At 41.4% G+C, this 111677-nt stretch overlaps 38 non-coding genes across 38 annotated transcripts; all 38 read left to right on the top strand.

Annotated features, from left to right (window-relative positions):
• The first annotated feature begins 10177 nt into the window (after nt 1-10177).
• Nucleotides 10178-10263, top strand: TRNAY-AUA (transfer RNA tyrosine (anticodon AUA)). Its single transcript is given in 2 exon segments — nt 10178-10214; nt 10228-10263. It is a non-coding gene; the product is annotated as a tRNA-Tyr (tRNA).
• A 560-nt stretch (nt 10264-10823) lies between these two features.
• TRNAS-GGA (transfer RNA serine (anticodon GGA)) lies at nt 10824-10909 on the top strand. The gene is given in 2 exon segments: nt 10824-10860; nt 10874-10909. It is a non-coding gene; the product is annotated as a tRNA-Ser (tRNA).
• Nucleotides 10910-19118: 8209 nt separating this feature from the next.
• Nucleotides 19119-19204, top strand: TRNAY-GUA (transfer RNA tyrosine (anticodon GUA)). The gene is given in 2 exon segments: nt 19119-19155; nt 19169-19204. It is a non-coding gene; the product is annotated as a tRNA-Tyr (tRNA).
• Nucleotides 19205-23549: 4345 nt separating this feature from the next.
• TRNAY-GUA (transfer RNA tyrosine (anticodon GUA)) lies at nt 23550-23635 on the top strand. The gene is given in 2 exon segments: nt 23550-23586; nt 23600-23635. It is a non-coding gene; the product is annotated as a tRNA-Tyr (tRNA).
• Nucleotides 23636-24155: 520 nt separating this feature from the next.
• Nucleotides 24156-24241, top strand: TRNAY-GUA (transfer RNA tyrosine (anticodon GUA)). The gene is given in 2 exon segments: nt 24156-24192; nt 24206-24241. It is a non-coding gene; the product is annotated as a tRNA-Tyr (tRNA).
• A 4345-nt stretch (nt 24242-28586) lies between these two features.
• On the top strand, nt 28587-28672 carry TRNAY-GUA (transfer RNA tyrosine (anticodon GUA)). The gene is given in 2 exon segments: nt 28587-28623; nt 28637-28672. It is a non-coding gene; the product is annotated as a tRNA-Tyr (tRNA).
• Nucleotides 28673-29878: 1206 nt separating this feature from the next.
• TRNAS-GGA (transfer RNA serine (anticodon GGA)) lies at nt 29879-29964 on the top strand. Its single transcript is given in 2 exon segments — nt 29879-29915; nt 29929-29964. It is a non-coding gene; the product is annotated as a tRNA-Ser (tRNA).
• A 3783-nt stretch (nt 29965-33747) lies between these two features.
• TRNAY-GUA (transfer RNA tyrosine (anticodon GUA)) lies at nt 33748-33833 on the top strand. The gene is given in 2 exon segments: nt 33748-33784; nt 33798-33833. It is a non-coding gene; the product is annotated as a tRNA-Tyr (tRNA).
• A 4345-nt stretch (nt 33834-38178) lies between these two features.
• On the top strand, nt 38179-38264 carry TRNAY-GUA (transfer RNA tyrosine (anticodon GUA)). Its single transcript is given in 2 exon segments — nt 38179-38215; nt 38229-38264. It is a non-coding gene; the product is annotated as a tRNA-Tyr (tRNA).
• Nucleotides 38265-38784: 520 nt separating this feature from the next.
• TRNAY-GUA (transfer RNA tyrosine (anticodon GUA)) lies at nt 38785-38870 on the top strand. The gene is given in 2 exon segments: nt 38785-38821; nt 38835-38870. It is a non-coding gene; the product is annotated as a tRNA-Tyr (tRNA).
• A 4345-nt stretch (nt 38871-43215) lies between these two features.
• On the top strand, nt 43216-43301 carry TRNAY-GUA (transfer RNA tyrosine (anticodon GUA)). Its single transcript is given in 2 exon segments — nt 43216-43252; nt 43266-43301. It is a non-coding gene; the product is annotated as a tRNA-Tyr (tRNA).
• A 1206-nt stretch (nt 43302-44507) lies between these two features.
• On the top strand, nt 44508-44593 carry TRNAS-GGA (transfer RNA serine (anticodon GGA)). Its single transcript is given in 2 exon segments — nt 44508-44544; nt 44558-44593. It is a non-coding gene; the product is annotated as a tRNA-Ser (tRNA).
• Nucleotides 44594-47730: 3137 nt separating this feature from the next.
• TRNAS-GGA (transfer RNA serine (anticodon GGA)) lies at nt 47731-47816 on the top strand. The gene is given in 2 exon segments: nt 47731-47767; nt 47781-47816. It is a non-coding gene; the product is annotated as a tRNA-Ser (tRNA).
• Nucleotides 47817-54737: 6921 nt separating this feature from the next.
• Nucleotides 54738-54823, top strand: TRNAY-GUA (transfer RNA tyrosine (anticodon GUA)). The gene is given in 2 exon segments: nt 54738-54774; nt 54788-54823. It is a non-coding gene; the product is annotated as a tRNA-Tyr (tRNA).
• A 4991-nt stretch (nt 54824-59814) lies between these two features.
• On the top strand, nt 59815-59900 carry TRNAY-GUA (transfer RNA tyrosine (anticodon GUA)). The gene is given in 2 exon segments: nt 59815-59851; nt 59865-59900. It is a non-coding gene; the product is annotated as a tRNA-Tyr (tRNA).
• Nucleotides 59901-60460: 560 nt separating this feature from the next.
• On the top strand, nt 60461-60546 carry TRNAS-GGA (transfer RNA serine (anticodon GGA)). The gene is given in 2 exon segments: nt 60461-60497; nt 60511-60546. It is a non-coding gene; the product is annotated as a tRNA-Ser (tRNA).
• A 1206-nt stretch (nt 60547-61752) lies between these two features.
• TRNAS-GGA (transfer RNA serine (anticodon GGA)) lies at nt 61753-61838 on the top strand. The gene is given in 2 exon segments: nt 61753-61789; nt 61803-61838. It is a non-coding gene; the product is annotated as a tRNA-Ser (tRNA).
• Nucleotides 61839-68113: 6275 nt separating this feature from the next.
• On the top strand, nt 68114-68199 carry TRNAY-GUA (transfer RNA tyrosine (anticodon GUA)). The gene is given in 2 exon segments: nt 68114-68150; nt 68164-68199. It is a non-coding gene; the product is annotated as a tRNA-Tyr (tRNA).
• A 560-nt stretch (nt 68200-68759) lies between these two features.
• Nucleotides 68760-68845, top strand: TRNAY-GUA (transfer RNA tyrosine (anticodon GUA)). The gene is given in 2 exon segments: nt 68760-68796; nt 68810-68845. It is a non-coding gene; the product is annotated as a tRNA-Tyr (tRNA).
• A 4345-nt stretch (nt 68846-73190) lies between these two features.
• TRNAY-GUA (transfer RNA tyrosine (anticodon GUA)) lies at nt 73191-73276 on the top strand. The gene is given in 2 exon segments: nt 73191-73227; nt 73241-73276. It is a non-coding gene; the product is annotated as a tRNA-Tyr (tRNA).
• A 1206-nt stretch (nt 73277-74482) lies between these two features.
• TRNAS-GGA (transfer RNA serine (anticodon GGA)) lies at nt 74483-74568 on the top strand. The gene is given in 2 exon segments: nt 74483-74519; nt 74533-74568. It is a non-coding gene; the product is annotated as a tRNA-Ser (tRNA).
• Nucleotides 74569-75774: 1206 nt separating this feature from the next.
• TRNAS-GGA (transfer RNA serine (anticodon GGA)) lies at nt 75775-75860 on the top strand. Its single transcript is given in 2 exon segments — nt 75775-75811; nt 75825-75860. It is a non-coding gene; the product is annotated as a tRNA-Ser (tRNA).
• Nucleotides 75861-82781: 6921 nt separating this feature from the next.
• On the top strand, nt 82782-82867 carry TRNAY-GUA (transfer RNA tyrosine (anticodon GUA)). The gene is given in 2 exon segments: nt 82782-82818; nt 82832-82867. It is a non-coding gene; the product is annotated as a tRNA-Tyr (tRNA).
• Nucleotides 82868-83427: 560 nt separating this feature from the next.
• Nucleotides 83428-83513, top strand: TRNAY-GUA (transfer RNA tyrosine (anticodon GUA)). Its single transcript is given in 2 exon segments — nt 83428-83464; nt 83478-83513. It is a non-coding gene; the product is annotated as a tRNA-Tyr (tRNA).
• Nucleotides 83514-85979: 2466 nt separating this feature from the next.
• TRNAY-GUA (transfer RNA tyrosine (anticodon GUA)) lies at nt 85980-86065 on the top strand. Its single transcript is given in 2 exon segments — nt 85980-86016; nt 86030-86065. It is a non-coding gene; the product is annotated as a tRNA-Tyr (tRNA).
• A 3142-nt stretch (nt 86066-89207) lies between these two features.
• Nucleotides 89208-89293, top strand: TRNAY-GUA (transfer RNA tyrosine (anticodon GUA)). Its single transcript is given in 2 exon segments — nt 89208-89244; nt 89258-89293. It is a non-coding gene; the product is annotated as a tRNA-Tyr (tRNA).
• Nucleotides 89294-90498: 1205 nt separating this feature from the next.
• TRNAY-GUA (transfer RNA tyrosine (anticodon GUA)) lies at nt 90499-90584 on the top strand. The gene is given in 2 exon segments: nt 90499-90535; nt 90549-90584. It is a non-coding gene; the product is annotated as a tRNA-Tyr (tRNA).
• Nucleotides 90585-94327: 3743 nt separating this feature from the next.
• On the top strand, nt 94328-94413 carry TRNAY-GUA (transfer RNA tyrosine (anticodon GUA)). The gene is given in 2 exon segments: nt 94328-94364; nt 94378-94413. It is a non-coding gene; the product is annotated as a tRNA-Tyr (tRNA).
• Nucleotides 94414-94973: 560 nt separating this feature from the next.
• On the top strand, nt 94974-95059 carry TRNAY-GUA (transfer RNA tyrosine (anticodon GUA)). The gene is given in 2 exon segments: nt 94974-95010; nt 95024-95059. It is a non-coding gene; the product is annotated as a tRNA-Tyr (tRNA).
• Nucleotides 95060-97525: 2466 nt separating this feature from the next.
• Nucleotides 97526-97611, top strand: TRNAY-GUA (transfer RNA tyrosine (anticodon GUA)). Its single transcript is given in 2 exon segments — nt 97526-97562; nt 97576-97611. It is a non-coding gene; the product is annotated as a tRNA-Tyr (tRNA).
• A 1205-nt stretch (nt 97612-98816) lies between these two features.
• On the top strand, nt 98817-98902 carry TRNAY-GUA (transfer RNA tyrosine (anticodon GUA)). The gene is given in 2 exon segments: nt 98817-98853; nt 98867-98902. It is a non-coding gene; the product is annotated as a tRNA-Tyr (tRNA).
• Nucleotides 98903-100107: 1205 nt separating this feature from the next.
• Nucleotides 100108-100193, top strand: TRNAY-GUA (transfer RNA tyrosine (anticodon GUA)). The gene is given in 2 exon segments: nt 100108-100144; nt 100158-100193. It is a non-coding gene; the product is annotated as a tRNA-Tyr (tRNA).
• Nucleotides 100194-103980: 3787 nt separating this feature from the next.
• TRNAY-GUA (transfer RNA tyrosine (anticodon GUA)) lies at nt 103981-104066 on the top strand. Its single transcript is given in 2 exon segments — nt 103981-104017; nt 104031-104066. It is a non-coding gene; the product is annotated as a tRNA-Tyr (tRNA).
• A 559-nt stretch (nt 104067-104625) lies between these two features.
• On the top strand, nt 104626-104711 carry TRNAY-GUA (transfer RNA tyrosine (anticodon GUA)). The gene is given in 2 exon segments: nt 104626-104662; nt 104676-104711. It is a non-coding gene; the product is annotated as a tRNA-Tyr (tRNA).
• Nucleotides 104712-105271: 560 nt separating this feature from the next.
• Nucleotides 105272-105357, top strand: TRNAY-GUA (transfer RNA tyrosine (anticodon GUA)). Its single transcript is given in 2 exon segments — nt 105272-105308; nt 105322-105357. It is a non-coding gene; the product is annotated as a tRNA-Tyr (tRNA).
• A 1205-nt stretch (nt 105358-106562) lies between these two features.
• On the top strand, nt 106563-106648 carry TRNAY-GUA (transfer RNA tyrosine (anticodon GUA)). The gene is given in 2 exon segments: nt 106563-106599; nt 106613-106648. It is a non-coding gene; the product is annotated as a tRNA-Tyr (tRNA).
• A 3142-nt stretch (nt 106649-109790) lies between these two features.
• Nucleotides 109791-109876, top strand: TRNAY-GUA (transfer RNA tyrosine (anticodon GUA)). Its single transcript is given in 2 exon segments — nt 109791-109827; nt 109841-109876. It is a non-coding gene; the product is annotated as a tRNA-Tyr (tRNA).
• A 1205-nt stretch (nt 109877-111081) lies between these two features.
• Nucleotides 111082-111167, top strand: TRNAY-GUA (transfer RNA tyrosine (anticodon GUA)). The gene is given in 2 exon segments: nt 111082-111118; nt 111132-111167. It is a non-coding gene; the product is annotated as a tRNA-Tyr (tRNA).
• The last annotated feature ends 510 nt before the right edge of the window (nt 111168-111677 follow it).

The raw sequence follows: 111677 nt of genomic DNA, 5'->3' as shown, positions 1-111677 counted from the left end.
GACGGTTGAAGTGAAAGCTCGTATTGAGCTTGCTAGAGACTGATTTGCCAAGCCTTGGATAGCTCAGTTGGTAGAGACTGTAGTGGTAAAACAGGCATCCTTAGGTCGCTGGTTCAAATCCGGCTCGAAGGACTTTTGCCAAATGCACATTTTATTGAATACTTGGAAAGTAAAATACTTGGAAAGTAAAATAACAGCCAATTTATAATTATATTATATTTCATCACTGAAAATAAATGCCTTTTGCTTTGAGGCTGTGACCATGTTATTTTTCTGTCCAACACGAATCTTCATTGGTTTCCTGTGAGGTGTTTTGGATCCCCATCTCATGCTATGAACTGGCAAAACAGCAGAATCCCCTTGACAATCTTGATTTCTCAAGGGAAATGAGAGAACACTATTCACCATCCAAGATATTAAAATATTGTCAAGGCCCAACGCGGCTGAATACTCTGAGGAGATGGCCTGTGAGGTGCCGCCTTTCAACTTTTCCCCCTTAGTATGGTGGTCAGTAACATGCGGGAGAATGCGTAGGGGGTCATTTTTTTAATTGGGAACTGATGTGCTTTTACTCAATTCGGGAACCTCACAAGCCAAATTTGTAGTATTTTGCACGAATTGCAAGAGATGTTTACAAGTCGACGGTTGAAGTGGAAGCTCGTATTGAGCTTGCTAGAGACTGATTTGCCAAGCCTTCGATAGCTCAGTTGGTAGAGCAGAAGACTGTAGTGGTAAAACAGGCATCCTTAGGTCGCTGGTTCAAATCCAGATTGAAGGACTTTTGCCAAATGCAAATTTTATTGAATACTTGGAAAGTAAAATGCTTGGAAAATAAAATAACAGACAATTTATAATTATATTATATTTCATCACTGAAAATAGATTCCTTTTGCTTTGAGGCTGTCGCCACGTTATGATTCTGTCCGACACCAATCTTCGTTGGTTTCCTGTGAGGTGTTTTGGATCCCCATCTCTTGCTATGAACTGACAAAACAGCAGAATCCCCTTGACAATCTTGATTTCTCAAGGGAAATGGGAGAACACTATACACCATCCAAGATATTAAAATATTGTCAAGGCCCAACACGGCTGAATACTCTGAGGAGATGGCCTGTGAGGAGCGCCTTTCAACTTTTCCCCCTTAGTATGGTGGTCAGTAACATGCGGGAGACTGCGGAGGGGGTCATTTTTTTAATTGGGAACTGATGTGCTTTTACTCAATTCGGGAACCTCACAAGCCAAATTTGTAGTATTTTGCACGAATTGCAATAGATGTTTGCATGTCGACGGTTGAAGTGGAAGCTCGTATTGAGCTTGCTAAAGACTGATTTGCCAAGCCTTCGATAGCTCAGTTGGTAGAGCGGAGGACTGTCGTGGTAAAACTGGCATCCTTAGGTCGCTGGTTGAAATCCGGATTGAAGGACTTTTGCCAAATGCACATTTTATTGAATACTTGGAAAGTAAAATACTTGGAAAATAAAATAATAGACAATTTATAATTATATTATATTTCATCACTGAAAATAGATGCCTTTTGCTTTGAGGCTGTGGCCACGTTATGTTTCTGTCCGACACCAATCTTCGTTGGTTTCCTGTGAGGTGTTTTGGATCCCCATCTCTTGCTATGAACTGACAAAACAGCAGAATCCCCTTGACAATCTTGATTTCTCAAGGGAAATGGGAGAACACTATACACCATCCAAGATATTAAAATATTGTCAAGGCCCAACACGGCTGAATACTCTGAGGAGATGGCCTGTGAGGCGCCGCCTTTCAACTTTTCCCCCTTAGTATGGTGGTCAGTAACATGCGGGAGACTGCGGAGGGGGTCATTTTTTTAACTGGGAACTGATGTGCTTTTACTCAATTCGGGAACCTCACAAGCCAAATTTGTAGTATTTTGCACGAATTGCAAGAGATGTTTACAAGTCGACGGTTGAAGTGGAAGCTCGTATTGAGTTTGCTAGAGAATGATTTGCCAAGCCTTCGATAGCTCGTCGCTGGTTCAAATCCGGCTCAAAGGACTTTTGCCAAATGCACATTTTATTGAATACTTGGAAAGTAAAATACTTGGAAAGTAAAATAAAAGACAATTTATAATTATATTATATTTCATCACTGAAAATAGATGCCTTTTGCTTTGAGGCTGTGGCCACGTTATTTTTCTGTCCGACACCAATCTTCATTGGTTTCCTGTGAGGTGTTTTGGATCCCCATCTCTTGCTATGAACTGGCAAAACAGCAGAATCCCCTTGACAATCTTGATTTCTCAAGGGAAACGAGAGAACACTATACACCATCCAAGATATAAAAATATTGTCAGGCCCAACACTGCTGAATACTCTGAGGAGATGACCTCTCAGGCCCCGCCTTTCAACTTTTCCTCCTTAGTATATTGGTCAGTATCGCTGCATGAAATGCGGGAGACCGAGGAGGGGGTTATTTTTTTAGTTGGGAACTGATCTGCCTTTACCAATTAGGGAACCTCACAAGCCAAATTTGAAGTATTTTGCACAAATTGCAAGCAATGTTTACAGGTCGACGGTTGAAGTGGAAGCTCGTATTGAGCTTGCTAGAAAATAATTTGCCTAGCCCTGGATAGCTCCGTTGGTAGAGTGGAGGAGTATAGGGGTGAAACAAGCAACCTTAGGTCTCTGGTTCAAATCTGGCTCAAAGTACTTTTGCCAAATGCCATTTTATTGAATACTTGGAAAGTAAAAGAACAACAATTTTTAATTATATTAATCTTTGTCACTGAAAATAGATGCCTTTTGTCTTGAGGCTGTGACCACGTTATTTTTGTGTCCGACACCAATCTTCGTTGGTTTCCTGTGAGGTATTTTGGATCCCCATCTCTTGCTATGAACTGACAAAACAGCTGAATCCCCTTGACAATCTTGATTTCTCAAGGGAAATGAGAGAACAGTATACACCATCCAAGATATTAAAATATTGTCAAGGCCCAACACTGATGAATACTCTGAGGAGTTGGCCTGTGAGGCGCCGCCTTTCAACTTTTCCCCCTTAGTATGGTGGTCAGTAACATGCGGGAGACCTCGGAGGGGGTCATTTTTTTAATTGTGAACTGATGTGCTTTTACTCAATTCGGGAACCTCACAAGCCAAATTTGTAGTATTTTGCACGAATTGCAAGAGATGTTTGAATGTCGACGGTTGAAGTGAAAGCTCGTATTGAGCTTGCTAGAGACTGATTTGCAAAGCCTTCGATAGCTCAGTTGGTAGAGCAGAGGACTGTAGTGGTAAAACAGGCATCCTTAGGTCGCTGGTTCAAATCCAGATTGAAGGACTTTTGCCAAATGCAAATTTTATTGAATACTTGGAAAGTAAAATGCTTGGAAAATAAAATAACAGACAATTTATAATTATATTATATTTCATCACTGAAAATAGATGCCTTTTGCTTTGAGGCTGTCGCCACGTTATGTTTCTGTCCGACACCAATCTTCGTTGGTTTCCTGTGAGGTGTTTTGGATCCCCATCTCTTGCTATGAACTGACAAAACAGCAGAATCTCCTTGACAATCTTGATTTCTCAAGGGAAATGAGAGAACACTATACACCATCCAAGATATTAAAATATTGTCAAGGCCCAAGGCGGCTGAATACTCTGAGGAGATGGCCTGTGAGGAGCGCCTTTCAACTTTTCCCCCTTAGTATGGTGGTCAGTAACATGCGGGAGACTGCGGAGGGGGTCATTTTTTTAATTGGGAACTGATGTGCTTTTACTCAATTCGGGAACCTCACAAGCCAAATTTGTAGTATTTTGCACGAATTGCAATAGATGTTTGCATGTCGACGGTTGAAGTGGAAGCTCGTATTGAGCTTGCTAAAGACTGATTTGCCAAGCCTTCGATAGCTCAGTTGGTAGAGCGGAGGACTGTCGTGGTAAAACTGGCATCCTTAGGTCGCTGGTTGAAATCCGGATTGAAGGACTTTTGCCAAATGCACATTTTATTGAATACTTGGAAAGTAAAATACTTGGAAAATAAAATAATAGACAATTTATAATTATATTATATTTCATCACTGAAAATAGATGCCTTTTGCTTTGAGGCTGTGGCCACGTTATGTTTCTGTCCGACACCAATCTTCGTTGGTTTCCTGTGAGGTGTTTTGGATCCCCATCTCTTGCTATGAACTGACAAAACAGCAGAATCCCCTTGACAATCTTGATTTCTCAAGGGAAATGGGAGAACACTATACACCATCCAAGATATTAAAATATTGTCAAGGCCCAACACGGCTGAATACTCTGAGGAGATGGCCTGTGAGGCGCCGCCTTTCAACTTTTCCCCCTTAGTATGGTGGTCAGTAACATGCGGGAGACTGCGGAGGGGGTCATTTTTTTAACTGGGAACTGATGTGCTTTTACTCAATTCGGGAACCTCACAAGCCAAATTTGTAGTATTTTGCACGAATTGCAAGAGATGTTTACAAGTCGACGGTTGAAGTGGAAGCTCGTATTGAGTTTGCTAGAGAATGATTTGCCAAGCCTTCGATAGCTCGTCGCTGGTTCAAATCCGGCTCAAAGGACTTTTGCCAAATGCACATTTTATTGAATACTTGGAAAGTAAAATACTTGGAAAGTAAAATAAAAGACAATTTATAATTATATTATATTTCATCACTGAAAATAGATGCCTTTTGCTTTGAGGCTGTGGCCACGTTATTTTTCTGTCCGACACCAATCTTCATTGGTTTCCTGTGAGGTGTTTTGGATCCCCATCTCTTGCTATGAACTGGCAAAACAGCAGAATCCCCTTGACAATCTTGATTTCTCAAGGGAAACGAGAGAACACTATACACCATCCAAGATATAAAAATATTGTCAGGCCCAACACTGCTGAATACTCTGAGGAGATGACCTCTCAGGCCCCGCCTTTCAACTTTTCCTCCTTAGTATATTGGTCAGTATCGCTGCATGAAATGCGGGAGACCGAGGAGGGGGTTATTTTTTTAGTTGGGAACTGATCTGCCTTTACCAATTAGGGAACCTCACAAGCCAAATTTGAAGTATTTTGCACAAATTGCAAGCAATGTTTACAGGTCGACGGTTGAAGTGGAAGCTCGTATTGAGCTTGCTAGAAAATAATTTGCCTAGCCCTGGATAGCTCCGTTGGTAGAGTGGAGGAGTATAGGGGTGAAACAAGCAACCTTAGGTCTCTGGTTCAAATCTGGCTCAAAGTACTTTTGCCAAATGCCATTTTATTGAATACTTGGAAAGTAAAAGAACAACAATTTTTAATTATATTAATCTTTGTCACTGAAAATAGATGCCTTTTGTCTTGAGGCTGTGACCACGTTATTTTTGTGTCCGACACCAATCTTCGTTGGTTTCCTGTGAGGTATTTTGGATCCCCATCTCTTGCTATGAACTGACAAAACAGCTGAATCCCCTTGACAATCTTGATTTCTCAAGGGAAATGAGAGAACAGTATACACCATCCAAGATATTAAAATATTGTCAAGGCCCAACACTGATGAATACTCTGAGGAGTTGGCCTGTGAGGCGCCGCCTTTCAACTTTTCCCCCTTAGTATGGTGGTCAGTAACATGCGGGAGACCTCGGAGGGGGTCATTTTTTTAATTGTGAACTGATGTGCTTTTACTCAATTCGGGAACCTCACAAGCCAAATTTGTAGTATTTTGCACGAATTGCAAGAGATGTTTGAATGTCGACGGTTGAAGTGAAAGCTCGTATTGAGCTTGCTAGAGACTGATTTGCAAAGCCTTCGATAGCTCAGTTGGTAGAGCAGAGGACTGTAGTGGTAAAACAGGCATCCTTAGGTCGCTGGTTCAAATCCAGATTGAAGGACTTTTGCCAAATGCAAATTTTATTGAATACTTGGAAAGTAAAATGCTTGGAAAATAAAATAACAGACAATTTATAATTATATTATATTTCATCACTGAAAATAGATGCCTTTTGCTTTGAGGCTGTCGCCACGTTATGTTTCTGTCCGACACCAATCTTCGTTGGTTTCCTGTGAGGTGTTTTGGATCCCCATCTCTTGCTATGAACTGACAAAACAGCAGAATCCCCTTGACAATCTTGATTTCTCAAGGGAAATGGGAGAACACTATACACCATCCAAGATATTAAAATATTGTCAAGGCCCAACACGGCTGAATACTCTGAGGAGATGGCCTGTGAGGCGCGCCTTTCAACTTTTCCCCCTTAGTATGGTGGTCAGTAACATGCGGAAGACTGCGGAGGGGGTCATTTTTTTAATTGGGAACTGATGTGCTTTTACTCAATTCGGGAACCTCACAAGCCAAATTTGTAGTATTTTGCACGAATTGCAATAGATGTTTGCATGTCGACGGTTGAAGTGGAAGCTCGTATTGAGCTTGCTAGAGACTGATGTGCCAAGCCTTCGATAGCTCAGTTGGTAGAGCGTAGGACTGTCGTGGTAAAACTGGAATCCTTAGGTCGCTGGTTGAAATCCGGATTGAAGGACTTTTGCCAAATGCACATTTTATTGAATACTTGGAAAGTAAAATACTTGGAAAATAAAATAACAGACAATTTATAATTATATTATATTTCATCACTGAAAATAGATGCCTTTTGCTTTGAGGCTGTGGCCACGTTATGTTTCTGTCCGACACCAATCTTCGTTGGTTTCCTGTGAGGTGTTTTGGATCCCCATCTCTTGCTATGAACTGACAAAACAGCAGAATCCCCTTGACAATCTTGATTTCTCAAGGGAAATGGGAGAACACTATACACCATCCAAGATATTAAAATATTGTCAAGGCCCAACACGGCTGAATACTCTGAGGAGATGGCCTGTGAGGCGCCGCCTTTCAACTTTTCCCCTTTAGTATGGTGGTCAGTAAAATGCGGGAGACTGCGGAGGGGGTCATTTTTTTAACTGGGAACTGATGTGCTTTTACTCAATTCGGGAACCTCACAAGCCAAATTTGTAGTATTTTGCACGAATTGCAAGAGATGTTTACAAGTCGACGGTTGAAGTGGAAGCTCGTATTGAGTTTGCTAGAGAATGATTTGCCAAGCCTTCGATAGCTCGTCGCTGGTTCAAATCCGGCTCAAAGGACTTTTGCCAAATGCACATTTTATTGAATACTTGGAAAGTAAAATACTTGGAAAGTAAAATAAAAGACAATTTATAATTATATTATATTTCATCACTGAAAATAGATGCCTTTTGCTTTGAGGCTGTGGCCACGTTATTTTTCTGTCCGACACCAATCTTCGTTGGTTTCCTGTGAGGTATTTTGGATCCCCATCTCTTGCTATGAACTGACAAAACAGCAGAATCCCCTTGACAATCTTGATTTCTCAAGGGAAATGGGAGAACACTATACATCATCCAAAATATTAAAATATTGTCAAGGCCCAACACGGCTGAATACTCTGAGGAGATGGCCTGTGAGGCGCCGCCTTTCAAGTTTTCCCCCTTAGTATGGTGGTCAGTAACATGCAGGAGACTGCAGAGGGGGTAATTTTTTTAATTGGGAACTGATGTGCTTTTACTCAATTCGGGAACCTCACAAGCCAAATTTGTAGTATTTTGCACGAATTGCAAGAGATGTTTACAAGTCGACGGTTGAAGTGGAAGCTCGTATTGAGTTTGCTAGAGAATGCTTTGCCAAGCCTTCGATAGCTCAGTTGGTAGAGCGGAGGACTGTAGTGGTAAAACAGGCATCCTTAGGTCGCTGGTTCAAATCCGGCTCGAATGACTTTTGCCAAATGCAAATTTTATTGAATACTTGGAAAGTAAAATACTTGGAAAATAAAATAACAGACAATTTATAATTATATTATATTTCATCACTGAAAATAGATGCCTTTTGCTTTGAGGCTGTGGCCACGTTATGTTTCTGTCCAACGCCAATCTTCATTGTTTTCCTGTGAGGTGTTTTGGATCCCCATCTCTTGCTATGAACTGGCAAAACAGCAGAATCCCCTTGACAATCTTGATTTCTCAAGGGAAATGGGAGAACACTATACACCATCCAAGATATTTAAATATTGTCAAGGCCGAACACTGATGAATACTCTGAGGAGATGGCCTGTGAGGCGCCGCCTTTCAACTTTTCCTCCTTAGTATGGTGGTCAGTAACATGCGGGAGACTGCGGAGGGGGCATTTTTTTAATTGGGAACTGATGTGCTTTTACTCAATTCGGGAACCTCACAAGCCAAATTTGTAGTATTTTGCACGAATTGCAAGAGATGTTTACAAGTCGACGGTTGAAGTGGAAGCTCGTATTGAGTTTGCTAGAGAATGATTTGCCAAGCCTTCGATAGCTCGTCGCTGGTTCAAATCCGGCTCAAAGGACTTTTGCCAAATGCACATTTTATTGAATACTTGGAAAGTAAAATACTTGGAAAGTAAAATAAAAGACAATTTATAATTATATTATATTTCATCACTGAAAATAGATGCCTTTTGCTTTGAGGCTGTGGCCACGTTATTTTTCTGTCCGACACCAATCTTCGTTGGTTTCCTGTGAGGTATTTTGGATCCCCATCTCTTGCTATGAACTGACAAAACAGCAGAATCCCCTTGACAATCTTGATTTCTCAAGGGAAATGGGAGAACACTATACAACATCCAAAATATTAAAATATTGTCAAGGCCCAACACGGCTGAATACTCTGAGGAGATGGCCTGTGAGGCGCCGCCTTTCAAGTTTTCCCCCTTAGTATGGTGGTCAGTAACATGCAGGAGACTGCAGAGGGGGTCATTTTTTTAATTGGGAACTGATGTGCTTTTACTCAATTCGGGAACCTCACAAGCCAAATTTGTAGTATTTTGCACGAATTGCAAGAGATGTTTACAAGTCGACGGTTGAAGTGGAAGCTCGTATTGAGTTTGCTAGAGAATGCTTTGCCAAGCCTTCGATAGCTCAGTTGGTAGAGCGGAGGACTGTAGTGGTAAAACAGGCATCCTTAGGTCGCTGGTTCAAATCCGGCTCGAATGACTTTTGCCAAATGCAAATTTTATTGAATACTTGGAAAGTAAAATACTTGGAAAATAAAATAACAGACCATTTATGATTATATTATATTTCATCACTGAAAATAGATGCCTGTTGCTTTGAGGCTGTGGCCACGTTATGTTTCTGTCCAACACGAATCTTCATTGGTTTCATGTGAGGTGTTTTGGATCCCCATCTCTTGCTATGAACTGGCAAAACAGCAGAATCCCCTTGACAATCTTGATTTCTCAAGGGAAATGAGAGAACACTATACACCATCCAAGATATTAAAATATTGTCAAGGCCCAACGCGGCTGAATGCTCTGAGGAGATGGCCTGTGAGGTGCCGCCTTTCAACTTTTCCCCCTTAGTATGGTGGTCAGTAACATGCGGGAGACTGCGGAGGGGTCATTTTTTTAATTGGGAACTGATGTGCTTTTACTCAATTCGGGAACCTCACAAGCCAAATTTGTAGTATTTTGCACGAATTGCAAGAGATGTTTACAAGTCGACGGTTGAAGTGGAAGCTCGTATTGAGTTTGCTAGAGAATGATTTGCCAAGCCTTCGATAGCTCAGTTGGTAGAGCAGAGGACTGTAGTAGTACAACAGGCATCCTTAGGTCGCTGGTTCAAATCTGGCTCGGAAGACTTTTGCCAAATGCAAATTTTATTGAATACTTGGAAAGTAAAATACTTGGAAAGTAAAATAACAGACAATTTATGATTATATTATATTTCATCACTGAAAATAGATGCCTGTTGCTTTGAGGCTGTGGCCACGTTATGTTTCTGTCCAACACGAATCTTCATTGGTTTCATGTGAGGTGTTTTGGATCCCCATCTCTTGCTATGAACTGGCAAAACAGCAGAATCCCCTTGACAATCTTGATTTCTCAAGGGAAATGAGAGAACACTATACACCATCCAAGATATTAAAATATTGTCAAGGCCCAACACGGCTGAATACTCTGAGGAGATGGCCTGTGAGGCGCCGCCTTTCAACTTTTCCCCCTTAGTATGGTGGTCAGTAACATGCGGGAGACCTCGGAGGGGGTCATTTTTTTAATTGTGAACTGATGTGCTTTTACTCAATTCGTGAACCTCACAAGCCAAATTTGTAGTATTTTGCACGAATTGCAAGAGATGTTTGAATGTCGACGGTTGAAGTAAAAGCTCGTATTGAGCTTGCTAGAGACTGATTTGCCAAGCCTTCGATAGCTCAGTTGGTAGAGCAGAGGACTATAGTGGTAAAACAGGCATCCTTAGGTTGCTGGTTCAAATCCAGATTGAAGGACTTTTGCCAAATGCAAATTTTATTGAATACTTGGAAAGTAAAATGCTTGGAAAATAAAATAACAGACAATTTATAATTATATTATATTTCATCACTGAAAATAGATGCCTTTTGCTTTGAGGCTGTCGCCACGTTATGTTTCTGTCCGACACCAATCTTCGTTGGTTTCCTGTGAGGTGTTTTGGATCCCCATCTCTTGCTATGAACTGACAAAACAGCAGAATCCCCTTGACAATCTTGATTTCTCAAGGGAAATGGGAGAACACTATACACCATCCAAGATATTAAAATATTGTCAAGGCCGAACACTGATGAATACTCTGAGGAGATGGCCTGTGAGGCGCCGCCTTTCAACTTTTCCTCCTTTGTATGGTGGTCAGTAACATGCGGGAGACTGCGGAGGGGGTCATTTTTTTAATTGTGAACTGATGTGCTTTTACTCAATTCGGGAACCTCACAAGCCAAATTTGTAGTATTTTGCACGAATTGCAAGAGATGTTTGAATGTCGACGGTTGAAGTGAAAGCTCGTATTGAGCTTGCTAGAGAATGATTTGCCAAGCCTTCGATAGCTCAGTTGGTAGAGCGGAGGACTGGAGTGGTAAAACAGGCATCCTTAGGTCACTGGTTCAAATCCGGCTCGAAGGACTTTTGCCAAATGCACATTTTATTGAATACTTGGAAAGTAAAATACTTGGAAAGTAAAATAACAGACAATTTATAATTATATTATATTTCATCACTGAAAATAGATGCCTTTTGCTTTGAGGCTGTGACCACGTTATTTTTCTGTCCAACACGAATCTTCATTGGTTTCCTGTGAGGTGTTTTGGATCCCCATCTCTTGCTATGAACTGGCAAAACAGCAGAATCCCCTTGACAATCTTGATTTCTCAAGGGAAATGAGAGAACACTATACACCATCCAAGATATTAAAATATTGTCAAGGCCCAACGCGGCTGAATACTCTGAGGAGATGGCCTGTGAGGTGCCGCCTTTCAACTTTTCCCCCTTAGCATGGTGGTCAGTAACATGCGGGAGACTGCGGAGGGGGTCATTTTTTTAATTGGGAACTGATGTGCTTTTACTCAATTCCGGAACCTCACAAGCCAAATTTGTAGTATTTTGCACGAATTGCAAGAGATGTTTACAAGTCGACGGTTGAAGTGGAAGCTCGTATTGAGTTTGCTAGAGAATGATTTGCCAAGCCTTCGATAGCTCAGTTGGTAGAGCAGAGGACTGTAATAGTACAACAGGCATCCTTAGGTCGCTGGTTCAAATCCGGCTCGAAAGACTTTTGCCAAATGCAAATTTTATTGAATACTTGGAAAGTAAAATACTTGGAAAGTAAAATAACAGACAATTTATGATTATATTATATTTCATCACTGAAAATAGATGCCTGTTGCTTTGAGGCTGTGGCCACGTTATGTTTCTGTCCAACACGAATCTTCATTGGTTTCATGTGAGGTGTTTTGGATCCCCATCTCTTGCTATGAACTGGCAAAACAGCAGAATCCCCTTGACAATCTTGATTTCTCAAGGGAAATGAGAGAACACTATACACCATCCAAGATATTAAAATATTGTCAAGGCCCAACACAGCTGAATACTCTGAGGAGATGGCCTGTGAGGCGCCGCCTTTCAACTTTTCCCCCTTAGTATGGTGGTCAGTAACATGCGGGAGACCTCGGAGGGGGTCATTTTTTTAATTGTGAACTGATGTGCTTTTACTCAATTCGGGAACCTCACAAGCCAAATTTGTAGTATTTTGCACGAATTGCAAGAGATGTTTGAATGTCGACGGTTGAAGTGAAAGCTCGTATTGAGCTTGCTAGAGACTGATTTGCCAAGCCTTCGATAGCTCAGTTGGTAGAGCAGCGGACTGTAGTGGCAAAACAGGCATCCTTAGGTCGCTGGTTCAAATCCAGATTGAAGGACTTTTGCCAAATGCAAATTTTATTGAATACTTGGAAAGTAAAATGCTTGGAAAATAAAATAACAGACAATTTATAATTATATTATATTTCATCACTGAAAATAGATGCCTTTTGCTTTGAGGCTATCGCCACGTTATGTTTCTGTCCGACACCAATCTTCGTTGGTTTCCTGTGAGGTGTTTTGGATCCCCATCTCTTGCTATGAACTGACAAAACAGCAGAATCCCCTTGACAATCTTGATTTCTCAAGGGAAATGGGAGAACACTATACACCATCCAAGATATTAAAATATTGTCAAGGCCCAACACGGCTGAATACTCTGAGGAGATGGCCTGTGAGGCGCGCCTTTCAACTTTTCCCCCTTAGTATGGTGGTCAGTAACATGCGGGAGACTGCGGAGGGGGTCATTTTTTTAATTGGGAACTGATGTGCTTTTACTCAATTCGGGAACCTCACAAGCCAAATTTGTAGTATTTTGCACGAATTGCAATAGATGTTTGCATGTCGACGGTTGAAGTGGAAGCTCGTATTGAGCTTGCTAAAGACTGATTTGCCAAGCCTTCGATAGCTCAGTTGGTAGAGCGGAGGACTGTCGTGGTAAAACTGGCATCCTTAGTTCGCTGGTTGAAATCCGGATTGAAGGACTTTTGCCAAATGCACATTTTATTGAATACTTGGAAAGTAAAATACTTGGAAAATAAAATAATAGACAATTTATAATTATATTATATTTCATCACTGAAAATAGATGCCTTTTGCTTTGAGGCTGTGGCCACGTTATGTTTCTGTCCGACACCAATCTTCGTTGGTTTCCTGTGAGGTGTTTTGGATCCCCATCTCTTGCTATGAACTGACAAAACAGCAGAATCCCCTTGACAATCTTGATTTCTCAAGGGAAATGGGAGAACACTATACACCATCCAAGATATTAAAATATTGTCAAGGCCCATCACGGCTGAATACTCTGAGGAGATGGCCTGTGAGGCGCCGCCTTTCAACGTTTCCCCCTTAGTATGGTGGTCAGTAACATGCGGGAGACTGCGGAGGGGGTCATTTTTTTAACTGGGAACTGATGTGCTTTTACTCAATTCGGGAACCTCACAAGCCAAATTTGTAGTATTTTGCACGAATTGCAAGAGATGTTTACAAGTCGACGGTTGAAGTGGAAGCTCGTATTGAGTTTGCTAGAGAATGATTTGCCAAGCCTTCGATAGCTCGTCGCTGGTTCAAATCCGGCTCAAAGGACTTTTGCCAAATGCACATTTTATTGAATACTTGGAAAGTAAAATACTTGGAAAGTAAAATAAAAGACAATTTATAATTATATTATATTTCATCACTGAAAATAGATGCCTTTTGCTTTGAGGCTGTGGCCACGTTATTTTTCTGTCCGACACCAATCTTCGTTGGTTTCCTGTGAGGTATTTTGGATCCCCATCTCTTGCTATGAACTGACAAAACAGCAGAATCCCCTTGACAATCTTGATTTCTCAAGGGAAATGGGAGAACACTATACACCATCCAAGATATTAAAATATTGTCAAGGCCCAACACTGATGAATACTCTGAGGAGATGGCCTGTGAGGCGCCGCCTTTCAACTTTTCCTCCTTAGTATGGTGGTCAGTAACATGCGGGAGACTGCGGAGGGGGTCATTTTTTTAATTGTGAACTGATGTGCTTTTACTCAATTCGGGAACCTCACAAGCCAAATTTGTAGTATTTTGCACGAATTGCAAGAGATGTTTGAATGTCGACGGTTGAAGTGAAAGCTCGTATTGAGCTTGCTAGAGACTGATTTGCCAAGCCTTGGATAGCTCAGTTGGTAGAGCGGAGGACTGTAGTGGTAAAACAGGCATCCTTAGGTCGCTGGTTCAAATCCGGCTCGAAGAACTTTTGCCAAATGCACATTTTATTGAATACTTGGAAAGTAAAATACTTGGAAAATAAAATAACAGCCAATTTATAATTATATTATATTTCATCACTGAAAATAAATGCCTTTTGCTTTGAGGCTGTGACCATGTTATTTTTCTGTCCAACACGAATCTTCATTGGTTTCCTGTGAGGTGTTTTGGATCCCCATCTCATGCTATGAACTGGCAAAACAGCAGAATCCCCTTGACAATCTTGATTTCTCAAGGGAAATGAGAGAACACTATTCACCATCCAAGATATTAAAATATTGTCAAGGCCCAACGCGGCTGAATACTCTGAGGAGATGGCCTGTGAGGTGCCGCCTTTCAACTTTTCCCCCTTAGTATGGTGGTCAGTAACATGCGGGAGACTGCGTAGGGGGTCATTTTTTTAATTGGGAACTGATGTGCTTTTACTCAATTCGGGAACCTCACAAGCCAAATTTGTAGTATTTTGCACGAATTGCAAGAGATGTTTACAAGTCGACGGTTGAAGTGGAAGCTCGTATTGAGCTTGCTAAAGACTGATTTGCCAAGCCTTCGATAGCTCAGTTGGTAGAGCAGAGGACTGTAGTGGTAAAACAGGCATCCTTAGGTCCCTGGTTCAAATCCAGATTGAAGGACTTTTGCCAAATGCAAATTTTATTGAATACTTGGAAAGTAAAATGCTTGGAAAATAAAATAACAGACAATTTATAATTATATTATATTTCATCACTGAAAATAGATTCCTTTTGCTTTGAGGCTGTCGCCACGTTATGTTTCTGTCCGACACCAATCTTCGTTGGTTTCCTGTGAGGTGTTTTGGATCCCCATCTCTTGCTATGAACTGACAAAACAGCAGAATCCCCTTGACAATCTTGATTTCTCAAGGGAAATGGGAGAACACTATACACCATCCAAGATATTAAAATATTGTCAAGGCCCAACACGGCTGAATACTCTGAGGAGATGGCCTGTGAGGCGCGCCTTTCAACTTTTCCCCCTTAGTATGGTGGTCAGTAACATGCGGGAGACTGCGGAGGGGGTCATTTTTTTAATTGGGAACTGATGTGCTTTTACTCAATTCGGGAACCTCACAAGCCAAATTTGTAGTATTTTGCACGAATTGCAATAGATGTTTGCATGTCGACGGTTGAAGTGGAAGCTCGTATTGAGCTTGCTAAAGACTGATTTGCCAAGCCTTCGATAGCTCAGTTGGTAGAGCTGAGGACTGTCGTGGTAAAACTGGCATCCTTAGGTCGCTGGTTGGAATCCGGATTGAAGGACTTTTGCCAAATGCACATTTTATTGAATACTTGGAAAGTAAAATACTTGGAAAATAAAATAATAGACAATTTATAATTATATTATATTTCATCACTGAAAATAGATGCCTTTTGCTTTGAGGCTGTGGCCACGTTATGTTTCTGTCCGACACCAATCTTCGTTGGTTTCCTGTGAGGTGTTTTGGATCCCCATCTCTTGCTATGAACTGACAAAACAGCAGAATCCCCTTGACAATCTTGATTTCTCAAGGGAAATGGGAGAACACTATACACCATCCAAGATATTAAAATATTATCAAGGCCCAACACGGCTGAATACTCTGAGGAGATGGCCTGTGAGGCGCCGCCTTTCAACTTTTCCCCCTTAGTATTGTGGTCAGTAACATGCGGGAGACTGCGGAGGGGGTCATTTTTTTAACTGGGAACTGATGTGCTTTTACTCAATTCGGGAACCTCACAAGCCAAATTTGTAGTATTTTGCACGAATTGCAAGAGATGTTTACAAGTCGACGGTTGAAGTGGAAGCTCGTATTGAGTTTGCTAGAGAATGATTTGCCAAGCCTTCGATAGCTCGTCGCTGGTTCAAATCCGGCTCAAAGGACTTTTGCCAAATGCACATTTTATTGAATACTTGGAAAGTAAAATACTTGGAAAGTAAAATAAAAGACAATTTATAATTATATTATATTTCATCACTGAAAATAGATGCCTTTTGCTTTGAGGCTGTGGCCACGTTATTTTTCTGTCCGACACCAATCTTCATTGGTTTCCTGTGAGGTGTTTTGGATCCCCATCTCTTGCTATGAACTGGCAAAACAGCAGAATCCCCTTGACAATCTTGATTTCTCAAGGGAAACGAGAGAACACTATACACCATCCAAGATATAAAAATATTGTCAGGCCCAACACTGCTGAATACTCTGAGGAGATGACCTCTCAGGCCCCGCCTTTCAACTTTTCCTCCTTAGTATATTGGTCAGTATCGCTGCATGAAATGCGGGAGACCGAGGAGGGGGTTATTTTTTTAGTTGGGAACTGATCTGCCTTTACCAATTAGGGAACCTCACAAGCCAAATTTGAAGTATTTTGCACAAATTGCAAGCAATGTTTACAGGTCGACGGTTGAAGTGGAAGCTCGTATTGAGCTTGCTAGAAAATAATTTGCCTAGCCCTGGATAGCTCCGTTGGTAGAGTGGAGGAGTATAGGGGTGAAACAAGCAACCTTAGGTCTCTGGTTCAAATCTGGCTCAAAGTACTTTTGCCAAATGCCATTTTATTGAATACTTGGAAAGTAAAAGAACAACAATTTTTAATTATATTAATCTTTGTCACTGAAAATAGATGCCTTTTGTCTTGAGGCTGTGACCACGTTATTTTTGTGTCCGACACCAATCTTCGTTGGTTTCCTGTGAGGTATTTTGGATCCCCATCTCTTGCTATGAACTGACAAAACAGCTGAATCCCCTTGACAATCTTGATTTCTCAAGGGAAATGAGAGAACAGTATACACCATCCAAGATATTAAAATATTGTCAAGGCCCAACACTGATGAATACTCTGAGGAGTTGGCCTGTGAGGCGCCGCCTTTCAACTTTTCCTCCTTAGTATGGTGGTCAGTAACATGCGGGAGACTGCGGAGGGGGTCATTTTTTTAATTGTGAACTGATGTGCTTTTACTCAATTCGGGAACCTCACAAGCCAAATTTGTAGTATTTTGCACGAATTGCAAGAGATGTTTGAATGTCGACGGTTGAAGTGAAAGCTCGTATTGAGCTTGCTAGAGACTGATTTGCCAAGCCTTGGATAGCTCAGTTGGTAGAGCGGAGGACTGTAGTGGTAAAACAGGCATCCTTAGGTCGCTGGTTCAAATCCGGCTCGAAGGACTTTTGCCAAATGCACATTTTATTGAATACTTGGAAAGTAAAATACTTGGAAAGTAAAATAACAGCCAATTTATAATTATATTATATTTCATCACTGAAAATAAATGCCTTTTGCTTTGAGGCTGTGACCATGTTATTTTTCTGTCCAACACGAATCTTCATTGGTTTCCTGTGAGGTGTTTTGGATCCCCATCTCATGCTATGAACTGGCAAAACAGCAGAATCCCCTTGACAATCTTGATTTCTCAAGGGAAATGAGAGAACACTATTCACCATCCAAGATATTAAAATATTGTCAAGGCCCAACGCGGCTGAATACTCTGAGGAGATGGCCTGTGAGGTGCCGCCTTTCAACTTTTCCCCCTTAGTATGGTGGTCAGTAACATGCGGGAGACTGCGTAGGGGGTCATTTTTTTAATTGGGAACTGATGTGCTTTTACTCAATTCGGGAACCTCACAAGCCAAATTTGTAGTATTTTGCACGAATTGCAAGAGATGTTTACAAGTCGACGGTTGAAGTGGAAGCTCGTATTGAGTTTGCTAGAGTTGATTTGCCAAGCCTTCGATAGCTCAGTTGGTAGAGGGGAGGACTGTAGTGGTAAAACAGGCATCCTTAGGTCGCTGGTTCAAATCCGGCTCAAAGGACTTTTGCCAAATGCACATTTGATTGAATACTTGGAAAGTAAAATACTTGGAAAGTAAAATAACAGACAATTTATAATTATATTATATTTCATCACTGAAAATAGATGCCTTTTGCTTTGAGGCTGTGGCCACGTTATTTTTCTGTCCAACACGAATCTTCATTGGTTTCCTGTCAGGTGTTTTGGATCCCCATCTCTTGCTATGAACTGGCAAAACAGCAGAATCCCCTTGACAATCTTGATTTCTCAAGGGAAATGAGAGAACACTATACACCATCCAAGATATTAAAATATTGTCAAGGCCCAACACGGCTGAATACTCTGAGGAGATGGCCTGTGAGGCGCCGCCTTTCAACTTTTCCCCCTTAGTATGGTGGTCATTAACATGCGGGAGACTGCGGAGGGGGTCATTTTTTTAATTGGGAACTGATGTGCTTTTACTCAATTCGGGAACCTCACAAGCCAAATTTGTAGTATTTTGCACGAATTGCAAGAGATGTTTACAAGTCGACGGTTGAAGTGGAAGCTCGTATTGAGTTTGCTAGAGATTGATTTGCCAAGCCTTCGATAGCTCAGTTGGTAGAGCCGAGGACTGTAGTGGTTAAACAGGCATCCTTAGGTCGCTGGTTCAAATCCGGCTCGAAGGACTTTTGCCAAATGCAAATTTTATTGAATACTTGGAAAGTAAAATACTTGGAAAATAAAATAACAGACAATTTATAATTATATTATATTTCATCACTGAAAATAGATGCCTTTTGCTTTGAGGCTGTGGCCACGTTATGTTTCTGTCCAACACCAATCTTCATTGGTTTCCTGTGAGGTGATTCGGATCCCCATCTCTTGCTATGAACTGGCAAAACAGCAGAATCCCCTTGACAATCTTGATTTCTCAAGGGAAATGAGAGAACAGTATACACCATCCAAGATATTAAAATATTGTCAAGGCCCAACACGGCTGAATACTCTGAGGAGATGGCCTGTGAGGCGCCGCCTTTCAACTTTTCCCCCTTAGTATGGTGGTCAGTAACATGCGGGAGACTGCGGAGGGGGTCATTTTTTTAATTGGGAACTGATGTGCTTTTACTCAATTCGGGAACGTCACAAGCCAAATTTGTAGTATTTTGCACGAATTGCAAGAGATGTTTACAAGTCGACGGTTGAAGTGGAAGCTCGTATTGAGTTTGCTAGAGAACGATTTGCCAAGCCTTCGATAGCTCAGTTGGTAGAGCGGAGGACTGTAGTGGTAAAACAGGCATCCTTAGGTCGCTGGTTCAAATCCGGCTCGAAGGACTTTTGCCAAATGCACATTTTATTGAATACTTGGAAAGTAAAATACTTGGAAAGTAAAATAACAGACAATTTATAATTATATTATATTTCATCACTGAAAATAGATGCCTTTTGCTTTGAGGCTGTGGCCACGTTATTTTTCTGTCCGACACCAATCTTCGTTGGTTTCCTGTGAGGTATTTTGGATCCCCATCTCTTGCTATGAACTGACAAAACAGCAGAATCCCCTTGACAATCTTGATTTCTCAAGGGAAATGGGAGAACACTATACACCATCCAAGATATTAAAATATTGTCAAGGCCGAACACTGATGAATACTCTGAGGAGATGGCCTGTGAGGCGCCGCCTTTCAACTTTTCCTCCTTTGTATGGTGGTCAGTAACATGCGGGAGACTGCGGAGGGGGTCATTTTTTTAATTGTGAACTGATGTGCTTTTACTCAATTCGGGAACCTCACAAGCCAAATTTGTAGTATTTTGCACGAATTGCAAGAGATGTTTGAATGTCGATGGTTGAAGTAAAAGCTCGTATTGAGCTTGCTAGAGACTGCTTTGCCAAGCCTTCGATAGCTCAGTTGGTAGAGCAGAGGACTGTAGTGGTAAAACAGGCATCCTTAGGTCGCTGGTTCAAATCCCGATTGAAGGACTTTTGCCAAATGCAAATTTTATTGAATACTTGGAAAGTAAAATGCTTGGAAAATAAAATAACAGACAATTTATAATTATATTATATTTCATCACTGAAAATAGATGCCTTTTGCTTTGAGGCTGTCGCCACGTTATGTTTCTGTCCGACACCAATCTTCGTTGGTTTCCTGTGAGGTGTTTTGGATCCCCATCTCTTGCTATGAACTGACAAAACAGCAGAATCCCCTTGACAATCTTGATTTCTCAAGGGAAATGGGAGAACACTATACAGCATCCAAGATATTAAAATATTGTCAAGGCCCAACACGGCTGAATACTCTGAGGAGATGGCCTGTGAGGCGCGCCTTTCAACTTTTCCCCCTTAGTATGGTGGTCAGTAACATGCGGGAGACTGCGGAGGGGGTCATTTTTTTAATTGGGAACTGATGTGCTTTTACTCAATTCGGGAACCTCACAAGCCAAATTTGTAGTATTTTGCACGAATTGCAATAGATGTTTGCATGTCGACGGTTGAAGTGGAAGCTCGTATTGAGCTTGCTAGAGGCTGATTTGCCAAGCCTTCGATAGCTCAGTTGGTAGAGCCGAGGACTGTCGTGGTAAAACTGGCATCCTTAGGTCGCTGGTTGAAATCCGGATTGAAGGACTTTTGCCAAATGCACATTTTATTGAATACTTGGAAAGTAAAATACTTGGAAAATAAAATAACAGACAATTTATAATTATATTATATTTCATCACTGAAAATAGATGCCTTTTGCTTTGAGGCTGTGGCCACGTTATGTTTCTGTCCGACACCAATCTTCGTTGGTTTCCTGTGAGGTGTTTTGGATCCCCATCTCTTGCTATGAACTGACAAAACAGCAGAATCCCCTTGACAATCTTGATTTCTCAAGGGAAATGGGAGAACACTATACACCATCCAAGATATTAAAATATTGTCAAGGCCCAACACGGCTGAATACTCTGAGGAGATGGCCTGTGAGGCTCCGCCTTTCAACTTTTCCCCCTTAGTATGGTGGTCAGTAACATGCGGGAGACTGCGGAGGGGGTCATTTTTTTAACTGGGAACTGATGTGCTTTTACTCAATTCGGGAACCTCACAAGCCAAATTTGTAGTATTTTGCACGAATTGCAAGAGATGTTTACAAGTCGACGGTTGAAGTGGAAGCTCGTATTGAGTTTGCTAGAGAATGATTTGCCAAGCCTTCGATAGCTCGTCGCTGGTTCAAATCCGGCTCAAAGGACTTTTGCCAAATGCACATTTTATTGAATACTTGGAAAGTAAAATACTTGGAAAGTAAAATAAAAGACAATTTATAATTATATTATATTTCATCACTGAAAATAGATGCCTTTTGCTTTGAGGCTGTGGCCACGTTATTTTTCTGTCCGACACCAATCTTCGTTGGTTTCCTGTGAGGTATTTTGGATCCCCATCTCTTGCTATGAACTGACAAAACAGCAGAATCCCCTTGACAATCTTGATTTCTCAAGGGAAATGGGAGAACACTATACACCATCCAAGATATTAAAATATTGTCAAGGCCCAACACTGATGAATACTCTGAGGAGATGGCCTGTGAGGCGCCGCCTTTCAACTTTTCCTCCTTAGTATGGTGGTCAGTAACATGCGGGAGACTGCGGAGGGGGTCATTTTTTTAATTGTGAACTGATGTGCTTTTACTCAATTCGGGAACCTCACAAGCCAAATTTGTAGTATTTTGCACGAATTGCAATAGATGTTTGCATGTCGACGGTTGAAGTAGAAGCTCGTGTTGAGCTTGCTAGTGGCTGATTTGCCAAGCCTTCGATAGCTCAGTTGGTAGAGCCGAGGACTGTCGTGGTAAAACTGGCATCCTTAGGTCGCTGGTTGAAATCCGGATTGAAGGACTTTTGCCAAATGCACATTTTATTGAATACTTGGAAAGTAAAATACTTGGAAAATAAAATAACAGACAATTTATAATTATATTATATTTCATCACTGAAAATAGATGCCTTTTGCTTTGAGGCTGTGGCCACGTTATGTTTCTGTCCGACACCAATCTTCGTTGGTTTCCTGTGAGGTGTTTTGGATCCCCATCTCTTGCTATGAACTGACAAAACAGCAGAATCCCCTTGACAATCTTGATTTCTCAAGGGAAATGGGAGAACACTATACACCATCCAAGATATTAAAATATTGTCAAGGCCCAACACGGCTGAATACTCTGAGGAGATGGCCTGTGAGGCTCCGCCTTTCAACTTTTCCCCCTTAGTATGGTGGTCAGTAACATGCGGGAGACTGCGGAGGGGGTCATTTTTTTAACTGGGAACTGATGTGCTTTTACTCAATTCGGGAACCTCACAAGCCAAATTTGTAGTATTTTGCACGAATTGCAAGAGATGTTTACAAGTCGACGGTTGAAGTGGAAGCTCGTATTGAGTTTGCTAGAGAATGATTTGCCAAGCCTTCGATAGCTCGTCGCTGGTTCAAATCCGGCTCAAAGGACTTTTGCCAAATGCACATTTTATTGAATACTTGGAAAGTAAAATACTTGGAAAGTAAAATAAAAGACAATTTATAATTATATTATATTTCATCACTGAAAATAGATGCCTTTTGCTTTGAGGCTGTGGCCACGTTATTTTTCTGTCCGACACCAATCTTCGTTGGTTTCCTGTGAGGTATTTTGGATCCCCATCTCTTGCTATGAACTGACAAAACAGCAGAATCCCCTTGACAATCTTGATTTCTCAAGGGAAATGGGAGAACACTATACACCATCCAAGATATTAAAATATTGTCAAGGCCCAACACTGATGAATACTCTGAGGAGATGGCCTGTGAGGCGCCGCCTTTCAACTTTTCCTCCTTAGTATGGTGGTCAGTAACATGCGGGAGACTGCGGAGGGGGTCATTTTTTTAATTGTGAACTGATGTGCTTTTACTCAATTCGGGAACCTCACAAGCCAAATTTGTAGTATTTTGCACGAATTGCAAGAGATGTTTGAATGTCGACGGTTGAAGTGGAAGCTCGTATTGAGCTTGCTAGAGAATGATTTGCCAAGCCTTGGATAGCTCAGTTGGTAGAGCGGAGGACTGTAGTGGTAAAACAGGCATCCTTAGGTCGCTGGTTCAAATCCGGCTCGAAGGACTTTTGCCAAATGCACATTTTATTGAATACTTGGAAAGTAAAATACTTGGAAAGTAAAATAACAGCCAATTTATAATTATATTATATTTCATCACTGAAAATAAATGCCTTTTGCTTTGAGGCTGTGACCATGTTATTTTTCTGTCCAACACGAATCTTCATTGGTTTCCTGTGAGGTGTTTTGGATCCCCATCTCATGCTATGAACTGGCAAAACAGCAGAATCCCCTTGACAATCTTGATTTCTCAAGGGAAATGAGAGAAAACTATTCACCATCCAAGATATTAAAATATTGTCAAGGCCCAACGCGGCTGAATACTCTGAGGAGATGGCCTGTGAGGTGCCGCCTTTCAACTTTTCCCCCTTAGTATGGTGGTCAGTAACATGCGGGAGACGGCGGAGGGGGTCATTTTTTTAATTGGGAACTGATGTGCTTTTACTCAATTCGGGAACGTCACAAGCCAAATTTGTAGTATTTTGCACGAATTGCAAGAGATGTTTACAAGTCGACGGTTGAAGTGGAAGCTCGTATTGAGTTTGCTAGAGAATGATTTGCCAAGCCTTCGATAGCTCAGTTGGTAGAGCAGAGGACTGTAGTGGTAAAACAGGCATCCTTAGGTCGCTGGTTCAAATCCGGCTCGAAGGACTTTTGCCAAATGCACATTTTATTGAATACTTGGAAAGTAAAATACTTGGAAAGTAAAATAACAGACAATTTATAATTATATTATATTTCATCACTGAAAATAGATGCCTTTTGCTTTGAGGCTGTGGCCACGTTATTTTTCTGTCCGACACCAATCTTCGTTGGTTTCCTGTGAGGTGTTTTGGATCCCCATCTCATGCTATGAACTGGCAAAACAGCAGAATCCCCTTGACAATCTTGATTTCTCAAGGGAAATGAGAGAAAACTATTCACCATCCAAGATATTAAAATATTGTCAAGGCCCAACGCGGCTGAATACTCTGAGGAGATGGCCTGTGAGGTGCCGCCTTTCAACTTTTCCCCCTTAGTATGGTGGTCAGTAACATGCGGGAGACTGCGGAGGGGGTCATTTTTTTAATTGGGAACTGATGTGCTTTTACTCAGAATTGCAAGAGATGTTTACAAGTCGACGGTTGAAGTGGAAGCTCGTATTGAGTTTGCTAGAGAACGATTTGCCAAGCCTTCGATAGCTCAGTTGGTAGAGCGGAGGACTGTAGTGGTAAAACAGGCATCCTTAGGTCGCTGGTTCAAATCCGGCTCGAAGGACTTTTGCCAAATGCACATTTTATTGAATACTTGGAAAGTAAAATACTTGGAAAGTAAAATAACAGACAATTTATAATTATATTATATTTCATCACTGAAAATAGATGCCTTTTGCTTTGAGGCTGTGGCCACGTTTTTTTTCTGTCCGACACCAATCTTCGTTGGTTTCCTGTGAGGTATTTTGGATCCCCATCTCTTGCTATGAACTGACAAAACAGCAGAATCCCCTTGACAATCTTGATTTCTCAAGGGAAATGGGAGAACACTATACACCATCCAAGATATTAAAATATTGTCAAGGCCGAACACTGATGAATACTCTGAGGAGATGGCCTGTGAGGCGCCGCCTTTCAACTTTTCCTCCTTTGTATGGTGGTCAGTAACATGCGGGAGACTGCGGAGGGGGTCATTTTTTTAATTGTGAACTGATGTGCTTTTACTCAATTCGGGAACCTCACAAGCCAAATTTGTAGTATTTTGCACGAATTGCAAGAGATGTTTGAATGTCGATGGTTGAAGTAAAAGCTCGTATTGAGCTTGCTAGAGACTGCTTTGCCAAGCCTTCGATAGCTCAGTTGGTAGAGCAGAGGACTGTAGTGGTAAAACAGGCATCCTTAGGTCGCTGGTTCAAATCCAGATTGAAGGACTTTTGCCAAATGCAAATTTTATTGAATACTTGGAAAGTAAAATGCTTGGAAAATAAAATAACAGACAATTTATAATTATATTATATTTCATCACTGAAAATAGATGCCTTTTGCTTTGAGGCTGTCGCCACGTTATGTTTCTGTCCGACACCAATCTTCGTTGGTTTCCTGTGAGGTGTTTTGGATCCCCATCTCTTGCTATGAACTGACAAAACAGCAGAATCCCCTTGACAATCTTGATTTCTCAAGGGAAATGGGAGAACACTATACAGCATCCAAGATATTAAAATATTGTCAAGGCCCAACACGGCTGAATACTCTGAGGAGATGGCCTGTGAGGCGCGCCTTTCAACTTTTCCCCCTTAGTATGGTGGTCAGTAACATGCGGGAGACTGCGGAGGGGGTCATTTTTTTAATTGGGAACTGATGTGCTTTTACTCAATTCGGGAACCTCACAAGCCAAATTTGTAGTATTTTGCACGAATTGCAATAGATGTTTGCATGTCGACGGTTGAAGTGGAAGCTCGTATTGAGCTTGCTAGAGGCTGATTTGCCAAGCCTTCGATAGCTCAGTTGGTAGAGCCGAGGACTGTCGTGGTAAAACTGGCATCCTTAGGTCGCTGGTTGAAATCCGGATTGAAGGACTTTTGCCAAATGCACATTTTATTGAATACTTGGAAAGTAAAATACTTGGAAAATAAAATAACAGACAATTTATAATTATATTATATTTCATCACTGAAAATAGATGCCTTTTGCTTTGAGGCTGTGGCCACGTTATGTTTCTGTCCGACACCAATCTTCGTTGGTTTCCTGTGAGGTGTTTTGGATCCCCATCTCTTGCTATGAACTGACAAAACAGCAGAATCCCCTTGACAATCTTGATTTCTCAAGGGAAATGGGAGAACACTATACACCATCCAAGATATTAAAATATTGTCAAGGCCCAACACGGCTGAATACTCTGAGGAGATGGCCTGTGAGGCTCCGCCTTTCAACTTTTCCCCCTTAGTATGGTGGTCAGTAACATGCGGGAGACTGCGGAGGGGGTCATTTTTTTAACTGGGAACTGATGTGCTTTTACTCAATTCGGGAACCTCACAAGCCAAATTTGTAGTATTTTGCACGAATTGCAAGAGATGTTTACAAGTCGACGGTTGAAGTGGAAGCTCGTATTGAGTTTGCTAGAGAATGATTTGCCAAGCCTTCGATAGCTCGTCGCTGGTTCAAATCCGGCTCAAAGGACTTTTGCCAAATGCACATTTTATTGAATACTTGGAAAGTAAAATACTTGGAAAGTAAAATAAAAGACAATTTATAATTATATTATATTTCATCACTGAAAATAGATGCCTTTTGCTTTGAGGCTTTGGCCACGTTATTTTTCTGTCCGACACCAATCTTCGTTGGTTTCCTGTGAGGTATTTTGGATCCCCATCTCTTGCTATGAACTGACAAAACAGCAGAATCCCCTTGACAATCTTGATTTCTCAAGGGAAATGGGAGAACACTATACACCATCCAAGATATTAAAATATTGTCAAGGCCCAACACTGATGAATACTCTGAGGAGATGGCCTGTGAGGCGCCGCCTTTCAACTTTTCCTCCTTAGTATGGTGGTCAGTAACATGCGGGAGACTGCGGAGGGGGTCATTTTTTTAATTGTGAACTGATGTGCTTTTACTCAATTCGGGAACCTCACAAGCCAAATTTGTAGTATTTTGCACGAATTGCAATAGATGTTTGCATGTCGACGGTTGAAGTAGAAGCTCGTGTTGAGCTTGCTAGTGGCTGATTTGCCAAGCCTTCGATAGCTCAGTTGGTAGAGCCGAGGACTGTCGTGGTAAAACTGGCATCCTTAGGTCGCTGGTTGAAATCCGGATTGAAGGACTTTTGCCAAATGCACATTTTATTGAATACTTGGAAAGTAAAATACTTGGAAAATAAAATAACAGACAATTTATAATTATATTATATTTCATCACTGAAAATAGATGCCTTTTGCTTTGAGGCTGTGGCCACGTTATGTTTCTGTCCGACACCAATCTTCGTTGGTTTCCTGTGAGGTGTTTTGGATCCCCATCTCTTGCTATGAACTGACAAAACAGCAGAATCCCCTTGACAATCTTGATTTCTCAAGGGAAATGGGAGAACACTATACACCATCCAAGATATTAAAATATTGTCAAGGCCCAACACGGCTGAATACTCTGAGGAGATGGCCTGTGAGGCTCCGCCTTTCAACTTTTCCCCCTTAGTATGGTGGTCAGTAACATGCGGGAGACTGCGGAGGGGGTCATTTTTTTAACTGGGAACTGATGTGCTTTTACTCAATTCGGGAACCTCACAAGCCAAATTTGTAGTATTTTGCACGAATTGCAAGAGATGTTTACAAGTCGACGGTTGAAGTGGAAGCTCGTATTGAGTTTGCTAGAGAATGATTTGCCAAGCCTTCGATAGCTCGTCGCTGGTTCAAATCCGGCTCAAAGGACTTTTGCCAAATGCACATTTTATTGAATACTTGGAAAGTAAAATACTTGGAAAGTAAAATAAAAGACAATTTATAATTATATTATATTTCATCACTGAAAATAGATGCCTTTTGCTTTGAGGCTGTGGCCACGTTATTTTTCTGTCCGACACCAATCTTCGTTGGTTTCCTGTGAGGTATTTTGGATCCCCATCTCTTGCTATGAACTGACAAAACAGCAGAATCCCCTTGACAATCTTGATTTCTCAAGGGAAATGGGAGAACACTATACACCATCCAAGATATTAAAATATTGTCAAGGCCCAACACTGATGAATACTCTGAGGAGATGGCCTGTGAGGCGCCGCCTTTCAACTTTTCCTCCTTAGTATGGTGGTCAGTAACATGCGGGAGACTGCGGAGGGGGTCATTTTTTTAATTGTGAACTGATGTGCTTTTACTCAATTCGGGAACCTCACAAGCCAAATTTGTAGTATTTTGCACGAATTGCAAGAGATGTTTGAATGTCGACGGTTGAAGTGGAAGCTCGTATTGAGCTTGCTAGAGAATGATTTGCCAAGCCTTGGATAGCTCAGTTGGTAGAGCGGAGGACTGTAGTGGTAAAACAGGCATCCTTAGGTCGCTGGTTCAAATCCGGCTCGAAGGACTTTTGCCAAATGCACATTTTATTGAATACTTGGAAAGTAAAATACTTGGAAAGTAAAATAACAGCCAATTTATAATTATATTATATTTCATCACTGAAAATAAATGCCTTTTGCTTTGAGGCTGTGACCATGTTATTTTTCTGTCCAACACGAATCTTCATTGGTTTCCTGTGAGGTGTTTTGGATCCCCATCTCATGCTATGAACTGGCAAAACAGCAGAATCCCCTTGACAATCTTGATTTCTCAAGGGAAATGAGAGAAAACTATTCACCATCCAAGATATTAAAATATTGTCAAGGCCCAACGCGGCTGAATACTCTGAGGAGATGGCCTGTGAGGTGCCGCCTTTCAACTTTTCCCCCTTAGTATTGTGGTCAGTAACATGCGGGAGACGGCGGAGGGGGTCATTTTTTTAATTGGGAACTGATGTGCTTTTACTCAATTCGGGAACGTCACAAGCCAAATTTGTAGTATTTTGCACGAATTGCAAGAGATGTTTACAAGTCGACGGTTGAAGTGGAAGCTCGTATTGAGTTTGCTAGAGAATGATTTGCCAAGCCTTCGATAGCTCAGTTGGTAGAGCAGAGGACTGTAGTGGTAAAACAGGCATCCTTAGGTCGCTGGTTCAAATCCGGCTCGAAGGACTTTTGCCAAATGCACATTTTATTGAATACTTGGAAAGTAAAATACTTGGAAAGTAAAATAACAGACAATTTATAATTATATTATATTTCATCACTGAAAATAGATGCCTTTTGCTTTGAGGCTGTGGCCACGTTATTTTTCTGTCCGACACCAATCTTCGTTGGTTTCCTGTGAGGTGTTTTGGATCCCCATCTCATGCTATGAACTGGCAAAACAGCAGAATCCCCTTGACAATCTTGATTTCTCAAGGGAAATGAGAGAAAACTATTCACCATCCAAGATATTAAAATATTGTCAAGGCCCAACGCGGCTGAATACTCTGAGGAGATGGCCTGTGAGGTGCCGCCTTTCAACTTTTCCCCCTTAGTATGGTGGTCAGTAACATGCGGGAGACTGCGGAGGGGGTCATTTTTTTAATTGGGAACTGATGTGCTTTTACTCAATTCGGGAACGTCACAAGCCAAATTTGTAGTATTTTGCACGAATTGCAAGAGATGTTTACAAGTCGACGGTTGAAGTGGAAGCTCGTATTGAGTTTGCTAGAGAATCATTTGCCAAGCCTTCGATAGCTCAGTTGGTAGAGCTGAGGACTGTAGTGGTAAAACAGGCGTCCTTAGGTCGCTGGTTCAAATCCGGCTCGAAGGACTTTTGCCAAATGCACATTTTATTGAATACTTGGAAAGTAAAATACTTGGAAAGTAAAATAACAGACAATTTATAATTATATTATATTTCATCACTAAAAATAGATGCCTTTTGCTTTGAGGCTGTGGCCACGTTATTTTTCTGTCCGACACCAATCTTCGTTGGTTTCCTGTGAGGTATTTTGGATCCCCATCTCTTGCTATGAACTGACAAAGCAGCAGAATCCCCTTGACAATCTTGATTTCTCAAGGGAAATGGGAGAACACTATACACCATCCAAGATATTAAAATATTGTCAAGGCCGAACACTGATGAATACTCTGAGGAGATGGCCTGTGAGGCGCCGCCTTTCAACTTTTCCTCCTTTGTATGGTGGTCAGTAACATGCGGGAGACTGCGGAGGGGGTAATTTTTTTAATTGTGAACTGATGTGCTTTTACTCAATTCGGGAACCTCACAAGCCAAATTTGTAGTATTTTGCACGAATTGCAAGAGATGTTTGAATGTCGACGGTTGAAGTGGAAGCTCGTATTGAGCTTGCTAGAAAATGATTTGCCAAGCCTTCGATAGCTCAGTTGGTAGAGCGGAGGACTGGAGTGGTAAAACAGGCATCCTTAGGTCACTGGTTCAAATCCGGCTCGAAGGACTTTTACCAAATGCATATTTTATTGAATACTTGGAAAGTAAAATACTTGGAAAGTAAAATAACAGACAATTTATAATTATATTATATTTCATCACTGAAAATAGATGCCTTTTGCTTTGAGGCTGTGACCACGTTATTTTTCTGTCCAACACGAATCTTCATTGGTTTCCTGTGAGGTGTTTTGGATCCCCATCTCTTGCTATGAACTGGCAAAACAGCAGAATCCCCTTGACAATCTTGATTTCTCAAGGGAAATGAGAGAACACTATACACCATCCAAGATATTAAAATATTGTCAAGGCCCAACGCGGCTGAATACTCTGAGGAGATGGCCTGTGAGGTGCCGCCTTTCAACTTTTCCCCCTTAGTATGGTGGTCAGTAACATGCGGGAGACTGCGGAGGGGGTCATTTTTTTAAATGGGAACGGATGTGCTTTTACTCAATTCGGGAACCTCACAAGCCAAATTTGTAGTATTTTGCACGAATTGCAAGAGATGTTTACAAGTCGACGGTTGAAGTGGAAGCTCGTATTGAGTTTGCTAGAGAATGATTTGCCAAGCCTTCGATAGCTCAGTTGGTAGAGCAGAGGACTGTAGTAGTACAACAGGCATCCTTAGGTCGCTGGTTCGAATCCAGCTCAAAAGACTTTTGCCAAATGCAAATTTTATTGAATACTTGGAAAATAAAATACTTGGAAAGTAAAATAACAGACAATTTATGATTATATTATATTTCATCACTGAAAATAGATGCCTGTTGCTTTGAGGCTGTGGCCACGTTATGTTTCTGTCCAACACGAATCTTCATTGGTTTCATGTGAGGTGTTTTGGATCCCCATCTCTTGCTATGAACTGGCAAAACAGCAGAATCCCCTTGACAATCTTGATTTCTCAAGGGAAATGAGAGAACACTATACACCATCCAAGATATTAAAATATTGTCAAGGCCCAACACAGCTGAATACTCTGAGGAGATGGCCTGTGAGGCGCCGCCTTTCAACTTTTCCCCCTTAGTATGGTGGTCAGTAACATGCGGGAGACCTCGGAGGGGGTCATTTTTTTAATTGTGAACTGATGTGCTTTTACTCAATTCGGGAACCTCACAAGCCAAATTTGTAGTATTTTGCACGAATTGCAAGAGATGTTTGAACGGTTGAAGTGAAAGCTCGTATTGAGCTTGCTAGAGACTGATTTGCCAAGCCTTCGATAGCTCAGTTGGTAGAGCAGAGGACTGTAGTGGTAAAACAGGCATCCTTAGGTCGCTGGTTCAAATCCAGATTGAAGGACTTTTGCCAAATGCAAATTTTATTGAATACTTGGAAAGTAAAATGCTTGGAAAATAAAATAACAGACAATTTATAATTATATTATATTTCATCACTGAAAATAGATGCCTTTTGCTTTGAGGCTATCGCCACGTTATGTTTCTGTCCGACACCAATCTTCGTTGGTTTCCTGTGAGGTGTTTTGGATCCCCATCTCTTGCTATGAACTGACAAAACAGCAGAATCCCCTTGACAATCTTGATTTCTCAAGGGAAATGGGAGAACACTATACACCATCCAAGATATTAAAATATTGTCAAGGCCCAACACGGCTGAATACTCTGAGGAGATGGCCTGTGAGGCGCGCCTTTCAACTTTTCCCCCTTAGTATGGTGGTCAGTAACATGCGGGAGACTGCGGAGGGGGTCATTTTTTTAATTGGGAACTGATGTGCTTTTACTCAATTCGGGAACCTCACAAGCCAAATTTGTAGTATTTTGCACGAATTGCAATAGATGTTTGCATGTCGACGGTTGAAGTGGAAGCTCGTATTGAGCTTGCTAAAGACTGATTTGCCAAGCCTTCGATAGCTCAGTTGGTAGAGCGGAGGACTGTCGTGGTAAAACTGGCATCCTTAGTTCGCTGGTTGAAATCCGGATTGAAGGACTTTTGCCAAATGCACATTTTATTGAATACTTGGAAAGTAAAATACTTGGAAAATAAAATAATAGACAATTTATAATTATATTATATTTCATCACTGAAAATAGATGCCTTTTGCTTTGAGGCTGTGGCCACGTTATGTTTCTGTCCGACACCAATCTTCGTTGGTTTCCTGTGAGGTGTTTTGGATCCCCATCTCATGCTATGAACTGGCAAAACAGCAGAATCCCCTTGACAATCTTGATTTCTCAAGGGAAATGAGAGAAAACTATTCACCATCCAAGATATTAAAATATTGTCAAGGCCCAACGCGGCTGAATACTCTGAGGAGATGGCCTGTGAGGTGCCGCCTTTCAACTTTTCCCCCTTAGTATGGTGGTCAGTAACATGCGGGAGACTGCGGAGGGGGTCATTTTTTTAATTGGGAACTGATGTGCTTTTACTCAATTCGGGAACGTCACAAGCCAAATTTGTAGTATTTTGCACGAATTGCAAGAGATGTTTACAAGTCGACGGTTGAAGTGGAAGCTCGTATTGAGTTTGCTAGAGAATCATTTGCCAAGCCTTCGATAGCTCAGTTGGTAGAGCTGAGGACTGTAGTGGTAAAACAGGCGTCCTTAGGTCGCTGGTTCAAATCCGGCTCGAAGGACTTTTGCCAAATGCACATTTGATTGAATACTTGGAAAGTAAAATACTTGGAAAGTAAAATAACAGACAATTTATAATTATATTATATTTCATCACTGAAAATAGATGCCTTTTGCTTTGAGGCTGTGGCCACGTTATTTTTCTGTCCAACACGAATCTTCATTGGTTTCCTGTCAGGTGTTTTGGATCCCCATCTCTTGCTATGAACTGGCAAAACAGCAGAATCCCCTTGACAATCTTGATTTCTCAAGGGAAATGAGAGAACACTATACACCATCCAAGATATTAAAATATTGTCAAGGCCCAACACGGCTGAATACTCTGAGGAGATGGCCTGTGAGGCGCCGCCTTTCAACTTTTCCCCCTTAGTATGGTGGTCATTAACATGCGGGAGACTGCGGAGGGGGTCATTTTTTTAATTGGGAACTGATGTGCTTTTACTCAATTCGGGAACCTCACAAGCCAAATTTGTAGTATTTTGCACGAATTGCAAGAGATGTTTACAAGTCGACGGTTGAAGTGGAAGCTCGTATTGAGTTTGCTAGAGATTGATTTGCCAAGCCTTCGATAGCTCAGTTGGTAGAGCCGAGGACTGTAGTGGTTAAACAGGCATCCTTAGGTCGCTGGTTCAAATCCGGCTCGAAGGACTTTTGCCAAATGCAAATTTTATTGAATACTTGGAAAGTAAAATACTTGGAAAATAAAATAACAGACAATTTATAATTATATTATATTTCATCACTGAAAATAGATGCCTTTTGCTTTGAGGCTGTGGCCACGTTATGTTTCTGTCCAACACCAATCTTCATTGGTTTCCTGTGAGGTGATTCGGATCCCCATCTCTTGCTATGAACTGGCAAAACAGCAGAATCCCCTTGACAATCTTGATTTCTCAAGGGAAATGAGAGAACAGTATACACCATCCAAGATATTAAAATATTGTCAAGGCCCAACACGGCTGAATACTCTGAGGAGATGGCCTGTGAGGCGCCGCCTTTCAACTTTTCCCCCTTAGTATGGTGGTCAGTAACATGCGGGAGACTGCGGAGGGGGTCATTTTTTTAATTGGGAACTGATGTGCTTTTACTCAATTCGGGAACGTCACAAGCCAAATTTGTAGTATTTTGCACGAATTGCAAGAGATGTTTACAAGTCGACGGTTGAAGTGGAAGCTCGTATTGAGTTTGCTAGAGAACGATTTGCCAAGCCTTCGATAGCTCAGTTGGTAGAGCGGAGGACTGTAGTGGTAAAACAGGCATCCTTAGGTCGCTGGTTCAAATCCGGCTCGAAGGACTTTTGCCAAATGCACATTTTATTGAATACTTGGAAAGTAAAATACTTGGAAAGTAAAATAACAGACAATTTATAATTATATTATATTTCATCACTGAAAATAGATGCCTTTTGCTTTGAGGCTGTGGCCACGTTATTTTTCTGTCCGACACCAATCTTCGTTGGTTTCCTGTGAGGTATTTTGGATCCCCATCTCTTGCTATGAACTGACAAAACAGCAGAATCCCCTTGACAATCTTGATTTCTCAAGGGAAATGGGAGAACACTATACACCATCCAAGATATTAAAATATTGTCAAGGCCGAACACTGATGAATACTCTGAGGAGATGGCCTGTGAGGCGCCGCCTTTCAACTTTTCCTCCTTTGTATGGTGGTCAGTAACATGCGGGAGACTGCGGAGGGGGTCATTTTTTTAATTGTGAACTGATGTGCTTTTACTCAATTCGGGAACCTCACAAGCCAAATTTGTAGTATTTTGCACGAATTGCAAGAGATGTTTGAATGTCGATGGTTGAAGTAAAAGCTCGTATTGAGCTTGCTAGAGACTGCTTTGCCAAGCCTTCGATAGCTCAGTTGGTAGAGCAGAGGACTGTAGTGGTAAAACAGGCATCCTTAGGTCGCTGGTTCAAATCCCGATTGAAGGACTTTTGCCAAATGCAAATTTTATTGAATACTTGGAAAGTAAAATGCTTGGAAAATAAAATAACAGACAATTTATAATTATATTATATTTCATCACTGAAAATAGATGCCTTTTGCTTTGAGGCTGTCGCCACGTTATGTTTCTGTCCGACACCAATCTTCGTTGGTTTCCTGTGAGGTGTTTTGGATCCCCATCTCTTGCTATGAACTGACAAAACAGCAGAATCCCCTTGACAATCTTGATTTCTCAAGGGAAATGGGAGAACACTATACAGCATCCAAGATATTAAAATATTGTCAAGGCCCAACACGGCTGAATACTCTGAGGAGATGGCCTGTGAGGCGCGCCTTTCAACTTTTCCCCCTTAGTATGGTGGTCAGTAACATGCGGGAGACTGCGGAGGGGGTCATTTTTTTAATTGGGAACTGATGTGCTTTTACTCAATTCGGGAACCTCACAAGCCAAATTTGTAGTATTTTGCACGAATTGCAATAGATGTTTGCATGTCGACGGTTGAAGTGGAAGCTCGTATTGAGCTTGCTAGAGGCTGATTTGCCAAGCCTTCGATAGCTCAGTTGGTAGAGCCGAGGACTGTCGTGGTAAAACTGGCATCCTTAGGTCGCTGGTTGAAATCCGGATTGAAGGACTTTTGCCAAATGCACATTTTATTGAATACTTGGAAAGTAAAATACTTGGAAAATAAAATAACAGACAATTTATAATTATATTATATTTCATCACTGAAAATAGATGCCTTTTGCTTTGAGGCTGTGGCCACGTTATGTTTCTGTCCGACACCAATCTTCGTTGGTTTCCTGTGAGGTGTTTTGGATCCCCATCTCTTGCTATGAACTGACAAAACAGCAGAATCCCCTTGACAATCTTGATTTCTCAAGGGAAATGGGAGAACACTATACACCATCCAAGATATTAAAATATTGTCAAGGCCCAACACGGCTGAATACTCTGAGGAGATGGCCTGTGAGGCTCCGCCTTTCAACTTTTCCCCCTTAGTATGGTGGTCAGTAACATGCGGGAGACTGCGGAGGGGGTCATTTTTTTAACTGGGAACTGATGTGCTTTTACTCAATTCGGGAACCTCACAAGCCAAATTTGTAGTATTTTGCACGAATTGCAAGAGATGTTTACAAGTCGACGGTTGAAGTGGAAGCTCGTATTGAGTTTGCTAGAGAATGATTTGCCAAGCCTTCGATAGCTCGTCGCTGGTTCAAATCCGGCTCAAAGGACTTTTGCCAAATGCACATTTTATTGAATACTTGGAAAGTAAAATACTTGGAAAGTAAAATAAAAGACAATTTATAATTATATTATATTTCATCACTGAAAATAGATGCCTTTTGCTTTGAGGCTGTGGCCACGTTATTTTTCTGTCCGACACCAATCTTCGTTGGTTTCCTGTGAGGTATTTTGGATCCCCATCTCTTGCTATGAACTGACAAAACAGCAGAATCCCCTTGACAATCTTGATTTCTCAAGGGAAATGGGAGAACACTATACACCATCCAAGATATTAAAATATTGTCAAGGCCCAACACTGATGAATACTCTGAGGAGATGGCCTGTGAGGCGCCGCCTTTCAACTTTTCCTCCTTAGTATGGTGGTCAGTAACATGCGGGAGACTGCGGAGGGGGTCATTTTTTTAATTGTGAACTGATGTGCTTTTACTCAATTCGGGAACCTCACAAGCCAAATTTGTAGTATTTTGCACGAATTGCAATAGATGTTTGCATGTCGACGGTTGAAGTAGAAGCTCGTGTTGAGCTTGCTAGTGGCTGATTTGCCAAGCCTTCGATAGCTCAGTTGGTAGAGCCGAGGACTGTCGTGGTAAAACTGGCATCCTTAGGTCGCTGGTTGAAATCCGGATTGAAGGACTTTTGCCAAATGCACATTTTATTGAATACTTGGAAAGTAAAATACTTGGAAAATAAAATAACAGACAATTTATAATTATATTATATTTCATCACTGAAAATAGATGCCTTTTGCTTTGAGGCTGTGGCCACGTTATGTTTCTGTCCGACACCAATCTTCGTTGGTTTCCTGTGAGGTGTTTTGGATCCCCATCTCTTGCTATGAACTGACAAAACAGCAGAATCCCCTTGACAATCTTGATTTCTCAAGGGAAATGGGAGAACACTATACACCATCCAAGATATTAAAATATTGTCAAGGCCCAACACGGCTGAATACTCTGAGGAGATGGCCTGTGAGGCTCCGCCTTTCAACTTTTCCCCCTTAGTATGGTGGTCAGTAACATGCGGGAGACTGCGGAGGGGGTCATTTTTTTAACTGGGAACTGATGTGCTTTTACTCAATTCGGGAACCTCACAAGCCAAATTTGTAGTATTTTGCACGAATTGCAAGAGATGTTTACAAGTCGACGGTTGAAGTGGAAGCTCGTATTGAGTTTGCTAGAGAATGATTTGCCAAGCCTTCGATAGCTCGTCGCTGGTTCAAATCCGGCTCAAAGGACTTTTGCCAAATGCACATTTTATTGAATACTTGGAAAGTAAAATACTTGGAAAGTAAAATAAAAGACAATTTATAATTATATTATATTTCATCACTGAAAATAGATGCCTTTTGCTTTGAGGCTGTGGCCACGTTATTTTTCTGTCCGACACCAATCTTCGTTGGTTTCCTGTGAGGTATTTTGGATCCCCATCTCTTGCTATGAACTGACAAAACAGCAGAATCCCCTTGACAATCTTGATTTCTCAAGGGAAATGGGAGAACACTATACACCATCCAAGATATTAAAATATTGTCAAGGCCCAACACTGATGAATACTCTGAGGAGATGGCCTGTGAGGCGCCGCCTTTCAACTTTTCCTCCTTAGTATGGTGGTCAGTAACATGCGGGAGACTGCGGAGGGGGTCATTTTTTTAATTGTGAACTGATGTGCTTTTACTCAATTCGGGAACCTCACAAGCCAAATTTGTAGTATTTTGCACGAATTGCAAGAGATGTTTGAATGTCGACGGTTGAAGTGGAAGCTCGTATTGAGCTTGCTAGAGAATGATTTGCCAAGCCTTGGATAGCTCAGTTGGTAGAGCGGAGGACTGTAGTGGTAAAACAGGCATCCTTAGGTCGCTGGTTCAAATCCGGCTCGAAGGACTTTTGCCAAATGCACATTTTATTGAATACTTGGAAAGTAAAATACTTGGAAAGTAAAATAACAGCCAATTTATAATTATATTATATTTCATCACTGAAAATAAATGCCTTTTGCTTTGAGGCTGTGACCATGTTATTTTTCTGTCCAACACGAATCTTCATTGGTTTCCTGTGAGGTGTTTTGGATCCCCATCTCATGCTATGAACTGGCAAAACAGCAGAATCCCCTTGACAATCTTGATTTCTCAAGGGAAATGAGAGAAAACTATTCACCATCCAAGATATTAAAATATTGTCAAGGCCCAACGCGGCTGAATACTCTGAGGAGATGGCCTGTGAGGTGCCGCCTTTCAACTTTTCCCCCTTAGTATGGTGGTCAGTAACATGCGGGAGACGGCGGAGGGGGTCATTTTTTTAATTGGGAACTGATGTGCTTTTACTCAATTCGGGAACGTCACAAGCCAAATTTGTAGTATTTTGCACGAATTGCAAGAGATGTTTACAAGTCGACGGTTGAAGTGGAAGCTCGTATTGAGTTTGCTAGAGAATGATTTGCCAAGCCTTCGATAGCTCAGTTGGTAGAGCAGAGGACTGTAGTGGTAAAACAGGCATCCTTAGGTCGCTGGTTCAAATCCGGCTCGAAGGACTTTTGCCAAATGCACATTTTATTGAATACTTGGAAAGTAAAATACTTGGAAAGTAAAATAACAGACAATTTATAATTATATTATATTTCATCACTGAAAATAGATGCCTTTTGCTTTGAGGCTGTGGCCACGTTATTTTTCTGTCCGACACCAATCTTCGTTGGTTTCCTGTGAGGTGTTTTGGATCCCCATCTCATGCTATGAACTGGCAAAACAGCAGAATCCCCTTGACAATCTTGATTTCTCAAGGGAAATGAGAGAAAACTATTCACCATCCAAGATATTAAAATATTGTCAAGGCCCAACGCGGCTGAATACTCTGAGGAGATGGCCTGTGAGGTGCCGCCTTTCAACTTTTCCCCCTTAGTATGGTGGTCAGTAACATGCGGGAGACTGCGGAGGGGGTCATTTTTTTAATTGGGAACTGATGTGCTTTTACTCAGAATTGCAAGAGATGTTTACAAGTCGACGGTTGAAGTGGAAGCTCGTATTGAGTTTGCTAGAGAACGATTTGCCAAGCCTTCGATAGCTCAGTTGGTAGAGCGGAGGACTGTAGTGGTAAAACAGGCATCCTTAGGTCGCTGGTTCAAATCCGGCTCGAAGGACTTTTGCCAAATGCACATTTTATTGAATACTTGGAAAGTAAAATACTTGGAAAGTAAAATAACAGACAATTTATAATTATATTATATTTCATCACTGAAAATAGATGCCTTTTGCTTTGAGGCTGTGGCCACGTTTTTTTTCTGTCCGACACCAATCTTCGTTGGTTTCCTGTGAGGTATTTTGGATCCCCATCTCTTGCTATGAACTGACAAAACAGCAGAATCCCCTTGACAATCTTGATTTCTCAAGGGAAATGGGAGAACACTATACACCATCCAAGATATTAAAATATTGTCAAGGCCGAACACTGATGAATACTCTGAGGAGATGGCCTGTGAGGCGCCGCCTTTCAACTTTTCCTCCTTTGTATGGTGGTCAGTAACATGCGGGAGACTGCGGAGGGGGTCATTTTTTTAATTGTGAACTGATGTGCTTTTACTCAATTCGGGAACCTCACAAGCCAAATTTGTAGTATTTTGCACGAATTGCAAGAGATGTTTGAATGTCGATGGTTGAAGTAAAAGCTCGTATTGAGCTTGCTAGAGACTGCTTTGCCAAGCCTTCGATAGCTCAGTTGGTAGAGCAGAGGACTGTAGTGGTAAAACAGGCATCCTTAGGTCGCTGGTTCAAATCCAGATTGAAGGACTTTTGCCAAATGCAAATTTTATTGAATACTTGGAAAGTAAAATGCTTGGAAAATAAAATAACAGACAATTTATAATTATATTATATTTCATCACTGAAAATAGATGCCTTTTGCTTTGAGGCTGTCGCCACGTTATGTTTCTGTCCGACACCAATCTTCGTTGGTTTCCTGTGAGGTGTTTTGGATCCCCATCTCTTGCTATGAACTGACAAAACAGCAGAATCCCCTTGACAATCTTGATTTCTCAAGGGAAATGGGAGAACACTATACAGCATCCAAGATATTAAAATATTGTCAAGGCCCAACACGGCTGAATACTCTGAGGAGATGGCCTGTGAGGCGCGCCTTTCAACTTTTCCCCCTTAGTATGGTGGTCAGTAACATGCGGGAGACTGCGGAGGGGGTCATTTTTTTAATTGGGAACTGATGTGCTTTTACTCAATTCGGGAACCTCACAAGCCAAATTTGTAGTATTTTGCACGAATTGCAATAGATGTTTGCATGTCGACGGTTGAAGTGGAAGCTCGTATTGAGCTTGCTAGAGGCTGATTTGCCAAGCCTTCGATAGCTCAGTTGGTAGAGCCGAGGACTGTCGTGGTAAAACTGGCATCCTTAGGTCGCTGGTTGAAATCCGGATTGAAGGACTTTTGCCAAATGCACATTTTATTGAATACTTGGAAAGTAAAATACTTGGAAAATAAAATAACAGACAATTTATAATTATATTATATTTCATCACTGAAAATAGATGCCTTTTGCTTTGAGGCTGTGGCCACGTTATGTTTCTGTCCGACACCAATCTTCGTTGGTTTCCTGTGAGGTGTTTTGGATCCCCATCTCTTGCTATGAACTGACAAAACAGCAGAATCCCCTTGACAATCTTGATTTCTCAAGGGAAATGGGAGAACACTATACACCATCCAAGATATTAAAATATTGTCAAGGCCCAACACGGCTGAATACTCTGAGGAGATGGCCTGTGAGGCTCCGCCTTTCAACTTTTCCCCCTTAGTATGGTGGTCAGTAACATGCGGGAGACTGCGGAGGGGGTCATTTTTTTAACTGGGAACTGATGTGCTTTTACTCAATTCGGGAACCTCACAAGCCAAATTTGTAGTATTTTGCACGAATTGCAAGAGATGTTTACAAGTCGACGGTTGAAGTGGAAGCTCGTATTGAGTTTGCTAGAGAATGATTTGCCAAGCCTTCGATAGCTCGTCGCTGGTTCAAATCCGGCTCAAAGGACTTTTGCCAAATGCACATTTTATTGAATACTTGGAAAGTAAAATACTTGGAAAGTAAAATAAAAGACAATTTATAATTATATTATATTTCATCACTGAAAATAGATGCCTTTTGCTTTGAGGCTTTGGCCACGTTATTTTTCTGTCCGACACCAATCTTCGTTGGTTTCCTGTGAGGTATTTTGGATCCCCATCTCTTGCTATGAACTGACAAAACAGCAGAATCCCCTTGACAATCTTGATTTCTCAAGGGAAATGGGAGAACACTATACACCATCCAAGATATTAAAATATTGTCAAGGCCCAACACTGATGAATACTCTGAGGAGATGGCCTGTGAGGCGCCGCCTTTCAACTTTTCCTCCTTAGTATGGTGGTCAGTAACATGCGGGAGACTGCGGAGGGGGTCATTTTTTTAATTGTGAACTGATGTGCTTTTACTCAATTCGGGAACCTCACAAGCCAAATTTGTAGTATTTTGCACGAATTGCAATAGATGTTTGCATGTCGACGGTTGAAGTAGAAGCTCGTGTTGAGCTTGCTAGTGGCTGATTTGCCAAGCCTTCGATAGCTCAGTTGGTAGAGCCGAGGACTGTCGTGGTAAAACTGGCATCCTTAGGTCGCTGGTTGAAATCCGGATTGAAGGACTTTTGCCAAATGCACATTTTATTGAATACTTGGAAAGTAAAATACTTGGAAAATAAAATAACAGACAATTTATAATTATATTATATTTCATCACTGAAAATAGATGCCTTTTGCTTTGAGGCTGTGGCCACGTTATGTTTCTGTCCGACACCAATCTTCGTTGGTTTCCTGTGAGGTGTTTTGGATCCCCATCTCTTGCTATGAACTGACAAAACAGCAGAATCCCCTTGACAATCTTGATTTCTCAAGGGAAATGGGAGAACACTATACACCATCCAAGATATTAAAATATTGTCAAGGCCCAACACGGCTGAATACTCTGAGGAGATGGCCTGTGAGGCTCCGCCTTTCAACTTTTCCCCCTTAGTATGGTGGTCAGTAACATGCGGGAGACTGCGGAGGGGGTCATTTTTTTAACTGGGAACTGATGTGCTTTTACTCAATTCGGGAACCTCACAAGCCAAATTTGTAGTATTTTGCACGAATTGCAAGAGATGTTTACAAGTCGACGGTTGAAGTGGAAGCTCGTATTGAGTTTGCTAGAGAATGATTTGCCAAGCCTTCGATAGCTCGTCGCTGGTTCAAATCCGGCTCAAAGGACTTTTGCCAAATGCACATTTTATTGAATACTTGGAAAGTAAAATACTTGGAAAGTAAAATAAAAGACAATTTATAATTATATTATATTTCATCACTGAAAATAGATGCCTTTTGCTTTGAGGCTGTGGCCACGTTATTTTTCTGTCCGACACCAATCTTCGTTGGTTTCCTGTGAGGTATTTTGGATCCCCATCTCTTGCTATGAACTGACAAAACAGCAGAATCCCCTTGACAATCTTGATTTCTCAAGGGAAATGGGAGAACACTATACACCATCCAAGATATTAAAATATTGTCAAGGCCCAACACTGATGAATACTCTGAGGAGATGGCCTGTGAGGCGCCGCCTTTCAACTTTTCCTCCTTAGTATGGTGGTCAGTAACATGCGGGAGACTGCGGAGGGGGTCATTTTTTTAATTGTGAACTGATGTGCTTTTACTCAATTCGGGAACCTCACAAGCCAAATTTGTAGTATTTTGCACGAATTGCAAGAGATGTTTGAATGTCGACGGTTGAAGTGGAAGCTCGTATTGAGCTTGCTAGAGAATGATTTGCCAAGCCTTGGATAGCTCAGTTGGTAGAGCGGAGGACTGTAGTGGTAAAACAGGCATCCTTAGGTCGCTGGTTCAAATCCGGCTCGAAGGACTTTTGCCAAATGCACATTTTATTGAATACTTGGAAAGTAAAATACTTGGAAAGTAAAATAACAGCCAATTTATAATTATATTATATTTCATCACTGAAAATAAATGCCTTTTGCTTTGAGGCTGTGACCATGTTATTTTTCTGTCCAACACGAATCTTCATTGGTTTCCTGTGAGGTGTTTTGGATCCCCATCTCATGCTATGAACTGGCAAAACAGCAGAATCCCCTTGACAATCTTGATTTCTCAAGGGAAATGAGAGAAAACTATTCACCATCCAAGATATTAAAATATTGTCAAGGCCCAACGCGGCTGAATACTCTGAGGAGATGGCCTGTGAGGTGCCGCCTTTCAACTTTTCCCCCTTAGTATTGTGGTCAGTAACATGCGGGAGACGGCGGAGGGGGTCATTTTTTTAATTGGGAACTGATGTGCTTTTACTCAATTCGGGAACGTCACAAGCCAAATTTGTAGTATTTTGCACGAATTGCAAGAGATGTTTACAAGTCGACGGTTGAAGTGGAAGCTCGTATTGAGTTTGCTAGAGAATGATTTGCCAAGCCTTCGATAGCTCAGTTGGTAGAGCAGAGGACTGTAGTGGTAAAACAGGCATCCTTAGGTCGCTGGTTCAAATCCGGCTCGAAGGACTTTTGCCAAATGCACATTTTATTGAATACTTGGAAAGTAAAATACTTGGAAAGTAAAATAACAGACAATTTATAATTATATTATATTTCATCACTGAAAATAGATGCCTTTTGCTTTGAGGCTGTGGCCACGTTATTTTTCTGTCCGACACCAATCTTCGTTGGTTTCCTGTGAGGTGTTTTGGATCCCCATCTCATGCTATGAACTGGCAAAACAGCAGAATCCCCTTGACAATCTTGATTTCTCAAGGGAAATGAGAGAAAACTATTCACCATCCAAGATATTAAAATATTGTCAAGGCCCAACGCGGCTGAATACTCTGAGGAGATGGCCTGTGAGGTGCCGCCTTTCAACTTTTCCCCCTTAGTATGGTGGTCAGTAACATGCGGGAGACTGCGGAGGGGGTCATTTTTTTAATTGGGAACTGATGTGCTTTTACTCAATTCGGGAACGTCACAAGCCAAATTTGTAGTATTTTGCACGAATTGCAAGAGATGTTTACAAGTCGACGGTTGAAGTGGAAGCTCGTATTGAGTTTGCTAGAGAATCATTTGCCAAGCCTTCGATAGCTCAGTTGGTAGAGCTGAGGACTGTAGTGGTAAAACAGGCGTCCTTAGGTCGCTGGTTCAAATCCGGCTCGAAGGACTTTTGCCAAATGCACATTTTATTGAATACTTGGAAAGTAAAATACTTGGAAAGTAAAATAACAGACAATTTATAATTATATTATATTTCATCACTAAAAATAGATGCCTTTTGCTTTGAGGCTGTGGCCACGTTATTTTTCTGTCCGACACCAATCTTCGTTGGTTTCCTGTGAGGTATTTTGGATCCCCATCTCTTGCTATGAACTGACAAAGCAGCAGAATCCCCTTGACAATCTTGATTTCTCAAGGGAAATGGGAGAACACTATACACCATCCAAGATATTAAAATATTGTCAAGGCCGAACACTGATGAATACTCTGAGGAGATGGCCTGTGAGGCGCCGCCTTTCAACTTTTCCTCCTTTGTATGGTGGTCAGTAACATGCGGGAGACTGCGGAGGGGGTAATTTTTTTAATTGTGAACTGATGTGCTTTTACTCAATTCGGGAACCTCACAAGCCAAATTTGTAGTATTTTGCACGAATTGCAAGAGATGTTTGAATGTCGACGGTTGAAGTGGAAGCTCGTATTGAGCTTGCTAGAAAATGATTTGCCAAGCCTTCGATAGCTCAGTTGGTAGAGCGGAGGACTGGAGTGGTAAAACAGGCATCCTTAGGTCACTGGTTCAAATCCGGCTCGAAGGACTTTTACCAAATGCATATTTTATTGAATACTTGGAAAGTAAAATACTTGGAAAGTAAAATAACAGACAATTTATAATTATATTATATTTCATCACTGAAAATAGATGCCTTTTGCTTTGAGGCTGTGACCACGTTATTTTTCTGTCCAACACGAATCTTCATTGGTTTCCTGTGAGGTGTTTTGGATCCCCATCTCTTGCTATGAACTGGCAAAACAGCAGAATCCCCTTGACAATCTTGATTTCTCAAGGGAAATGAGAGAACACTATACACCATCCAAGATATTAAAATATTGTCAAGGCCCAACGCGGCTGAATACTCTGAGGAGATGGCCTGTGAGGTGCCGCCTTTCAACTTTTCCCCCTTAGTATGGTGGTCAGTAACATGCGGGAGACTGCGGAGGGGGTCATTTTTTTAAATGGGAACGGATGTGCTTTTACTCAATTCGGGAACCTCACAAGCCAAATTTGTAGTATTTTGCACGAATTGCAAGAGATGTTTACAAGTCGACGGTTGAAGTGGAAGCTCGTATTGAGTTTGCTAGAGAATGATTTGCCAAGCCTTCGATAGCTCAGTTGGTAGAGCAGAGGACTGTAGTAGTACAACAGGCATCCTTAGGTCGCTGGTTCGAATCCAGCTCAAAAGACTTTTGCCAAATGCAAATTTTATTGAATACTTGGAAAATAAAATACTTGGAAAGTAAAATAACAGACAATTTATGATTATATTATATTTCATCACTGAAAATAGATGCCTGTTGCTTTGAGGCTGTGGCCACGTTATGTTTCTGTCCAACACGAATCTTCATTGGTTTCATGTGAGGTGTTTTGGATCCCCATCTCTTGCTATGAACTGGCAAAACAGCAGAATCCCCTTGACAATCTTGATTTCTCAAGGGAAATGAGAGAACACTATACACCATCCAAGATATTAAAATATTGTCAAGGCCCAACACAGCTGAATACTCTGAGGAGATGGCCTGTGAGGCGCCGCCTTTCAACTTTTCCCCCTTAGTATGGTGGTCAGTAACATGCGGGAGACCTCGGAGGGGGTCATTTTTTTAATTGTGAACTGATGTGCTTTTACTCAATTCGGGAACCTCACAAGCCAAATTTGTAGTATTTTGCACGAATTGCAAGAGATGTTTGAACGGTTGAAGTGAAAGCTCGTATTGAGCTTGCTAGAGACTGATTTGCCAAGCCTTCGATAGCTCAGTTGGTAGAGCAGAGGACTGTAGTGGTAAAACAGGCATCCTTAGGTCGCTGGTTCAAATCCAGATTGAAGGACTTTTGCCAAATGCAAATTTTATTGAATACTTGGAAAGTAAAATGCTTGGAAAATAAAATAACAGACAATTTATAATTATATTATATTTCATCACTGAAAATAGATGCCTTTTGCTTTGAGGCTATCGCCACGTTATGTTTCTGTCCGACACCAATCTTCGTTGGTTTCCTGTGAGGTGTTTTGGATCCCCATCTCTTGCTATGAACTGACAAAACAGCAGAATCCCCTTGACAATCTTGATTTCTCAAGGGAAATGGGAGAACACTATACACCATCCAAGATATTAAAATATTGTCAAGGCCCAACACGGCTGAATACTCTGAGGAGATGGCCTGTGAGGCGCGCCTTTCAACTTTTCCCCCTTAGTATGGTGGTCAGTAACATGCGGGAGACTGCGGAGGGGGTCATTTTTTTAATTGGGAACTGATGTGCTTTTACTCAATTCGGGAACCTCACAAGCCAAATTTGTAGTATTTTGCACGAATTGCAATAGATGTTTGCATGTCGACGGTTGAAGTGGAAGCTCGTATTGAGCTTGCTAAAGACTGATTTGCCAAGCCTTCGATAGCTCAGTTGGTAGAGCGGAGGACTGTCGTGGTAAAACTGGCATCCTTAGTTCGCTGGTTGAAATCCGGATTGAAGGACTTTTGCCAAATGCACATTTTATTGAATACTTGGAAAGTAAAATACTTGGAAAATAAAATAATAGACAATTTATAATTATATTATATTTCATCACTGAAAATAGATGCCTTTTGCTTTGAGGCTGTGGCCACGTTATGTTTCTGTCCGACACCAATCTTCGTTGGTTTCCTGTGAGGTGTTTTGGATCCCCATCTCATGCTATGAACTGGCAAAACAGCAGAATCCCCTTGACAATCTTGATTTCTCAAGGGAAATGAGAGAAAACTATTCACCATCCAAGATATTAAAATATTGTCAAGGCCCAACGCGGCTGAATACTCTGAGGAGATGGCCTGTGAGGTGCCGCCTTTCAACTTTTCCCCCTTAGTATGGTGGTCAGTAACATGCGGGAGACTGCGGAGGGGGTCATTTTTTTAATTGGGAACTGATGTGCTTTTACTCAATTCGGGAACGTCACAAGCCAAATTTGTAGTATTTTGCACGAATTGCAAGAGATGTTTACAAGTCGACGGTTGAAGTGGAAGCTCGTATTGAGTTTGCTAGAGAATCATTTGCCAAGCCTTCGATAGCTCAGTTGGTAGAGCTGAGGACTGTAGTGGTAAAACAGGCGTCCTTAGGTCGCTGGTTCAAATCCGGCTCGAAGGACTTTTGCCAAATGCACATTTTATTGAATACTTGGAAAGTAAAATACTTGGAAAGTAAAATAACAGACAATTTATAATTATATTATATTTCATCACTAAAAATAGATGCCTTTTGCTTTGAGGCTGTGGCCACGTTATTTTTCTGTCCGACACCAATCTTCGTTGGTTTCCTGTGAGGTATTTTGGATCCCCATCTCTTGCTATGAACTGACAAAGCAGCAGAATCCCCTTGACAATCTTGATTTCTCAAGGGAAATGGGAGAACACTATACACCATCCAAGATATTAAAATATTGTCAAGGCCGAACACTGATGAATACTCTGAGGAGATGGCCTGTGAGGCGCCGCCTTTCAACTTTTCCTCCTTTGTATGGTGGTCAGTAACATGCGGGAGACTGCGGAGGGGGTAATTTTTTTAATTGTGAACTGATGTGCTTTTACTCAATTCGGGAACCTCACAAGCCAAATTTGTAGTATTTTGCACGAATTGCAAGAGATGTTTGAATGTCGACGGTTGAAGTGGAAGCTCGTATTGAGCTTGCTAGAAAATGATTTGCCAAGCCTTCGATAGCTCAGTTGGTAGAGCGGAGGACTGGAGTGGTAAAACAGGCATCCTTAGGTCACTGGTTCAAATCCGGCTCGAAGGACTTTTACCAAATGCATATTTTATTGAATACTTGGAAAGTAAAATACTTGGAAAGTAAAATAACAGACAATTTATAATTATATTATATTTCATCACTGAAAATAGATGCCTTTTGCTTTGAGGCTGTGACCACGTTATTTTTCTGTCCAACACGAATCTTCATTGGTTTCCTGTGAGGTGTTTTGGATCCCCATCTCTTGCTATGAACTGGCAAAACAGCAGAATCCCCTTGACAATCTTGATTTCTCAAGGGAAATGAGAGAACACTATACACCATCCAAGATATTAAAATATTGTCAAGGCCCAACGCGGCTGAATACTCTGAGGAGATGGCCTGTGAGGTGCCGCCTTTCAACTTTTCCCCCTTAGTATGGTGGTCAGTAACATGCGGGAGACTGCGGAGGGGGTCATTTTTTTAAATGGGAACGGATGTGCTTTTACTCAATTCGGGAACCTCACAAGCCAAATTTGTAGTATTTTGCACGAATTGCAAGAGATGTTTACAAGTCGACGGTTGAAGTGGAAGCTCGTATTGAGTTTGCTAGAGAATGATTTGCCAAGCCTTCGATAGCTCAGTTGGTAGAGCAGAGGACTGTAGTAGTACAACAGGCATCCTTAGGTCGCTGGTTCGAATCCAGCTCAAAAGACTTTTGCCAAATGCAAATTTTATTGAATACTTGGAAAATAAAATACTTGGAAAGTAAAATAACAGACAATTTATGATTATATTATATTTCATCACTGAAAATAGATGCCTGTTGCTTTGAGGCTGTGGCCACGTTATGTTTCTGTCCAACACGAATCTTCATTGGTTTCATGTGAGGTGTTTTGGATCCCCATCTCTTGCTATGAACTGGCAAAACAGCAGAATCCCCTTGACAATCTTGATTTCTCAAGGGAAATGAGAGAACACTATACACCATCCAAGATATTAAAATATTGTCAAGGCCCAACACAGCTGAATACTCTGAGGAGATGGCCTGTGAGGCGCCGCCTTTCAACTTTTCCCCCTTAGTATGGTGGTCAGTAACATGCGGGAGACCTCGGAGGGGGTCATTTTTTTAATTGTGAACTGATGTGCTTTTACTCAATTCGGGAACCTCACAAGCCAAATTTGTAGTATTTTGCACGAATTGCAAGAGATGTTTGAACGGTTGAAGTGAAAGCTCGTATTGAGCTTGCTAGAGACTGATTTGCCAAGCCTTCGATAGCTCAGTTGGTAGAGCAGAGGATTGTAGTGGTAAAACAGGCATCCTTAGGTCGCTGGTTCAAATCCAGATTGAAGGACTTTTGCCAAATGCAAATTTTATTGAATACTTGGAAAGTAAAATGCTTGGAAAATAAAATAACAGACAATTTATAATTATATTATATTTCATCACTGAAAATAGATGCCTTTTGCTTTGAGGCTGTCGCCACGTTATGTTTCTGTCCGACACCAATCTTCGTTGGTTTCCTGTGAGGTGTTTTGGATCCCCATCTCTTGCTATGAACTGACAAAACAGCAGAATCCCCTTGACAATCTTGATTTCTCAAGGGAAATGGGAGAACACTATACACCATCCAAGATATTAAAATATTGTCAAGGCCCAACACGGCTGAATACTCTGAGGAGATGGCCTGTGAGGCGCGCCTTTCAACTTTTCCCCCTTAGTATGGTGGTCAGTAACATGCGGGAGACTGCGGAGGGGGTCATTTTTTTAATTGGGAACTGATGTGCTTTTACTCAATTCGGGAACCTCACAAGCCAAATTTGTAGTATTTTGCACGAATTGCAATAGATGTTTGCATGTCGACGGTTGAAGTGGAAGCTCGTATTGAGCTTGCTAAAGACTGATTTGCCAAGCCTTCGATAGCTCAGTTGGTAGAGCGGAGGACTGTCGTGGTAAAACTGGCATCCTTAGGTCGCTGGTTGAAATCCGGATTGAAGGACTTTTGCCAAATGCACATTTTATTGAATACTTGGAAAGTAAAATACTTGGAAAATAAAATAATAGACAATTTATAATTATATTATATTTCATCACTGAAAATAGATGCCTTTTGCTTTGAGGCTGTGGCCACGTTATGTTTCTGTCCGACACCAATCTTCGTTGGTTTCCTGTGAGGTGTTTTGGATCCCCATCTCTTGCTATGAACTGACAAAACAGCAGAATCCCCTTGACAATCTTGATTTCTCAAGGGAAATGGGAGAACACTATACACCATCCAAGATATTAAAATATTGTCAAGGCCCAACACGGCTGAATACTCTGAGGAGATGGCCTGTGAGGCGCCGCCTTTCAACTTTTCCCCCTTAGTATGGTGGTCAGTAACATGCGGGAGACTGCGGAGGGGGTCATTTTTTTAACTTGGAACTGATGTGCTTTTACTCAATTCGGGAACCTCACAAGCCAAATTTGTAGTATTTTGCACGAATTGCAAGAGATGTTTACAAGTCGACGGTTGAAGTGGAAGCTCGTATTGAGTTTGCTAGAGAATGATTTGCCAAGCCTTCGATAGCTCGTAGCTGGTTCAAATCCGGCTCAAAGGACTTTTGCCAAATGCACATTTTATTGAATACTTGGAAAGTAAAATACTTGGAAAGTAAAATAAAAGACAATTTATAATTATATTATATTTCATCACTGAAAATAGATGCCTTTTGCTTTGAGGCTGTGGCCACGTTATTTTTCTGTCCGACACCAATCTTCGTTGGTTTCCTGTGAGGTATTTTGGATCCCCATCTCTTGCTATGAACTGACAAAACAGCAGAATCCCCTTGACAATCTTGATTTCTCAAGGGAAATGGGAGAACACTATACACCATCCAAGATATTAAAATATTGTCAAGGCCCAACACTGATGAATACTCTGAGGAGATGGCCTGTGAGGCGCCGCCTTTCAACTTTTCCTCCTTAGTATGGTGGTCAGTAACATATGGGAGACTGCGGATGGGGTCATTTTTTTAATTGTGAACTGATGTGCTTTTACACAATTCGGGAACCTCACAAGCCAAATTTGTAGTATTTTGCACGAATTGCAAGAGATGTTTGAATGTCGACGGTTGAAGTGAAAGCTCGTATTGAGCTTGCTAGAGACTGATTTGCCAAGCCTTGGATAGCTCAGTTGGTAGAGCGGAGGACTGTAGTGGTAAAACAGGCATCCTTAGGTGGCTGGTTCAAATCCGGCTCGAAGGACTTTTGCCAAATGCACATTTTATTGAATACTTGGAAAGTAAAATACTTGGAAAGTAAAATAACAGCCAATTTATAATTATATTATATTTCATCACTGAAAATAAATGCCTTTTGCTTTGAGGCTGTGACCATGTTATTTTTCTGTCCAACACGAATCTTCATTGGTTTCCTGTGAGGTGTTTTGGATCCCCATCTCATGCTATGAACTGGCAAAACAGCAGAATCCCCTTGACAATCTTGATTTCTCAAGGGAAATGAGAGAACACTATTCACCATCCAAGATATTAAAATATTGTCAAGGCCCAACGCGGCTGAATACTCTGAGGAGATGGCCTGTGAGGTGCCGCCTTTCAACTTTTCCCCCTTAGTATGGTGGTCAGTAACATGCGGGAGACTGCGTAGGGGGTCATTTTTTTAATTGGGAACTGATGTGCTTTTACTCAATTCGGGAACCTCACAAGCCAAATTTGTAGTATTTTGCACGAATTGCAAGAGATGTTTACAAGTCGACGGTTGAAGTGGAAGCTCGTATTGAGCTTGCTAGAGACTGATTTGCCAAGCCTTCGATAGCTCAGTTGGTAGAGCAGAGGACTGTAGTGGTAAAACAGGCATCTTTAGGTCGCTGGTTCAAATCCAGATTGAAGGACTTCTGCCAAATGCAAATTTTATTGAATACTTGGAAAGTAAAATGCTTGGAAAATAAAATAACAGACAATTTATAATTATATTATATTTCATCACTGAAAATAGATGCCTTTTGCTTTGAGGCTGTCGCCACGTTATGTTTCTGTCCGACACCAATCTTCGTTGGTTTCCTGTGAGGTGTTTTGGATCCCCATCTCTTGCTATGAACTGACAAAACAGCAGAATCCCCTTGACAATCTTGATTTCTCAAGGGAAATGGGAGAACACTATACACCATCCAAGATATTAAAATATTGTCAAGGCCCAACACGGCTGAATACCCTGAGGAGATGGCCTGTGAGGCGCGCCTTTCAACTTTTCCCCCTTAGTGTGGTGGTCAGTAACATGCGGGAGACTGCGGAGGGGGTCATTTTTTTAATTGGGAACTGATGTGCTTTTACTCAATTCGGGAACCTCACAAGCCAAATTTGTAGTATTTTGCACGAATTGCAATAGATGTTTGCATGTCGACGGTTGAAGTGGAAGCTCGTATTGAGCTTGCTAAAGACTGATTTGCCAAGCCTTCGATAGCTCAGTTGGTAGAGCGGAGGACTGTCGTGGTAAAACTGGCATCCTTAGGTTGCTGGTTGAAATCCGGATTGAAGGACTTTTGCCAAATGCACATTTTATTGAATACTTGGAAAGTAAAATACTTGGAAAATAAAATAATAGACAATTTATAATTATATTATATTTCATCACTGAAAATAGATGCCTTTTGCTTTGAGGCTGTGGCCACGTTATGTTTCTGTCCGACACCAATCTTCGTTGGTTTCCTGTGAGGTGTTTTGGATCCCCATCTCTTGCTATGAACTGACAAAACAGCAGAATCCCCTTGACAATCTTGATTTCTCAAGGGAAATGGGAGAACACTATACACCATCCAAGATATTAAAATATTGTCAAGGCCCAACACGGCTGAATACTCTGAGGAGATGGCCTGTGAAGCGCCGCCTTTCAACTTTTCCCCCTTAGTATGGTGGTCAGTAACATGCGGGAGACTGCGGAGGGGGTCATTTTTTTAACTGGGAACTGATGTGCTTTTACTCAATTCGGGAACCTCACAAGCCAAATTTGTAGTATTTTGCACGAATTGCAAGAGATGTTTACAAGTCGACGGTTGAAGTGGAAGCTCGTATTGAGTTTGCTAGAGAATGATTTGCCAAGCCTTCGATAGCTCGTCGCTGGTTCAAATCCGGCTCAAAGGACTTTTGCCAAATGCACATTTTATTGAATACTTGGAAAGTAAAATACTTGGAAAGTAAAATAAAAGACAATTTATAATTATATTATATTTCATCACTGAAAATAGATGCCTTTTGCTTTGAGGCTGTGGCCACGTTATTTTTCTGTCCGACACCAATCTTCGTTGGTTTCCTGTGAGGTATTTTGGATCCCCATCTCTTGCTATGAACTGACAAAACAGCAGAATCCCCTTGACAATCTTGATTTCTCAAGGGAAATGGGAGAACACTATACACCATCCAAGATATTAAAATATTGTCAAGGCCCAACACTGATGAATACTCTGAGGAGATGGCCTGTGAGGCGCCGCCTTTCAACTTTTCCTCCTTAGTATGGTGGTCAGTAACATGCGGGAGACTGCGGAGGGGGTCATTTTTTTCATTGTGAACTGATGTGCTTTTACTCAATTCGGGAACCTCACAAGCCAAATTTGTAGTATTTTGCACGAATTGCAAGAGATGTTTGAATGTCGACGGTTGAAGTGAAAGCTCGTATTGAGCTTGCTAGAGACTGATTTGCCAAGCCTTGGATAGCTCAGTTGGTAGAGCGGAGGACTGTAGTGGTAAAACAGGCATCCTTAGGTCGCTGGTTCAAATCCGGCTCGAAGGACTTTTGCCAAATGCACATTTTATTGAATACTTGGAAAGTAAAATACTTGGAAAGTAAAATAACAGCCAATTTATAATTATATTATATTTCATCACTGAAAATAAATGCCTTTTGCTTTGAGGCTGTGACCATGTTATTTTTCTGTCCAACACGAATCTTCATTGGTTTCCTGTGAGGTGTTTTGGATCCCCATCTCATGCTATGAACTGGCAAAACAGCAGAATCCCCTTGACAATCTTGATTTCTCAAGGGAAATGAGAGAACACTATTCACCATCCAAGATATTAAAATATTGTCAAGGCCCAACGCGGCTGAATACTCTGAGGAGATGGCCTGTGCGGTGCCGCCTTTCAACTTTTCCCCCTTAGTATGGTGGTCAGTAACATGCGGGAGACTGCGTAGGGGGTCATTTTTTTAATTGGGAACTGATGTGCTTTTACTCAATTCGGGAACCTCACAAGCCAAATTTGTAGTATTTTGCACGAATTGCAAGAGATGTTTACAAGTCGACGGTTGAAGTGGAAGCTCGTATTGAGTTTGCTAGAGTTTATTTGCCAAGCCTTCGATAGCTCAGTTGGTAGAGGGGAGGACTGTAGTGGTAAAACAGGCATCCTTAGGTCGCTGGTTCAAATCCGGCTCAAAGGACTTTTGCCAAATGCACATTTGATTGAATACTTGGAAAGTAAAATACTTGGAAAGTAAAATAACAGACAATTTATAATTATATTATATTTCATCACTGAAAATAGATGCCTTTTGCTTTGAGGCTGTGGCCACGTTATTTTTCTGTCCAACACGAATCTTCATTGGTTTCCTGTCAGGTGTTTTGGATCCCCATCTCTTGCTATGAACTGGCAAAACAGCAGAATCCCCTTGACAATCTTGATTTCTCAAGGGAAATGAGAGAACACTATACACCATCCAAGATATTAAAATATTGTCAAGGCCCAACACGGCTGAATACTCTGAGGAGATGGCCTGTGAGGCGCCGCCTTTCAACTTTTCCCCCTTAGTATGGTGGTCATTAACATGCGGGAGACTGCGGAGGGGGTCATTTTTTTAATTGGGAACTGATGTGCTTTTACTCAATTCGGGAACCTCACAAGCCAAATTTGTAGTATTTTGCACGAATTGCAAGAGATGTTTACAAGTCGACGGTTGAAGTGGAAGCTCGTATTGAGTTTGCTAGAGGTTGATTTGCCAAGCCTTCGATAGCTCAGTTGGTAGAGCGGAGGACTGTAGTGGTTAAACAGGCATCCTTAGGTCGCTGGTTCAAATCCGGCTCGAAGGACTTTTGCCAAATGCAAATTTTATTGAATACTTGGAAAGTAAAATACTTGGAAAATAAAATAACAGACAATTTATAATTATATTATATTTCATCACTGAAAATAGATGCCTTTTGCTTTGAGGCTGTGGCCACGTTATGTTTCTGTCCAACACCAATCTTCATTGGTTTCCTGTGAGGTGATTCGGATCCCCATCTCTTGCTATGAACTGGCAAAACAGCAGAATCCCCTTGACAATCTTGATTTCTCAAGGGAAATGAGAGAACAGTATACACCATCCAAGATATTAAAATATTGTCAAGGCCCAACACGGCTGAATACTCTGAGGAGATGGCCTGTGAGGCGCCGCCTTTCAACTTTTCCCCCTTAGTATGGTGGTCAGTAAAATGCGGGAGACTGCGGAGGGGGTCATTTTTTTAATTGGGAACTGATGTGCTTTTACTCAATTCGGGAACGTCACAAGCCAAATTTGTAGTATTTTGCACGAATTGCAAGAGATGTTTACAAGTCGACGGTTGAAGTGGAAGCTCGTATTGAGTTTGCTAGAGAACGATTTGCCAAGCCTTCGATAGCTCAGTTGGTAGAGCGGAGGACTGTAGTGGTAAAACAGGCATCCTTAGGTCACTGGTTCAAATCCGGCTCGAAGGACTTTTGCCAAATGCACATTTTATTGAATACTTGGAAAGTAAAATACTTGGAAAGTAAAATAACAGACAATTTATAATTATATTATATTTCATCACTGAAAATAGATGCCTTTTGCTTTGAGGCTGTGGCCACGTTATTTTTCTGTCCGACACCAATCTTCGTTGGTTTCCTGTGAGGTATTTTGGATCCCCATCTCTTGCTATGAACTGACAAAACAGCAGAATCCCCTTGACAATCTTGATTTCTCAAGGGAAATGGGAGAACACTATACACCATCCAAGATATTAAAATATTGTCAAGGCCGAACACTGATGAATACTCTGAGGAGATGGCCTGTGAGGCGCCGCCTTTCAACTTTTCCTCCTTTGTATGGTGGTCAGTAACATGCGGGAGACTGCGGAGGGGGTCATTTTTTTAATTGTGAACTGATGTGCTTTTACTCAATTCGGGAACCTCACAAGCCAAATTTGTAGTATTTTGCACGAATTGCAAGAGATGTTTGAATGTCGACGGTTGAAGTAAAAGCTCGTATTGAGCTTGCTAGAGACTGCTTTGCCAAGCCTTCGATAGCTCAGTTGGTAGAGCAGAGGACTGTAGTGGTAAAACAGGCATCCTTAGGTCGCTGGTTCAAATCCAGATTGAAGGACTTTTGCCAAATGCAAATTTTATTGAATACTTGGAAAGTAAAATGCTTGGAAAATAAAATAACAGACAATTTATAATTATATTATATTTCATCACTGAAAATAGATGCCTTTTGCTTTGAGGCTGTCGCCACGTTATGTTTCTGTCCGACACCAATCTTCGTTGGTTTCCTGTGAGGTGTTTTGGATCCCCATCTCTTGCTATGAACTGACAAAACAGCAGAATCCCCTTGACAATCTTGATTTCTCAAGGGAAATGGGAGAACACTATACAGCATCCAAGATATTAAAATATTGTCAAGGCCCAACACGGCTGAATACTCTGAGGAGATGGCCTGTGAGGCGCGCCTTTCAACTTTTCCCCCTTAGTATGGTGGTCAGTAACATGCGGGAGACTGCGGAGGGGGTCATTTTTTTAATTGGGAACTGATGTGCTTTTACTCAATTCGGGAACCTCACAAGCCAAATTTGTAGTATTTTGCACGAATTGCAATAGATGTTTGCATGTCGACGGTTGAAGTGGAAGCTCGTATTGAGCTTGCTAGAGGCTGATTTGCCAAGCCTTCGATAGCTCAGTTGGTAGAGCCGAGGACTGTCGTGGTAAAACTGGCATCCTTAGGTCGCTGGTTGAAATCCGGAGTGAAGGACTTTTGCCAAATGCACATTTTATTGAATACTTGGAAAGTAAAATACTTGGAAAATAAAATAACAGACAATTTATAATTATATTATATTTCATCACTGAAAATAGATGCCTTTTGCTTTGAGGCTGTGGCCACGTTATGTTTCTGTCCGACACCAATCTTCGTTGGTTTCCTGTGAGGTGTTTTGGATCCCCATCTCTTGCTATGAACTGACAAAACAGCAGAATCCCCTTGACAATCTTGATTTCTCAAGGGAAATGGGAGAACACTATACACCATCCAAGATATTAAAATATTGTCAAGGCCCAACACGGCTGAATACTCTGAGGAGATGGCCTGTGAGGCTCCGCCTTTCAACTTTTCCCCCTTAGTATGGTGGTCAGTAACATGCGGGAGACTGCGGAGGGGGTCATTTTTTTAACTGGGAACTGATGTGCTTTTACTCAATTCGGGAACCTCACAAGCCAAATTTGTAGTATTTTGCACGAATTGCAAGAGATGTTTACAAGTCGACGGTTGAAGTGGAAGCTCGTATTGAGTTTGCTAGAGAATGATTTGCCAAGCCTTCGATAGCTCGTCGCTGGTTCAAATCCGGCTCAAAGGACTTTTGCCAAATGCACATTTTATTGAATACTTGGAAAGTAAAATACTTGGAAAGTAAAATAAAAGACAATTTATAATTATATTATATTTCATCACTGAAAATAGATGCCTTTTGCTTTGAGGCTGTGGCCACGTTATTTTTCTGTCCGACACCAATCTTCGTTGGTTTCCTGTGAGGTATTTTGGATCCCCATCTCTTGCTATGAACTGACAAAACAGCAGAATCCCCTTGACAATCTTGATTTCTCAAGGGAAATGGGAGAACACTATACACCATCCAAGATATTAAAATATTGTCAAGGCCCAACACTGATGAATACTCTGAGGAGATGGCCTGTGAGGCGCCGCCTTTCAACTTTTCCTCCTTAGTATGGTGGTCAGTAACATGCGGGAGACTGCGGAGGGGGTCATTTTTTTAATTGTGAACTGATGTGCTTTTACTCAATTCGGGAACCTCACAAGCCAAATTTGTAGTATTTTGCACGAATTGCAATAGATGTTTGCATGTCGACGGTTGAAGTAGAAGCTCGTGTTGAGCTTGCTAGTGGCTGATTTGCCAAGCCTTCGATAGCTCAGTTGGTAGAGCCGAGGACTGTCGTGGTAAAACTGGCATCCTTAGGTCGCTGGTTGAAATCCGGATTGAAGGACTTTTGCCAAATGCACATTTTATTGAATACTTGGAAAGTAAAATACTTGGAAAATAAAATAACAGACAATTTATAATTATATTATATTTCATCACTGAAAATAGATGCCTTTTGCTTTGAGGCTGTGGCCACGTTATGTTTCTGTCCGACACCAATCTTCGTTGGTTTCCTGTGAGGTGTTTTGGATCCCCATCTCTTGCTATGAACTGACAAAACAGCAGAATCCCCTTGACAATCTTGATTTCTCAAGGGAAATGGGAGAACACTATACACCATCCAAGATATTAAAATATTGTCAAGGCCCAACACGGCTGAATACTCTGAGGAGATGGCCTGTGAGGCTCCGCCTTTCAACTTTTCCCCCTTAGTATGGTGGTCAGTAACATGCGGGAGACTGCGGAGGGGGTCATTTTTTTAACTGGGAACTGATGTGCTTTTACTCAATTCGGGAACCTCACAAGCCAAATTTGTAGTATTTTGCACGAATTGCAAGAGATGTTTACAAGTCGACGGTTGAAGTGGAAGCTCGTATTGAGTTTGCTAGAGAATGATTTGCCAAGCCTTCGATAGCTCGTCGCTGGTTCAAATCCGGCTCAAAGGACTTTTGCCAAATGCACATTTTATTGAATACTTGGAAAGTAAAATACTTGGAAAGTAAAATAAAAGACAATTTATAATTATATTATATTTCATCACTGAAAATAGATGCCTTTTGCTTTGAGGCTGTGGCCACGTTATTTTTCTGTCCGACACCAATCTTCGTTGGTTTCCTGTGAGGTATTTTGGATCCCCATCTCTTGCTATGAACTGACAAAACAGCAGAATCCCCTTGACAATCTTGATTTCTCAAGGGAAATGGGAGAACACTATACACCATCCAAGATATTAAAATATTGTCAAGGCCCAACACTGATGAATACTCTGAGGAGATGGCCTGTGAGGCGCCGCCTTTCAACTTTTCCTCCTTAGTATGGTGGTCAGTAACATGCGGGAGACTGCGGAGGGGGTCATTTTTTTAATTGTGAACTGATGTGCTTTTACTCATTTCGGGAACCTCACAAGCCAAATTTGTAGTATTTTGCACGAATTGCAAGAGATGTTTGAATGTCGACGGTTGAAGTGGAAGCTCGTATTGAGCTTGCTAGAGACTGATTTGCCAAGCCTTGGATAGCTCAGTTGGTAGAGCGGAGGACTGTAGTGGTAAAACAGGCATCCTTAGGTCGCTGGTTCAAATCCGGCTCGAAGGACTTTTGCCAAATGCACATTTTATTGAATACTTGGAAAGTAAAATACTTGGAAAGTAAAATAACAGCCAATTTATAATTATATTATATTTCATCACTGAAAATAAATGCCTTTTGCTTTGACGCTGTGACCATGTTATTTTTCTGTCCCACACGAATCTTCATTGGTTTCCTGTGAGGTGTTTTGGATCCCCATCTCATGCTATGAACTGGCAAAACAGCAGAATCCCCTTGACAATCTTGATTTCTCAAGGGAAATGAGAGAAAACTATTCACCATCCAAGATATTAAAATATTGTCAAGGCCCAACGCGGCTGAATACTCTGAGGAGATGGCCTGTGAGGTGCCGCCTTTCAACTTTTCCCCCTTAGTATGGTGGTCAGTAACATGCGGGAGACTGCGGAGGGGGTCATTTTTTAAATTGGGAACTGATGTGCTTTTACTCAATTCGGGAACGTCACAAGCCAAATTTGTAGTATTTTGCACGAATTGCAAGAGATGTTTACAAGTCGACGGTTGAAGTGGAAGCTCGTATTGAGTTTGCTAGAGAATGATTTGCCAAGCCTTCGATAGCTCAGTTGGTAGAGCAGAGGACTGTAGTGGTAAAACAGGCATCCTTAGGTCGCTGGTTCAAATCCGGCTCGAAGGACTTTTGCCAAATGCACATTTTATTGAATACTTGGAAAGTAAAATACTTGGAAAGTAAAATAACAGACAATTTATAATTATATTATATTTCATCACTGAAAATAGATGCCTTTTGCTTTGAGGCTGTGGCCACGTTATTTTTCTGTCCGACACCAATCTTCGTTGGTTTCCTGTGAGGTATTTTGGATCCCCATCTCTTGCTATGAACTGACAAAGCAGCAGAATCCCCTTGACAATCTTGATTTCTCAAGGGAAATGGGAGAACACTATACACCATCCAAGATATTAAAATATTGTCAAGGCCGAACACTGATGAATACTCTGAGGAGATGGCCTGTGAGGCGCCGCCTTTCAACTTTTCCTCCTTTGTATGGTGGTCAGTAACATGCGGGAGACTGCGGAGGGGGTAATTTTTTTAATTGTGAACTGATGTGCTTTTACTCAATTCGGGAACCTCACAAGCCAAATTTGTAGTATTTTGCACGAATTGCAAGAGATGTTTGAATGTCGACGGTTGAAGTGGAAGCTCGTATTGAGCTTGCTAGAGAATGATTTGCCAAGCCTTCGATAGCTCAGTTGGTAGAGCGGAGGACTGGAGTGGTAAAACAGGCATCCTTAGGTCACTGGTTCAAATCCGGCTCGAAGGACTTTTACCAAATGCATATTTTATTGAATACTTGGAAAGTAAAATACTTGGAAAGTAAAATAACAGACAATTTATAATTATATTATATTTCATCACTGAAAATAGATGCCTTTTGCTTTGAGGCTGTGGCCACGTTATTTTTCTGTCCGACACCAATCTTCGTTGGTTTCCTGTGAGGTGTTTTGGATCCCCATCTCATGCTATGAACTGGCAAAACAGCAGAATCCCCTTGACAATCTTGATTTCTCAAGGGAAATGAGAGAAAACTATTCACCATCCAAGATATTAAAATATTGTCAAGGCCCAACGCGGCTGAATACTCTGAGGAGATGGCCTGTGAGGTGCCGCCTTTCAACTTTTCCCCCTTAGTATGGTGGTCAGTAACATGCGGGAGACTGCGGAGGGGGTCATTTTTTTAATTGGGAACTGATGTGCTTTTACTCAATTCGGGAACGTCACAAGCCAAATTTGTAGTATTTTGCACGAATTGCAAGAGATGTTTACAAGTCGACGGTTGAAGTGGAAGCTCGTATTGAGTTTGCTAGAGAATGATTTGCCAAGCCTTCGATAGCTCAGTTGGTAGAGCTGAGGACTGTAGTGGTAAAACAGGCGTCCTTAGGTCGCTGGTTCAAATCCGGCTCGAAGGACTTTTGCCAAATGCACATTTTATTGAATACTTGGAAAGTAAAATACTTGGAAAGTAAAATAACAGACAATTTATAATTATATTATATTTCATCACTAAAAATAGATGCCTTTTGCTTTGAGGCTGTGGCCACGTTATTTTTCTGTCCGACACCAATCTTCGTTGGTTTCCTGTGAGGTGTTTTGGATCCCCATCTCTTGCTATGAACTGACAAAGCAGCAGAATCCCCTTGACAATCTTGATTTCTCAAGGGAAATGGGAGAACACTATACACCATCCAAGATATTAAAATATTGTCAAGGCCGAACACTGATGAATACTCTGAGGAGATGGCCTGTGAGGCGCCGCCTTTCAACTTTTCCTCCTTTGTATGGTGGTCAGTAACATGCGGGAGACTGCGGAGGGGGTAATTTTTTTAATTGTGAACTGATGTGCTTTTACTCAATTCGGGAACCTCACAAGCCAAATTTGTAGTATTTTGCACGAATTGCAAGAGATGTTTGAATGTCGACGGTTGAAGTGGAAGCTCGTATTGAGCTTGCTAGAGAATAATTTGCCAAGCCTTCGATAGCTCAGTTGGTAGAGCGGAGGACTGGAGTGGTAAAACAGGCATCCTTAGGTCACTGGTTCAAATCCGGCTCGAAGGACTTTTACCAAATGCATATTTTATTGAATACTTGGAAAGTAAAATACTTGGAAAGTAAAATAACAGACAATTTATAATTATATTATATTTCATCACTGAAAATAGATGCCTTTTGCTTTGAGGCTGTGACCACGTTATTTTTCTGTCCAACACGAATCTTCATTGGTTTCCTGTGAGGTGTTTTGGATCCCCATCTCTTGCTATGAACTGGCAAAACAGCAGAATCCCCTTGACAATCTTGATTTCTCAAGGGAAATGAGAGAACACTATACACCATCCAAGATATTAAAATATTGTCAAGGCCCAACGCGGCTGAATACTCTGAGGAGATGGCCTGTGAGGTGCCGCCTTTCAACTTTTCCCCCTTAGTATGGTGGTCAGTAACATGCGGGAGACCTCGGAGGGGGTCATTTTTTTAATTGTGAACTGATATGCTTTTACTCAATTCGGGAACCTCACAAGCCAAATTTGTAGTATTTTGCACGAATTGCAAGAGATGTTTGAACGGTTGAAGTGAAAGCTCGTATTGAGCTTGCTAGAGACTGATTTGCCAAGCCTTCGATAGCTCAGTTGGTAGAGCAGAGGACTGTAGTGGTAAAACAGGCATCCTTAGGTCGCTGGTTCAAATCCAGATTGAAGGACTTTTGCCAAATGCAAATTTTATTGAATACTTGGAAAGTAAAATGCTTGGAAAATAAAATAACAGACAATTTATAATTATATTATATTTCATCACTGAAAATAGATGCCTTTTGCTTTGAGGCTGTCGCCACGTTATGTTTCTGTCCGACACCAATCTTCGTTGGTTTCCTGTGAGGTGTTTTGGATCCCCATCTCTTGCTATGAACTGACAAAACAGCAGAATCCCCTTGACAATCTTGATTTCTCAAGGGAAATGGGAGAACACTATACACCATCCAAGATATTAAAATATTGTCAAGGCCCAACACGGCTGAATACTCTGAGGAGATGGCCTGTGAGGCGCGCCTTTCAACTTTTCCCCCTTAGTATGGTGGTCAGTAACATGCGGGAGACTGCGGAGGGGGTCATTTTTTTAATTGGGAACTGATGTGCTTTTACTCAATTCGGGAACCTCACAAGCCAAATTTGTAGTATTTTGCACGAATTGCAATAGATGTTTGCATGTCGACGGTTGAAGTGGAAGCTCGTATTGAGCTTGCTAAAGACTGATTTGCCAAGCCTTCGATAGCTCAGTTGGTAGAGCGGAGGACTGTCGTGGTAAAACTGGCATCCTTAGGTCGCTGGTTGGAATCCGGATTGAAGGACTTTTGCCAAATGCACATTTTATTGAATACTTGGAAAGTAAAATACTTGGAAAATAAAATAATAGACAATTTATAATTATATTATATTTCATCACTGAAAATAGATGCCTTTTGCTTTGAGGCTGTGGCCACGTTATGTTTCTGTCCGACACCAATCTTCGTTGGTTTCCTGTGAGGTGTTTTGGATCCCCATCTCTTGCTATGAACTGACAAAACAGCAGAATCCCCTTGACAATCTTGATTTCTCAAGGGAAATGGGAGAACACTATACACCATCCAAGATATTAAAATATTGTCAAGGCCCAACACGGCTGAATACTCTGAGGAGATGGCCTGTGAGGCGCCGCCTTTCAACTTTTCCCCCTTAGTATGGTGGTCAGTAACATGCGGGAGACTGCGGAGGGGGTCATTTTTTTAACTTGGAACTGATGTGCTTTTACTCAATTCGGGAACCTCACAAGCCAAATTTGTAGTATTTTGCACGAATTGCAAGAGATGTTTACAAGTCGACGGTTGAAGTGGAAGCTCGTATTGAGTTTGCTAGAGAATGATTTGCCAAGCCTTCGATAGCTCGTAGCTGGTTCAAATCCGGCTCAAAGGACTTTTGCCAAATGCACATTTTATTGAATACTTGGAAAGTAAAATACTTGGAAAGTAAAATAAAAGACAATTTATAATTATATTATATTTCATCACTGAAAATAGATGCCTTTTGCTTTGAGGCTGTGGCCACGTTATTTTTCTGTCCGACACCAATCTTCGTTGGTTTCCTGTGAGGTATTTTGGATCCCCATCTCTTGCTATGAACTGACAAAACAGCAGAATCCCCTTGACAATCTTGATTTCTCAAGGGAAATGGGAGAACACTATACACCATCCAAGATATTAAAATATTGTCAAGGCCCAACACTGATGAATACTCTGAGGAGATGGCCTGTGAGGCGCCGCCTTTCAACTTTTCCTCCTTAGTATGGTGGTCAGTAACATACGGGAGACTGCGGAGGGGGTCATTTTTTTAATTGTGAACTGATGTGCTTTTACTCAATTCGGGAACCTCACAAGCCAAATTTGTAGTATTTTGCACGAATTGCAAGAGATGTTTGAATGTCGACGGTTGAAGTGAAAGCTCGTATTGAGCTTGCTAGAGACTGATTTGCCAAGCCTTGGATAGCTCAGTTGGTAGAGCGGAGGACTGTAGTGGTAAAACAGGCATCCTTAGGTCGCTGGTTCAAATCCGGCTCGAAGGACTTTTGCCAAATGCACATTTTATTGAATACTTGGAAAGTAAAATACTTGGAAAGTAAAATAACAGCCAATTTATAATTATATTATATTTCATCACTGAAAATAAATGCCTTTTGCTTTGAGGCTGTGACCATGTTATTTTTCTGTCCAACACGAATCTTCATTGGTTTCCTGTGAGGTGTTTTGGATCCCCATCTCATGCTATGAACTGGCAAAACAGCAGAATCCCCTTGACAATCTTGATTTCTCAAGGGAAATGAGAGAACACTATTCACCATCCAAGATATTAAAATATTGTCAAGGCCCAACGCGGCTGAATACTCTGAGGAGATGGCCTGTGAGGTGCGGCCTTTCAACTTTTCCCCCTTAGTATGGTGGTCAGTAACATGCGGGAGACTGCGTAGGGGGTCATTTTTTTAATTGGGAACTGATGTGCTTTTACTCAATTCGGGAACCTCACAAGCCAAATTTGTAGTATTTTGCACGAATTGCAAGAGATGTTTACAAGTCGACGGTTGAAGTGGAAGCTCGTATTGAGCTTGCTAGAGACTGATTTGCCAAGCCTTCGATAGCTCAGTTGGTAGAGCAGAGGACTGTAGTGGTAAAACAGGCATCTTTAGGTCGCTGGTTCAAATCCAGATTGAAGGACTTCTGCCAAATGCAAATTTTATTGAATACTTGGAAAGTAAAATGCTTGGAAAATAAAATAACAGACAATTTATAATTATATTATATTTCATCACTGAAAATAGATGCCTTTTGCTTTGAGGCTGTCGCCACGTTATGTTTCTGTCCGACACCAATCTTCGTTGGTTTCCTGTGAGGTGTTTTGGATCCCCATCTCTTGCTATGAACTGACAAAACAGCAGAATCCCCTTGACAATCTTGATTTCTCAAGGGAAATGGGAGAACACTATACACCATCCAAGATATTAAAATATTGTCAAGGCCCAACACGGCTGAATACTCTGAGGAGATGGCCTGTGAGGCGCGCCTTTCAACTTTTCCCCCTTAGTATGGTGGTCAGTAACATGCGGGAGACTGCGGAGGGGGTCATTTTTTTAATTGGGAACTGATGTGCTTTTACTCAATTCGGGAACCTCACAAGCCAAATTTGTAGTATTTTGCACGAATTGCAATAGATGTTTGCATGTCGACGGTTGAAGTGGAAGCTCGTATTGAGCTTGCTAAAGACTGATTTGCCAAGCCTTCGATAGCTCAGTTGGTAGAGCGGAGGACTGTCGTGGTAAAACTGGCATCCTTAGGTTGCTGGTTGAAATCCGGATTGAAGGACTTTTGCCAAATGCACATTTTATTGAATACTTGGAAAGTAAAATACTTGGAAAATAAAATAATAGACAATTTATAATTATATTATATTTCATCACTGAAAATAGATGCCTTTTGCTTTGAGGCTGTGGCCACGTTATGTTTCTGTCCGACACCAATCTTCGTTGGTTTCCTGTGAGGTGTTTTGGATCCCCATCTCTTGCTATGAACTCACAAAACAGCAGAATCCCCTTGACAATCTTGATTTCTCAAGGGAAATGGGAGAACACTATACACCATCCAAGATATTAAAATATTGTCAAGGCCCAACACGGCTGAATACTCTGAGGAGATGGCCTGTGAGGCGCCGCCTTTCAACTTTTCCCCCTTAGTATGGTGGTCAGTAACATGCGGGAGACTGCGGAGGGGGTCATTTTTTTAACTGGGAACTGATGTGCTTTTACTCAATTCGGGAACCTCACAAGCCAAATTTGTAGTATTTTGCACGAATTGCAAGAGATGTTTACAAGTCGACGGTTGAAGTGGAAGCTCGTATTGAGTTTGCTAGAGAATGATTTGCCAAGCCTTCGATAGCTCGTCGCTGGTTCAAATCCGGCTCAAAGGACTTTTGCCAAATGCACATTTTATTGAATACTTGGAAAGTAAAATACTTGGAAAGTAAAATAAAAGACAATTTATAATTATATTATATTTCATCACTGAAAATAGATGCCTTTTGCTTTGAGGCTGTGGCCACGTTATTTTTCTTTCCGACACCAATCTTCGTTGGTTTCCTGTGAGGTATTTTGGATCCCCATCTCTTGCTATGAACTGACAAAACAGCAGAATCCCCTTGACAATCTTGATTTCTCAAGGGAAATGGGAGAACACTATACACCATCCAAGATATTAAAATATTGTCAAGGCCCAACACTGATGAATACTCTGAGGAGATGGCCTGTGAGGCGCCGCCTTTCAACTTTTCCTCCTTAGTATGGTGGTCAGTAACATGCGGGAGACTGCGGAGGGGGTCATTTTTTTCATTGTGAACTGATGTGCTTTTACTCAATTCGGGAACCTCACAAGCCAAATTTGTAGTATTTTGCACGAATTGCAAGAGATGTTTGAATGTCGACGGTTGAAGTGAAAGCTCGTATTGAGCTTGCTAGAGACTGATTTGCCAAGCCTTGGATAGCTCAGTTGGTAGAGCGGAGGACTGTAGTGGTAAAACAGGCATCCTTAGGTCGCTGGTTCAAATCCGGCTCGAAGGACTTTTGCCAAATGCACATTTTATTGAATACTTGGAAAGTAAAATACTTGGAAAGTAAAATAACAGCCAATTTATAATTATATTATATTTCATCACTGAAAATAAATGCCTTTTGCTTTGAGGCTGTGACCATGTTATTTTTCTGTCCAACACGAATCTTCATTGGTTTCCTGTGAGGTGTTTTGGATCCCCATCTCATGCTATGAACTGGCAAAACAGCAGAATCCCCTTGACAATCTTGATTTCTCAAGGGAAATGAGAGAACACTATTCACCATCCAAGATATTAAAATATTGTCAAGGCCCAACGCGGCTGAATACTCTGAGGAGATGGCCTGTGAGGTGCCGCCTTTCAACTTTTCCCCCTTAGTATGGTGGTCAGTAACATGCGGGAGACTGCGTAGGGGGTCATTTTTTTAATTGGGAACTGATGTGCTTTTACTCAATTCGGGAACCTCACAAGCCAAATTTGTAGTATTTTGCACGAATTGCAAGAGATGTTTACAAGTCGACGGTTGAAGTGGAAGCTCGTATTGAGTTTGCTAGAGTTGATTTGCCAAGCCTTCGATAGCTCAGTTGGTAGAGGGGAGGACTGTAGTGGTAAAACAGGCATCCTTAGGTCACTGGTTCAAATCCGGCTCAAAGGACTTTTGCCAAATGCACATTTGATTGAATACTTGGAAAGTAAAATACTTGGAAAGTAAAATAACAGACAATTTATAATTATATTATATTTCATCACTGAAAATAGATGCCTTTTGCTTTGAGGCTGTGGCCACGTTATTTTTCTGTCCAACACGAATCTTCATTGGTTTCCTGTCAGGTGTTTTGGATCCCCATCTCTTGCTATGAACTGGCAAAACAGCAGAATCCCCTTGACAATCTTGATTTCTTAAGGGAAATGAGAGAACACTATACACCATCCAAGATATTAAAATATTGTCAAGGCCCAACACGGCTGAATACTCTGAGGAGATGGCCTGTGAGGCGCCGCCTTTCAACTTTTCCCCCTTAGTATGGTGGTCATTAACATGCGGGAGACTGCGGAGGGGGTCATTTTTTTAATTGGGAACTGATGTGCTTTTACTCAATTCGGGAACCTCACAAGCCAAATTTGTAGTATTTTGCACGAATTGCAAGAGATGTTTACAAGTCGACGGTTGAAGTGGAAGCTCGTATTGAGTTTGCTAGAGATTGATTTGCCAAGCCTTCGATAGCTCAGTTGGTAGAGCGGAGGACTGTAGTGGTTAAACAGGCATCCTTAGGTCGCTGGTTCAAATCCGGCTCGAAGGACTTTTGCCAAATGCAAATTTTATTGAATACTTGGAAAGTAAAATACTTGGAAAATAAAATAACAGACAATTTATAATTATATTATATTTCATCACTGAAAATAGATGCCTTTTGCTTTGAGGCTGTGGCCACGTTATGTTTCTGTCCAACACCAATCTTCATTGGTTTCCTGTGAGGTGATTCGGATCCCCATCTCTTGCTATGAACTGGCAAAACAGCAGAATCCCCTTGACAATCTTGATTTCTCAAGGGAAATGAGAGAACAGTATACACCATCCAAGATATTAAAATATTGTCAAGGCCCAACACGGCTGAATACTCTGAGGAGATGGCCTGTGAGGCGCCGCCTTTCAACTTTTCCCCCTTAGTATGGTGGTCAGTAACATGCGGGAGACTGCGGAGGGGGTCATTTTTTTAATTGGGAACTGATGTGCTTTTACTCAATTCGGGAACGTCACAAGCCAAATTTGTAGTATTTTGCACGAATTGCAAGAGATGTTTACAAGTCGACGGTTGAAGTGGAAGCTCGTATTGAGTTTGCTAGAGAACGATTTGCCAAGCCTTCGATAGCTCAGTTGGTAGAGCGGAGGACTGTAGTGGTAAAACAGGCATCCTTAGGTCGCTGGTTCAAATCCGGCTCGAAGGACTTTTGCCAAATGCACATTTTATTGAATACTTGGAAAGTAAAATACTTGGAAAGTAAAATAACAGACAATTTATAATTATATTATATTTCATCACTGAAAATAGATGCCTTTTGCTTTGAGGCTGTGGCCACGTTATTTTTCTGTCCGACACCAATCTTCGTTGGTTTCCTGTGAGGTATTTTGGATCCCCATCTCTTGCTATGAACTGACAAAACAGCAGAATCCCCTTGACAATCTTGATTTCTCAAGGGAAATGGGAGAACACTATACACCATCCAAGATATTAAAATATTGTCAAGGCCGAACACTGATGAATACTCTGAGGAGATGGCCTGTGAGGCGCCGCCTTTCAACTTTTCCTCCTTTGTATGGTGGTCAGTAACATGCGGGAGACTGCGGAGGGGGTCATTTTTTTAATTGTGAACTGATGTGCTTTTACTCAATTCGGGAACCTCACAAGCCAAATTTGTAGTATTTTGCACGAATTGCAAGAGATGTTTGAATGTCGACGGTTGAAGTAAAAGCTCGTATTGAGCTTGCTAGAGACTGCTTTGCCAAGCCTTCGATAGCTCAGTTGGTAGAGCAGAGGACTGTAGTGGTAAAACAGGCATCCTTAGGTCGCTGGTTCAAATCCAGATTGAAGGACTTTTGCCAAATGCAAATTTTATTGAATACTTGGAAAGTAAAATGCTTGGAAAATAAAATAACAGACAATTTATAATTATATTATATTTCATCACTGAAAATAGATGCCTTTTGCTTTGAGGCTGTCGCCACGTTATGTTTCTGTCCGACACCAATCTTCGTTGGTTTCCTGTGAGGTGTTTTGGATCCCCATCTCTTGCTATGAACTGACAAAACAGCAGAATCCCCTTGACAATCTTGATTTCTCAAGGGAAATGGGAGAACACTATACAGCATCCAAGATATTAAAATATTGTCAAGGCCCAACACGGCTGAATACTCTGAGGAGATGGCCTGTGAGGCGCGCCTTTCAACTTTTCCCCCTTAGTATGGTGGTCAGTAACATGCGGGAGACTGCGGAGGGGGTCATTTTTTTAATTGGGAACTGATGTGCTTTTACTCAATTCGGGAACCTCACAAGCCAAATTTGTAGTATTTTGCACGAATTGCAATAGATGTTTGCATGTCGACGGTTGAAGTGGAAGCTCGTATTGAGCTTGCTAGAGGCTGATTTGCCAAGCCTTCGATAGCTCAGTTGGTAGAGCCGAGGACTGTCGTGGTAAAACTGGCATCCTTAGGTCGCTGGTTGAAATCCGGATTGAAGGACTTTTGCCAAATGCACATTTTATTGAATACTTGGAAAGTAAAATACTTGGAAAATAAAATAACAGACAATTTATAATTATATTATATTTCATCACTGAAAATAGATGCCTTTTGCTTTGAGGCTGTGGCCACGTTATGTTTCTGTCCGACACCAATCTTCGTTGGTTTCCTGTGAGGTGTTTTGGATCCCCATCTCTTGCTATGAACTGACAAAACAGCAGAATCCCCTTGACAATCTTGATTTCTCAAGGGAAATGGGAGAACACTATACACCATCCAAGATATTAAAATATTGTCAAGGCCCAACACGGCTGAATACTCTGAGGAGATGGCCTGTGAGGCTCCGCCTTTCAACTTTTCCCCCTTAGTATGGTGGTCAGTAACATGCGGGAGACTGCGGAGGGGGTCATTTTTTTAACTGGGAACTGATGTGCTTTTACTCAATTCGGGAACCTCACAAGCCAAATTTGTAGTATTTTGCACGAATTGCAAGAGATGTTTACAAGTCGACGGTTGAAGTGGAAGCTCGTATTGAGTTTGCTAGAGAATGATTTGCCAAGCCTTCGATAGCTCGTCGCTGGTTCAAATCCGGCTCAAAGGACTTTTGCCAAATGCACATTTTATTGAATACTTGGAAAGTAAAATACTTGGAAAGTAAAATAAAAGACAATTTATAATTATATTATATTTCATCACTGAAAATAGATGCCTTTTGCTTTGAGGCTGTGGCCACGTTATTTTTCTGTCCGACACCAATCTTCGTTGGTTTCCTGTGAGGTATTTTGGATCCCCATCTCTTGCTATGAACTGACAAAACAGCAGAATCCCCTTGACAATCTTGATTTCTCAAGGGAAATGGGAGAACACTATACACCATCCAAGATATTAAAATATTGTCAAGGCCCAACACTGATGAATACTCTGAGGAGATGGCCTGTGAGGCGCCGCCTTTCAACTTTTCCTCCTTAGTATGGTGGTCAGTAACATGCGGGAGACTGCGGAGGGGGTCATTTTTTTAATTGTGAACTGATGTGCTTTTACTCAATTCGGGAACCTCACAAGCCAAATTTGTAGTATTTTGCACGAATTGCAATAGATGTTTGCATGTCGACGGTTGAAGTAGAAGCTCGTGTTGAGCTTGCTAGTGGCTGATTTGCCAAGCCTTCGATAGCTCAGTTGGTAGAGCCGAGGACTGTCGTGGTAAAACTGGCATCCTTAGGTCGCTGGTTGAAATCCGGATTGAAGGACTTTTGCCAAATGCACATTTTATTGAATACTTGGAAAGTAAAATACTTGGAAAATAAAATAACAGACAATTTATAATTATATTATATTTCATCACTGAAAATAGATGCCTTTTGCTTTGAGGCTGTGGCCACGTTATGTTTCTGTCCGACACCAATCTTCGTTGGTTTCCTGTGAGGTGTTTTGGATCCCCATCTCTTGCTATGAACTGACAAAACAGCAGAATCCCCTTGACAATCTTGATTTCTCAAGGGAAATGGGAGAACACTATACACCATCCAAGATATTAAAATATTGTCAAGGCCCAACACGGCTGAATACTCTGAGGAGATGGCCTGTGAGGCTCCGCCTTTCAACTTTTCCCCCTTAGTATGGTGGTCAGTAACATGCGGGAGACTGCGGAGGGGGTCATTTTTTTAACTGGGAAGTGATGTGCTTTTACTCAATTCGGGAACCTCACAAGCCAAATTTGTAGTATTTTGCACGAATTGCAAGAGATGTTTACAAGTCGACGGTTGAAGTGGAAGCTCGTATTGAGTTTGCTAGAGAATGATTTGCCAAGCCTTCGATAGCTCGTCGCTGGTTCAAATCCGGCTCGAAGGACTTTTGCCAAATGCACATTTTATTGAATACTTGGAAAGTAAAATACTTGGAAAGTAAAATAACAGCCAATTTATAATTATATTATATTTCATCACTGAAAATAGATGCCTTTTGCTTTGAGGCTGTGGCCACGTTATTTTTCTGTCCGACACCAATCTTCGTTGGTTTCCTGTGAGGTATTTTGGATCCCCATCTCTTGCTATGAACTGACAAAACAGCAGAATCCCCTTGACAATCTTGATTTCTCAAGGGAAATGGGAGAACACTATACACCATCCAAGATATTAAAATATTGTCAAGGCCCAACACTGATGAATACTCTGAGGAGATGGCCTGTGAGGCGCCGCCTTTCAACTTTTCCTCCTTAGTATGGTGGTCAGTAACATGCGGGAGACTGCGGAGGGGGTCATTTTTTTAATTGTGAACTGATGTGCTTTTACTCAATTCGGGAACCTCACAAGCCAAATTTGTAGTATTTTGCACGAATTGCAAGAGATGTTTGAATGTCGACGGTTGAAGTGGAAGCTCGTATTGAGCTTGCTAGAGACTGATTTGCCAAGCCTTGGATAGCTCAGTTGGTAGAGCGGAGGACTGTAGTGGTAAAACAGGCATCCTTAGGTCGCTGGTTCAAATCCGGCTCGAAGGACTTTTGCCAAATGCACATTTTATTGAATACTTGGAAAGTAAAATACTTGGAAAGTAAAATAACAGCCAATTTATAATTATATTATATTTCATCACTGAAAATAAATGCCTTTTGCTTTGAGGCTGTGACCATGTTATTTTTCTGTCCAACACGAATCTTCATTGGTTTCCTGTGAGGTGTTTTGGATCCCCATCTCATGCTATGAACTGGCAAAACAGCAGAATCCCCTTGACAATCTTGATTTCTCAAGGGAAATGAGAGAAAACTATTCACCATCCAAGATATTAAAATATTGTCAAGGCCCAACGCGGCTGAATACTCTGAGGAGATGGCCTGTGAGGTGCCGCCTTTCAACTTTTCCCCCTTAGTATGGTGGTCAGTAACATGCGGGAGACTGCGGAGGGGGTCATTTTTTTAATTGGGAACTGATGTGCTTTTACTCAATTCGGGAACGTCACAAGCCAAATTTGTAGTATTTTGCACGAATTGCAAGAGATGTTTACAAGTCGACGGTTGAAGTGGAAGCTCGTATTGAGTTTGCTAGAGAATGATTTGCCAAGCCTTCGATAGCTCAGTTGGTAGAGCAGAGGACTGTAGTGGTAAAACAGGCATCCTTAGGTCGCTGGTTCAAATCCGGCTCGAAGGACTTTTGCCAAATGCACATTTTATTGAATACTTGGAAAGTAAAATACTTGGAAAGTAAAATAACAGACAATTTATAATTATATTATATTTCATCACTGAAAATAGATGCCTTTTGCTTTGAGGCTGTGGCCACGTTATTTTTCTGTCCGACACCAATCTTCGTTGGTTTCCTGTGAGGTGTTTTGGATCCCCATCTCATGCTATGAACTGGCAAAACAGCAGAATCCCCTTGACAATCTTGATTTCTCAAGGGAAATGAGAGAAAACTATTCACCATCCAAGATATTAAAATATTGTCAAGGCCCAACGCGGCTGAATACTCTGAGGAGATGGCCTGTGAGGTGCCGCCTTTCAACTTTTCCCCCTTAGTATGGTGGTCAGTAACATGCGGGAGACTGCGGAGGGGGTCATTTTTTTAATTGGGAACTGATGTGCTTTTACTCAATTCGGGAACGTCACAAGCCAAATTTGTAGTATTTTGCACGAATTGCAAGAGATGTTTACAAGTCGACGGTTGAAGTGGAAGCTCGTATTGAGTTTGCTAGAGAATGATTTGCCAAGCCTTCGATAGCTCAGTTGGTAGAGCTGAGGACTGTAGTGGTAAAACAGGCGTCCTTAGGTCGCTGGTTCAAATCCGGCTCGAAGGACTTTTGCCAAATGCACATTTTATTGAATACTTGGAAAGTAAAATACTTGGAAAGTAAAATAACAGACAATTTATAATTATATTATATTTCATCACTAAAAATAGATGCCTTTTGCTTTGAGGCTGTGGCCACGTTATTTTTCTGTCCGACACCAATCTTCGTTGGTTTCCTGTGAGGTATTTTGGATCCCCATCTCTTGCTATGAACTGACAAAGCAGCAGAATCCCCTTGACAATCTTGATTTCTCAAGGGAAATGGGAGAACACTATACACCATCCAAGATATTAAAATATTGTCAAGGCCGAACACTGATGAATACTCTGAGGAGATGGCCTGTGAGGCGCCGCCTTTCAACTTTTCCTCCTTTGTATGGTGGTCAGTAACATGCGGGAGACTGCGGAGGGGGTAATTTTTTTAATTGTGAACTGATGTGCCTTTACTCAATTCGGGAACCTCACAAGCCAAATCTGTAGTATTTTGCACGAATTGCAAGAGATGTTTGAATGTCGACGGTTGAAGTGGAAGCTCGTATTGAGCTTGCTAGAGAATGATTTGCCAAGCCTTCGATAGCTCAGTTGGTAGAGCGGAGGACTGGAGTGGTAAAACAGGCATCCTTAGGTCACTGGTTCAAATCCGGCTCGAAGGACTTTTACCGAATGCATATTTTATTGAATACTTGGAAAGTAAAATACTTGGAAAGTAAAATAACAGACAATTTATAATTATATTATATTTCATCACTGAAAATAGATGCCTTTTGCTTTGAGGCTGTGGCCACGTTATTTTTCTGTCCGAGACCAATCTTCGTTGGTTTCCTGTGAGGTGTTTTGGATCCCCATCTCATGCTATGAACTGGCAAAACAGCAGAATCCCCTTGACAATCTTGATTTCTCAAGGGAAATGAGAGAAAACTATTCACCATCCAAGATATTAAAATATTGTCAAGGCCCAACGCGGCTGAATACTCTGAGGAGATGGCCTGTGAGGTGCCGCCTTTCAACTTTTCCCCCTTAGTATGGTGGTCAGTAACATGCGGGAGACTGCGGAGGGGGTCATTTTTTTAATTGGGAACTGATGTGCTTTTACTCAATTCGGGAACGTCACAAGCCAAATTTGTAGTATTTTGCACGAATTGCAAGAGATGTTTACAAGTCGACGGTTGAAGTGGAAGCTCGTATTGAGTTTGCTAGAGAATGATTTGCCAAGCCTTCGATAGCTCAGTTGGTAGAGCTGAGGACTGTAGTGGTAAAACAGGCGTCCTTAGGTCGCTGGTTCAAATCCGGCTCGAAGGACTTTTGCCAAATGCACATTTTATTGAATACTTGGAAAGTAAAATACTTGGAAAGTAAAATAACAGACAATTTATAATTATATTATATTTCATCACTAAAAATAGATGCCTTTTGCTTTGAGGCTGTGGCCACGTTATTTTTCTGTCCGACACCAATCTTCGTTGGTTTCCTGTGAGGTATTTTGGATCCCCATCTCTTGCTATGAACTGACAAAGCAGCAGAATCCCCTTGACAATCTTGATTTCTCAAGGGAAATGGGAGAACACTATACACCATCCAAGATATTAAAATATTGTCAAGGCCGAACACTGATGAATACTCTGAGGAGATGGCCTGTGAGGCGCCGCCTTTCAACTTTTCCTCCTTTGTATGGTGGTCAGTAATATGCGGGAGACTGCGGAGGGGGTAATTTTTTTAATTGTGAACTGATGTGCTTTTACTCAATTCGGGAACCTCACAAGCCAAATTTGTAGTATTTTGCACGAATTGCAAGAGATGTTTGAATGTCGACGGTTGAAGTGGAAGCTCGTATTGAGCTTGCTAGAGAATGATTTGCCAAGCCTTCGATAGCTCAGTTGGTAGAGCGGAGGACTGGAGTGGTAAAACAGGCATCCTTAGGTCACTGGTTCAAATCCGGCTCGAAGGACTTTTACCAAATGCATATTTTATTGAATACTTGGAAAGTAAAATACTTGGAAAGTAAAATAACAGACAATTTATAATTATATTATATTTCATCACTGAAAATAGATGCCTTTTGCTTTGAGGCTGTGACCACGTTATTTTTCTGTCCAACACGAATCTTCATTGGTTTCCTGTGAGGTGTTTTGGATCCCCATCTCTTGCTATGAACTGGCAAAACAGCAGAATCCCCTTGACAATCTTGATTTCTCAAGGGAAATGAGAGAACACTATACACCATCCAAGATATTAAAATATTGTCAAGGCCCAACGCGGCTGAATACTCTGAGGAGATGGCCTGTGAGGTGCCGCCTTTCAACTTTTCCCCCTTAGTATGGTGGTCAGTAACATGCGGGAGACTGCGGAGGGGGTCATTTTTTTAAATGGGAACTGATGTGCTTTTACTCAATTCGGGAACCTCACAAGCCAAATTTGTAGTATTTTGCACGAATTGCAAGAGATGTTTACAAGTCGACGGTTGAAGTGGAAGCTCGTATTGAGTTTGCTAGAGAATGATTTGCCAAGCCTTCGATAGCTCAGTTGGTAGAGCAGAGGACTGTAGTAGTACAACAGGCATCCTTAGGTCGCTGGTTCGAATCCAGCTCGAAAGACTTTTGCCAAATGCAAATTTTATTGAATACTTGGAAAATAAAATACTTGGAAAGTAAAATAACAGACAATTTATGATTATATTATATTTCATCACTGAAAATAGATGCCTGTTGCTTTGAGGCTGTGGCCACGTTATGTTTCTGTCCAACACGAATCTTCATTGGTTTCATGTGAGGTGTTTTGGATCCCCATCTCTTGCTATGAACTGGCAAAACAGCAGAATCCCCTTGACAATCTTGATTTCTCAAGGGAAATGAGAGAACACTATACACCATCCAAGATATTAAAATATTGTCAAGGCCCAACACAGCTGAATACTCTGAGGAGATGGCCTGTGAGGCGCCGCCTTTCAACTTTTCCCCCTTAGTATGGTGGTCAGTAACATGCGGGAGACCTCGGAGGGGGTCATTTTTTTAATTGTGAACTGATGTGCTTTTACTCAATTCGGGAACCTCACAAGCCAAATTTGTAGTATTTTGCACGAATTGCAAGAGATGTTTGAACGGTTGAAGTGAAAGCTCGTATTGAGCTTGCTAGAGACTGATTTGCCAAGCCTTAGATAGCTCAGTTGGTAGAGCAGAGGACTGTAGTGGTAAAACAGGCATCCTTAGGTCGCTGGTTCAAATCCAGATTGAAGGACTTTTGCCAAATGCAAATTTTATTGAATACTTGGAAAGTAAAATGCTTGGAAAATAAAATAACAGACAATTTATAATTATATTATATTTCATCACTGAAAATAGATGCCTTTTGCTTTGAGGCTGTCGCCACGTTATGTTTCTGTCCGACACCAATCTTCGTTGGTTTCCTGTGAGGTGTTTTGGATCCCCATCTCTTGCTATGAACTGACAAAACAGCAGAATCCCCTTGACAATCTTGATTTCTCAAGGGAAATGGGAGAACACTATACACCATCCAAGATATTAAAATATTGTCAAGGCCCAACACGGCTGAATACTCTGAGGAGATGGCCTGTGAGGCGCGCCTTTCAACTTTTCCCCCTTAGTATGGTGGTCAGTAACATGCGGGAGACTGCGGAGGGGGTCATTTTTTTAATTGGGAACTGATGTGCTTTTACTCAATTCGGGAACCTCACAAGCCAAATTTGTAGTATTTTGCACGAATTGCAATAGATGTTTGCATGTCGACGGTTGAAGTGGAAGCTCGTATTGAGCTTGCTAAAGACTGATTTGCCAAGCCTTCGATAGCTCAGTTGGTAGAGCGGAGGACTGTCGTGGTAAAACTGGCATCCTTAGGTCGCTGGTTGAAATCCGGATTGAAGGACTTTTGCCAAATGCACATTTTATTGAATACTTGGAAAGTAAAATACTTGGAAAATAAAATAATAGACAATTTATAATTATATTATATTTCATCACTGAAAATAGATGCCTTTTGCTTTGAGGCTGTGGCCACGTTATGTTTCTGTCCGACACCAATCTTCGTTGGTTTCCTGTGAGGTGTTTTGGATCCCCATCTCTTGCTATGAACTGACAAAACAGCAGAATCCCCTTGACAATCTTGATTTCTCAAGGGAAATGGGAGAACACTATACACCATCCAAGATATTAAAATATTGTCAAGGCCCAACACGGCTGAATACTCTGAGGAGATGTCCTGTGAGGCGCCGCCTTTCAACTTTTCCCCCTTAGTATGGTGGTCAGTAACATGCGGGAGACTGCGGAGGGGGTCATTTTTTTAACTTGGAACTGATGTGCTTTTACTCAATTCGGGAACCTCACAAGCCAAATTTGTAGTATTTTGCACGAATTGCAAGAGATGTTTACAAGTCGACGGTTGAAGTGGAAGCTCGTATTGAGTTTGCTAGAGAATGATTTGCCAAGCCTTCGATAGCTCGTAGCTGGTTCAAATCCGGCTCAAAGGACTTTTGCCAAATGCACATTTTATTGAATACTTGGAAAGTAAAATACTTGGAAAGTAAAATAAAAGACAATTTATAATTATATTATATTTCATCACTGAAAATAGATGCCTTTTGCTTTGAGGCTGTGGCCACGTTATTTTTCTGTCCGACACCAATCTTCGTTGGTTTCCTGTGAGGTATTTTGGATCCCCATCTCTTGCTATGAACTGACAAAACAGCAGAATCCCCTTGACAATCTTGATTTCTCAAGGGAAATGGGAGAACACTATACACCATCCAAGATATTAAAATATTGTCAAGGCCCAACACTGATGAATACTCTGAGGAGATGGCCTGTGAGGCGCCGCCTTTCAACTTTTCCTCCTTAGTATGGTGGTCAGTAACATACGGGAGACTGCGGAGGGGGTCATTTTTTTAATTGTGAACTGATGTGCTTTTACTCAATTCGGGAACCTCACAAGCCAAATTTGTAGTATTTTGCACGAATTGCAAGAGATGTTTGAATGTCGACGGTTGAAGTGAAAGCTCGTATTGAGCTTGCTAGAGACTGATTTGCCAAGCCTTGGATAGCTCAGTTGGTAGAGCGGAGGACTGTAGTGGTAAAACAGGCATCCTTAGGTCGCTGGTTCAAATCCGGCTCGAAGGACTTTTGCCAAATGCACATTTTATTGAATACTTGGAAAGTAAAATACTTGGAAAGTAAAATAACAGCCAATTTATAATTATATTATATTTCATCACTGAAAATAAATGCCTTTTGCTTTGAGGCTGTGACCATGTTATTTTTCTGTCCAACACGAATCTTCATTGGTTTCCTGTGAGGTGTTTTGGATCCCCATCTCATGCTATGAACTGGCAAAACAGCAGAATCCCCTTGACAATCTTGATTTCTCAAGGGAAATGAGAGAACACTATTCACCATCCAAGATATTAAAATATTGTCAAGGCCCAACGCGGCTGAATACTCTGAGGAGATGGCCTGTGAGGTGCCGCCTTTCAACTTTTCCCCCTTAGTATGGTGGTCAGTAACATGCGGGAGACTGCGTAGGGGGTCATTTTTTTAATTGGGAACTGATGTGCTTTTACTCAATTCGGGAACCTCACAAGCCAAATTTGTAGTATTTTGCACGAATTGCAAGAGATGTTTGAATGTCGACGGTTGAAGTGAAAGCTCGTATTGAGCTTGCTAGAGACTGATTTGCCAAGCCTTGGATAGCTCAGTTGGTAGAGCGGAGGACTGTAGTGGTAAAACAGGCATCCTTAGGTCGCTGGTTCAAATCCGGCTCGAAGGACTTTTGCCAAATGCACATTTTATTGAATACTTGGAAAGTAAAATACTTGGAAAGTAAAATAACAGCCAATTTATAATTATATTATATTTCATCACTGAAAATAAATGCCTTTTGCTTTGAGGCTGTGACCATGTTATTTTTCTGTCCAACACGAATCTTCATTGGTTTCCTGTGAGGTGTTTTGGATCCCCATCTCATGCTATGAACTGGCAAAACAGCAGAATCCCCTTGACAATCTTGATTTCTCAAGGGAAATGAGAGAACACTATTCACCATCCAAGATATTAAAATATTGTCAAGGCCCAACGCGGCTGAATACTCTGAGGAGATGGCCTGTGAGGTGCCGCCTTTCAACTTTTCCCCCTTAGTATGGTGGTCAGTAACATGCGGGAGACTGCGTAGGGGGTCATTTTTTTAATTGGGAACTGATGTGCTTTTACTCAATTCGGGAACCTCACAAGCCAAATTTGTAGTATTTTGCACGAATTGCAAGAGATGTTTACAAGTCGACGGTTGAAGTGGAAGCTCGTATTGAGCTTGCTAGAGACTGATTTGCCAAGCCTTCGATAGCTCAGTTGGTAGAGCAGAGGACTGTAGTGGTAAAACAGGCATCTTTAGGTCGCTGGTTCAAATCCAGATTGAAGGACTTCTGCCAAATGCAAATTTTATTGAATACTTGGAAAGTAAAATGCTTGGAAAATAAAATAACAGACAATTTATAATTATATTATATTTCATCACTGAAAATAGATGCCTTTTGCTTTGAGGCTGTCGCCACGTTATGTTTCTGTCCGACACCAATCTTCGTTGGTTTCCTGTGAGGTGTTTTGGATCCCCATCTCTTGCTATGAACTGACAAAACAGCAGAATCCCCTTGACAATCTTGATTTCTCAAGGGAAATGGGAGAACACTATACACCATCCAAGATATTAAAATATTGTCAAGGCCCAACACGGCTGAATACTCTGAGGAGATGGCCTGTGAGGCGCGCCTTTCAACTTTTCCCCCTTAGTATGGTGGTCAGTAACATGCGGGAGACTGCGGAGGGGGTCATTTTTTTAATTGGGAACTGATGTGCTTTTACTCAATTCGGGAACCTCACAAGCCAAATTTGTAGTATTTTGCACGAATTGCAATAGATGTTTGCATGTCAACGGTTGAAGTGGAAGCTCGTATTGAGCTTGCTAAAGACTGATTTGCCAAGCCTTCGATAGCTCAGTTGGTAGAGCGGAGGACTGTCGTGGTAAAACTGGCATCCTTAGGTTGCTGGTTGAAATCCGGATTGAAGGACTTTTGCCAAATGCACATTTTATTGAATACTTGGAAAGTAAAATACTTGGAAAATAAAATAATAGACAATTTATAATTATATTATATTTCATCACTGAAAATAGATGCCTTTTGCTTTGAGGCTGTGGCCACGTTATGTTTCTGTCCGACACCAATCTTCGTTGGTTTCCTGTGAGGTGTTTTGGATCCCCATCTCTTGCTATGAACTGACAAAACAGCAGAATCCCCTTGACAATCTTGATTTCTCAAGGGAAATGGGAGAACACTATACACCATCCAAGATATTAAAATATTGTCAAGGCCCAACACGGCTGAATACTCTGAGGAGATGGCCTGTGAGGCGCCGCCTTTCAACTTTTCCCCCTTAGTATGGTGGTCAGTAACATGCGGGAGACTGCGGAGGGGGTCATTTTTTTAACTGGGAACTGATGTGCTTTTACTCAATTCGGGAACCTCACAAGCCAAATTTGTAGTATTTTGCACGAATTGCAAGAGATGTTTACAAGTCGACGGTTGAAGTGGAAGCTCGTATTGAGTTTGCTAGAGAATGATTTGCCAAGCCTTCGATAGCTCGTCGCTGGTTCAAATCCGGCTCAAAGGACTTTTGCCAAATGCACATTTTATTGAATACTTGGAAAGTAAAATACTTGGAAAGTAAAATAACAGCCAATTTATAATTATATTATATTTCATCACTGAAAATAAATGCCTTTTGCTTTGAGGCTGTGACCATGTTATTTTTCTGTCCAACACGAATCTTCATTGGTTTCCTGTGAGGTGTTTTGGATCCCCATCTCATGCTATGAACTGGCAAAACAGCAGAATCCCCTTGACAATCTTGATTTCTCAAGGGAAATGAGAGAACACTATTCACCATCCAAGATATTAAAATATTGTCAAGGCCCAACGCGGCTGAATACTCTGAGGAGATGGCCTGTGAGGTGCCGCCTTTCAACTTTTCCCCCTTAGTATGGTGGTCAGTAACATGCGGGAGACTGCGTAGGGGGTCATTTTTTTAATTGGGAACTGATGTGCTTTTACTCAATTCGGGAACCTCACAAGCCAAATTTGTAGTATTTTGCACGAATTGCAAGAGATGTTTACAAGTCGACGGTTGAAGTGGAAGCTCGTATTGAGTTTGCTAGAGTTGATTTGCCAAGCCTTCGATAGCTCAGTTGGTAGAGGGGAGGACTGTAGTGGTAAAACAGGCATCCTTAGGTCGCTGGTTCAAATCCGGCTCAAAGGACTTTTGCCAAATGCACATTTGATTGAATACTTGGAAAGTAAAATACTTGGAAAGTAAAATAACAGACAATTTATAATTATATTATATTTCATCACTGAAAATAGATGCCTTTTGCTTTGAGGCTGTGGCCACGTTATTTTTCTGTCCAACACGAATCTTCATTGGTTTCCTGTCAGGTGTTTTGGATCCCCATCTCTTGCTATGAACTGGCAAAACAGCAGAATCCCCTTGACAATCTTGATTTCTCAAGGGAAATGAGAGAACACTATACACCATCCAAGATATTAAAATATTGTCAAGGCCCAACACGGCTGAATACTCTGAGGAGATGGCCTGTGAGGCGCCGCCTTTCAACTTTTCCCCCTTAGTATGGTGGTCATTAACATGCGGGAGACTGCGGAGGGGGTCATTTTTTTAATTGGGAACTGATGTGCTTTTACTCAATTCGGGAACCTCACAAGCCAAATTTGTAGTATTTTGCACGAATTGCAAGAGATGTTTACAAGTCGACGGTTGAAGTGGAAGCTCGTATTGAGTTTGCTAGAGAATGATTTGCCAAGCCTTCGATAGCTCAGTTGGTAGAGCGGAGGACTGTAGTGGTAAAACAGGCATCCTTAGGTCGCTGGTTCAAATCCGGCTCGAAGGACTTTTGCCAAATGCAAATTTTATTGAATACTCTGAAAGTAAAATACTTGGAAAATAAAATAACAGACAATTTATAATTATATTATATTTCATCACTGAAAATAGATGCCTTTTGCTTTGAGGCTGTGGCCACGTTATGTTTCTGTCCAACACCAATCTTCATTGGTTTCCTGTGAGGTGATTCGGATCCCCATCTCTTGCTATGAACTGGCAAAACAGCAGAATCCCCTTGACAATCTTGATTTCTCAAGGGAAATGAGAGAACAGTATACACCATCCAAGATATTAAAATATTGTCAAGGCCCAACACGGCTGAATACTCTGAGGAGATGGCCTGTGAGGCGCCGCCTTTCAACTTTTCCCCCTTAGTATGGTGGTCAGTAACATGCGGGAGACTGCGGAGGGGGTCATTTTTTTAATTGGGAACTGATATGCTTTTACTCAATTCGGGAACGTCACAAGCCAAATTTGTAGTATTTTGCACGAATTGCAAGAGATGTTTACAAGTCGACGGTTGAAGTGAAAGCTCGTATTGAGTTTGCTAGAAAACGATTTGTCAAGCCTTCGATAGCTCAGTTGGTAGAGCGGAGGACTGTAGTGGTAAAACAGGCATCCTTAGGTCGCTGGTTCAAATCCGGCTCGAAGGACTTTTGCCAAATGCACATTTTATTAAATACTTGGAAAGTAAAATAACAGACAATTTATAATTATATTATATTTCATCACTGAAAATAGATGCCTTTTGCTTTGAGGCTGTGGCCAAGTTATTTTTCTGTCCAACACCAATCTTCTTTGGTTTCCTGTGAGGTGTTTTTTTGATCCCCATCTCTTGCTATGAACTGGCAAAACAGCAGAATCCCCTTGACAATCTTGATTTCTCAAGGAAAATGAGAGAACACTATACACCATCCAAGATATTAAAATATTGTCAAGGCTCAACACGGCTGAATACTCTGAGGAGATGGCCTGTGAGGCGCGCCTTTCAACTTTTCCCCCTTAGTATGGTGGTCAGTAACATGCGGGAGACTGCAGAGGGGGTCATTTTTTTTAATTGGGAACTGATATGCTTTTACTCAATTCGGGAACCTCACAAGCCAAATTTGTAGTATTTTGCACGAATTGCAAGAGATGTTTACAAGTCGACGGTTGAAGTGGAAGCTCGTATTGAGTTTGCTAGAGTTGATTTGCCAAGCCTTCGATAGCTCAGTTGGTAGAGCGGAGGACTGTAGTGGTAAAACAGGCATCCTTAGGTCGCTGGTTCAAATCCGGCTAGAAGGACTTTTGCCAAATGCACATTTTATTGAATACTTGGAAAGTAAAATACTTGGAAAGTAAAATAACAGACAATTTATAATTATATTATATTTCATCACTGAAAATAGATGCCTTTTGCTTTGAGGCTGTGGCCACGTTATTTTTCTGTCCAACACGAATCTTCATTGGTTTCCTGTCAGGTGTTTTGGATCCCCATCTCTTGCTATGAACTGGCAAAACAGCAGAATCCCCTTGACAATCTTGATTTCTCAAGGGAAATGAGAGAACACTATACACCATCCAAGATATTAAAATATTGTCAAGGCCCAACACGGCTGAATACTCTGAGGAGATGGCCTGTGAGGCGCCGCCTTTCAACTTTTCCCCCTTAGTATGGTGGTCAGTAACATGCGGGAGACTGCGGAGGGGGTCATTTTTTTAATTGGGAACTGATATGCTTTTACTCAATTCGGGAACGTCACAAGCCAAATTTTTAGTATTTTGCACGAATTGCAAGAGATGTTTTCAAGTCGACGGTTGAAGTGAAAGCTCGTATTGAGTTTGCTAGAAAACGATTTGTCAAGCCTTCGATAGCTCAGTTGGTAGAGCTGCGGACTGTAGTGGTAAAGCAGGCATCCTTAGGTTGCTGGTTCAAATCCAGCTCGAAGGACTTTTGCCAAATGCACATTTTATTAAATACTTGGAAAGTAAAATAACAGACAATTTATAATTATATTATATTTCATCTCTGAAAATAGATGCCTTTTGCTTTGAGGCTGTGGCCACGTTATTTTTCTGTCCAACACCAATCTTCTTTGGTTTCCTGTGAGGTATTTTGGATCCCCATCTCTTGCTATGAACTGACAAAACAGCAGAATCCCCTTGACAATCTTGATTTCTCAAGGGAAATGGGAGAACACTATACACCATCCAAGATATTAAAATATTGTCAAGGCCGAACACTGATGAATACTCTGAGGAGATGGCCTGTGAGGCGCCGCCTTTCAACTTTTCCTCCTTTGTATGGTGGTCAGTAACATGCGGGAGACTGCGGAGGGGGTCATTTTTTTAATTGTGAACTGATGTGCTTTTACTCAATTCGGGAACCTCACAAGCCAAATTTGTAGTATTTTGCACGAATTGCAAGAGATGTTTGAATGTCGACGGTTGAAGTGGAAGCTCGTATTGAGCTTGCTAGAGGTTGATTTGCCAAGCCTTCGATAGCTCAGTTGGTAGAGCGGAGGACTGTAGTGGTAAAACAGGCATCTTTAGGTCACTGGTTCAAATCCGGCTCGAAGGACTTTTGCCAAATGCACATTTTATTGAATACTTGGAAAGTAAAATACTTGGAAAGTAAAATAACAGACAATTTATAATTATATTATATTTCATCACTGAAAATAGATGCCTTTTGCTTTGAGGCTGTGACCACGTTATTTTTCTGTCCAACACGAATCTTCATTGGTTTCCTGTGAGGTGTTTTGGATCCCCATCTCTTGCTATGAACTGGCAAAACAGCAGAATCCCCTTGACAATCTTGATTTCTCAAGGGAAATGAGAGAACACTATACACCATCCAAGATATTAAAATATTGTCAAGGCCCAACGCGGCTGAATACTCTGAGGAGATGGCCTATGAGGTGCCGCCTTTCAACTTTTCCCCCTTAGTATGGTGGTCAGTAACATGCGGGAGACTGCGGAGGGGGTCATTTTTTTAATTGGGAACTGATGTGCTTTTACTCAATTCGGGAACCTCACAAGCCAAATTTGTAGTATTTAGCACGAATTGCAAGAGATGTTTACAAGTCGACGGTTGAAGTGGAAGCTCGTATTGAGTTTGCTAGAGTTGATTTGCCAAGCCTTCGATAGCTCAGTTGGTAGAGCGGAGGACTGTAGTGGTAAAACAGGCATCCTTAGGTCGCTGGTTCAAATCCGGCTCGAAGGACTTTTGCCAAATGCACATTTTATTGAATACTTGGAAAGTAAAATACTTGGAAAGTAAAATAACAGACAATTTATAATTATATTATATTTCATCACTGAAAATAGATGCCTTTTGCTTTGAGGCTGTGGCCACGTTATTTTTCTGTCCAACACGAATCTTCATTGGTTTCCTGTGAGGTGTTTTGGATCCCCATCTCTTGCTATGAACTGGCAAAACAGCAGAATCCCCTTGACAATCTTGATTTCTCAAGGGAAATGAGAGAACACTATACACCATCCAAGATATTAAAATATTGTCAAGGCCCAACACGGCTGAATACTCTGAGGAGATGGCCTGTGAGGGGCCGCCTTTCAACTTTTCCCCCTTAGTATGGTGGTCATTAACATGTGGGAGACTGAGGAGGGGGTCATTTTTTTAATTGGGAACTGATGTGCTTTTACTCAATTCGGGAACCTCACAAGCCAAATTTGTAGTATTTTGCACGAATTGCAAGAGATGTTTGAATGTCGACGGTTGAAGTGGAAGCTCGTATTGAGCTTGCTAGAGAATGATTTGCCAAGCCTTCGATAGCTCAGTTGGTGGAGCCGAGGACTGTAGTGGTAAAACAGGCATCCTTAGGTCGCTGGTTCAAATCTGGCTCGAAGGACTTTTGCCAAATGCACATTTTATTGAATACTTGGAAAGTAAAATACTTGGAAAGTAAAATAACAGACAATTTATAATTATATTATATTTCATCACTGAAAATAGATGCCTTTTGCTTTGAGGCTGTGACCACGTTATTTTTCTGTCCAACACGAATCTTCATTGGTTTCCTGTCAGGTGTTTTGGATCCCCATCTCTTGCTATGAACTGGCAAAACAGCAGAATCCCCTTGACAATCTTGATTTCTCAAGGGAAATGAGAGAACAGTATACACCATCCAAGATATTAAAATATTGTCAAGGCCCAACGCGGCTGAATACTCTGAGGAGATGGCCAGTGAGGTGCCGCCTTTCAACTTTTCCCCCTTAGTATGGTGGTCAGTAACATGCGGGAGACTGCGGAGGGGGTCACTTTTTTAATTGGGAACTGATGTGCTTTTACTCAATTCGGGAACCTCACAAGCCAAATTTGTATTATTTTGCACGAATTGCAAGAGATGTTAACAAGTCGACGGTTGAAGTGGAAGCTCGTATTGAGTTTGCTAGAGTTGATTTGCCAAGCCTTCGATAGCTCAGTTGGTAGAGCGGAAGACTGTAGTGGTAAAACAGGCATCCTTAGGTCGCTGGTTCAAATCCGGCTCGAAGGACTTTTGCCAAATGCACATTTTATTGAATACTTGGAAAGTAAAATACTTGGAAAGTAAAATAACAGACAATTTATAATTATATTATATTTCATCACTGAAAATAGATGCCTTTTGCTTTGAGGCTGTGGCCACGTTATTTTTCTGTCCAACACGAATCTTCATTGGTTTCCTGTCAGGTGTTTTGGATCCCCATCTCTTGCTATGAACTGGCAAAACAGCAGAATCCCCTTGACAATCTTGATTTCTCAAGGGAAATGAGAGAACACTATACACCATCCAAGATATTAAAATATTGTCAAGGCCCAACACGGCTGAATACTCTGAGGAGATGGCCTGTGAGGTGCCGCCTTTCAACTTTTCCCCCTTAGTATGGTGGTCAGTAACATGCGGGAGACTGCGGAGGGGGTCATTTTTTTAATTGGGAACTGATGTGCTTTTACTCAATTCGGGAACCTCACAAGCCAAATTTGTAGTATTTTGCACGAATTGCAAGAGATGTTTGAATGTCGACGGTTGAAGTGGAAGCTCGTATTGAGCTTGCTAGAGACTGATTTGCCAAGCCTTCGATAGCTCAGTTGGTAGAGCAGAGGACTGTAGTGGTAAAACAGGCATCCTTAGGTCGCTGGTTCAAATCCAGATTGAAGGACTTTTGCCAAATGCAAATTTTATTGAATACTTGGAAAGTAAAATGCTTGGAAAATAAAATAACAGACAATTTATAATTATATTATATTTCATCACTGAAAATAGATGCCTTTTGCTTTGAGGCTGTCGCCACGTTATGTTTCTGTCCAACACCAATCTTCATTGGTTTCCTGTGAGGTGTTTTGGATCCCCATCTCTTGCTATGAACTGACAAAACAGCAGAATCCCCTTGACAATCTTGATTTCTCAAGGGAAATGGGAGAACACTATACAACATCCAAGATATTAAAATATTGTCAAGGCCCAACACGGCTGAATACTCTGAGGAGATGGCCTGTGAGGCGCGCCTTTCAACTTTTCCCCCTTAGTATGGTGGTCAGTAACATGCGGGAGACTGCGGAGGGGGTCATTTTTTTAATTGGGAACTGATGTGCTTTTACCCAATTCGGGAACCTCACAAGCCAAATTTGTAGTATTTTGCACGAATTGCAAGAGATGTTTACAAGTCGACGGTTGAAGTGGAAGCTCGTATTGAGTTTGCTAGAGAATGATTTGCCAAGCCTTTGATAGCTCAGTTGGTAGAGCGGAGGACTGTAGTGGTAAAACAGGCATCCTTAGGTTGCTGGTTCAAATCCGTCTCAAAGCACTTTTGCCAAATGCACATTTTATTGAATGCTTGGAAAGTAAAATACTTGGAAAGTAAAATAACAGACAATTTATAATTATATTATATTTCATCACTGAAAATAGATGCCTTTTGCTTTGAGGCTGTGACCACGTTATTTTTCTGTCCAACACGAATCTTCATTGGTTTCCTGTGAGGTGTTTTGGATCCCCATCTCTTGCTATGAACTGGCAAAACAGCAGAATCCCCTTGACAATCTTGATTTCTCAAGGGAAATGAGAGAACACTATACACCATCCAAGATATTAAAATATTGTCAAGGCCCAACGCGGCTGAATACTCTGAGGAGATGGCCTGTGAGGTGCCGCCTTTCAACTTTTCCCCCTTAGTATGGTGGTCAGTAACATGCGGGAGACTGCGGAGGGGGTAATTTTTTTAATTGGGAACTGATATGCTTTTACTCAATTCGGGAACCTCACAAGCCAAATTTGTAGTATTTTGCACGAATTACAAGAGATGTTTACAAGTCGACGGTTGAAGTGGAAGCTTGTATTGAGTTTGCTAGAGAATGATTTGCCAAGCCTTCGATAGCTCAGTTGGTAGAGCGGAGGACTGTAGTGGTAAAACAGGCATCCTTAGGTCGCTGGTTCAAATCCGGCTCGAAGGACTTTTGCCAAATGCACATTTTATTGAATACTTGGAAAGTAAAATACTTGGAAAGTAAAATAACAGACAATTTATAATTATATTATATTTCATCACTGAAAATAGATGCCTTTTGCTTTGAGGCTGTGGCCATGTTATTTTTCTGTCCGACACCAATCTTCGTTGGTTTCCTGTGAGGTATTTTGGATCCCCATCTCTTGCTATGAACTGACAAAACAGCAGAATCCCCTTGACAATCTTGATTTCTCAAGGGAAATGGGAGAACACTATACACCATCCAAGATACTAAAATATTGTCAAGGCCGAATACTGATGAATACTCTGAGGAGATGGCCTGTGAGGCGCCGCCTTTCAACTTTTCCTCCTTTGTATGGTGGTCAGTAACATGCGGGAGACTGTGGAGGGGGTCATTTTTTTAATTGTGAACTGATGTGCTTTTACTCAATTCGGGAACCTCACAAGCCAAATTTGTAGTATTTTGCACGAATTGCAAGAGATGTTTGAATGTCGACGGTTGAAGTGGAAGCTCGTATTGAGCTTGCTAGAGACTGATTTGCCAAGCCTTCGATAGCGCAGTTGGTAGAGCGGAGGACTGTAGTGGTAAAACAGGCATCCTTAGGTCGCTGGTTCAAATCTGGCTCGAAGGACTTTTGCCAAATGCACATTTTATTGAATACTTGGAAAGTAAAATACTTGGAAAGTAAAATAACAGACAATTTATAATTATATTATATTTCATCACTGAAAATAGATGCCTTTTGCTTTGAGGCTGTGACCACGTTATTTTTCTGTCCAACACGAATCTTCATTGGTTTCCTGTGAGGTGTTTTGGATCCCCATCTCTTGCTATGAACTGGCAAAACAGCAGAATCCCCTTGACAATCTTGATTTCTCAAGGGAAATGAGAGAACACTATACACCATCCAAGATATTAAAATATTGTCAAGGCCCAACGCGGCTGAATACTCTGAGGAGATGGCCTATGAGGTGCCGCCTTTCAACTTTTCCCCCTTAGTATGGTGGTCAGTAACATGCGGGAGACTGCGGAGGGGGTCATTTTTTTAATTGGGAACTGATGTGCTTTTACTCAATTCGGGAACCTCACAAGCCAAATTTGTAGTATTTAGCACGAATTGCAAGAGATGTTTACAAGTCGACGGTTGAAGTGGAAGCTCGTATTGAGTTTGCTAGAGTTGATTTGCCAAGCCTTCGATAGCTCAGTTGGTAGAGCGGAGGACTGTAGTGGTAAAACAGGCATCCTTAGGTCGCTGGTTCAAATCCGGCTCGAAGGACTTTTGCCAAATGCACATTTTATTGAATACTTGGAAAGTAAAATACTTGGAAAGTAAAATAACAGACAATTTATAATTATATTATATTTCATCACTGAAAATAGATGCCTTTTGCTTTGAGGCTGTGGCCACGTTATTTTTCTGTCCAACACGAATCTTCATTGGTTTCCTGTGAGGTGTTTTGGATCCCCATCTCTTGCTATGAACTGGCAAAACAGCAGAATCCCCTTGACAATCTTGATTTCTCAAGGGAAATGAGAGAACACTATTCACCATCCAAGATATTAAAATATTGTCAAGGCCCAACGCGGCTGAATACTCTGAGGAGATGGCCTGTGAGGTGCCGCCTTTCAACTTTTCCCCCTTAGTATGGTGGTCAGTAACATGCGGGAGACTGCGTAGGGGGTCATTTTTTTAATTGGGAACTGATGTGCTTTTACTCAATTCGGGAACCTCACAAGCCAAATTTGTAGTATTTTGCACGAATTGCAAGAGATGTTTGAATGTCGACGGTTGAAGTGAAAGCTCGTATTGAGCTTGCTAGAGACTGATTTGCCAAGCCTTGGATAGCTCAGTTGGTAGAGCGGAGGACTGTAGTGGTAAAACAGGCATCCTTAGGTCGCTGGTTCAAATCCGGCTCGAAGGACTTTTGCCAAATGCACATTTTATTGAATACTTGGAAAGTAAAATACTTGGAAAGTAAAATAACAGCCAATTTATAATTATATTATATTTCATCACTGAAAATAAATGCCTTTTGCTTTGAGGCTGTGACCATGTTATTTTTCTGTCCAACACGAATCTTCATTGGTTTCCTGTGAGGTGTTTTGGATCCCCATCTCATGCTATGAACTGGCAAAACAGCAGAATCCCCTTGACAATCTTGATTTCTCAAGGGAAATGAGAGAACACTATTCACCATCCAAGATATTAAAATATTGTCAAGGCCCAACGCGGCTGAATACTCTGAGGAGATGGCCTGTGAGGTGCCGCCTTTCAACTTTTCCCCCTTAGTATGGTGGTCAGTAACATGCGGGAGACTGCGTAGGGGGTCATTTTTTTAATTGGGAACTGATGTGCTTTTACTCAATTCGGGAACCTCACAAGCCAAATTTGTAGTATTTTGCACGAATTGCAAGAGATGTTTACAAGTCGACGGTTGAAGTGGAAGCTCGTATTGAGCTTGCTAGAGACTGATTTGCCAAGCCTTCGATAGCTCAGTTGGTAGAGCAGAGGACTGTAGTGGTAAAACAGGCATCTTTAGGTCGCTGGTTCAAATCCAGATTGAAGGACTTCTGCCAAATGCAAATTTTATTGAATACTTGGAAAGTAAAATGCTTGGAAAATAAAATAACAGACAATTTATAATTATATTATATTTCATCACTGAAAATAGATGCCTTTTGCTTTGAGGCTGTCGCCACGTTATGTTTCTGTCCGACACCAATCTTCGTTGGTTTCCTGTGAGGTGTTTTGGATCCCCATCTCTTGCTATGAACTGACAAAACAGCAGAATCCCCTTGACAATCTTGATTTCTCAAGGGAAATGGGAGAACACTATACACCATCCAAGATATTAAAATATTGTCAAGGCCCAACACGGCTGAATACTCTGAGGAGATGGCCTGTGAGGCGCGCCTTTCAACTTTTCCCCCTTAGTATGGTGGTCAGTAACATGCGGGAGACTGCGGAGGGGGTCATTTTTTTAATTGGGAACTGATGTGCTTTTACTCAATTCGGGAACCTCACAAGCCAAATTTGTAGTATTTTGCACGAATTGCAATAGATGTTTGCATGTCAACGGTTGAAGTGGAAGCTCGTATTGAGCTTGCTAAAGACTGATTTGCCAAGCCTTCGATAGCTCAGTTGGTAGAGCGGAGGACTGTCGTGGTAAAACTGGCATCCTTAGGTTGCTGGTTGAAATCCGGATTGAAGGACTTTTGCCAAATGCACATTTTATTGAATACTTGGAAAGTAAAATACTTGGAAAATAAAATAATAGACAATTTATAATTATATTATATTTCATCACTGAAAATAGATGCCTTTTGCTTTGAGGCTGTGGCCACGTTATGTTTCTGTCCGACACCAATCTTCGTTGGTTTCCTGTGAGGTGTTTTGGATCCCCATCTCTTGCTATGAACTGACAAAACAGCAGAATCCCCTTGACAATCTTGATTTCTCAAGGGAAATGGGAGAACACTATACACCATCCAAGATATTAAAATATTGTCAAGGCCCAACACGGCTGAATACTCTGAGGAGATGGCCTGTGAGGCGCCGCCTTTCAACTTTTCCCCCTTAGTATGGTGGTCAGTAACATGCGGGAGACTGCGGAGGGGGTCATTTTTTTAACTGGGAACTGATGTGCTTTTACTCAATTCGGGAACCTCACAAGCCAAATTTGTAGTATTTTGCACGAATTGCAAGAGATGTTTACAAGTCGACGGTTGAAGTGGAAGCTCGTATTGAGTTTGCTAGAGAATGATTTGCCAAGCCTTCGATAGCTCGTCGCTGGTTCAAATCCGGCTCAAAGGACTTTTGCCAAATGCACATTTTATTGAATACTTGGAAAGTAAAATACTTGGAAAGTAAAATAACAGCCAATTTATAATTATATTATATTTCATCACTGAAAATAAATGCCTTTTGCTTTGAGGCTGTGACCATGTTATTTTTCTGTCCAACACGAATCTTCATTGGTTTCCTGTGAGGTGTTTTGGATCCCCATCTCATGCTATGAACTGGCAAAACAGCAGAATCCCCTTGACAATCTTGATTTCTCAAGGGAAATGAGAGAACACTATTCACCATCCAAGATATTAAAATATTGTCAAGGCCCAACGCGGCTGAATACTCTGAGGAGATGGCCTGTGAGGTGCCGCCTTTCAACTTTTCCCCCTTAGTATGGTGGTCAGTAACATGCGGGAGACTGCGTAGGGGGTCATTTTTTTAATTGGGAACTGATGTGCTTTTACTCAATTCGGGAACCTCACAAGCCAAATTTGTAGTATTTTGCACGAATTGCAAGAGATGTTTACAAGTCGACGGTTGAAGTGGAAGCTCGTATTGAGTTTGCTAGAGTTGATTTGCCAAGCCTTCGATAGCTCAGTTGGTAGAGGGGAGGACTGTAGTGGTAAAACAGGCATCCTTAGGTCGCTGGTTCAAATCCGGCTCAAAGGACTTTTGCCAAATGCACATTTGATTGAATACTTGGAAAGTAAAATACTTGGAAAGTAAAATAACAGACAATTTATAATTATATTATATTTCATCACTGAAAATAGATGCCTTTTGCTTTGAGGCTGTGGCCACGTTATTTTTCTGTCCAACACGAATCTTCATTGGTTTCCTGTCAGGTGTTTTGGATCCCCATCTCTTGCTATGAACTGGCAAAACAGCAGAATCCCCTTGACAATCTTGATTTCTCAAGGGAAATGAGAGAACACTATACACCATCCAAGATATTAAAATATTGTCAAGGCCCAACACGGCTGAATACTCTGAGGAGATGGCCTGTGAGGCGCCGCCTTTCAACTTTTCCCCCTTAGTATGGTGGTCATTAACATGCGGGAGACTGCGGAGGGGGTCATTTTTTTAATTGGGAACTGATGTGCTTTTACTCAATTCGGGAACCTCACAAGCCAAATTTGTAGTATTTTGCACGAATTGCAAGAGATGTTTACAAGTCGACGGTTGAAGTGGAAGCTCGTATTGAGTTTGCTAGAGAATGATTTGCCAAGCCTTCGATAGCTCAGTTGGTAGAGCGGAGGACTGTAGTGGTAAAACAGGCATCCTTAGGTCGCTGGTTCAAATCCGGCTCGAAGGACTTTTGCCAAATGCAAATTTTATTGAATACTCTGAAAGTAAAATACTTGGAAAATAAAATAACAGACAATTTATAATTATATTATATTTCATCACTGAAAATAGATGCCTTTTGCTTTGAGGCTGTGGCCACGTTATGTTTCTGTCCAACACCAATCTTCATTGGTTTCCTGTGAGGTGATTCGGATCCCCATCTCTTGCTATGAACTGGCAAAACAGCAGAATCCCCTTGACAATCTTGATTTCTCAAGGGAAATGAGAGAACAGTATACACCATCCAAGATATTAAAATATTGTCAAGGCCCAACACGGCTGAATACTCTGAGGAGATGGCCTGTGAGGCGCCGCCTTTCAACTTTTCCCCCTTAGTATGGTGGTCAGTAACATGCGGGAGACTGCGGAGGGGGTCATTTTTTTAATTGGGAACTGATATGCTTTTACTCAATTCGGGAACGTCACAAGCCAAATTTGTAGTATTTTGCACGAATTGCAAGAGATGTTTACAAGTCGACGGTTGAAGTGAAAGCTCGTATTGAGTTTGCTAGAAAACGATTTGTCAAGCCTTCGATAGCTCAGTTGGTAGAGCGGAGGACTGTAGTGGTAAAACAGGCATCCTTAGGTCGCTGGTTCAAATCCGGCTCGAAGGACTTTTGCCAAATGCACATTTTATTAAATACTTGGAAAGTAAAATAACAGACAATTTATAATTATATTATATTTCATCACTGAAAATAGATGCCTTTTGCTTTGAGGCTGTGGCCAAGTTATTTTTCTGTCCAACACCAATCTTCTTTGGTTTCCTGTGAGGTGTTTTTTTGATCCCCATCTCTTGCTATGAACTGGCAAAACAGCAGAATCCCCTTGACAATCTTGATTTCTCAAGGAAAATGAGAGAACACTATACACCATCCAAGATATTAAAATATTGTCAAGGCTCAACACGGCTGAATACTCTGAGGAGATGGCCTGTGAGGCGCGCCTTTCAACTTTTCCCCCTTAGTATGGTGGTCAGTAACATGCGGGAGACTGCAGAGGGGGTCATTTTTTTTAATTGGGAACTGATATGCTTTTACTCAATTCGGGAACCTCACAAGCCAAATTTGTAGTATTTTGCACGAATTGCAAGAGATGTTTACAAGTCGACGGTTGAAGTGGAAGCTCGTATTGAGTTTGCTAGAGTTGATTTGCCAAGCCTTCGATAGCTCAGTTGGTAGAGCGGAGGACTGTAGTGGTAAAACAGGCATCCTTAGGTCGCTGGTTCAAATCCGGCTAGAAGGACTTTTGCCAAATGCACATTTTATTGAATACTTGGAAAGTAAAATACTTGGAAAGTAAAATAACAGACAATTTATAATTATATTATATTTCATCACTGAAAATAGATGCCTTTTGCTTTGAGGCTGTGGCCACGTTATTTTTCTGTCCAACACGAATCTTCATTGGTTTCCTGTCAGGTGTTTTGGATCCCCATCTCTTGCTATGAACTGGCAAAACAGCAGAATCCCCTTGACAATCTTGATTTCTCAAGGGAAATGAGAGAACACTATACACCATCCAAGATATTAAAATATTGTCAAGGCCCAACACGGCTGAATACTCTGAGGAGATGGCCTGTGAGGCGCCGCCTTTCAACTTTTCCCCCTTAGTATGGTGGTCAGTAACATGCGGGAGACTGCGGAGGGGGTCATTTTTTTAATTGGGAACTGATATGCTTTTACTCAATTCGGGAACGTCACAAGCCAAATTTTTAGTATTTTGCACGAATTGCAAGAGATGTTTTCAAGTCGACGGTTGAAGTGAAAGCTCGTATTGAGTTTGCTAGAAAACGATTTGTCAAGCCTTCGATAGCTCAGTTGGTAGAGCTGCGGACTGTAGTGGTAAAGCAGGCATCCTTAGGTTGCTGGTTCAAATCCAGCTCGAAGGACTTTTGCCAAATGCACATTTTATTAAATACTTGGAAAGTAAAATAACAGACAATTTATAATTATATTATATTTCATCTCTGAAAATAGATGCCTTTTGCTTTGAGGCTGTGGCCACGTTATTTTTCTGTCCAACACCAATCTTCTTTGGTTTCCTGTGAGGTATTTTGGATCCCCATCTCTTGCTATGAACTGACAAAACAGCAGAATCCCCTTGACAATCTTGATTTCTCAAGGGAAATGGGAGAACACTATACACCATCCAAGATATTAAAATATTGTCAAGGCCGAACACTGATGAATACTCTGAGGAGATGGCCTGTGAGGCGCCGCCTTTCAACTTTTCCTCCTTTGTATGGTGGTCAGTAACATGCGGGAGACTGCGGAGGGGGTCATTTTTTTAATTGTGAACTGATGTGCTTTTACTCAATTCGGGAACCTCACAAGCCAAATTTGTAGTATTTTGCACGAATTGCAAGAGATGTTTGAATGTCGACGGTTGAAGTGGAAGCTCGTATTGAGCTTGCTAGAGGTTGATTTGCCAAGCCTCCGATAGCTCAGTTGGTAGAGCGGAGGACTGTAGTGGTAAAACAGGCATCTTTAGGTCACTGGTTCAAATCCGGCTCGAAGGACTTTTGCCAAATGCACATTTTATTGAATACTTGGAAAGTAAAATACTTGGAAAGTAAAATAACAGACAATTTATAATTATATTATATTTCATCACTGAAAATAGATGCCTTTTGCTTTGAGGCTGTGACCACGTTATTTTTCTGTCCAACACGAATCTTCATTGGTTTCCTGTGAGGTGTTTTGGATCCCCATCTCTTGCTATGAACTGGCAAAACAGCAGAATCCCCTTGACAATCTTGATTTCTCAAGGGAAATGAGAGAACACTATACACCATCCAAGATATTAAAATATTGTCAAGGCCCAACGCGGCTGAATACTCTGAGGAGATGGCCTATGAGGTGCCGCCTTTCAACTTTTCCCCCTTAGTATGGTGGTCAGTAACATGCGGGAGACTGCGGAGGGGGTCATTTTTTTAATTGGGAACTGATGTGCTTTTACTCAATTCGGGAACCTCACAAGCCAAATTTGTAGTATTTAGCACGAATTGCAAGAGATGTTTACAAGTCGACGGTTGAAGTGGAAGCTCGTATTGAGTTTGCTAGAGTTGATTTGCCAAGCCTTCGATAGCTCAGTTGGTAGAGCGGAGGACTGTAGTGGTAAAACAGGCATCCTTAGGTCGCTGGTTCAAATCCGGCTCGAAGGACTTTTGCCAAATGCACATTTTATTGAATACTTGGAAAGTAAAATACTTGGAAAGTAAAATAACAGACAATTTATAATTATATTATATTTCATCACTGAAAATAGATGCCTTTTGCTTTGAGGCTGTGGCCACGTTATTTTTCTGTCCAACACGAATCTTCATTGGTTTCCTGTGAGGTGTTTTGGATCCCCATCTCTTGCTATGAACTGGCAAAACAGCAGAATCCCCTTGACAATCTTGATTTCTCAAGGGAAATGAGAGAACACTATACACCATCCAAGATATTAAAATATTGTCAAGGCCCAACACGGCTGAATACTCTGAGGAGATGGCCTGTGAGGGGCCGCCTTTCAACTTTTCCCCCTTAGTATGGTGGTCATTAACATGTGGGAGACTGAGGAGGGGGTCATTTTTTTAATTGTGAACTGATGTGCTTTTACTCAATTCGGGAACCTCACAAGCCAAATTTGTAGTATTTTGCACGAATTGCAAGAGATGTTTGAATGTCGACGGTTGAAGTGGAAGCTCGTATTGAGCTTGCTAGAGACTGATTTGCCAAGCCTTCGATAGCGCAGTTGGTAGAGCGGAGGACTGTAGTGGTAAAACAGGCATCCTTAGGTCGCTGGTTCAAATCTGGCTCGAAGGACTTTTGCCAAATGCACATTTTATTGAATACTTGGAAAGTAAAATACTTGGAAAGTAAAATAACAGACAATTTATAATTATATTATATTTCATCACTGAAAATAGATGCCTTTTGCTTTGAGGCTGTGACCACGTTATTTTTCTGTCCAACACGAATCTTCATTGGTTTCCTGTGAGGTGTTTTGGATCCCCATCTCTTGCTATGAACTGGCAAAACAGCAGAATCCCCTTGACAATCTTGATTTCTCAAGGGAAATGAGAGAACACTATACACCATCCAAGATATTAAAATATTGTCAAGGCCCAACGCGGCTGAATACTCTGAGGAGATGGCCAGTGAGGTGCCGCCTTTCAACTTTTCCCCCTTAGTATGGTGGTCAGTAACATGCGGGAGACTGCGGAGGGGGTCATTTTTTTAATTGGGAACTGATGTGCTTTTACTCAATTCGGGAACCTCACAAGCCAAATTTGTAGTATTTAGCACGAATTGCAAGAGATGTTTACAAGTCGACGGTTGAAGTGGAAGCTCGTATTGAGTTTGCTAGAGTTGATTTGCCAAGCCTTCGATAGCTCAGTTGGTAGAGCGGAGGACTGTAGTGGTAAAACAGGCATCCTTAGGTCGCTGGTTCAAATCCGGCTCGAAGGACTTTTGCCAAATGCACATTTTATTGAATACTTGGAAAGTAAAATACTTGGAAAGTAAAATAACAGACAATTTATAATTATATTATATTTCATCACTGAAAATAGATGCCTTTTGCTTTGAGGCTGTGGCCACGTTATTTTTCTGTCCAACACGAATCTTCATTGGTTTCCTGTGAGGTGTTTTGGATCCCCATCTCTTGCTATGAACTGGCAAAACAGCAGAATCCCCTTGACAATCTTGATTTCTCAAGGGAAATGAGAGAACACTATACACCATCCAAGATATTAAAATATTGTCAAGGCCCAACACGGCTGAATACTCTGAGGAGATGGCCTGTGAGGGGCCGCCTTTCAACTTTTCCCCCTTAGTATGGTGGTCATTAACATGTGGGAGACTGAGGAGGGGGTCATTTTTTTAATTGGGAACTGATGTGCTTTTACTCAATTCGGGAACCTCACAAGCCAAATTTGTAGTATTTTGCACGAATTGCAAGAGATGTTTGAATGTCGACGGTTGAAGTGGAAGCTCGTATTGAGCTTGCTAGAGACTGATTTGCCAAGCCTTCGATAGCTCAGTTGGTGGAGCGGAGGACTGTAGTGGTAAAACAGGCATCCTTAGGTCGCTGGTTCAAATCTGGCTCGAAGGACTTTTGCCAAATGCACATTTTATTGAATACTTGGAAAGTAAAATACTTGGAAAGTAAAATAACAGACAATTTATAATTATATTATATTTCATCACTGAAAATAGATGCCTTTTGCTTTGAGGCTGTGACCACGTTATTTTTCTGTCCAACACGAATCTTCATTGGTTTCCTGTGAGGTGTTTTGGATCCCCATTTCTTGCAATGAACTGGCAAAACAGCAGAATCCCCTTGACAATCTTGATTTCTCAAGGGAAATGAGAGAACACTATACACCATCCAAGATATTAAAATATTGTCAAGGCCCAACGCGGCTGAATACTCTGAGGAGATGGCCAGTGAGGTGCCGCCTTTCAACTTTTCCCCCTTAGTATGGTGGTCAGTAACATGCGGGAGACTGCGGAGGGGGTCATTTTTTTAATTGGGAACTGATGTGCTTTTACTCAATTCGGGAACCTCACAAGCCAAATTTGTAGTATTTAGCACGAATTGCAAGAGATGTTTACAAGTCGACGGTTGAAGTGGAAGCTCGTATTGAGTTTGCTAGAGTTGATTTGCCAAGCCTTCGATAGCTCAGTTGGTAGAGCGGAGGACTGTAGTGGTAAAACAGGCATCCTTAGGTCGCTGGTTCAAATCCGGCTCGAAGGACTTTTGCCAAATGCACATTTTATTGAATACTTGGAAAGTAAAATACTTGGAAAGTAAAATAACAGACAATTTATAATTATATTATATTTCATCACTGAAAATAGATGCCTTTTGCTTTGAGGCTGTGGCCACGTTATTTTTCTGTCCAACACGAATCTTCATTGGTTTCCTGTGAGGTGTTTTGGATCCCCATCTCTTGCTATGAACTGGCAAAACAGCAGAATCCCCTTGACAATCTTGATTTCTCAAGGGAAATGAGAGAACACTATACACCATCCAAGATATTAAAATATTGTCAAGGCCCAACACGGCTGAATACTCTGAGGAGATGGCCTGTGAGGGGCCGCCTTTCAACTTTTCCCCCTTAGTATGGTGGTCATTAACATGTGGGAGACTGAGGAGGGGGTCATTTTTTTAATTGGGAACTGATGTGCTTTTACTCAATTCGGGAACCTCACAAGCCAAATTTGTAGTATTTTGCACGAATTGCAAGAGATGTTTGAATGTCGACGGTTGAAGTGGAAGCTCGTATTGAGCTTGCTAGAGACTGATTTGCCAAGCCTTCGATAGCTCAGTTGGTGGAGCGGAGGACTGTAGTGGTAAAACAGGCATCCTTAGGTCGCTGGTTCAAATCTGGCTCGAAGGACTTTTGCCAAATGCACATTTTATTGAATACTTGGAAAGTAAAATACTTGGAAAGTAAAATAACAGACAATTTATAATTATATTATATTTCATCACTGAAAATAGATGCCTTTTGCTTTGAGGCTGTGACCACGTTATTTTTCTGTCCAACACGAATCTTCATTGGTTTCCTGTCAGGTGTTTTGGATCCCCATCTCTTGCTATGAACTGGCAAAACAGCAGAATCCCCTTGACAATCTTGATTTCTCAAGGGAAATGAGAGAACAGTATACACCATCCAAGATATTAAAATATTGTCAAGGCCCAACGCGGCTGAATACTCTGAGGAGATGGCCAGTGAGGTGCCGCCTTTCAACTTTTCCCCCTTAGTATGGTGGTCAGTAACATGCGGGAGACTGCGGAGGGGGTCACTTTTTTAATTGGGAACTGATGTGCTTTTACTCAATTCGGGAACCTCACAAGCCAAATTTGTATTATTTTGCACGAATTGCAAGAGATGTTAACAAGTCGACGGTTGAAGTGGAAGCTCGTATTGAGTTTGCTAGAGTTGATTTGCCAAGCCTTCGATAGCTCAGTTGGTAGAGCGGAAGACTGTAGTGGTAAAACAGGCATCCTTAGGTTGCTGGTTCAAATCCGGCTCGAAGGACTTTTGCCAAATGCACATTTTATTGAATACTTGGAAAGTAAAATACTTGGAAAGTAAAATAACAGACAATTTATAATTATATTATATTTCATCACTGAAAATAGATGCCTTTTGCTTTGAGGCTGTGGCCACGTTATTTTTCTGTCCAACACGAATCTTCATTGGTTTCCTGTCAGGTGTTTTGGATCCCCATCTCTTGCTATGAACTGGCAAAACAGCAGAATCCCCTTGACAATCTTGATTTCTCAAGGGAAATGAGAGAACACTATACACCATCCAAGATATTAAAATATTGTCAAGGCCCAACACGGCTGAATACTCTGAGGAGATGGCCTGTGAGGTGCCGCCTTTCAACTTTTCCCCCTTAGTATGGTGGTCAGTAACATGCGGGAGACTGCGGAGGGGGTCATTTTTTTAATTGGGAACTGATGTGCTTTTACTCAATTCGGGAACCTCACAAGCCAAATTTGTAGTATTTTGCACGAATTGCAAGAGATGTTTGAATGTCGACGGTTGAAGTGGAAGCTCGTATTGAGCTTGCTAGAGACTGATTTGCCAAGCCTTCGATAGCTCAGTTGGTAGAGCAGAGGACTGTAGTGGTAAAACAGGCATCCTTAGGTCGCTGGTTCAAATCCAGATTGAAGGACTTTTGCCAAATGCAAATTTTATTGAATACTTGGAAAGTAAAATGCTTGGAAAATAAAATAACAGACAATTTATAATTATATTATATTTCATCACTGAAAATAGATGCCTTTTGCTTTGAGGCTGTCGCCACGTTATGTTTCTGTCCAACACCAATCTTCATTGGTTTCCTGTGAGGTGTTTTGGATCCCCATCTCTTGCTATGAACTGACAAAACAGCAGAATCCCCTTGACAATCTTGATTTCTCAAGGGAAATGGGAGAACACTATACAACATCCAAGATATTAAAATATTGTCAAGGCCCAACACGGCTGAATACTCTGAGGAGATGGCCTGTGAGGCGCGCCTTTCAACTTTTCCCCCTTAGTATGGTGGTCAGTAACATGCGGGAGACTGCGGAGGGGGTCATTTTTTTAATTGGGAACTGATGTGCTTTTACCCAATTCGGGAACCTCACAAGCCAAATTTGTAGTATTTTGCACGAATTGCAAGAGATGTTTACAAGTCGACGGTTGAAGTGGAAGCTCGTATTGAGTTTGCTAGAGAATGATTTGCCAAGCCTTTGATAGCTCAGTTGGTAGAGCGGAGGACTGTAGTGGTAGAACAGGCATCCTTAGGTTGCTGGTTCAAATCCGTCTCAAAGCACTTTTGCCAAATGCACATTTTATTGAATGCTTGGAAAGTAAAATACTTGGAATGTAAAATAACAGACAATTTATAATTATATTATATTTCATCACTGAAAATAGATGCCTTTTGCTTTGAGGCTGTGGCCACGTTATTTTTCTGTCCGACACCAATCTTCGTTGGTTTCCTGTGAGGTATTTTGGATCCCCATCTCTTGCTATGAACTGACAAAACAGCAGAATCCCCTTGACAATCTTGATTTCTCAAGGGAAATGGGAGAACACTATACACCATCCAAGATATTAAAATATTGTCAAGGCCGAACACTGATGAATACTCTGAGGAGATGGCCTGTGAGGCGCCGCCTTTCAACCTTTCCTCCTTTGTATGGTGGTCAGTAACATGCGGGAGACTGCGGAGGGGGTCATTTTTTTAATTGTGAACTGATGTGCTTTTACTCAATTCGGGAACCTCACAAGCCAAATTTGTAGTATTTTGCACAAATTGCAAGAGATGTTTGAATGTCGACGGTTGAAGTGGAAGGCCGTATTGAGCTTGCTAGAGGTTGATTTGCCAAGCCTTCGATAGCTCAGTTGGTAGAGCGGAGGACTGTAGTGGTAAAACAGGCATCCTTAGGTCGCTGGTTCAAATCTGGCTCGAAGGACTTTTGCCAAATGCACATTTTATTGAATACTTGGAAAGTAAAATACTTGGAAAGTAAAATAACAGACAATTTATAATTATATTATATTTCATCACTGAAAATAGATGCCTTTTGCTTTGAGGCTGTGACCACGTTATTTTTCTGTCCAACACGAATCTTCATTGGTTTCCTGTGAGGTGTTTTGGATCCCCATCTCTTGCTATGAACTGGCAAAACAGCAGAATCCCCTTGACAATCTTGATTTCTCAAGGGAAATGAGAGAACACTATACACCATCCAAGATATTAAAATATTGTCAAGGCCCAAAGCGGCTGAATACTCTGAGGAGATGGCCTATGAGGTGCCGCCTTTCAACTTTTCCCCCTTAGTATGGTGGTCAGTAACATGCGGGAGACTGCGGAGGGGGTCATTTTTTTAATTGGGAACTGATGTGCTTTTACTCAATTCGGGAACCTCACAAGCCAAATTTGTAGTATTTAGCACGAATTGCAAGAGATGTTTACAAGTCGACGGTTGAAGTGGAAGCTCGTATTGAGTTTGCTAGAGTTGATTTGCCAAGCCTTTGATAGCTCAGTTGGTAGAGCGGAGGACTGTAGTGGTAAAACAGGCATCCTTAGGTCGCTGGTTCAAATCCGGCTCGAAGGACTTTTGCCAAATGCACATTTTATTGAATACTTGGAAAGTAAAATACTTGGAAAGTAAAATAACAGACAATTTATAATTATATTATATTTCATCACTGAAAATAGATGCCTTTTGCTTTGAGGCTGTGGCCACGTTATTTTTCTGACCAACACGAATCTTCATTGGTTTCCTGTCAGGTGTTTTGGATCCCCATCTCTTGCTATGAACTGGCAAAACAGCAGAATCCCCTTGACAATCTTGATTTCTCAAGGGAAATGAGAGAACACTATACACCATCCAAGATATTAAAATATTGTCAAGGCCCAACGCGGCTGAATACTCTGAGGAGATGGCCAGTGAGGTGCCGCCTTTCAACTTTTCCCCCTTAGTATGGTGGTCAGTAACATGCGGGAGACTGCGGAGGGGGTCACTTTTTTAATTGGGAACTGATGTGCTTTTACTCAATTCGGGAACCTCACAAGCCAAATTTGTAGTATTTTGCACGAATTGCAAGAGATGTTTACAAGTCGACGGTTGAAGTGGAAGCTCGTATTGAGTTTGCTAGAGTTGATTTGCCAAGCCTTCGATAGCTCAGTTGGTAGAGCGGAGGACTGTAGTGGTAAAACAGGCATCCTTAGGTCGCTGGTTCAAATCCGGCTCGAAGGACTTTTGCCAAATGCACATTTTATTGAATACTTGGAAAGTAAAATACTTGGAAAGTAAAATAACAGACAATTTATAATTATATTATATTTCATCACTGAAAATAGATGCCTTTTGCTTTGAGGCTGTGACCACGTTATTTTTCTGTCCAACACGAATCTTCATTGGTTTCCTGTGAGGTGTTTTGGATCCCCATCTCTTGCTATGAACTGGCAAAACAGCAGAATCCCCTTGACAATCTTGATTTCTCAAGGGAAATGAGAGAACACTATACACCATCCAAGATATTAAAATATTGTCAAGGCCCAACGTGGCTGAATACTCTGAGGAGATGGCCTGTGAGGTGCCGCCTTTCAACTTTTCCCCCTTAGTATGGTGGTCAGTAACATGCGGGAGACTGCGGAGGGGGTCATTTTTTTAATTGGGAACTGATGTGCTTTTACTCAATTCGGGAACCTCACAAGCCAAATTTGTAGTATTTTGCACGAATTGCAAGAGATGTTAACAAGTCGACGGTTGAAGTGGAAGCTCGTATTGAGTTTGCTAGAGAATGATTTGCCAAGCCTTCGATAGCTCAGTTGGTAGAGCGGAGGACTGTAGTGGTAAAACAGGCATCCTTAGGTCGCTGGTTCAAATCCGGCTCGAAGGACTTTTGCCAAATGCACATTTTATTGAATACTTGGAAAGTAAAATACTTGGAAAGTAAAATAACAGACAATTTATAATTATATTATATTTCATCACTGAAAATAGATGCCTTTTGCTTTGAGGCTGTGGCCATGTTATTTTTCTGTCCGACACCAATCTTCGTTGGTTTCCTGTGAGGTATTTTGGATCCCCATCTCTTGCTATGAACTGACAAAACAGCAGAATCCCCTTGACAATCTTGATTTCTCAAGGGAAATGGGAGAACACTATACACCATCCAAGATACTAAAATATTGTCAAGGCCGAATACTGATGAATACTCTGAGGAGATGGCCTGTGAGGCGCCGCCTTTCAACTTTTCCTCCTTTGTATGGTGGTCAGTAACATGCGGGAGACTGTGGAGGGGGTCATTTTTTTAATTGTGAACTGATGTGCTTTTACTCAATTCGGGAACCTCACAAGCCAAATTTGTAGTATTTTGCACGAATTGCAAGAGATGTTTGAATGTCGACGGTTGAAGTGGAAGCTCGTATTGAGCTTGCTAGAGACTGATTTGCCAAGCCTTCGATAGCGCAGTTGGTAGAGCGGAGGACTGTAGTGGTAAAACAGGCATCCTTAGGTCGCTGGTTCAAATCTGGCTCGAAGGACTTTTGCCAAATGCACATTTTATTGAATACTTGGAAAGTAAAATACTTGGAAAGTAAAATAACAGACAATTTATAATTATATTATATTTCATCACTGAAAATAGATGCCTTTTGCTTTGAGGCTGTGACCACGTTATTTTTCTGTCCAACACGAATCTTCATTGGTTTCCTGTGAGGTGTTTTGGATCCCCATCTCTTGCTATGAACTGGCAAAACAGCAGAATCCCCTTGACAATCTTGATTTCTCAAGGGAAATGAGAGAACACTATACACCATCCAAGATATTAAAATATTGTCAAGGCCCAACGCGGCTGAATACTCTGAGGAGATGGCCTATGAGGTGCCGCCTTTCAACTTTTCCCCCTTAGTATGGTGGTCAGTAACATGCGGGAGACTGCGGAGGGGGTCATTTTTTTAATTGGGAACTGATGTGCTTTTACTCAATTCGGGAACCTCACAAGCCAAATTTGTAGTATTTAGCACGAATTGCAAGAGATGTTTACAAGTCGACGGTTGAAGTGGAAGCTCGTATTGAGTTTGCTAGAGTTGATTTGCCAAGCCTTCGATAGCTCAGTTGGTAGAGCGGAGGACTGTAGTGGTAAAACAGGCATCCTTAGGTCGCTGGTTCAAATCCGGCTCGAAGGACTTTTGCCAAATGCACATTTTATTGAATACTTGGAAAGTAAAATACTTGGAAAGTAAAATAACAGACAATTTATAATTATATTATATTTCATCACTGAAAATAGATGCCTTTTGCTTTGAGGCTGTGGCCACGTTATTTTTCTGTCCAACACGAATCTTCATTGGTTTCCTGTGAGGTGTTTTGGATCCCCATCTCTTGCTATGAACTGGCAAAACAGCAGAATCCCCTTGACAATCTTGATTTCTCAAGGGAAATGAGAGAACACTATACACCATCCAAGATATTAAAATATTGTCAAGGCCCAACACGGCTGAATACTCTGAGGAGATGGCCTGTGAGGGGCCGCCTTTCAACTTTTCCCCCTTAGTATGGTGGTCATTAACATGTGGGAGACTGAGGAGGGGGTCATTTTTTTAATTGGGAACTGATGTGCTTTTACTCAATTCGGGAACCTCACAAGCCAAATTTGTAGTATTTTGCACGAATTGCAAGAGATGTTTGAATGTCGACGGTTGAAGTGGAAGCTCGTATTGAGCTTGCTAGAGACTGATTTGCCAAGCCTTCGATAGCTCAGTTGGTGGAGCGGAGGACTGTAGTGGTAAAACAGGCATCCTTAGGTCGCTGGTTCAAATCTGGCTCGAAGGACTTTTGCCAAATGCACATTTTATTGAATACTTGGAAAGTAAAATACTTGGAAAGTAAAATAACAGACAATTTATAATTATATTATATTTCATCACTGAAAATAGATGCCTTTTGCTTTGAGGCTGTGACCACGTTATTTTTCTGTCCAACACGAATCTTCATTGGTTTCCTGTCAGGTGTTTTGGATCCCCATCTCTTGCTATGAACTGGCAAAACAGCAGAATCCCCTTGACAATCTTGATTTCTCAAGGGAAATGAGAGAACAGTATACACCATCCAAGATATTAAAATATTGTCAAGGCCCAACGCGGCTGAATACTCTGAGGAGATGGCCAGTGAGGTGCCGCCTTTCAACTTTTCCCCCTTAGTATGGTGGTCAGTAACATGCGGGAGACTGCGGAGGGGGTCACTTTTTTAATTGGGAACTGATGTGCTTTTACTCAATTCGGGAACCTCACAAGCCAAATTTGTATTATTTTGCACGAATTGCAAGAGATGTTAACAAGTCGACGGTTGAAGTGGAAGCTCGTATTGAGTTTGCTAGAGTTGATTTGCCAAGCCTTCGATAGCTCAGTTGGTAGAGCGGAAGACTGTAGTGGTAAAACAGGCATCCTTAGGTCGCTGGTTCAAATCCGGCTCGAAGGACTTTTGCCAAATGCACATTTTATTGAATACTTGGAAAGTAAAATACTTGGAAAGTAAAATAACAGACAATTTATAATTATATTATATTTCATCACTGAAAATAGATGCCTTTTGCTTTGAGGCTGTGGCCACGTTATTTTTCTGTCCAACACGAATCTTCATTGCTTTCCTGTCAGGTGTTTTGGATCCCCATCTCTTGCTATGAACTGGCAAAACAGCAGAATCCCCTTGACAATCTTGATTTCTCAAGGGAAATGAGAGAACACTATACACCATCCAAGATATTAAAATATTGTCAAGGCCCAACACGGCTGAATACTCTGAGGAGATGGCCTGTGAGGTGCCGCCTTTCAACTTTTCCCCCTTAGTATGGTGGTCAGTAACATGCGGGAGACTGCGGAGGGGGTCATTTTTTTAATTGGGAACTGATGTGCTTTTACTCAATTCGGGAACCTCACAAGCCAAATTTGTAGTATTTTGCACGAATTGCAAGAGATGTTTGAATGTCGACGGTTGAAGTGGAAGCTCGTATTGAGCTTGCTAGAGACCGATTTGCCAAGCCTTCGATAGCTCAGTTGGTAGAGCAGAGGACTGTAGTGGTAAAACAGGCATCCTTAGGTCGCTGGTTCAAATCCAGATTGAAGGACTTTTGCCAAATGCAAATTTTATTGAATACTTGGAAAGTAAAATGCTTGGAAAATAAAATAACAGACAATTTATAATTATATTATATTTCATCACTGAAAATAGATGCCTTTTGCTTTGAGGCTGTCGCCACGTTATGTTTCTGTCCAACACCAATCTTCATTGGTTTCCTGTGAGGTGTTTTGGATCCCCATCTCTTGCTATGAACTGACAAAACAGCAGAATCCCCTTGACAATCTTGATTTCTCAAGGGAAATGGGAGAACACTATACAACATCCAAGATATTAAAATATTGTCAAGGCCCAACACGGCTGAATACTCTGAGGAGATGGCCTGTGAGGCGCGCCTTTCAACTTTTCCCCCTTAGTATGGTGGTCAGTAACATGCGGGAGACTGCGGAGGGGGTCATTTTTTTAATTGGGAACTGATGTGCTTTTACCCAATTCGGGAACCTCACAAGCCAAATTTGTAGTATTTTGCACGAATTGCAAGAGATGTTTACAAGTCGACGGTTGAAGTGGAAGCTCGTATTGAGTTTGCTAGAGAATGATTTGCCAAGCCTTTGATAGCTCAGTTGGTAGAGCGGAGGACTGTAGTGGTAAAACAGGCATCCTTAGGTTGCTGGTTCAAATCCGTCTCAAAGCATTTTTGCCAAATGCACATTTTATTGAATGCTTGGAAAGTAAAATACTTGGAAAGTAAAATAACAGACAATTTATAATTATATTATATTTCATCACTGAAAATAGATGCCTTTTGCTTTGAGGCTGTGACCACGTTATTTTTCTGTCCAACACGAATCTTCATTGGTTTCCTGTGAGGTGTTTTGGATCCCCATCTCTTGCTATGAACTGGCAAAACAGCAGAATCCCCTTGACAATCTTGATTTCTCAAGGGAAATGAGAGAACACTATACACCATCCAAGATATTAAAATATTGTCAAGGCCCAACGCGGCTGAATACTCTGAGGAGATGGCCTGTGAGGTGCCGCCTTTCAACTTTTCCCCCTTAGTATGGTGGTCAGTAACATGCGGGAGACTGCGGAGGGGGTAATTTTTTTAATTGGGAACTGATATGCTTTTACTCAATTCGGGAACCTCACAAGCCAAATTTGTAGTATTTTGCACGAATTACAAGAGATGTTTACAAGTCGACGGTTGAAGTGGAAGCTCGTATTGAGTTTGCTAGAGAATGATTTGCCAAGCCTTCGATAGCTCAGTTGGTAGAGCGGAGGACTGTAGTGGTAAAACAGGCATCCTTAGGTCGCTGGTTCAAATCCGGCTCGAAGGACTTTTGCCAAATGCACATTTTATTGAATACTTGGAAAGTAAAATACTTGGAAAGTAAAATAACAGACAATTTATAATTATATTATATTTCATCACTGAAAATAGATGCCTTTTGCTTTGAGGCTGTGGCCATGTTATTTTTCTGTCCGACACCAATCTTCGTTGGTTTCCTGTGAGGTATTTTGGATCCCCATCTCTTGCTATGAACTGACAAAACAGCAGAATCCCCTTGACAATCTTGATTTCTCAAGGGAAATGGGAGAACACTATACACCATCCAAGATACTAAAATATTGTCAAGGCCGAATACTGATGAATACTCTGAGGAGATGGCCTGTGAGGCGCCGCCTTTCAACTTTTCCTCCTTTGTATGGTGGTCAGTAACATGCGGGAGACTGTGGAGGGGGTCATTTTTTTAATTGTGAACTGATGTGCTTTTACTCAATTCGGGAACCTCACAAGCCAAATTTGTAGTATTTTGCACGAATTGCAAGAGATGTTTGAATGTCGACGGTTGAAGTGGAAGCTCGTATTGAGCTTGCTAGAGACTGATTTGCCAAGCCTTCGATAGCGCAGTTGGTAGAGCGGAGGACTGTAGTGGTAAAACAGGCATCCTTAGGTCGCTGGTTCAAATCTGGCTCGAAGGACTTTTGCCAAATGCACATTTTATTGAATACTTGGAAAGTAAAATACTTGGAAAGTAAAATAACAGACAATTTATAATTATATTATATTTCATCACTGAAAATAGATGCCTTTTGCTTTGAGGCTGTGACCACGTTATTTTTCTGTCCAACACGAATCTTCATTGGTTTCCTGTGAGGTGTTTTGGATCCCCATCTCTTGCTATGAACTGGCAAAACAGCAGAATCCCCTTGACAATCTTGATTTCTCAAGGGAAATGAGAGAACACTATACACCATCCAAGATATTAAAATATTGTCAAGGCCCAACGCGGCTGAATACTCTGAGGAGATGGCCTATGAGGTGCCGCCTTTCAACTTTTCCCCCTTAGTATGGTGGTCAGTAACATGCGGGAGACTGCGGAGGGGGTCATTTTTTTAATTGGGAACTGATGTGCTTTTACTCAATTCGGGAACCTCACAAGCCAAATTTGTAGTATTTAGCACGAATTGCAAGAGATGTTTACAAGTCGACGGTTGAAGTGGAAGCTCGTATTGAATTTGCTAGAGTTGATTTGCCAAGCCTTCGATAGCTCAGTTGGTAGAGCGGAGGACTGTAGTGGTAAAACAGGCATCCTTAGGTCGCTGGTTCAAATCCGGCTCGAAGGACTTTTGCCAAATGCACATTTTATTGAATACTTGGAAAGTAAAATACTTGGAAAGTAAAATAACAGACAATTTATAATTATATTATATTTCATCACTGAAAATAGATGCCTTTTGCTTTGAGGCTGTGGCCACGTTATTTTTCTGTCCAACACGAATCTTCATTGGTTTCCTGTGAGGTGTTTTGGATCCCCATCTCTTGCTATGAACTGGCAAAACAGCAGAATCCCCTTGACAATCTTGATTTCTCAAGGGAAATGAGAGAACACTATACACCATCCAAGATATTAAAATATTGTCAAGGCCCAACACGGCTGAATACTCTGAGGAGATGGCCTGTGAGGGGCCGCCTTTCAACTTTTCCCCCTTAGTATGGTGGTCATTAACATGTGGGAGACTGAGGAGGGGGTCATTTTTTTAATTGGGAACTGATGTGCTTTTACTCAATTCGGGAACCTCACAAGCCAAATTTGTAGTATTTTGCACGAATTGCAAGAGATGTTTGAATGTCGA

The sequence above is a fragment of the Ambystoma mexicanum genome, chromosome 1p, assembly GCF_040938575.1.
Source record: "Ambystoma mexicanum isolate Mex_15411 chromosome 1p, UKY_AmexF1_1, whole genome shotgun sequence".
Lineage (NCBI taxonomy): Eukaryota > Metazoa > Chordata > Amphibia > Caudata > Ambystomatidae > Ambystoma > Ambystoma mexicanum.
This window is presented reverse-complemented; position numbering and strand designations above follow the sequence as displayed.